The sequence below is a fragment of the Neopsephotus bourkii genome, unplaced genomic scaffold, assembly GCF_033783945.1.
Source record: "Neopsephotus bourkii isolate Nb327-2 ecotype Australia unplaced genomic scaffold, CSIRO-AGI_Nbou_v1 NB_284, whole genome shotgun sequence".
Taxonomy (NCBI): Eukaryota; Metazoa; Chordata; class Aves; order Psittaciformes; family Psittacidae; genus Neopsephotus; species Neopsephotus bourkii.
Genome location: NW_026900793.1, coordinates 1,704,010 through 1,842,679, shown reverse-complemented (window position 1 = coordinate 1,842,679; position 138,670 = coordinate 1,704,010). Strand labels below are relative to the sequence as shown.

The 138,670-nt window shown below is 51.1% G+C and overlaps 5 protein-coding genes and 2 long non-coding RNA genes across 14 annotated transcripts; 3 read left to right on the top strand and 4 right to left on the bottom strand.

Moving 5' to 3' along the window:
- Nucleotides 1–22,375: 22,375 nt before the first annotated feature.
- Nucleotides 22,376–24,282, bottom strand: LOC133208776 (uncharacterized). Its single transcript, XR_009724510.1, has 3 exons — nt 23,457–24,282; nt 23,271–23,333; nt 22,376–22,487 (listed from the first exon to the last, which is right to left on the bottom strand). It is a non-coding gene; the product is annotated as an uncharacterized LOC133208776 (long non-coding RNA).
- Nucleotides 24,283–34,195: 9,913 nt separating this feature from the next.
- GLYCTK (glycerate kinase) lies at nt 34,196–47,092 on the bottom strand. Of its 6 annotated transcripts, none has more exons than XM_061347030.1 (5): nt 45,531–47,092; nt 40,231–40,625; nt 39,739–39,890; nt 38,051–38,226; nt 34,196–37,445 (listed from the first exon to the last, which is right to left on the bottom strand). In XM_061347030.1, the coding sequence occupies exons 1-5, from the start codon at nt 45,591–45,593 to the stop codon at nt 36,546–36,548; spliced, it is 1,686 nt and encodes a 561-aa protein (XP_061203014.1). In that variant the 5' UTR covers nt 45,594–47,092; the 3' UTR covers nt 34,196–36,545. The 6 variants fall into 6 exon arrangements, with proteins under 6 accessions (XP_061203014.1, XP_061203017.1, XP_061203012.1 ...); XM_061347033.1 differs by lacking the exon at nt 45,531–47,092 and adding an exon at nt 42,321–43,398; XM_061347028.1 differs by lacking the exon at nt 45,531–47,092 and adding an exon at nt 42,555–43,398 and having other exon boundaries at nt 40,231–41,755.
- Nucleotides 47,093–49,486: 2,394 nt separating this feature from the next.
- Nucleotides 49,487–67,920, top strand: WDR82 (WD repeat domain 82). 2 transcript variants are annotated; one of them, XM_061347035.1, is made up of 10 exons: nt 49,487–49,759; nt 54,772–54,869; nt 58,085–58,151; nt 58,347–58,446; nt 60,943–61,059; nt 61,804–61,959; nt 62,077–62,146; nt 63,919–64,061; nt 64,542–66,851; nt 66,916–67,920. In XM_061347035.1, exons 1-9 carry the CDS (start codon nt 49,599–49,601, stop codon nt 64,569–64,571), a joined length of 942 nt encoding a protein of 313 aa, XP_061203019.1. In that variant the 5' UTR covers nt 49,487–49,598; the 3' UTR covers nt 64,572–66,851; nt 66,916–67,920. The 2 variants fall into 2 exon arrangements, with proteins under 2 accessions (XP_061203019.1, XP_061203018.1); XM_061347034.1 differs by having other exon boundaries at nt 64,542–66,858; nt 66,924–67,920.
- Nucleotides 67,921–69,437: 1,517 nt separating this feature from the next.
- On the bottom strand, nt 69,438–76,144 carry PPM1M (protein phosphatase, Mg2+/Mn2+ dependent 1M). Its single transcript, XM_061347022.1, has 10 exons — nt 75,795–76,144; nt 74,628–74,751; nt 73,944–74,198; nt 73,293–73,405; nt 72,450–72,534; nt 72,060–72,178; nt 71,576–71,639; nt 70,638–70,745; nt 70,194–70,342; nt 69,438–69,915 (listed from the first exon to the last, which is right to left on the bottom strand). Exons 1-10 carry the CDS (start codon nt 76,007–76,009, stop codon nt 69,771–69,773), a joined length of 1,377 nt encoding a protein of 458 aa, XP_061203006.1. The 5' UTR covers nt 76,010–76,144; the 3' UTR covers nt 69,438–69,770.
- On the top strand, nt 76,135–97,556 carry TWF2 (twinfilin actin binding protein 2). Its single transcript, XM_061347026.1, is given in 12 exon segments — nt 76,135–76,279; nt 85,447–85,524; nt 89,396–89,574; nt 90,811–90,906; nt 91,469–91,573; nt 92,579–92,593; nt 94,636–94,734; nt 94,736–94,822; nt 96,049–96,174; nt 96,249–96,399; nt 96,750–96,871; nt 97,033–97,556. Coding segments are annotated over 12 exon segments (1,251 nt in total). The 5' UTR covers nt 76,135–76,254; the 3' UTR covers nt 97,201–97,556.
- A 6,928-nt stretch (nt 97,557–104,484) lies between these two features.
- On the bottom strand, nt 104,485–111,727 carry ALAS1 (5'-aminolevulinate synthase 1). 2 transcript variants are annotated; one of them, XM_061347014.1, is made up of 11 exons: nt 111,467–111,727; nt 110,957–111,076; nt 110,545–110,751; nt 109,381–109,536; nt 109,076–109,298; nt 108,435–108,619; nt 107,668–107,847; nt 107,301–107,465; nt 105,950–106,218; nt 105,302–105,464; nt 104,485–104,771 (listed from the first exon to the last, which is right to left on the bottom strand). In XM_061347014.1, the coding sequence occupies exons 1-11, from the start codon at nt 111,654–111,656 to the stop codon at nt 104,611–104,613; spliced, it is 2,019 nt and encodes a 672-aa protein (XP_061202998.1). In that variant the 5' UTR covers nt 111,657–111,727; the 3' UTR covers nt 104,485–104,610. The 2 variants fall into 2 exon arrangements, with proteins under 2 accessions (XP_061202998.1, XP_061202999.1); XM_061347015.1 differs by lacking the exon at nt 110,957–111,076.
- A 2,011-nt stretch (nt 111,728–113,738) lies between these two features.
- LOC133208837 (uncharacterized) lies at nt 113,739–115,531 on the top strand. The gene is made up of 2 exons (XR_009724519.1): nt 113,739–113,908; nt 114,975–115,531. It is a non-coding gene; the product is annotated as an uncharacterized LOC133208837 (long non-coding RNA).
- The last annotated feature ends 23,139 nt before the right edge of the window (nt 115,532–138,670 follow it).

Below are 138,670 nucleotides of genomic sequence, written 5' to 3'. Positions count from 1 at the left end.
ACATTTTTCCCCCTGAAAAATAACCCATATTCACATACAACATCTAAGGCTTGTTTTAGTATATAATCCTCCTCCCCATTGCCTCTCCCCTACACAGCAGACCCAAAAGGTAAGCAGGAACATACCGGTTTAAGCAAATACCTGAACACTTGTCTTACTCATCACCTGCATTGCATTCATATATATATAGACATACACAGAGAGCAGCAAACATCCAGTAAGCAATACCTACCTACCCCACAAACCTAATTGAGCACTTGTGTTCTAGCAGCTACAGCAATACACACAACCACCACCATTTGATGCCTGAAAAAACTAGAGCAAGCAGCTCATGCACAGTTTAAGTAGCCCTGGTAAAGGAGCTGCAGGTGATGCCACTGAGGAGAAATGAGCTATAAAGGCTACAACCCTTTCCCTGCAAATCAGTTTAATATCTATGTTCTTCTTTCCTCCTCTTTGTTATGAATATTCTGGCATCCTTTCAGGATGCTCCCAAGGTAAGTGTTAGAAAGTCAGAGCTTGGTCTCCTGCCTAAGCAACCAGTTATGTTTAATACTCTGGGACAGCTGCTGAGGTGTGTTCTCTATTATAACAGTCAGCATTGTATCTCTACCTGCTCATGATCCCGGTGTAAGAGGTGCCTTACAGCCAGCCTGACGGACAGGAGCCAGTGGCTCTGGTTTCAAGGGGAAGAAAGAGGGAAAGGAGCAAACACAGGCAGCAAAACAAAACAAAAAGAGGCTGTCTAGGAGATGTAATAGAAATCATTGTTTTGTGAGACACGGCCGAGCCAGAGCAAACATATGCTGTAATCTGAGACCCGTGCCAAGCCCTGATAGGTTTCCCTATCGAGGAAATCAGGATCAGCCTTGGTGAGAGGCCGAGAAGGGGAGCAGGTAACACACATGGAGAGACAGGAAGCTCTGATGCAGTCCTCTAGGAGCCTGTGCCAAAGCTCCTGAGCCCCATTCTCTGAGCTTTGGCTCTTTCTCTGGCTAACCAGAACCTTGTGGCTGTATGATGTGCATTCATGTTTCATTTGCTACCCTGATCTCACGTGTCTGCCACCTCTCTTGCTTCTCCCTCTTCCTGTGCTTTATGGGCTTCTAACTTCCTCATTCTTCATCAGGGACCATAGGTAGAGCTTCCAAAGAAGCTTATTTCTGCTGTCATATGCATCAGGAGGGTGTTACGGGAAGGGAAAGACAGGACTCAATGCCTCTCCCTTTCTGCACCCAAGAAGCAGAGCTTTGGCATACCGTTACCAACCCTTGTTTCTGCAGTAACCTTATCCAGCGCTGCATGGGTCTGTGGAGGCTGTGTTGTACTACTGTTGCCTTAATGAATAATGGATTCCCTTCCACTTTCCCTCTCCTCTTCCCTGTTAGATCCCATTTCATGTTGGGCATGCCTGGTATGTTTGCTGTGTCCCCTGGGAACACTGGTTCCCAGCTCCACTTCCCCCTCTTCCCAAGATACAAGCATTATGCAAGAGAGCACCAAGGATAATTCAGGTGGTTATCAGCAGGGGCATGAGCAGGATCTACCTGTTGGGTTTTGTTTAAGGTATTTCTGTTGTTTCCAATGAGGCTGTGCAGCTCATATTGTCAAAGCCTGAAGGCTTTAGTGGCCCTGACCAGCCTCACCTAGGCTGTCCTTGCAACACGCTCTGCTATAGCAGCACCAGTTAAACTCAGACCTAGACCCCCTGTTCTTGCATGAGCTACCTTATAGGTGTATCCATCTCCAGTTGTGTCTCTGACCCTGCCTTCTGCACAGACTTAAGACCCACGTGTAGCCTTATCTCCAGGTCTGTCTCTGGCCCTTGTGCTCCTAACAGGGCTCTGTGGATGGACTCTGGAGCTGGCTCCATCAGAAGCTCTTGTTCTTCCCGTCCCTGTGAAATATACTCGAATCTGGCCAAAATGGCAAAAAAGAACAGTATGGGTGCCTATTGCAGAACGAAACATGCATGCAAGTTACCCAAAGGCCAGTCTGCTTGCAGCATGAGAAATGCTATTTCAACGTCATTTGCACAGAGCTTAGTTATTTTATGACACCTGATTTTTAATTTTAATGTGAATGACACAGTTGAGCCGCTTTCCTGAGGACCCCTGCTCATCCCACTCTCAGGACAGACATTGCATGCTTAGCACAGAGTCCTGCACTGTTCTGTTTCCATTGTGTTGTTCAGTTCATGAAGCCTTAGGCAGGATTTACTGCACATTATTCAATCTCTGCTAGAGAGGTAAGATTATTAGTCTCCTAAAAAGCTTTTCAATTGAGTTCACTAAAATAGCTGAATGTTCTGAAACTGTTAATGATTTTAGCTTAGCAGCTCCCCTGCCTGAGGACGGGTCTGTGCTGTGGCTGCTTTACTGAGGACAAAACTGCAGCCCGGAAGGGCTAAAGGGATGGGATCTCTGGGGCCCTGCATGGACATACCTCAGGTGGGATGTTACAGAGAAGTGTAGCAGCTTCCCTTCAAGACAGGGGTCTTAAAGCCCCATGGAAAACGAAGATCACACCAGTGTGGAACGAACTGCATAACCAAGCTATAGCATGAGGAGCAGCTCTGAGCCACCACACCACCTTTATGTGCTCACTGGTCATTTCCTGCAGCCCAGAACCAAAGAGCGTATCCAAATTAAAAGAGACCAAATTGTCCAAACCTGGATCTAGGCACTTGGTGGGAGTGAGAGTTGAAAACAAAACACCTCAAGGGTCAAGCTTGGGTAGCACGGAGCATCTGGCATTTGTCCTCCTGGCCCTGGGACTGGAGACATGTAGCCTTCATCCCACAGGTGGTGGCTAATCCCTGCTATCCACAGCCGCTTCCATAATCCCTGGCGGCACTAACCTGCTTCTCTGTACCCAAGGAACCTTTTGTCATGGGAGCAGAGACCACTGCAGGGACTCTCTTCCTGATTACCCCTAGGAGGGGGATTTGGCTTTTGTCTGAGCAAATGCTTTCCTGATTCAGCATGGGAGTGGGGGAACATGACACACGTCTCAGGAATCAAATCCATTGCTGGAACTGAAAAGATCCCCGTCCCCAAGATGCTGATGCACGGTGTCAAACGGGGTGGGGGGAGGAAGAAAGGAGGGTGGACAGAAAGGGTTTGCTGAGCAGACCAAAGGCAGGTCTGAGTTTCACCCGGCACAGATGACAGCGGAGCCTCCCTCCCTGTCTGCTTCCCTCCCTCCCTCTCTCCCAGCCCTTCTCTCTTCTGAACACAAGCTGCAAGTCCCTGGGAGGCCCCTAATCTGCTTTGCTGTACAAAAGGCCCAGTCTACTGGCTTTCCTTTTCTTTTCCCCTCTTTAAAGTTGAAGTGGGGATCGGTTTCCAGGCACCAAGGTAGGGAGGGGAAAGGAACGGGGCACAAGCGGTTGCTCTGCTAAAGAGATTCTTCGGAAGGCAAGGGCACAGGTGTCTTCAGGTGGGATGGAAACACAGGGGCTTTGGGGTTGTCAGAATCCTTGCTTTCTAATTACTTTTTCTGGTGTGCTTTGGTATCACTTATTCCCGTGCCAACATCACCCATTATTTTATCCGCCTTTTCTTCCTCCCACGTGCTGTTTTCACCCCCCTGATTAATAAACCAGCGGAGAAGATAACTCCTTCCAGCCTTTGTGTTACTTGTCAAATAGGATCTCCATTCTCCTGCTCACCCTCAGAGACTCTTTCTGCATTGCTTCTGGTGTGAATTCAGCCTACCTGCCCAGCACTGCTGCCGGTGCTAGGCCAGGTCTTGTCAGTACTGTGCAAACACTATTAATAAGCTTCTTCTTCTTGGAAATATCCCAAGCCCCTTGGGTCTCGTTCGCCTTTTTTGTGCCTTTAGCTCATTGGTGCTTTATAATCACCCGTGACTGCTACAACGGAGTTCACCTCCTCAGTCCTGTCCAACTGACACACTGCCTGTCTAGCATGAGCAATCCCCAACCCTGTGATTAGTCTTGCATTTCGTGCTGGTGAATTTCAACTCCTTCCTGCGTCTCCATCCTCAAGGTTGTCTGCTGCTTTCTGTTTGATCTCCCATCTCCTCTGCATTCACAATGCCTCCCCAGTCTGCGTCATGAGCTGGCTGCACCTAAGCGCTTCCACTCCTTACGACAACATCATTCATGGAGGGAATAAACAAGATCGATCCCAGGATTGATCTGGGAGAAACTCCAGTGGTGAGCTCTGTCCAGAGGAACAGCTTCTGCCCCCAACTTCTATTTCTTCCTCCAATCCCATCATCTTCAGTTTAATTAGTAATGTCCCAGTTACTCCATTGAGCACAGCTTGCTGCATGTGCCTAGAAATATGTCTAGATAAACGGAGAGGAGCAGGCTGACTCGGTTGAATGCTTTCCATGGCATGCTGAGATGGTTTTCCTCCAGCCATTTAACCATGCTGGTCTGCAAGTCTTGTTCCAGGGCTTTGCATGCTACTGACCTATCCTACAAACTTCCCAAGCCCACAAACAACAAAGGAAGAATGGGTATTACATTCACAATCTCTAGTGTGGTGCTTTCTCTTCTACGAGAAGAGAAACTACACCAGCAGTTTGGCACATTATTTTGTTTGGAAGCCACAGATATGTGCTTGTCCTGGCTGCAGTGCATCAGTGCATCTGACTGTTGTCTTTTATTATGTTATACCATTCCACCTTTATACTGTCATCCTCTATCTTGCATGTTGACCCTACACCCAGCACTGTCATCGCCTTCAGGTTGGTTGGAGGCCACATCATAAGCATCCTTGACACTCAGTAAACCTACCATGTTGAGCTGATGCCTGAATAGTATTTTCCCCTGTGTCATAGTATCCTTTATAAGGCTTATCTCAGCTCAGCTTACCATGTTATCCTTGCTGCTTCCAGGTCTCTAAAGTAGCATCCCTCTTGTCACCAAAACTGGTAGAGGAGTACATAGATCCAGTTAGAACTGGATTTCCCATAGCTAAACTCTTCCTTGTTAATGTGAGGCAAGCACATCTCAGATCTAGTCCTCAATTAGGGGCTCAGACAGATTTAAGGTCTTACATTCGCTTTGCTAAGTGACATGCCAGGAGGACCTGGCAGTCCTGCTTCTTCTGACTCTCAGGCTTTGGGTCCCAGATGTTCCTACTGCAATCCAGGCCTGTCACAGGCAACTTTAATGCAACCTGGGGATGGACCAGGTCCTCTCTAGTGGGGACAATGCTAGACCTGGGAGTCTGCAGCCTTCACTGGGAAGGGAAATAACAAAGTGTGTTCTGATTAAATTGTAAAACCTTCTCTATCAGGCTACTGAAAACCAGCTTTCCCCAGTTGAATTGAACCTGCTGGGGCACTGGGATCCCTGAGCAGGAAGAAGGGGGTAAATCCATCCTCAGTGAACAGAGGAGTGAGCAGGCTCTTTGTGTTGCAGTGGAGGCTGGGACAGAGTCCATGTCCTGTAATGGGCAGGTGGGATGGACCCGCTGGAGGGTTACCACTGTGTTAACCTCTGCAGGAGAGCCCCTCAGCATCGCTTTGCTCCCTGCATCTCCCAGGATGCTGCCAGCTGTCTGGGTACGTGGCTTCCCTGGAGACCCTGTCGGTTGCTCCCAACTCACCTGCCCTGCTGCGAACACCAAAGGGGAAGCCGGAGCCTCACCACCCTGCCCTCTAAAGCCTCTGTCTTGTGGTGGAAATAAATTGCCTCAGATTCCTGTAACTCAGGCAGAAAACCCAGGCCCCTTGCTGATAAAACCAGGCGGCCTGGACAGCGTTGCCCTGGCAACCTGCACTTTCTTCCCCATCCTTTTGTTCGGCCTCGGACCCAGACTTTTGTACCCAGCCATAATGGGGCCAGACTCTCGGGATGTTTACGGGGTGAGGTGAGAGGAATTTCATTCAGCTGCGTCTTGCTTGGCCCGTCTCCTTCCGCAGGGCGAGGGAGGAATGTTATTGACCAAGGCCCCATGCAGCGACATAGGCACTAAAGAAAAGCACTTTAGACTTTCGGGCAAAGAAAAGAAATTCCTGCCCTCCCCCATGCAAACATACCCCCTCTGCCCCAACGCGCCTTTTGTTCCCTTATTTCTCTTTTTGTAGCTCCCCTGCTCACCCACTCCTGCCTACAGCTGCTCTCACCGGGCACAAACAAAACCCTTTAGCATGCCCTGTGTGCTTGCCAGCTCTGGGCTGTGAGACGTTCAGTCCTCCTGGACCACCATCCTCCGAGGCTCCTTGCCAATAAAACGGGGCTGTGGGGGCACTGAGTCTGCAGGAGCAGCTGAGGCAGGGGCATGGAGCTGCCAAGCACAGCAGAGAGCTGGAGCAGGACCCCCAGCCTGCTCTGAGACCCTGCCATGCTCAATCCAGGACCCTCTGGTTCAGGCTGGAAAGGGTTAAGCACATCAGGTCCAACTGCCTGCTGAGAAGACAAAAGACTGCCTTGACATCCAATATTGAAGCTCCCAGGGACACCACTGAGGAATTCCCATTAGCTGGTGTTTGTGGAAAGCTTTATATCAAGTGCAGAGGACAGCCAGTTTGCGTTCCTCGTGCCAGTCACTGGGAGAGCAGCAGCACCTTCTCAGTGCTACGTTGCAGGGCAGAAGCAATGCAGGTGCAGTGGCTTGTGCCTTTGTCAAAGGAATGTCTTTTGCCTTGTGCCCCTGCACTGCTGAGCAGCCCCAATAGCAGCCAAAACCCATAGAGAAATTTCCCTGACTTGACCTAACCTGTGCCTGGGTTTAGGTAGCTCCTTTCAGAGGTGGACCCCATAGCATCACTCTTTTCCTCACCTTCAGACCTTGTAGTGTCTTAGGAGAAGACTAATAAGTTCATGGTTTGGGCAGAAGACTTTGAGGACCTGTTACTGACAAAGCAATGCTGTTTTCAGTGTACTCTGCCCCACGCTGCTCTGTTTTTAGGGCAACTGTGCAAAGCAAAAGGCATAGGCAGAGATGGGATGCGGGGCAGAATGGGGCCTGGGTTTCCTTCAGTTCTGCTGTGGGCATAAACAGGAAACAAAGCCCAAGTCAGTGTTGTTTGGCTGAGCACGGGTGCATTGAGAAGTGAGTAGCTCCTGCTGTGGGCAGCATCCCTCGACTGTCCTCCTTCAGTACTCAGCCGTTCTGGGGGACTCCCCCCTACCTGATCTAGCATCAGAGAAGAGCCTTCAGCTCTTGGCAGGGACACTGAGTGTCTTAGGGGTGGTGAGAGGCACTGCTGGAAGCTTATCTTTAGCCCCAAATGGATTTATATGCTATTGCTCTCTCCTGGTTGGATTATCTGAAGTCTAATTAAAAGTGAGCTCAGGCATTGTAGCCTTTCACTTCAGTTGGAGGAAAGCAAGAAGTTGGAGGAAAAGGACCTGGACACGTGTTTTCATAGCACTTGTCTTTGAGACTCCTACTCTTCCGTCACGTCTAGTTGAGTACAATGAATCAGCTGGTAGAGCTAAAAAGTGATTAGTGATCTGGGCAGGGGAGAGAAGAGGCAGAACAGACAATTGGAGACCACAGACACCTTGTTCTGGGACTAGTGCCAGCAAAACCCAAAGCCCAGAGCATGCCCACTTGGCTCTTGGCAAAGGACTGTCGCACTGGCACCAGTTCAGTATGGCTCGCCTCGAAGGAATGAAACCCCAGCTATAAAGTAAGCTGGGAACCAAGTGGAAGCAAAACGCACACCAGCCATGAATAATGGGACAAATGTGTCAATGCAAACAGAAACCCGCAGTAGCCCTTCCTTCCCATCATCCAGTCTTGGCAAGGTCTTGCCAAGAGCTGCTGCTAAGGCAAATCTTCCTGGATCAAACAGAGTATGCCTGCAGGCATAATCCCTGAGCTGGGTTTGACATATGTGTTTCAGGGGTTAGTGATTGTGCTGCAGTGAGGGATCATGCACAGACCTGGAGGGAGGCACTCTCGCATGGCTCTTCCATACCTGCACCTCCCTCACACCGCTCTGCTGACCCCTCAGGTTTGGATGGGTTACCTGAGCAGTGATTTACCTTTTCAAAAGGCGCAGAGCTGCAGATTTCATCATGTGTTTTGAAGTGCTTGGAAATGGCTTCTGAGACATGAAGCCATACTGAAGAAGTCCGTTCTCTTGCATTTTAAAGCATTAGCATCTGTGTTTCTTATGTTTCCTCCTTGTGGGACTGAGTGGGGCTCAGGGCAGGCAGGAGGAAGCAGGCTCAGGTATACTCACCAATAGATCTCTATTAGGAAGTGCAGTGGAAGAAAACTGCTTCTGGACAAGAAGAAGGAATGAGAAGTGAAGTTCTCACCACTGGTGGGAACAGAGCTCTTGGAAGGATGGGAGGAGGCAAGAAAAGCTGAGGAGGAAGAGCAAAGGCTGAGACAAGGATCCTTAAAGCACAAAAGGGAGGGAAAGGAAGCAGTTCTGTTAGGGAAGGTTTTAAGGCACAGGGAGAAGTGACATAGTGCGCAATCTGGTAAGTGGCCCTGTGAGCTTTCCTCTATTTACCCAGTAATAGCCCAGGGGCCCAGGCAATGGTAGGGAGAAGGATGTCAGCTTCCAGCTACCCCTTTCCTTCCATGTGCCACACAGCCCAGCAGAATGGCTCTCCAGTAATCGTCTAGAGACATCCAGAGAGGTGATTCCTCTTCAGAAATGTGGGCTGCTCCATCTGAGGCTTTGTCTGAAAGAGAAGATGTGTTTGAGCAAGCCTCTGCGTTGTAGCAGCCTCTCCCTTCCCTCTGATGATATGAAGAGCCTCACTGAAGAGTTCAGCAGTAGGCTCCTAATCCTTTAAACAGCAGAAAGTAATTTCACCCAGAGTTACTGGTCAAAAGTTACTTGCTCCTCTGCCTGGAAATACAGCAGAGGGGTTGATCCTAGATCATCCAGACCAGGTTCCAGCCCAGGCCACTCTGGGAAAGAACACTGTGTAGTAGCTGGTCTTGGGACCTGCAGCATCAAGGCAAGAGCATCACAGCCCTGTAGAAAACACTCCCTCCAGACCCCATCCCAGCTCTTTCAGGTACCTTGTGGGCTGCTTCTCACCCTCACAAAGAAGGTCTGTGAAGTAGGGATGCCCCGCAGAGGAGGGGGGCTGCAGGGACCTCTGTGCATGGAGGGACATGGGCAGCAAATCTCTGCTTAGGTGACCCTGCATCCCCCACACACGCTGCCTTAGTCACTCACTGCACCCAGCCTCATCCCATAGAAGTATGTTTTGTTTGTACATGGTTCACAGCCTCCAGGGCGCTGCGTTCGAGGTCTCAGTGAGGGGATGCGGTGCAGTGGCTTCAAATGCTGCATCCAACAGCAGCTGAGCACTGGACATCTGAATTGCAGGAGTGGGAATTGCGGCAGGCTGGCACATGAGAATTTCTGCTGCTAATGTCTTGTCAAGTCATGTGGGCTTAACCTGTCAGGCAGAGCAAGAAGCGGTAGAGACAGAGTACCAGTTAATAGGCATTAGGCCATACAAATCAGCAGGAAACCCATTTATCTCCAGCCACCCACAGCCCATACTGATGTAGCCTTGGGTATTTTCTGTTTTCAGCAGTGTGTTGGTGGAAACAAAAGCATGTCCCTTCTGAACCCATTTGAGCAAGAAGAATGAGGTACAGTAGAGGCTCCTGGGGAGGCTTCTTTTATCAGAGATGCTGGTGTCAAGGAGGTGGAAAAGACACCAATAAGGCATAAATGTTGCATTAAATTTGGGGCTGTCAGGGATGCCTCAGATGGGACGGGGATGTCACTGAATTCCCTCTTGCCTTGGTGCAGGTGGGTTTGTCCTGTCAGTGCCATGGAGGTGTTAGCTGTAATGCAGCTCCCCTTTTTAGTGGCATATGAGGGACAGTTCGCCACTGTCTTCCTGCATCCAGCCATGCTCAGGGGTCACCAAAAGAGGCTTAGGTGCAAATGTACAAGATAGTTCTTCTCCATGGGGCCTGTGGCAGATGTTCAGCACTGCCAAAGCTTTTATAAATATGATGAAGTCAAATGGGGTTTTATCTCCTGTTTCAAATGTTAGGTACTTTGATGCACATAAACCACCTTGGATTATCTGTAAGTAAGAGACTTTTGTATGGAAATATTTCCTTGGGATCATTTCTAGCGAGAAAGACAGAGATCTTTCATCTGAAGCTCCCTTTTAAATCCCAATCCATAACCTCAATTTTCAGATCAATGTAAAAAAAAAAGGAAAAAAAAAAAAGAGAAAAGATGTTAAAAAATCTATCAAATGATTTTCTTCCTGCTTTCTTCTGACAATGCTTTCCTCAGCACTCCTCCTCCCAGCCCGTTACCTGGAGGAGCAGTACAGGGTGCTCCAGGGTGACAGGAGACAATCTGATTACAGCAGTGCTGAGCTCTGAGCGCCCTCGGTTCCTGCCTCAACCTGCATGGCAGCTGTGTGTGTGTGTGTGTCCCCCAAAGGTGGACATGCATTGCTTTGGTGGGTGGCAGGAGACGGAGGTGCTTTTGGAGTAAAAGGCTAATTGTCCGTGTCGTTATTAATGAGCTTGAGTTGTGTCACTGCAGCAACAGAAAAAATAGGGACAAAAAGAAAAAACCAGCTGAATAAATTCCTAGATTTGCTTTTTCTGTCTGAAGAAAGGAGATAAAAATATAAAGGGGCTCAAACAAATGGAAAACACATCAAGACAAAGCAGAAACAGTGTCAACTTTCCAGCAAATTACACACTTGGCGTTTAGAGACCACAACTTTGATTTCCAGTCCTCAGGGATATTCCAGTGCATCATCTTCAAGCTGGCTTCCTTGTTCAGCCGTGGTTGGGTCTGACGGCTGGTGTGGGCTCTAAAATCATGAGGGATTAGTGTTAATAAAGGCAACATCCCCCCACCCCCTTGCTTTATTTTAGGAACGGCCTTGTGCTGGGGATGGCACATTGTTTCCCTTCTCCAACCATCCATCAAGGACGGCTCATCTCAGTCTCCGATGAATCCTATTATTTCAGCTGCGCGTTTCCACTGCCTCCAAATCAGCAGCTGATGATATGCAGAGTGTCGCAATAAATGTTTATGACTCTGCTTCTCCTCAGCCTTTCATTTCGATGGCTTGATGCTGATCAGCCCGTTGAACGGAACCCGTTCACATCATTACTGGTGTGTGCAAACAGCTTGCGCTGGCAAGCATCGCCAGCTCAGCCGCCGCACTGGTTTTGGCTTGTTAGAGGTGTTTCCAGATAGGATCTTAACTCATGAAAACGAATTATTTCCTCCAGCCTTGAGCTAGCATTCTGCTGTACAAAAAGCGCATGCTACGGCTGTGTTTATGCATGGATGAATGCCCTGGGTGTACACATAGCTTGGGATTTTATTAAAACATATACCCACCTCAGTGCTTGTGGGCAGATTCACAGCTGAAGAGCACCATCAGTTTGGGAGCTGCGTGCAGGCTGTGAAAGCCAGTCATTAAACACTCCCCCAAACCAGAGAGCTGACTTTCCCTGCCAACCACCTGCCCTTGCCCATGGAGCAGGGGAGGATGTCACCGCTGTCCCCAGCCTGAAGCATTGCAGAGGCCAGAGGATGCTGCCATGGAGCTCAGGACCCGCTGGTGTGAGGTGATGCACAAGCACCTATTTTTAGCCACATTTTGGACCTGATAGGTGTGGCTTCGAAGCCTTGATGCAGATTTGGGGCACACAGGAGTGCAGGGAGTCCACAGCAGAACTGAGCCTGCATCCCTCACATCGTTATCCAGGGCAGCCATCCTTCTACACTGAGATCCCTTTACTGACCTCACCTTGTGTCCCACTATGGACTAAGCCACATTTTCTCAGCCAGTCATCCTACCAGGATACACAAGCCAAACTCCTAGGCCATGTTGGTAGCCAAGTTGAAGGACAGCATTTCACAGTTCCATAGTGGAGCTTCCATGTGAATGAGCAAGAGGAAGGCTCGGGGTGGGAATACTGCTGGTCTGAGGCTCAGGAAGGGGGTGAGGAAGATGAGCTGGGGCTCTGCTTGCCAGAAAAATGAAGTTCACAGCTCGCTTGTCAACGCAGATACAGGAAGGGGGGGCTTCCTGGGAGAGGGATGGAGCTGGGGAGAGTGGGTCGTTAGCCTTCTGCTCACATCGGCGGGGGAAAGCAGTTTCATTTGCTGGCCTGATTGGACTGATGAGATTTCCATATTCTTCATTAAGGGGCTGCCAGCAAGCGCGGCTGGGCTGCCATTTCCCATTACTCACAGCCTATCCATTATGCAAAAGGCAAAGGGGAGAGGGACGAGCCAATGGGCCCAGATAGGAGCTGTAATGATCCTGTCAGCCTCGGCGCTGAGCTCCAGGGAGAGGGCAGCCTGAGCTGCCTCTGAGCATGTTGCCTGCTGCTTCCTCGCCTGCTCCCTCCTGCACGGGCACATGCTGGCTCCTGCAGGTGCCAGTTTGGTGGCATCACACGCTGTGTCTCATCCTGGCATCTCTGTTCCAAACGTGCAGCTCTCCTAGGGGGACAGATGAGGAAAGCCTCACTGCAGAGAGGGGGATGAAGCCCTTGCCAGCCCCAGGATGTGCCCCCCAGCCTCTCAGCTGGGCTGCAGGGCACCCCCTCCCCAGCCTCTTTGCCATAGCAGATGAAGCAGGGCTGCCTGGTGCTCCTTGCATCCCTGGTGCGCTAGGATGGGGTGGCAGGGAGCGGGAGGAGGAAGGTGGAAAAGCCTCCTTTGGTCATGGGCATAAAGGGCAGGAGCAGGTCTGTATGTGCCCCACTGACCTCCAGGTGGGCACAGCTTCTGCCTGGATTCACTAACTGCATCCCATGAGAGCTCCAGGGCTTCAAGCTTGCTACTCTATCAGTCCCCATCCTTCCCTGTGGGTCACAGCCTGTTGGATGGAGCTGCATGGAGTTTGAAGGCAGGGATGCCCAAAGCATCACTGCCTGGACCCTGATCCATCCAGAAAGAGCCTGCACTGAAGGAGATCAGGAAAATTGCCTCTCAACCATAGTATTGAACTGGGCTGCTACAAGGAGGCCTCAGAGCTGGGAGCTCTTCCCAAGGTATCCGTCATGCCTGACCTCAGCTGTCACCGGCAGGCAATTATCTCGGTGCTGAGAGACGGCAAGGACCCAGCTCTCCTCCTGCCTCCCCTTCAGCCCCCTTTTCCCCATCATACTCGCCATAGCAGCACAGGCAGCAGTCGCTGCTGGTGGGAGGGTGCAGGCAAGGGCAGCCCCAGGGATGCTGACTGTGCTCCGCAGCATCCATCCCAGGTTATGGATGGGGCTCTCTGCCCTGCTCCTGCTCATCGGGGCTGAGTCATGGCGTGGGGAGAGGGATGGAGGAGAGCTGCCGGTGCCTGCGCGGCCTCCCCGTCCCCTCTGTGCCGTATTTCATGGGATTGTTTATGAGTCCCGATGCTCCAGAGGGAGCGCAGGGCAGCTCCGAGCGAGGCTGATATGGGGTGGAGGGGGGGCTGCATTCAGAGGATGATGCCCAATGTCCAGACACTGGAAGGAGCAGGGACATGCGGCAAGGGACAGTCTCCATTTATTAGTGACAGTAACCCCAGCAAAAAATAGCCTGGTCTTTGTCACATCCTCATCCCTCCAGTGTCTCTGCAGGACACAGGCAGAGCAGCTCTAATTGCTCCCGGCTGTGGAGAGCGGAGATCAGAGCCTGCAGCTCTCTCCTCACCATCTCCTGCTTTCTCCTTGCCCTTCTCTCATCCTCTCCACCCTTTCCTCTGCCATCCCTCTTTCATTCGCCAGCGCTGATACACCCAATGCACTCAGCTGTCTTTGCTCCTTCGTTCCTGCCTGTATTTCCCTTCAGAGACCTCAGTCCTGGTGACCCTGCTCGACCCTAAGGAGATGCTGTCTGCTCCTGTCCCTGGCCTCTCTGGCTGCTTTTGGGGACTGCTACGCAAGCGCTGCCATCCCTCCCTGCATGCAGGCAGGAGGAGCACACAGAGAGGGACAGGAAGGTGCTGTGCATATTGCCCCATAGCCAAGCCTTGGTTTTGGGGTTGGAGACCCCCCGGGGCCGGTGGGGAGAGAAGGGTTAATTGCCCACGGTGTGGTGCCATCATTCGGTGCCCATCAGGGCTGTGTTGCACCAACACAAGGCACTGAATACCTTCCTTGTTGGCTGCGCTCCAGCCTGGCTGAGGAAGCTGCTGAGAAAATGCAATTACAGCAAACAACAGCCACACGCGCAAGCGCTGCAATCCACACCTGGCACTAATTAACTTAATTAGCCCTTAATGAGCTACACTGGTCGGAAGGCCTATTTTTACTTAATTATCCCCTAATGCGCTTGGCAGAAAGTGGGGGCCCTGATGGATGGAGAGGTTTACCTGGCTTCCTCTGCTCTGGCAGGATACTCCATCATCCTGGCATCTAATGAGCTGAGCTGCCCAGGAGTGGGGTGCTACGAGCCTGGGAGGGGAGGGAGCCTGGCATTTGGTGGGCATTTGCCTGGCAAATTTGGCTGTGCTCATGGGGACTGGACATCCACCTCCCCCGGGTCTGGGTGCCAGTTAGGAGGGCCAGTGGCAGTGCACCAGGTGGGTGCCAGTGCAAAAGGCTTTCCTGGGGGCATAATGGACTGGAGGTTGCATCATGAAGTGCCTGGATCCAGCACCCCAGCTTGCTGAGGAGAGAGGTGGTGGCCAAGGTCTGGTGCATCATCTCCCATAGAAGGGAGCCCTGTGTGAGGAAACACTCCATGCACAACACAGGTGAGGTGGGACAGGGTGCCCCTGCCCACCTGGGGAAGGTAGGACTGGAGCAGGCTGAGGACAGGAACAGCTCAATGCCACCAGAGTCACTTTCCTGTATCCTATGCTCTCCAGCCACAAACTGAGCGAGAGGAGCTGGTCCCGGGTGCAGGGAAGATGCTGCGGTCCCTGGATCTGGCCCTGCCGTTTCCACAGCAACCAGCATCATCCAGCCCAGCCCTGGTAGATGTGGCATCTCTCTGGGGGCTTCCTAAGGAAACGTGTCCTGATGGCCTGAGTTAAAGATGGAGGAACCAGCACCTCCGAGCCGTGCCCAGGGAGGCAAAAAGCGGGATGTGAGGACCTGCTGTGGCAAGCCAAGGGTTGGGGGTGATGGTGGCACCTGACACCGTCCCTTATTCATTGCATCCATCCATGTAAGGATGCTTTAAAGGAAAAGCAGGGCGAGAGCCGGGAGGGCAGCGCTGCTCTCCCAGGCTGCCGGAGCCGCTCCCCAGACAGCCGTGGCTGTAAATTATAGATCAAATTCGCTGTGCTTCCCAGCAGCAGCTGCGCTCGTGATGTGCGTGTGAATGGAGCGGCTGTTCCCCACGGCACGGCTCGGCTGGGCACCTCCAGCTGGTGCCCTGCTCCTGCTGTCACCACACAGCCAAGCCTGTCCTTACCAGCAAGGTGGTCGGGCAGCCCTTCCTCCTCTTCACCCAAGCAGGTTCAATGAATACCATGTCAGGTATCGCTGTCTCTTGGATTTGTCCCGACACTTCCTATTGCTCCTCATCCCATCGCTTTGCTGGGGTGATGTCCTAATGCTATTTTAATGAACTTCCTGATTTCTTCCTTGCCCAGTTATCACTGCCCAGACCTCAGAAGAAATCTTGCCTGTTGCTTTCCCATTGCATATTGCAGTATGGAGCCATGGCAGGGCCCTGCTGCTGGGGCCACTCTCCCTGCTCCCAGTCCCACAGGACCTCCTGCCCACCTCCCTCAGTTCTCTGGGGGCTGATGGATGCTTTTGTGCCTCTGAATTGTTTGTTTAACGGGTTTAGGACCAGCAAACTGGTCTTCACTACCCTTTCTGGGTCCTAGAGGGTTTTGCTGGTTATGAAGAAGGTGCACAGGCTTTTGAGAGGTTTCTCCTGATCTGGACTTTGGTTTATTCACTCTGTTCTCCCTGATGACTCAAATCATAAGCATGAGGCCCTTTATTCATGCATTAAAGTGTGTTGGGTGTTTAAAGGAGGATTTAGAAGCAGGTGATGGGAGCGGGGAGGGCTCCTGGATCCTCAACCCCGCTCTGCTGAGTGTTTTCCACCCTGCTTGCACCATGGCACAACTGGGCACCCATGGGCACCCCAGCCTCCCCTGAGGGACCCAGCCTTGCCCCCACAACACCTCCTGGCACGCTTGTGACAGCACTTTGCTCAGGAAAAGGGGTCTGGGGTTGCTCAGAGGAGCCCAGTGTGGGGCTGGCAGCCATTTCCAAAACCAGGGCTCTTGTTTTGTTGTTGTGGAGAGAAAACAGGGCACTGAAGTGCATTTGAAGGTGAGCTGATGCAGATTTATTGGTGGCCAGGTCTCCCTGTGAGAGGCATGTAAGTAGCACTAAGAGGATGCTAGAAAAGCGTTTCCAGCGGTGAAAAGTGTCCCTGAATGAGAGGTGGGCTCCAGCCATACAGCCCACCTGAAAAGTACCCAAGGTGGCTGTTCTAACCGTGGAGTGAAGCCTTCAGCTGCGTTCCCATCTCCTCCTGCTCGTTGTCAGGTTGTCAGGTCCAGCATCCCTGCCTTTGACCCCCACCAAACAGCGGTTTGGCACCTAAATTCAACAGAAAGAAGCTTTTTTCCTTGCTCCTGGTGGCCCAGAGGAGCTCCCTGGGGATGGCTCCCATCTCACCTGGGCACTGTATCCCCAGGGAGGGAAAACCTCATGGTGGGGCACAGGCATCACCCCCCACTCGCGCTTTATACTTGTTATCTCCGAAATCTCTCGTCTGTAATGGCTACAAGGTGGGGAGGGGGAGATAAATTAGTCCCATTCATCGGGGAAGAATGAAGTGACCCTGCAAGGCGAGGGACGGTGGTGATGCTGGCCCCAGAGGCCGAGGCAGAAATGCTAATTCCTCCTTTCCTCCACCAAACCCGGAGCGGAAAATGCTAATGGGGCTGACGGCGGGCTGAAGATAAAAGTCTGTGTGTCTGCTGCGCGCACGCAGATGGGTTTGAGCGCCGCGATAAGCTGGCAAACAAGGTAATTAAAATAATTAAAATGCTAAACAAAGAGGAGGATGGAGGCGAGCGGGACAAAGGGCTGGGAGGGACGAGCGGCGCCCGGGAAATGGCAGCGGGGTGCGGGTGAGGAAGAGGAGGGCAGAGGGATGGAGATGGGTGGTGGGGCGGGCTGGGTGTCCTGTGGGAGTGGAAGGGTTGGGGGGTGCACCACGGAACCCAGTCCGTTGCAAAGCCCCATCCCTGGGCTGCAGTGGGCTCTGGCCATGGGGACATCTGCCTTGTACCCATCCACTGCCAGCCCCTGCTTGCCACAGTGGCCCTGCAATGCGGCTGGGGGTCCCTGTCCCAGGCAGGCACCCCTCAGCCAGGGGGGAACCTTGTGCAAAGGGAGCACAGGTAAATTCCTACTGTACTGGCAAATTTCTCTGGTTTAAAACAAAGTACCCCCAAACCAGGCATGTTCTGCTCTGGAATGGCCATCTCAGAGTCTCCCTTTTATTAACAACAGCCATTAAAATTAAAATAGAAAATTAAAAAAAAAGTGAGCTTGAAATTAGATTTTTTTTTAATTCAGGCCAAGGCAAACATTTGGTTTGAGCAAAGCAAAGTTTTATTTATTTATTTAAAGCAAAGTCCACAGATGCCGGGTGGCTTTCCTGCATGGAGAGTGCCAGGGGCTGGAGCTGCTCTAGACACCTCTGTGCCGTGCCCAAGCCAAATCCCTGCAAGTCCACGATGGTGCAGCCTTTGGTGGTGGCCAACGTTATGCTTGATAGGAGGGTTTAACCTTTCTTGGGTCGGTGGCAGCTCCTCCCTGTTCAGTGCAGTATCAGCCCTTACTTTTGCCTGGTGCTGTGCCCTGGCCTGGCACAAGGGACAGTGCCACCCAAGGTGCTCTCACCCTGTGCTGTGTCCCTCTCTCCCAGCTGCACAGATCCACCGTGCAACACGCAAAGGGGATGTGTGATGTGCAGCATGGGCTGCCACCGCTGCGCCACGTGCAAGGTGCTACACGAAACATGCAGCGTGCAATGGGGACATCCCTGACGGGCTGCCCTCACCGTGCAACCCGCAGCATAAACCAGGGATGTCCGTGCCAGGCTGTGCTGCTCTAGGGATGCCCTGGAGGAGCGCGCTCCTCCTTCCCCAGGGCTGTGCATCCCCCGTTGCTTGCCCGGTGGCCATGCCCTCTGGACACCCATTTTGGGGGCATGGAGGAGCCTGTGAGGTGGTCTCAGCAGGAGCCCTGTGAGATGCAGGGCGGGGAAAGGGGGGTAGCGACTGAGATCCCCCCCCTGCCGAGCTTCCTGCTGCAGAGGAGCCGTAGCCAAAAAGCGGGCCGGCGGCTGGCATCCTGCCCGCCGCGAGCTGAATCTCCGGCTGCAGTTTGAAGCTCGCAGACAGCTATTTAACACAAACAGCCAAGCTGTTATCTTCTCCCTTAGGGCCACCATGCCTTTCGCTTCTCAAATGCCAAATTACAGCCTACATTTAATTTCAATGCCACGGGGAGATGCATGTCAAGGGAGGGCAGCTTCGTTTAAAATTAGCCGCATTAGCTTAGTGGTGATACAGCTGGGGAGGAGGGTTTTGGAGAGAGAGGCTGCATCCCCGTGAACTTTGGGGGAATTCCTCTGAGCGCATCGAGGATTTGGGGTCTGGCAGAGTCAGGTCTGTGGCATCTGCTGCATCCCTGGCTCCGCAGGGTTGCTGGTTCCAGCTGGGGATGTCTCACATCACACAGGGCTAGGGAAGGGATACAGGGCATGGGAGGCGTGATGCAGAGCTGCTGCAGAGAGATGTGGGTCATGAAGCAATGTTTCCAGCCACCAGCTGCTGTTTAGTTGACCAAGGGGAATTTATAAGGCTCTCTAATGAAAATAACATATCCACAACCCCCCCAAGCAGCACCGATAGGAGCAGGGCACAAGGTGACGGTGGCTTTCCAGGTGCAGTGTTGGCATTGGTGGGATTCCTGCAAGCTTTTGCGGGTAGGTATACATGAAATGAGAGGGAGAAGAGCTGAGCCCTGCTAGTGCACAGCTGCATACTGCTCCAGGAGCCCCCACGGTGCTGTTCTTTGGTGGGGGAAAGGGTCAGAGGAGTTTGAAACCAGCCATGTGCATGTGAAAAGTGTCGGCCCAAGGCTCAAAATCATTTTTTCCTTTATACTGAAAGGCAGAAATGCTGAAATTGTGGGCAATGCATTCACGGGGAATGGTGGTGACAGACAGAAAAAAAAGGGAGGCTGTAATTGCAGGCTTTCACTGACAGCAAAACAACCCTTTAATAATAACTAAATACAAGGAGTTGCAGAGAGCAATCTTCTCCAAAAGAAACAAACACTCGTTTCTCTTTTTTCCTCCTGCTTACCAGAAGCATCTCTGCTACAACAGAGCTGGCTTCCTCTGGCCCTAGGTCCCACCAAGGACTTCCAGCCTCGCTGGTGTGTGGCAGGGGAGGATGAGCCCCAGTGATGCTCCTGCTTCTCCACTTGCAGGGGGTGTGATGGGTTCACAGCAGGGTTCAACATTCCCCGTGCTCCAGGAATGAACCTGGAGTTTAAAACTACTGCAGCCTCAAAATCCCCTGGGGTAGGGCTACTGTAGAGGGGAAACAGGAGCAGGACACGGAGTGAATCAGAATATGGACAAGGTGTCCAGGGAGGCCCCTGATGGGGCTATGGGCAGCAGTGCCATGGGGCAGTGCCACCCCTGCTCTGCTCCATGCTCGGGGCAGAGCCCTACAGGCAGGCTGCAGCAGAAATCCGGGCAGGCACATGGAATCCCATGGCACAGAGATGCTGCTGCACATCCCTGTCACAGGGATGCTCTTGCACATCCCCAACTGCAGAGGTGCTTCTTCATGTCCCCATCACACGTCTGCTTCTCCACAACTCCATCATGGGGATGATCCTGCACAGCAATGCCTCTGGCTGGCCACATCCCTCCAGGCACTTGCCCCAGCTCACCCAGGTGATGTGGGGACCACTGTGGCTCTAGCAGGGCAGAGGAGATGGTGATGGGGCTGTGACCAGTCCAACATGCACTTCATCAGCCCGTCTCTCACAGCACACCAGGACCCTCCAACACTCCCACTTCCAATGGACCATGCTGTCTGGCCCTGCCCCACACAGCAGATCCAAACCCCTCCTTGTGGGCAGCTCTTCCCCACCCCAAGACCACACAAAATGTGGTTTGCCATTCAAGCAGCCAGCTATTCTTACAGCAGGTGAGACAGCGGCGGCAGAGGAAGTGGGGAGCGGGGCCCACAGAGCAGCATCAACATGCGGAGCAGCGTGCCAGCTTGACGGTGCTGGACGGCGTCTAGCTCATCCAGACAAACACCACAGGGAAAGGTGGCGAATTCAGCCCCCAGAATAACAGTGGAGAAGGAGTTTGTTCACCTCGAGCTAGGGACAGCACTGAATCCCTCCATGGGACCTGCTGGTGGGAGCTCCTCATGGCCCCATCTGTATTATTCTGTAAGTTAGGTGCTAGCTCCAATTAGAGAAGCAAGGCCACATCCTCAGCTTGCATAAATCAGCTGCATAACCCCGGAGCTGAAGCCACCCTGCCTGTTCCCTCCTGCTCCCTGGGGGTGGCATTTGGAGTGGGATGCCATTGTGCCCAGTCCAGGCTGACCAAGCCACCGATGCCAGCCCTGGTGCTCGGGAATCCGCCTCCTCATGGGCTTCGACTAATGTGACTTGCATCTGTAATTTACTTTTAAAAGGGGATCCTTGCTTTCTGTCTCTCCGAGCCGCCTGCTGCCTGCTCCTGGATTTTCCAGGCAAAGGGAAGGGGAAGAGGGGTATGAATAAAATATCATCATGACAGCTTTTATATATATACATGAACCCACTCCGCCAGGCTGCAAGCTTCATTTTTAAATAAGAAGCTTGACTCTGTTCCCAAGAGGCCGGGAAAACGCAGCGGGCTTTTAAGAGAAGGGACCAAAACAGAAGAGCATTTTCCTCTTCCATCACATCAGACTGGAGCTGGGTTAATTACGCTTCTCTGTCCTGATTTAAGCACGGGAGCTTTTTCAGTACAACTGTTCCTTTATTAATGAATTGCAACCCAATTTTAACCAGAGGAAGCTGGTGAGGAAGGGAAAAGAAAAAAATTGGAAACCTTTTGCCAGCATGCTCTGTTTGCCACTGCCTTTCATTTACATAACTTCAAAGTGATGCATTTTTTAAACCAACCTATTTTCGGGTTGCTCTGGACTGCACGGGTGCACGGACATCCATGCGGATGTGCCACCCAGCATCTCTCCTCTCTCTGGGCGCCTGTTGCTGCCACAGGGTGCAGCATCTCCTGGGCTGGGATGTGGCTCTCCCAGCGCTGCTGGCTCACTCGGGCACGCATCGCTGTGAGCTTGTGACTGGTGCCTACATCAGCATCCCAGCGCCCCAGTCCTGCTCCAGCCCATCCTCCCCGGGCTGGACCAAGGGGCTCATGGAGGGTGCCCCAGTGATCCGGGGGACACCGTGCCTCTGTGCCAGTCTCACAGGGCACTGCTGGCACCTCGGGGTCCTGCTCTGCCTCCCTGCAGCACCGGGGGAGCCGCGGGCATCGCCGCCCGCCGCCGCGCTGCGGAACCGGGACATATGCTGCGTGTTCACACCGCGGAAACAACACCTGCTCGGCTTCCTGCTCAGCCCCGGCAGGCGCGGGGGGAGCCCCAAGCCCCGGTGCCCCTCAGGGCGTCCCCACCAGCGGGGCTTCCCCACCCGCTTGCAGCCAGCTCAGGGGTGCCCTGAGCGCTGGGGCCTCCCGGGCCAGCCCCGCCGCTGCCCGGGGCCGTGCGAGCAGAGCCGAGGGCAGGTCCCAGCCCCGCCGTGTGCCAGGACCCGGCCCGGAGCTGGCACCCGGCAGCGCACGGGAGAGGTGCCGGGGTGGGGGAGCTCATGCATATTCATGAGCAGAGAATTCGCTGATCAAAAGGCGCAGTCCTGTTTTCCTTTATAATATATCTGGTTAATACGGACTTAATGAACGAATGAATAATAAATTAGTCCAATTTTGTTTTCTTTCTTCTTAGAAAGGCAGGCGCGAAGGGGGACTCAGTGCGGGTTTGATTGATAGCAGGGGCTTGCTGGGAGATCTGCTCCTCAAGCCCTTATTAAATATGAAACAAATAACAGAGCAATTGGTTTAATCTTGTTGCAGCCGCAGATGCCGGCTGGGTAGGGGGAGAGGAGGAAGAAGATGATGGGGAAGAAGGATCCAGCATTGCCTTTGCCCCATGCTGAGGCAGGGCGTGGGGTGCTCCATGCTCCATCACTGCACGGTGCCCACGCAGCACGTGGCCTGGGGTGATGTGAAAGGCACCCCGAGGGGATGGATGGAGTCTGTGCAACAGCAGTTGGATCAAAGCAGGGTCTTCTGGGTTTGGTGGGGCGATACCTGAGGAGATTTCAGCAGAACAAGGGGATGGGCTCCATCAGGGAGGTGAGTTGCGGCCACCCCCTTGTCATAGCCACAACCCTGGGACAGTGGGAGGCCATGGGTCCCTGCACAGCAGCACAGCTCACTGAGCTGGCGCTGCCTCCGCCGGCACGGCTCATTACAGCCCTTGGGTTCATTTCACATCCCACCCGCTGATGCGAAGCAGCAGGAGAAGCTGTTGAGTCACGGGCTGCTGGCACATCCTCCACACAGCCAGTTCATGAGAAGGCGGCTGCCCAGGGCAAAGCCCATCCTGGCCTGGGGTGTTTCACTGGGAGGACTGGAGTTGGCGGGCGAGCTTCCAGGGACACGGATCCCTTCAGAGACACCCTCCTGGCCGCTAACAGGCTTCAAGGCCTGGGCTCCATCCTGGTGCATCCCACCAAGATGCCCAAATCACCCGGGAATGGGAGCATCTTCCTGTGTATGGTCTCTTCCTGACCACAGCACCTGCCTTTCCCCATGACTTGGGTGTCGTGAGTGGCTTTCCCACTCCCAGCACCTCTCTGCCCTGCTAGGAGAGGCCAGGCAATGAGTGTCATGCAGCCCTGCTTACACCACAGGGTCGCCACTCTGCCTGCCCTGATGCTGAGGATGCCCCAGTCCCCCCTGCCTTTCCAGGCAGGAGAAGGTGATGGATGTACCCTGCTCCCTCCCTCCAGGTGGGTGCTCGCACCCCAACCACCCAGCGATGCCTTACAGCGCCGAGCCTCCGCCGGTGCAGCAGGGGTTTGGTGTGGAAGCTGCTCATCCCCAGGTAGCTTTCCGCTGCCATCCCTTCGATCAAAGACCCCAAGCGCTTCCCAGCTGCTGCGAGCTTAGCGCAGCTCCAGCTGCCTCGGCCCAGCCACGCCACTTCCCTTTGAGGCTCAAAGCCCCTCGCTGGAGTTCCAGTGGCGGTGGGAAGCGGGGCTGGGGATGAAAGCGCCGGTTACCTGCTTACTTCTGCTCCAGCGCTCAACGAGCAGCAACGCACGGATTACCCAAAATAATTCCCCCTAGAAAAGAAGAGGGAAAAAAGAAATAGGGGAAAAAAAAAAACAACAAAAGAAAGCAAGAAAGAAAAAGACTAAAGAAGCCTGTGCTGCGGGAATGGGCAGCTAGCCTCAAAAGCCTCTTACCTGGCTAGATTTAACTGCCTTTGTTGCTGCATCAGCCTGATAGATTCCCTCTTGCATGGTGTCGGTGTTGCTGGCAGCTCCGAGATGTTTCCTGGCCCTTTGTAATGAAAAGCGGCTCTGTGCAGCCTGCGGCCGGGCTCCTCTCCTCCCGTTTGGGTTTTTCTCCTGGGAAACCCGGCTCATCTGTCGCGTTGTTTTGCCTATGTTGGCCTGTGCTCGGTGTGCGTGGGGCTTCAGAAGCGACCCGGGGAGGGTTTGCCTGTATTAAACAGCCGCCCTGGCATTAAAATGTCTTCTGCCTCCTTGAGCCCGCTTACCACCGTGATCCAGACTGAGGCATTGCAAAGTGGCATTTCTAGTAGTCAATTAGTAGCAATCTATTAGTTAATTAATGGCTTTATTAATGCTAGAGGAACGGCATGGGTTGCACCCTGGTGCTCTGGACACAAGGGGCTGGGGAGCTTGGGTGAATGCTCGGTGTGAAGGCAAAGCCTGGAGCCGTCCTGGGGGAGCTGTCACTGGTGGGATGCAGCTCCCACACATTCCCATCCCCATCCTTCTCCAGGGCCATCTCTGCCGCTGCGGCTCAGAGCCCAGCGGTGGTGACATGCTCCAGCCAGCAGTGATGCTGTGCTGGGGGCAGGCAGGACACTGTGAAAGGGACAGAACCCGGGTGCCATCTGCACATTCTCTTTGATTTTGCTACTGGCTTGGTCCTTGGAGGTGAAGTGAGACACGAACTGGCTGGGAGGCTTCAAAGGGAGAGGTGTGCATGTGGATGGGTTACACCACCAGCTCCCTCTGAGCTGGCATCACCCAGGGGTTAGGTGGCAGCCACCTTGCCCAGGAGCACCTACAGAAGTGGCTATATCTGTCTTGAGGATACAAGGGGAGTGCTCATGCGTGTGTGGTTTTGGGGGCCTGTTTGTGCCCCAGCACTCAGGGCTGTGGCACCGGTGTGGGATGCACCCGCAGCACCCCACTGCTGTGTGTCTCAGGGCACCGGTGTGGGATGCACCCGCAGCACCCCACTGCCGTGTGTCTCAGGGCACCGGTGTGGGATGCACCCGCAGCACCCCACTGCCATGTGTCTCAGGGCACCGGTGTGGGATGCACCCGCAGCACCCCACTGCCGTGTGTCTCAGGGCAGTTGCAGCCGCTTCCCTGAACCTGCCGTGGCTCAGTGCACATTAAGGCCGGTGACGATGCTGGGTCCTGGCTGAGATGGTTTTTGTCCCAGAGCGGGCATCCCCATCCCGGGCTGTGCCCCCCCATCCCGGGCTGTGCCCCCCATCCCGGGCTGTGTCCCCCCATCCGGGCTGTGCCCCCCATCCCGGGCTGTGCCCCCCATCCCGGGCTGTGCCCCTCTTTGCCCCCAGTCTGGGCTGTGCCTCCCTGTGCCCGGCCCCAGTGCGGCCCCGGGGGGGGGTCACGGGGGGGCGCAGGGCAGGGCCGGGCCGGGGGAGCTGCGGAGGGGCGGGAGCTGCGGCCGGCGCTGCAGGGGCTGGGGGCCGGGGCCGGGGCGGGCCGGGCGGACCGGCGGGGCCGGGGGAAGGCCGGGGGCGGGGAGGGGGCGCTGCCCCCCCCCCTTTCCGCTGCCCGCCCCCGCGGCAGCGCGGCTCGGCGGCGGCGGCGGCTGCAGACGGGGACGGCGGCGGCGCCGCGCAGGTAGGACCAGGACCGGCAGCGGCAGCGGCAGCGGCACCGGCAGCGCGGCCGGGAGGTGCGGACCCGGCTGCGGGGCGGGTGCAGGGGGGGGGCTGCGAGCGGGGCCGGATCCTGCCCGCTGGGACCGGCCCTGGCGGGAGCATCCCCCGGGATAGGGAGCGGAGGAGCCCCGCGCCCCGCTGCTCCCCGCCCCAGCAGCCGCTGGCCGGTGGCGCTGGGCAGGAACCGGGGAGGGCTCCCGCTGCCGGAGGGTGCTGCAGCCGCGGGCAGGGAGCCGGTTTCCTGGCGGCCGGGAACGGGGGCTGCTGGTCCCGGGCGTGATGAGGGGGAGCCCACGGGAAGCGGGTTCGTGGGATGCCGGGGTCTGGCGCGGGCGTGGGCTCGGTGGCCGGCTGCCCAACGGCAGGTGGATCCGCTCGCCTGGCCCCCCGGCTCCGGCGGTCACTGGGGGAGAGCCCACTATGGGGAAGCAGGAGCAGAGCCCCGAGGGGGGGGGGGGCTCGTGTCCTCTCAGCCGCCACAAGGGACTGAGTCCCCGTGGGTCAGGGCCTCCCCCCGGGTGGCCTCGGAGGGGTGGCCGGCGGCTCCGCGGAGGTGCGGTACCGTGTGACCCGGCCGAGCTCCCCGCGCAGCTCCCGGCGGCCGCCTCTCCCCTCCGCAGTTTTTTGCCCTCCCATCTCCACGTCTACCTCTGCAGCCTCCGGTTTCTTTTTTATCCTTCCCTCCCGTTTCAAGGGCCGTGGGTTTGTGTGGGTTTTCTTCCAGTCCCCCCCCGCTCCCCGCCTGTTTTCTCATCCGTGCTCTCGCTGTAGCCCGAGTCTTTGTTTCAGATGGGGAGGGGAAAAAAAAGGAGAAGAAATAATTGCTTCCCTTGTAAAGTTGGCCCTGGCAGAGCGAGCCCCTGGAGATCGATGCTGCCCGGGTGGTGTGGGAGCCAATGGCAGCCGCGGTCCCCAGCGCAGGGGGATAGCCGCTCACCCCCATAAATACCTGTCCCCTCCCAGCGCAGCGGCACTGGGGTGCCCCGCGGTCGGGGGACACCGTCGGTGTGGCTGGGGATCGCAAAGGTACCTCCCTGCGCTGCTTCCCCCCGGTGGGCTGTTCTTCCAGCATGATTCTCATCATGGGCCCCGTGTCTCGGTTTGGGCATCGCTGCCACTCAGGTCTGTGCGTGAGGCTGCTCCCCAGGGGTGCCATGGGGCTAGGGGAGCCTGGGCCAGCCTGGGGTCTTGGTGTGGTTTGTGTTTCACGTGTACCCAGGTTTGCCTTTGTCTGGAGCAGGGATGGGGATGGGGGACGGAAGGGTTGGTCTTTTCTTTTCCCTTTTGCATGTGTCTTTGATACTGTCCCCAGGAGGGGATCCTGTTTCCCCAAGCCGCCCTCACTTCACGTCGCTCCTCCTGCACCACTGGGATTCACGCTGGCCTCAGGTAAAAGGAGAAGCCAGAACTGATCCGCACTTCCCGCTCCGCATACCATGGGCAGGCTGCTGGATCCTGGTTGCAATCCCTGCACCGAGCTGCTTTGTGGCCAGGTTTGGCCTCGCTGGCTCCGGTACCGCCGGCCGGATGCTGGCAGGAGAATCTGGCCCCTTGTTTGTAAGCAGAGGAGTAGTTTCGTCCTTATCTCCATCCACTACGGAGCATGGAGCTAGAATTTCAGCTGAAGGCTGCGGATTGCCCTGGGAGGCAGTGCAGCCAGTGTGGGTGCCTGTGGGAAGGTGCGTGCTCCACATGGGGCAGAGGAGCGAGGAGGCCCCAGCTCAGAGCTGGGCTGTTAAGGACCTTGGGTTTTATTGTCTGGTGTCTCTGTGTCCCCTCTGCCCCATCTGGCTCCTTCTCTTTCTCAGGGCTGGCTCCAAAAGGCAGCAGAGAGGTACTCAGGGTGGGTGGCACACAGAGGCCATGCAGGGTGCTTCAGGGGGTACGTGCATACAGGGGTCTGTGAAATGCCTGCAGAGATACCTCATCCCCAGAAGTTTCTTTGGGGGATGCTGCTGTGCTGTTGGGCCCCTGATGCTTTTGATCAACTAAAGAAACCTGGGCAGGGTGGGAGCAGAGCACGAAGGCACCGAGCCCCGCTCCGTGGGGTGCGGTGCCCGGGCCCCCCCTGGCTCCCCGGTGTCGGCAGTGCCGAGTACGTGGGCTGTGTTTGGAGGAATGACGTGTGCGGTGACAGGAGGAAGGGGATGAGCAGGAGCTGGAGCCCGCTGTGACCCAGGGCTGGCGTGGGCAGCCACAGCGGGGATGGAGAGCAGGGGACAGGGGTGCAAGAGGGACAGCATCTCCCTCCGCTCGGCCCCTCTGCCTGCTGAGCCCCAGCACATGGCGCTGTGAGCCGCTGCCTGCCCTCTTGAACCGTTTGAACTCGGCCATGGGGAAAGAAGGCCGGGCATAGGGTTTCCTCCCACCTCCCCCCTTCTCTTTTTTCATGCTGTTAGATACGAGACATTCCTGAGCGGATATTCGTTGCCGGGGCTGGGACGCCTCCTGCCAGACAGAACTAATGGGAAGTGGGGAATTGGTTTGGGGTCGGGTTTTTTTCTCTCTCCTGTGTGTTGACCCTTTGAGTTATTGAAAAGCCAGCTGCAGCTCAGCCCCATACAGCGATTCCCACGTGTCTCCAGCCACTCCTTTCAGGTCTGAAGGTGGCTTGCAGAGAAATCATTGTGAGTACGGGAGAGGTGGCTCGCACTGTCGTTGTTCCTGCGGTGGGGGACACGGGTTTGTCTCTATCCCCCCCCCGCCTCGGATCAGATGTGTAATTATCAGAGCCAGCGAGGTGTGAATTATGAAGCAAAAAGCCCCCGTGAAATATTCATAACTGTGCCTCAGTGAAGGGTCAGCCTTCGGCGCTGGGGAGCTGCTGCTGTCCCATTGCCCGGCCACCATCCCATCGCCGGCTCAGCCGGTGGCAGTGAGGCAGGCAGGGAGTGGGTGACCTTGTGACGTCCCTCGTGTCCCGCTCTGCTCCACCACCTCTCGTTTTTGTCCAGGCACTGTAGACATCTCTGAAAGCTGTAATCTGCAAAGCCCTGGGGGGGGCTCCACACTGCGCTGTGTGCCATTATCCCTGAGACAAAGAGGGACAGGCAGGCAGATTACCTTGGCCTTTAGTTTTACATCTGGGAGCAAAGAAAAGCCTTAAATGAGCTCACTGCCAGGGGGGAATTGAACCAGCAGATCCCCAGCTCACCCTCACGCTCCTTCTCCTCCCCAGAAGCTGCAGGACCCCATCCCTCAGGCCAGCAACAGCTTCTGTTGCCCCGTTGCTCCCTGCTTCACCTCAAAGCCGCAGGGGCAGGCTCAGGGCTGGGGCTCCCCTGTGCACCCTTGTTTTCTCACGGCAAGCAGCAGCCTCTCACGGCTGAGGTGGCCAGGAGCAACCTGATGCTTGTACCCATCTTGTAGCATCACCTCTGGGCCTGATGCTTGCATTTCCAGGCTGGACTGGCAACGGGCAGAGGCGGGGCTCGCATGGCCCATCCTGCCCGGCTCAGCACCAGGCTGCTGCTGTGCCAGGGGCTGTTTCCAGCCGGCAAACAGGGGCAGGGCCCCTCCACATGGTGCCCTGGCCGGCTCCCAGCGCTGGGGCAGGTGCTATGCAAACCCTCATTGTCAGCACCCTCGGGATCTCCCTCCCCAGGCAGGGACCCCCCCTCCAGCCCCTGCTGCTCCCCTCACCCCAGCACCGCCGGCTTATCCTGACCTGCAGCCCCACTGCTGGCAGCCGCAGGGCTGGGTGGGCTTTGTCAGCCGGCACTGAAGCGCTGATGGGTTTATGCCTGGCACTTCATTATCCCCCCCATTGCCACCACCGTGCGCTGGCGAGCGGCGCTGGCTGTGACCCCGGCGAGCCCGGCTCCACTGCTGCAGCCTGGGGAGCTCATGGCAGAAGCACGCCCCACGTGGAGTTTAATTATTGGCTTTCTTCCTTAACAGAGTACATTGGCTGACCTTAATGCAATTAATTAGGGCTTAATCAACTTCTGGTGGCTCAGCACAGCACACAGCGATTCCTGCCTTTCCAGGAGGGTTTATAAGAGGTTAAAGCGGCTGAGGAGGGTTGGGATGTGGTCTGCAGGTTGAGGGGCTGTGCTGGTAAGTAGAACTCGGTTAGCTAGGCACTGGGACAAGGCTCACGTGTCTTCCCAGGCTGGGCTTGTTGCTGGAGATGCTGGTACAGGCAGAGGTGAGCTGGACCCTGAGTTGTGCCTCTGCACAGGATTGTCTATGTTCGTTGGTTTTGGCATCACCCTAAGTTTGTGTGTGGCTTTCCACAAGGCTTATCTCTGTAGCCTTGCTGGGCCACACTGTTTGAGTGCTGTCTACTAGTGATGGGGCTGTGGATGGGTTGTACATGCAGCAGCAGCAGCTGGATGTACGAGGTGGGTGTCCCTATGCAAGCAGTAGCATCTCCCAGTGAGAGCTGTGGTGATGGGGACCAGGACAGTGGCATGTCCTGCCTTGTGCTCTAGCATCCTGGGTGCTTTGCATTCTCTCTGGTCCGTTGTGCCTAAGTAGCTTCTTTCCCACAGTGGTGTGTGGCCCTCTGTTCCTTTGGATCCCCATGTCCCAGGCTGCCCCAACCTGAGGGGATGCTCTACCATGCCCCTTATGCAGGCAGCCCTGTGCTGGGACTGGGAGGTGGCAGCAGAAGCTGTGCCAGCCGCTGTTGCCAGCTTGCTTGCTTCAGTGCCAATTCATTAATATCAAAAAGCTCATTAGGATTCTGCAGCCCTTCCCTCCCCTTCGGAGGCTGGAGGATACTGGTAGTCTGTGGGATTGTGCTTAGCCCTCCGGTCTGTCCCAGCCTGGTGGTTTGTGCCCCTCTCCGTGCTCCCAGTTAATCCACGTGGCTAAAGCCCCTCGAAGCCTGGCAAATGGGAAGTGATATTTGCCAATAATCCCTCTGTTCTCCCGGGCAGGCTTTTCATGTTCCAGCTTATTAAAAACCCCCAAACCCAGGCAGCAATAACGGTGGCTCGGGGAGAGCCCAGGCACAGACTGCTCCTGGTCAAACCCCACGCAGCAGGAGAGCTGCCAGCATGACATGGCACAGCCGGGTCTCATGGAGCATCCCTAGGCAGAGCCCAGTCCTTGCAAGCGGAATAGGGCCAAGCCACAGCCTCAATCCTTGTGCTTCCAGGGGATTCCCTTGAGTCACAAAGAAATCCTGGTTCTCCCCATAGGGAGACCTGGAGGAGATGGGATAAACCCTGCCTGGAGCTCACCTGGGCTCCCTGCCCCAGCCTCAGCACCTTCCCCACCACTGGACTGGTCAGCAGCAGCTCCTGTGCTGGCATCCTATGGGGACAGCACCGAGCCAGCCCCAGAGCGGGGATGCTGCTTCCTCCGGGCAGCAGCGGTGCTGCTCCATCCTTTCTGCGTAGATCTGGCCTGGACAGAAGCCAGAAGGAAGCCTTGCTTCCTTGAGGACAGGCTTGTCCCATGGGAAATGCAATATGCAGAAGTTCTGTAATTACTTGCCATTTTGGTTTTTTGTTTGGTTTTTTTGCTTAGTTTTACTGCAAAAACACCAATTTCCCTGCAAGGAGTCTCATGCAGCTCAAAGCGTTTCACTGCATGGGCTGGGGGTTTCCTTCTGGTTTCAAGTCAACATTTCCTCTTAAAATATCACTTCTTTTTAATGCAAAAGTCTGTGATGACATTTTAAGTGGAGAAGAAAATTGCTGCTTCCTTTCAAAATGTCAGCTTTGAGTGGGGTGCATTTGGTTTTTATTTTCTCATTCCGGTGCTTCCCAGGGGAAAGTCAAACTGGTTTTGTAACCGCTGCCCCCTTGTCGCCCCTACAGGAAATCCTTTTTCTTAACCTGATGGCATTTTTGTATCGGGGAAACTTCTGCCAGGAGAAGCTGTGTTCAGGTGGGATGCTGCCTTGGGAATGGGCAGCCCTGTTGTAGCCAAACTTGAGCTCTCTATGGCTAATCCTCCAGTGGTGACCCATGGGTGAGCCTCCACTGCTGCTTGCGGCTTCAGTTGCTGTGAGAGGGATGAACAGCATGACCAGGGGTAGAAGCTCCCCACTTTCTGCTTTCCCTCCACCTTGTGCTCCTGGTTTATTTCACACAGCTCGCCCTGAAAACCGCTTGTGTTAGATTAGGTGAGAGACTGCCGTTATCTTCCTTTTATTTATTAGGGTAATTATACCTAATGATTCACATGCTCCTGGAGAGCAATTAGTCCCAAATACAGTGTTCTTACCCAGCCTGGGCACAGTGATTCACAAGCCTGTCTTTCCACACAGTTCCTCAGGTGATGGTCCCTTGATGTCTGATCCGGTTTGGAGGCGATCGAGGACCCAGTGGCACCATCACTGGGCCCAGCTCGCTCCGGCGCGGTCACTGTCGCTCACCTCCTGCGTGGGCTTGGCTTGAGCCCCTGGAGCTGTGGGAGTTGGGCTGTTTGAGGAGCCACAGGGTCTCATCGGGCAGTGGCTGTGGCACAGCCAGGGCTGCCCATCCAGGTGAGGGATGATCCCTCCCTCCTCCCAAACCATGGCAGTGGCGTGGCTTGACCCTCGCCTCTTCACAGCTCTTGGAGCAAGTGGGTGAGGGCTTAGGAAATGATGATGTGGAGAGGAAACCCTCTGGGTTTCACACTGAGCATTCACTGGGCAATAGCTCCTCGGCCCCATTCCACCCACATCCACCTTCCCAGCTGAGGGTCCCTGCTCACACCAGTGCCTGGCCCCTGTCAAGGGCTCCTGCAGGCAGCTGGGAGTGCTCTAATGGGCTGCAGGGGGCTTGTGTGCTTACAGCTCCCTGCAACCCCCTAGGCTCTCTTTGGTCAGACAGCAGAGGATGCTCTGACCACCATGGGAGGGGGCTGGCCCCTTTCCAATCCCCCCACCAGGCATTCATTGCTGGTGGTGCTGGGGTTGCCCTGGTGGAGCTGATGAAGCTCTGGGGACAATGGTGTTGGCAAGCAGAGAGTCCCCAGCTGGAGGAGCCCCTGGAGGGTGATGTTCTGGGATGGGCAGAAGGGGGAAGTGTGGGTGTACCACAGGGTGAGTCTTGTCTCAGCTCCAAGGGGGACTGGGAGGCCCCTGTAAGCTGACAGCAAGTTCTGCCACCCCACAGGGATCCCTCTCCAGTGGCTCTGGGGCCTCCCATGCTTCCTGCTGGCTGAGACATCGCCTCTCTTCTCTGTTTGATGCAGGGCTCCTCTGGCTCCCCATGGACCCTGCACAGGGGCTGGGGGGGCTCCCCAGGGCACAGCCACATCCCAGCAGGGTCCTGCAGAGGGACTGGCCAGCACAGAGCAACTCGCAGCCTGCTGTCTTGTATGGCTTTTTATTCCTATGTGATTAAACATCCCACTTCATATAGGGATTGAAGCCGTGCAATACGCCGGGGTCCTACAGCGGAGAACAGCCCCTGTTCCATGGAGCCACCAAAGCTGTACCCTGGGGTGCTGGAGGAGGGCTGCCGGCCTCAGCCCGGGCTCTGTCCTGCACCCCAGCTCTCATGGCAGGCAGGTAAGGGGTCCAAGCTGCTTCGGCCTGAGGCCAGCACAAGCCCACTCCTTGCATTGCATCACCTTGAAAGGACAGGCCTGATTCTGCACCAGAACTATCCAGGAGATGGGTGACAGCATCCGGGTGCAGACACTGGAAGGAGGCGATGCCAGCAGGACACGGTAAGAGGAGGAGGAAGAAGAGGAGGAGAAAGGAGCCTGGGAATGGCCATGGCAGCAAGTGTTGTCCCAAGCGTGATGCTCTTCGAAGTCCCTCAAGAGGCCCCAGCCGCTCTTCAGAGGTTTGCATTAAACCTGTCACATTAGTGAAAGTAGTGAGAATGGTGGCAGCCCCCTTCCAGCCCTCCATAAAGGAGGGAACCCCTTAACACCTACTGAAATATTAGCCATTAATCAGGCTCCGTGAAAATAAACCCATCCACATCTATCATTATTGGATCCTTAATGAAGTGATAATGGGAATGCTGGGGAGCTGTGATATTAATGTCTCCTAAGAGGCAAGAGCAGAGCCAAGGGCTGCAGCCAGGATTTTTAATTTACTGCCAAAAGCCCATGCTGTTAATAACGCTGTTACTTCTCCTGCCCATTAGCACTGCTTGGCTGTGAGCAGCCCACTTAGGAGAGCAAATCAACCCCAAACACACCTGTGATTCACTCCCCTGCTCCCTGCCCAGCACTGGGGTGTGCTTTTCCCCAGTGGTAGTCCCTGTGTCCCCTGCCAGGGAGCTGTTGGCCATCCCCACCCACCTCCCTCCTTCCTGGAGGCTGGCTGGTGTAGAATATTGCCCTTACATTACAGAGGGAAGGGACTGAGAGCATCCAAAGGAAGCAGCTCTTATTGTCTTCCCTGTGTCTGTGACTTGTTTCCCTAGGCACAAGCCCATCGGAGCAGGGATGGCATGGAGCTGGTTCCAGCATGGCCTGCATCTGGAACCCCTCATTGTGTGTAACTGTGCTGCACTCTGGATTTCTTCATTTGCCTGGGTATGCTCACATGATGCCAATATCCCATCCAGGACAGTGCAGCAAGCCCAAAGCCCTGCTCACTCAAGTTCCCAATGGGAAGCTCATTGCTGCTCCAGGCTCTGAGAGCCCAGAGTCCAATCGTCACTTGGCAGGTGAGTGATGCTGTTGTGTCTTTAGATGTGACTGTTACCTCCCAAATCCTTGCCAGTCCTGACCACTGCAGGCCGAGTGTGTGCTGGGTCATGCATGGGGTGTTCCGCTGTCAGCAAAGGGACTGCAGGGCAGAGAGGGCTGGAGCAGTAACAGGCAATTCTGTGCTAAGCATTGACCATAGGAACAAACCTGTACCTTGTGTATGAGGGCTGCCTGCAGTCCAAAGCTCCTTTCCTCCCTAGGCAGAAGATGCACAGGGTTAACCCCTCAGAAATGGAGTTTTGATGTGTCTAGATAGAAGCATCAGAAGAGGAGAAGTGTTTTGGTAACCTGGGTGTTCTTGGTCAACCTCCCCTTGCCCTGTTATCTTCTCATTAGAAAAGGGGACAAGAACAAAAATCGTATACAGAGGCCAGGCAAATGTAGATGTGAAGTGCACTTCAAACAGCTCCATCCTTTCAACAAACCTTTTATTAGCCTTCTGTCCTCCTCAGCACAAACTCTTTTTAATCACCAGTGAAAAGCCACTCTTCTGAAGGGAAGGACAGGATACATGTGGTAGGCATTTCCCAGGAGAAGCCAGCAAATTGGAGCCCAAGGTCTTATGGACTTGACAAGAGATGCAGCACAAGCAGCAGCTCCAAGGACTAGCACAGTGCTCAGCAATGAGGCAGGGTGCAGAGCACAGGGTATGGTGCCCCTGTGACAGTGTACCGAGGCTTGCTGGAGATGCCAGTGACCCTCGTGCCAGGCATGCCAGCCCGAAACTGGAGTCACACTGGACTTCACTGGAGCAGAACTGCACAGGAAGCATTAACAGTATTTTGGAGCCAGCTTCAGCCTGTTATCCTGGCTGCAGCCTGTATTTTTTGCTGTATCAGTGCACATGTTAGTGCCCCACAGTGCTGGCATGCTGGGCATGGAGGAGGTGACCTGCCAGCAACCTCTGCACTAAAACACACAGCACAAAGCAGCTTCTCCTGTGCAACCACCACCTGACATCGCAGGGGCACTGTGAGCTCTATAACACTTGGCAGGTTTTCCCCAGCAGATCTCAAAGCTGTTTGCCAGCATGAGCAAGTTCAGGCATGTTACAGAAGCCCTTCAGACTCACAGGACAAATGGGATGTGTGGATGGGTTTAACCCACCGGGATAAAACCAGGGCTTTGAAATCTCCAGGCCTGTGCCTTCACACTGCCCCTGGGCTGTGGCCCAGACAGTCCAGCTGCCAGCCTGGCATTGATACCAGGCCCCATGATGGTCCTGCTGATATCCCTGCTTGTTAGAGATTGGCTTCAAAACCAAAGCAGGAGGTGTTGCATCCTTCTCAAATCCACCCTCCGACCCAGCTTGGAGCAGGGTGCAGAATGACTGCAGTGAGACACCACGACTCATGGTGTTGGCGCGACAGTGTTTTTATGTCACGAGATGAGATCAGTCTGGAAAGAGTCTGAGTCAAGCGTGTCCTATTAAATTAGGGCTGGATTTTCAAAGGAGCTCAGCTTCTACTTAGGCTCTGTAACAATCAGGCAGACATTCAATTGGACATGTTGGGTCATACTGGCTGCTGGGTTGAAGTCCTTTGAATATCCAGCCAAAACCATCACCGTGCCTGTTGCTGCAGGCAGAACCCTTCTGAAATCCCATCCCACTGTAGGCTCCATGTCCTGGGAAACCCAGCTCATCTCTGCTCTCCCACATATGTGCTGCAGTAGGTGATGAAACTGTGATAAACACCTCATCCTCATACATGCGGGGGAGCGGCTCCCTGTCAGAGCACAGCTCCAGCAGCTTTGCCCTTTGATCAGCTCAGCAGCATGGGTCAGGAGAGCCGAGCATGAAGGTTTCCTTGCCTTTTGTTCTGTGGAATTAGCAGAGTTAACCAGAGTGACAGCGACTTCTGCCTCGGCACAGGAGGAAGGTCAGTGGCTCAGACTGGTGCATCACTGTTTTCTAGGCAACTGGAAAACAACACTGTAGAAGCTCACAGCACGCACGCTGCTGGCACGGAGACTCCCCCTCCAGGGATCAGCAGGGATGATGTTCCTGCAGAGGGAAGGAGGCTGGAAGAGGAGGACCCCACTCAGCTGGCTTGCTGCTGCAGATCAGCCATCCCCATCCTTATGCTGCACAGTGAAGGTACACCGCCCTCTGTCACTGTCCTGTGCACTGCTTGTGTCATGTGTCCAGTACCAAGCACATCTCTGCCCATGTGCCCCTTAGCTACACTGGTGTGCATCACGCTGGGCTTGAGGTCTCTGTTGAGGTATGCTGGTGTGGGAGGAGCTGCAGTGCACTGGAGCGGGTGCTGGGTGTCCCCTTCCCACCATGTTCCCCCAGCACCTCCTTGCCTTGAGCTGGGCAGGCTTTGCCATTGCTTTTACTTCTTTTGGTCTCTGTAATGCACTTCTGTGAAACTGCATAAGCCCGCTGCTGAGCTGCTCTTGAGGTGCAGCAGCCGCTGTGAGGGCTCTCCCTGGCAGCCCTACCATGGCCTTCATTTCCTCACATCATTTAACTACAGTTGAAGCAGTCACAAGTGTGGTGGCTCTCAGCAGCAGTGTTAAATCTGGCCTCTACGTCTGTAATGTGACCTCTTATCTCCCTCTGATTCTAATTACAAGTGCTTGCTTTTGCTGTGGACGTCCACTCCTGTGTCTAATTAGTGGACTATTTCTGTCAAAGACAGTAGAACCCTCAAAAGCAAGCCCTAATTTAAGTAGTTTACATTTGTCTGCAGTGTTGATGCCCTCCTTTACCCCCGGTCCTAATTAAATGCATCTGGATAGCTGCAGAGGGACCTCATTCCATGGCTCTAATTAAAATGGCCTGGATGTCCATGACATTGGTGCCTGTCAATCCTGTCACCAGGAGGTGATGTCCACCTTGGAACTGGCTGAAGAAGGCATAGGAGTTGTTGCTGCTAAGGAAAGCCTCCACATCGAGGCCCTCCTGCAGTGCCTCAGTCACCAGCTCTGGGCTGCAGAAAGCTCCGGCTGCCTCCGTGGGCCCATCCTGCCCGTCCGTCCCACCGCTGAGGAAGAAGATCTCACACCTCCCTGGGGAGCTGCTGGCTCCCATGGCCTGTGCCTTGTGCAGCCCCAGCCCCACGCGCAGGACCAGCTCCTGGTTCCTCCCTCCCTTGCCGGTTCCTCGGAGCTGGACTGTGGTTTCTCCGCCAGCCAGGATGCACACTGCTGTTTTAGACCCCAATCCTCGCAGGGCCTGTAGGAATTCAGCAAGGTTCAAGCCTGGGATCTGTAGCTCTGCCACCAGCTGCAGGAGATCCCGCCTCACCTCATCACTCTGGGGCCCTTCTCCGAGGCCAGCAAAGCCCAGGCAGAGCAGCCGGATGAGCTGGCAGTACAGCGTGGCAACGCGGCCAACGTCCCCACAGACTGCTGCGCTCAGAACCAGCGTGGTGTAGCCCAGGCCCTCAGCTTGGCGTTTGGCCTCCTCCAGAGCCAGCCTGTTTGACCCGATGATGATGTTGCAAACGTGGGAGAAGTCTTCTGGAGCAGTGGGCTTGGTGGGAGAGCTGGACAGGACCGTTTCCACCGACTTGGGCAGACTGTGCAGCAGGTTGTATTTGGTGAGTATCTGAAGGCAGTCTTGGACAGTGTGGGAGCTGGCAGCAGTGGGGCCGCTTGCTATGATGTCCAGGGGGTCACCAATCACATCAGAAAGGATGAGGCTCACCACCTTCAAAAAGAGATGCGCACAGATTATTGTGGGAGGCAGAGCACGCAAGAGCCCTGGCATAAGCGCTGCTCTGAGTTACACTGGTGCCACCCTCACGTCAAAGGAGATGGAAATAGGTAGATGTTGGTCCATTTTTGGTTTATGGCCCTGTGAGTGTCACCTTGCCCTTGAACCCACAACTCTACAACGTCCTTTGATGGTGGACCACCACTTTGGAAGATGTAACCCATGACACTGCACTTGTCAGTGCACTTACAGCCTAGTGTGGGTTCAGCAATGGCATGTGCTGAGAACAGCCCCTAGGGAGTGCCGTGTTGGACTCTGTGGTGGAGCACCAGCACACTGGAAGTGCCTGCTGCATGAGGGCTGGGATCTGCTGAGAGTGGTGTGATGGGACAGCCAACACAAGCCAAGTCTGACATTTGCCTCTTTCATCTCTGTCTCCCTGAGAGTTTGGGTCCTTGGTGCAATCTGAGCCACAGTACCCAAACAGTGTGTAAAGGCTGCTCCCTCAGTGAGGAGAAAAACCTCCAAGTGCTTAGGTCAGTTGATTAAACCCCTATTTCAGGGGCTGGTGGGTGATCTCTGGGCTTCTTCTCCATTACCTGTGCAGGATATGAGAGCCGGGCCAGTCCTCCACCCTTCAGCAAGGACAGAGTCTTCCGGACAACGTTGAGCTCCTGTATGGCAGCTCCTCGGGAAGCCAGCATCTTTGTGAGTTTCTCTTTCTCTTTGAGGAGGATGGGAGGGATGGGAGCAGGCAGTAGGGCTGATCCACCCCCTAGGATGCAGAAGAGATGGCAAGGACATCAGGATAGCAGGAACACGACAGAATGAAAGCAAGGCTGTTCAGAACTTGTGCCTTTCCTCTTCCCTCATGAGTGCATAGAGGGAAGGCAAAGGTCACTGGGGACTATGCTAACATCTCTGCATAATTCAGTCTTCACTGATTGGCTTTAATCACAGTTGTCCTGCACTGCCTGCACTCAGCTACATTTCATCTGGGCAGTGTAAACCTCGCTGCACACCTGCACTGGTGTGAGGACAACAAAGAAGGGCCACCAATTACTATCCCCACTACCCCATATATAGTGAATCACCTGACACAAGCGGGCATTGGAAATGCAGAAAGAAGGTAGGTTCCAAAGGAAAAGTGGAATGGATGGAAAACACGGAGTAGAAAGGAGCAAGATCTGAGCAGAGAATGAACATGCACAGAAGTACAGCTGAAAGCTACTGTCAAAAGGCAAAGCCTGCTCAGAGGTTTGAGACAAACCAGCATCAATAAAACATGATGAGCAAGAAAAACAAATGCAAATGCCTACTTTTCAGTCAATAGCCAGGGATCTAGCTGAGAGGCAGGAGCAGTTGGGGACCGGCTGCTGTGTGGGAGTGCACATGCATAGGGAGTCGCAGCCACGGGGAGATCCTGTACAGGCTCCTTGAAGGGCTGAGGAGTCTCTTGGAGATTCCTGTAGCCAAAGAACAGGAGGAAGCCCAGCAGGTGCAGCTAGGTTCCAGTTGCTTGGGTGTTTGCCTAATGCCACTACTCTCTCTGCACCAGATCAGGCTCCAGCATCCATAGAGGAACAGTCACTGAGCAGAGACCAAAGCGTTTCTCCAGAGCTGCTCCAAGCCCCTGCATGCTTTTGACCTGTGACACTTGCTCACCCAGCTGAGCTCAGGCTGGGGTGATGTCACTGCATCCCTCTGATGCACAATGTCTGCCTTCCTTACACAGCCCCTGCCCCAGCAGCCAGGGCCTGGGTGAGTTCAGGGCTGACCCTGCAAGGTGTGTAGCTCATTGTGTTGGAATGTGGGGGCCTTGTTTCCACTGGCCAGGAAGCAGCAAAGCCCTGTGAAGGGTCAGTCCCAAATCTCAGCTTACAGACTTGCACCCCTGTACAAGTCTGGAGCATGCAAGTACACCAAGTGCTTGCTTCTCCAAGTCTGTATCCCCAGATATAAGGAGAGGGCAGGAGGAAAGCATCTTCTTGCCAAGGGGTGAGAGCAGCTGGCAGGCTGTGCTCAGAGGTGTCATCTCACAGTGGTGGCATGACCTCAGTACCCAGCCTGTGCAGCCATTGCTGGGAGGCAGCATGTCCACTCCAGTAGCAGGTAGCTCTGTGCCCTCCCTTGCTGCATCCCTAAAGGCTACACAGGAGAAGGGAGAGGTGAAATGATAGAGGTGCAAGTGTCAGTGCTGAAAGGGCTGGCACAGCACAGTGCTCCCACACGGGCAGGCAGCTGGAGGGCCCCCAGCAGAGCCCATTCCCTGGGATACCCTTCCTACCTGAGATGAGCACAAGGAGCAAGTCATCCTCAGTCAGACCCTCTGCCAGTTCCTGGATGGCAAGTGCTCCCTTCAGAGCCTCTGCGTCTGGGAGGTTGTTCTTGGCACCTTCGATGACCTGGATTTTGCTGTGTGGCTTCAGCAGCATCTCCCTGGTGAGGTAAGAGAGGCAATCACACCACTGACACATGCACCTTCACAGGCAGCCCTGCTGTGCTAGAGGAGCACAATGAGAGACCAAGACAGGGAGGTGGCCTTTGCTGAATGTCTCCTCCCCAGGCCTACGAAGGCAGCACATCCAGCACAAGAGATGGGCTGTGTCATTGGTGACACTGGGACGTGATGGTGGCTGGAAACCAATGTGGTGTGGTGGATGGGGTGAGCACCAGAGCAAGGGTAGTTGGAACGGACTGAATGGGTCACAGCAACATCGCACAGAGGATAAATCTGTCAGCCTCCCCCCAGAAAATGTCCAGGCATGGTCCCCCTTACTGCATTCCTGCTCGCTGCAGGCTCTCCTGGATGCCCAGTGGCACATTGATGATCCCCCGAACGAGGTGGTCTCCCAGGATCTCTTCTGCTGCCGCAGCCATCCCCAACACAGCTTTGCCAAAACCCACCAGGTACAGGTTCCTCTTCACTGGGAAGGCCCTGCCCTTCACCAGCAGCTGAGGGCACCCATCCTTCTGGAGCTTCAGAGCCCTCTTCAGCATCGGAGCCGGCCGGACAGTGCCCAGTGCACTGCAGAAGAGGGTCAGTGCGTGCTCACGGAGGGACATGGTGCACAGGTGGCCAGGGTGAGTCAATCTGCTCAGTGAGGGGGGCTTGGACACATTCTGCCAGTTCTGGCAAGGCTTTAAGAGCTGGGGCCGCTGACACCCTCCAACCTGCAAGAGAATGCGAACAGTTTTGCCAGCAGAAGAGCCAGGGCTGACACAGAGAGAGCAGGGAGGGCAAAACATCAACCCTGGAGCTCTAGCTCCTGTTTTCTCTTCTAGGTTAAGGTGCTATATCAACAGCACTTTCAAACCTCTCTTCAGTCAGGTGGGAGGCAAAGGCAGTGTCACATTCAAACTACTTGTCAGCTTGTGGCTCCCTGCAATCCCATCACCTCCCACAGGGAAGGTGAGTCCTGCCAGCCAGCTTCTCCATCACTGTACATTTGCCACTGGCAAGCCATCATTTCGTTCAGTGTTTGATGCCTTTCCAAACTGTGGAAGATGCTCTCTGTCCTGGAGAGAGCAGTGCATCTGGGTGGAACGGCTTCTCGCTACGTTAACTCCCTGCTCATGCCAGCCAAATGCTGATGTCATTCTCTGGCTGCACATCGCCCCATGTGTCTCTGCAGCATCAGGCATGGACTTGAGAGAAACAACAGGCTTGCTGGCTGCCTGATCCCTTTCTGCTGGTGGCCACAGAGAAACAAGTAATGAGGTTTCCCAACTGTCCAGCAAATTAACACAAGGCTTCATTTGCCTTTACTTTGTAGTCCTTTATTATCCATTAAAATCACATTTAAAGCCCAAGTAAGGCCTCAGATCAGGCAAAGTTGCCAGCCGTGTCTGCAAAAGTCCATTTGAGCTAGTCTCCACTGACTATTAGCATTATATGCAACAGATCTGCATGTGGACAGAAACATCTCAACTGCCCGAGGGCAGGCACTTGTCTTGACAGAGGAAAGGCAGCCCCTGCCAGCACACATGCATCTATTCCCTCCCAGCATTTCTCTTTCTTTCTGTTAACTGGCAGCAAGTTCAGTGCTGCTTTCTCAGGATCAAAGATCCTTGTGATCTGCGTCTCCTCTGCTCATGGTAATTATGGTGCTGGCAATTAAGACAGGGTGCCAGGAGGCTGAAGCAGCCTAGCAACACACGGGATCACAGACCTGTTCGAATTACCTGAGAGAGTTAATCTTCCCTCTAGTAAATGGATGTGTTTCAGTGCAAGGCCAGTGGCTGGCTTCTTCTGAGAGAGCTCACGAGTCCAGAGGTCTCTTTGTCCTAATACTCTCATAGCACTGCAAGGTGTTAATCATTAAGCCAGGCAAGCTTCCCAACAGCTCCTCTGAATCTAAATCTGCCTTATTTTGCTGCAAGGACCCAAAGGCTCTGTGAAAACCTCAGACAGTGAAACCTGGACACACTCTGAAATCTAAAAGACAAAGGACTTGCAGGTAAAACTACATGGAGAAGCACAGGTTTGCCAGAGAAACAAAAAAATAATCCAAGAATCATTTAAGCTGTAAAAGACCCTTAAGATCAAGTCTAATTGTAAATGATTCAATGCTTAGATTTTAAAGGTAAAACTCCAAAGCATATAAACTACCTGACTATACTCCCTTTAGATACTGGCCAGAAGGACTGGCTTTTCAGTTACAAAGAATAAAAGGCAGAGTTCCTGACCACTTCTGTGACTAGACTCTTAAACTTCATGGCAGCTGATGCTGCCAGCAGGTCAAAGCACAGATCCTCAGCCCTCTTACAGTGAGGCCCAGAGTAACTGTGCTAACACCAGTGACTTCAGCTGTGCACCTCTCAGGAACTGAGATCAGCATCCCCATTCCCAGCAGGTCTCTGATTCACCTGGCAGCACAGTGCAAGCAGGAAGGTGTTACAAAACAGAGGTGCATGGCACCCCAGGTTGCCTCGTCTGAGCTGCGAGACAGGGTTTGCAGAAGTGGTTGGAGAAAAAGGCTTAAATGGAGCCAGGGGAGTTTAAAAAAGTAATCCCCATAGCTTTTAACAGGCTCTGTCTCTGCCTTGATGTTCCTGTGCGTGGCTGACCCTGAAGAGCAGGGGAATTGAGCACAACCAGACCTGCAACTGCTGCTCCTGTCACACATGCCCTGCCGGCGGCTCCGCTCAGCTCCGACTCCAGACACGACACAGCAGGCGTGAGTTGTTTAAAAGCAGTCTTCCCCTACTGGAGCTGAGAAAGAGAAAAGCCAGTTTAATTCATCTGGCACTCGTGTGCATACTGCTAATGCTTGCTCTGGAAAGCGTTTCACTACAATAGCAGGCATGTAATTTCTTTTCTGCACTCTGAACTCAGATTATATTTTAACCATCAAGGCCCGATCCAGAGCCTGTTGAAGTCAGCATGAGTCTTTCTATTGCTCCTAAGGATTTTACAGCATGCTGCCTGATGCTGATCTCAGTGCACAGGTGTAAACATAGAGGAAATCTGGTGTAAAACCCCCCTGCAGTCAGAAGTTATCCGACTTTACACCAACACAACAGGGAGCTGAATCTGGTACAGGCCCATTAGCTTTGGAGGTCTCAGTGTGTAACTGCTCCTTGTCAGCTCTGATTAGACATGCAGGCTCACTGGAGGCTCTCCTTGGAATGGGGGTGCTGCTAATGATGCCACAAATCCATTTTTATGTAATTTATTTATACAGTCTCAGGCACTGGGTACTAAACATCATCAGGGACCAGCTATAAATCAGTGCTATGAAATCCACTGCAGATATTAACAAAAATTAAAACTAGTCATTTCCCTAGGGCTTCAAAAACCAAAATCAAGAGAACTGAACATCACCCCACACCAAAGCACAGGCAGCCTTGGAAAGAAAGATAATCCTAATGGCAGCTCTTGAGCTACCTCCAGGATAGTGAGTCTAGAATTTATGTTAGCTGCTCTGTATTGCACATGGAGAAATTACATCCTCACATCCCTCTTCCCACTGCTGGATGGGAAAAATCTGGGCTGGGAGAAGGGGCTGATGATGTTGCTTCACGCACTAGTATTTGTTCCCTGATTTCTCAGGGAAATCACATAGGGATGAATGAGCCCTCTTCTATATGGATATAAGGTGGCATACTATAGGCACCAGTGGCACTCAGGTTTACGCCTTCCCTTTGTCCCTGCTCAGAATAACTTGGAGTTTGGGTATAGATGATCATTTGAAAAGTTGGGAAAAAAATGATGCTGAGAATTGCCTGTTTCAAAGAGAGCAGGAGTACTATAAAGGGTTTAGATTAATCCCCTTTAAATGAAAACTTCTTCAGCTTTCATTGATGAATAATGTTCTCCGTCTCCATACTTGCTTGCATGCATTACCATTAGAAATTCTTTCTTCATAGGGCTCCTCCTAAGCCTGCACTGTTAACTCTCACCACAAAAAGCAGCAAACCCCCAGCTCCTCATTTTCACTTTCTCTGGGAAAGAGGGAGGGAGAGGAGCTGGACTCTGATAAAATACAGGCAAAGTGCTCGTTTGCATTACCTTTCATTAACTTTTTAATTAAAGCAATTCTGCAGGCAAGGAGCCAAAGTCAGAAGGAGACAGAAACAATCAGCACTGGGGGCAGAAATGTGGTAAGCTGCCAGGTAAATTGGATGGTGGCATGAGACCAAAAGCATGGACATAGGTGGGTGTAGCTGAGCATAAACTTGGAGTCACACTGTGAACAAATGAGCTGGCCATGCCCATGCAGTGAGCAAAATGATGCAGCACCTTGCTCCATGGCATGTATTTGAAAGCCAGAAAAATATTCCCTTCTAGGAGCCAGCCTGCCATCGCTGGGCAGACCTGAGCCATTCCAGGTGCTGTGGTTAGAGGTTTGTTCAAGGGTTTGCATCATGGGCTTGTGGTTTTCTTGAAGCTGGAGCAATTGTGCTTGCTGCAGGCCAACGCAATCACACATCCCAAGCGTTTCAGGTGCTGCAAGATCAGAGGATGCTGTACATTAATGCTCCAGGATGTCTAATTGAACTAAGATCTTCAGGGGCCTAAATTAGCTTCTTAATGTCATTAGGACTTCTTTGGATTTCCCCCAGTGTGGCAGTGGTTGGTGGCTGGCCCACTGTGTACAGGGTCAACTCCAAAATCCCTCAGGAGCTGGGAAAGTACTTGCGATGTCACTGGATCAAATCCCAAGTGTTCCAGGATAATTGTGAGCTCAAGCTCTAAAGACAGATTACATCTTTGCTACAGTAGTAAACTACCAGACACAGCAAGTTTTAGCAGTGTCTCTTGCTACTCATTTTTCTTGTTGCATGACTTTCTTCTGGCCTCTCAGTATGTAAATTACTGTTAGGCTCACCAAGGCTCCCAGCTTCCATCTTTCATGCCTCGCCATGGGAATTTACCTACGAAGTACAACAGAGCGGAGATTGTACTGCCTTAAACTCCTCTGTTCCCACTTACTGACACATCTTTTCTATCATTTGATATATCAACTTTAATTTGCCTGGTGAGCCCTGCTCAAACTCAAACTTGCTGCTCCAGATGGTCCCAAAAGCATTATGAGCAAATTTTCCAGGAGATGCACTGAGCCCAGGAGGAAAGCAAAGCAGTGAAGGTTTGTTCCAAGTGACTATTCTGGGAGGATTAGAGGGGGATTTTTTGAGACTAATCTCTTTAAATGAAAATTTCAGAAATTGATTAATTTTTTAATCTGCACATGGATTTGCATAAAATTACTGCACTGCCTCATTCATTGTGTGAAAGAGAAAATGTCTGCAGCCAGGATGGACTGGTCAGCTATGAAGTGTCCAGCACACAAGTGGGTGTGCAGTGACAGGGTGAAAGGTCCTTTTGCTCCCACTCCCTGTGGTGCTCCTGCATCCATAACTGGGAAAGAAGATGAGGGTGGACAGTAGCAAAATGATGAGACCAGAGAGCTGCCCTTGCAGGCAGGCAAGAGAGAAAGTAGGATGGAGTCTGAATAGCTTTGTTTCAAGAACATGCTGAGCTCTGGAAAACCCAGGAGCCCTAATTTCCAATATGTGGCCTTCTATATGTTTCTTGGAAAAGAAATATGTCACTCTCATGACTGATTTACTCACCAGGAAGGTGTCAACAGCATCTCTTTGCCTTTGATGGGGAATGTAGCCTAAGGCCAAACACATGGATGATAAGTGTCCCGTTCAGCATTTTATATATATAGATCAGTATCATTAGCAAAAAAAATTAACTGGATTTGACATATGCATCTTACTAGTTTTTCTAGGTCATACTCCCTTCAATCCCTATATACCTTTTGGGAATGATTTTCCCATGCACTGGGGATTGCAGGGAGGAAATATTTTTCACTAAAAAATCATACTGCAGCTCAATGCAGACCAGCACTACCCTGAAGCCAAGTCCATGCCAAGCCTACTTCCTTTCATGCTGTAATTTCTCAAACTCCCTATTCAGAGTGAACTTGCAATCAAAGTTGAGAGCCCTTTAAAGTACAGGGAAGGATCAGGGTATTCTAGAGAAGATGAAAAGATGCCAGCCTTGAGGACTGGAATAATAGAAAGGGGTCGAAATTCAGTACTGCAAAATACAAGGTCATGCTCTCTGGGATTAATAGCAAAAGATTATGAGCTCTTCAGTTGGAAATAACATAAGAGGAGGAAGAGCCAGGAATATTAATCAGTCACAGGATGACAATTACAGCTGCCCTCTAGGCTGAGACAAGAGGCTATGGGAAAAGCAGAAAGCAGCAGATGTAATCTACCTTGACTCTAGTGAGGTTTTTGATACCATTTTCATGAGCACACTGAAGAAGTGTGGGATGGGCATACACACTGTCGGATTCATTGAAAAACAGCTGGAGCACTGGGCTCAGAGGGTACAAATCAGTGGCTCACGGTCCCGTTGACAGCTGGTCATCAACAAGGACTCTGCTGTGGTTCATGTCACCCTACGGCTTCAATATGGAGGGCAGCACAAAGCGCTTGATTTGGGAGAGGTGCTGCTGGAGCCACCTTCCAGGGGAACTGTGATAAACTCAAAGTCAGGGCCAACAGAAACCTCGTGTCACTCAGCAAGGAGAAGTATGAAGTTTTGCTGCTGGGGCAGGATCCCCCCTGTGCATCAGGGTAGTCTGGGAACCAAGTGGTGCAACCAGCTATGGAGCAACCCAATAGCAGCTACAACGACTTGAAGGGTGGTTATAAAGACAGCAGCTATGAACCCTTCTTAGTAGTGGCAGAAAGTATAAGTAAGGAGCAACAGCCACAATTTGCAAGTGAGGATATTCACACTGGACATGACTGACGAGGTTTTTACAGGGAGAGTTGCACAATACTGGATCAGGCCGCTCAGAGAAGCTATGGTCTCCACGCTAGGTGGTTTTCAGGGTTTGGCTAGACAAAGCCATGGCCAAGCTGATCTTGTGCTGGTCACCATTCTGCACTGAGCTGAGCGTGGAGCAGGTAGCTCCAGGGGTCCCTTCTCCCCACACTTCTGCAATTCCATGTGGTAACAGCAGGGTCAGACTTCAATGGTCCTGAGCATCACGCTTAGTTTGAAGAGCCCATAAAGAGAAGCCAAGTTGTAGGATACAAGCCCCTCTCCACACAAGTGTTAAGTCATAACTGTTACCCACAGAGAATCGTCACCCCCAGCGGAGTTCAACAGAAATATGAGCAACAACACTGAGCAGTGCTGTTTCCAGAAGCATCCCTCTAAAATTCACAAGCACTCCCCTGAGCAAGCACAGGTCTGTTTGTATTGTGCAGGTTACAGTGGTATCTAATATGGAAATGCACAGGTAGAATGACTGCATTCGATCAATATTATTCAAGCAGCAATTAAGCATTTTTTTTCCATTAACTAGGGCCATTATCCATAATGCCTACTTAATATGACATTTTGCTAGGAGATCCAATTATCCCACCGCATAAATTCCAACTGGGTATAAACTGACAAACGAAGTTCCAACCATTAGGAACAAAGGCAGAAGAAAGAATAAAAAGGGAGTGACAAAATATCAAATCAACAACCCACGGTGTTATACAACTGTAAAACTAAGCTAAGTATTGTAGGTGTTTTGAAGTAAATTGTCTTATGATGGTATCAGTGAGTCACCTTCAGGGCCCACATCAGATAATCCAGGCTTTGATCATGCAGGTCACAGTGTGCAAGAATTCTGTGCTTCTTTACAACCTCCCATCACACAGAGATCAGTTGTGGGTTTTGCACTTACCTGCAATAGCGCAGCTGACCCCGAAACCTCAGAAGCAACAAAGGTGACTTGTGTTGAGAGTCCCCAGACACCGGTGTGAGAATCCTGCCTCCGTATCAAAGTAACATGGGTGAATCATTCCGATGAGCCGATCCCATCACAGCAGGAAGGGGTGAATCAGGTTAGACGGCTAAACCTGTAACGGTGAACAGTGGGAGCAAGTAATCCGAGAGAAGACTTTTGTTTCACTCAATTGTATCTGCACATAAAATAATCAGCATGTTTGAAGAACGAGCACGCAGACCTTTGGCAATAGTTCCCGGAGTTACTGTTGTTTGACCACAGGAGGGCAATATTATTCTAAAAGCAAAATCAAACTCTATTCTGGAGACTGAAAGGAAAATACCATTAGCATTTATGAAGGCATCTATCTATGTTTCGTTGGGTTTTTTGATTCTGAGTTTCTGAGAGGTAGAAATGACAAAAGAATTGGTGTTCTAAAATGAAACTAGGGGGCCACTGGTCATCTTTGGGGGTGGGGGGCATTCTCACAGCTGCTGTTATACCCCAGGAATAACTTTTAAAGTTAAGAGATGTACAAAAACATGAATACAGAGCCTGACATCGGGATTCATGATAGAAAAGAGTAGCAGTTCCAACGTGTCTGTGTCGGAGCACCAGCCTCAAATGCCAAGGTGCCTTTCTCACAAGCTGTGTGATGCTCATCTGTACCTGACATCTTATGGGATGCGAGCTGTGGTGTTCCTGTAGCACTGCTCGGAGGCCAGGGTTGGAAGAATAAATAATACTGAGAAATAAAGATGTGTAATAATTGGGCTGGGGAAGGCTTGGATGTGGTATTGGTAAAAACGTCTCCACCAAAAGGGTGAAGCACTGGAACAAGTCTCCCCAGGGAAGTGGTGAAGTCACCATCCCTGGTGGCATTTCAATGGCCTGTAGCTGCCGCACCTGGGGACAAGGTTTAGTGGTGGACACTTGGCAGTTCCGGGGTATCGCTCGGGCTTGATGATCTCAAAGGTCTTTTCCAACCTAAACACTTGTATGGTTCTATGAAGGTAGGGCCACAAAGCGAGGGAGCCGCCACTGTGGTTTGAAGGAGGGGGCCAGGGCCCAAACACCTGCGAGACGCGCTCCCGGGCCAGATCCCTGGGGACACCCGGCCCCGCCCCGGTCCCTCCTGACCAGATGAGGCCGGCGCAGGCCGCGTTCCCCCGGGCTCCCTCGGAAGCTGCCGCGGAAAACGCGCTCGACCTGCCCCGGGGACCCTGCGGAACCGCCGGCCCCGCGGCGGCAGCGCGCACCAGGGCGGCGGGAGCGCGGCCGCACCTCACGTGCTCGAGCGGCGCGGCTCCAGCGTTGCCCGGCACCGGAAGTGACGCGGTCCCGCGCTCGAAGCCGTTGCCCGCTCGTCGGGATGATGTCACGCCCTCAACCCGACTTCCCCGCCCCGCACGGCCCGGTGGGTGCAGCCCAGCTCCAGGCTGCGCCTTCCCGCCCCGAGGGACACCGACACCGATCACCCTCCATCCGCGGGCCGGAGGACCTTCCCGCCACACTCAACATGGCGGCCGGACACGGGCCACCCCAAACGCTGCCTTCTCCCCTATCCCAGCATGCAGTGCGCTGCGCCCGCTCCCCCTCCTTCCCCTTCCCATGGTGCCCAGCGCGCCGCTCGTTGCCGTTCCCCAAGCAGCAAGATGGCGGACACAATGAGGAGCAGCCGCGTCTCTGCGGCCTGAGTGGGCCGAGCTCAGCCGGAGGGCGCCGCCGGGCCCCGCCGATCGCTTGCTGCCCCCTTCTGCTGCCCCCTGCCTGATCCCCGCCACCCCGCGGGGACCTGCCTGTCCGCTCCCGCAGCCGCTGCCACCACTAGGAGCCCCGCCCGGCTCCTCAGCGCCGCCGCCCTCGGCGCGGCGCGGCCCGGCCCGGCGGCGGAATGAAGCTGACGGACAACGTGCTGCGGAGCTTCCGTGTGGCCAAGGTGTTCCGCGAGAACTCGGATAAGATCAACTGCTTCGACTTCAGCCCCAACGGCGAGACCGTCATCTCCAGCAGCGACGACGACTCTATCGTTCTCTACGACTGCCAGGAGGGCAAGTGAGTGGCGGGGGCCCGGCCTGGCCCACTCTGCCGCCGCGGGAGGGGTGCCTGGGGGAGCTCCTGGGGCGGGGCAGCGAGGGGTGCCGGTTGAGGTTGGCTGTGCCCGTTGCCGCGTTCGGGGAGAAGCAGTGGCTGGCTCCGCACCGGTGCGGCACCCCCGGCCCGTAAGCGGTACGGTGAGCGGTGCGAGTTGCAGCTTTTTTTCCGTTGATTTTTAGTGCAGGTTTCACAGTGGAACCGCAGCGACGTCTGACGCGGCGGGGCCGGAGGGGAGGGTATAAACGGTTAAATTGGGGCGCAGGGATGGGAGCAGCATGGGTTTGTCTGCGGTGTGGGTTTCTGTGCCGGTTATCTCTGATAGGCAGGGTCCAGTGGTGTGGCTGGAGCCGACGATGGTAATTTCCCAAGAGTTCACTGCCGTGAGAACCGAATAGTGGTTTAGCTGAAGGGGCTGAGTCTGGTCACGTTTCCAGGCTCAGAGAGGGGGGGTTAGAGATGGTCAGACTGACATGCTGGGCTTCTCTGGGCTGAATCCTCACTAATTAAAATTGAAGCAGTTGCTCTGAGCAGTCTACAGATGTGCTTTTTTAAATAACCTAATTAGGCTGTAAGTTCTTGGATAAATGCTTTAAGCCAAAAGGTGAAGATGGGGTGGTGTGTGTTTAGTGTAACTTTGAAAAACTCGGTGGTGTTTTACTTCAAACCTAGCTCCTAAGTGGTGTCTGGGAATGCTGCAGATAAAGGTGGTCCTTTGTGCTTTTCTCTAGTTGTTTTCATCCGTAAAGCACAGCTAAAATACCTGTGTGATTTGCATGTGTCTTCAGAGGTGGTCTTAATTTATATTTAATCCATCAAGGTGTATATTGGTTTCCCTTGCTTGAGGGCAATATGTTTCTCACTGAACAGAGTTGCCCAGTTTATCTTCTTTCATTGATTGCAAGATGTTCATCCTGTTCTGCAGATAAGCCCCCAGAAACTTGCACAGCACTTGAGGTATGCTGCTCTTGTTCAGAGGAGAAAAACATGCAAATAAAGCCACCAGTAACACTTGCAGTTGATGTCTTGGAAAGTATGTAAAAGGCATTTGTATTCTATGAGAGTTGGAGCAAACTGAGCCAAATGATGTCATTGTTCTGTTAAAATCTCGGTACAGGTATGCATTTGGCTGCTTTAAATTCTTTTAAGTTTTAATTTTCTTGTGCTGCTTGGTCAAGAGATGTAATTCTGAGGTTTTTGTTTGTTTTGTTTCAAGATTAGCTCGCATACATACAGAAAGTGAAAGAAAACCAAGCATGTGGATTGTAGGAGAGAGAATCAAGTGTATAGGGTAGTGCAGGAGTGAAAATGGCATGGGGGTGCCAGGTGGTAGATGTGTCCGTGTCACTGTATTTTTTAGTAAACCAGGTATTCCTAATCCTTCTGCTTTTTCAAGCAGGCTGAGACATCATGCTTGCTGTGTTTGAAAGATTGCATCCTGCATGCTCTCCTAATTTTGTAGACCACTTATTACATGTTATTTTGCACTTCTATTTAGTTTACTTGCTTTACACATTAAAGTTGTTTGTCTTCCCCGTGTGATAAACTCATTTGAAATGATTCAGTTTTTCTTTGTGTAAGACCAGGTAACTTTATACATATGGTGTCTGCAATGGATTGTATTCTAGATCCTAATCATATACGATAGTAGAAGGGCTGAGTGATGTTAATGCAGATGGTATTGATTGTTTTTCCTCTTTCAAACTCTTAAAGAACAGTTTGATGGGTTGAGAGGCATTTGGTGCTTTCATCCCTATCTCTGTCTAGACTTGCTGTATGCTTTGCAGGCAGAGGGTTTGCTTTAATTAAGTTAAATGGCAGAAGATCGATGGTTGATGCTGCAGTGCTACAGGGCAACAAGAGTAGTTTCATCAAGGTAACCCCTGCTGCAAGAGGCATTTCTCTAGTGGCTATAAAATTAATTTGAAAGGTTCTCACGTACTGTCAATTGACTTAGAAGTGTAGCTGTAATTTTTAGAGGACCTGCTTTTTCCCTCACCTGGAAAGTTTCAGCTGTGTGTTGTCACTGAAGATTCATGTAGAGACAAAGAATCAAATATGAGAATGAGCTTTGTAATGTGGTGGGATTTGGCAGTTCCAGGCCTATAGTTTATGATTGTGGGGTGCTGTTTTTTTTTCTTAAATCACCATTTAAAGGGCCTGAAACTCACTTTCAATGTGCAATTTGCTAATGAATACAATGGCCAGGAGGAAATAATCCTGCATGCTGGGTCTCAGTAGAAGATGCCCTGCTTCATCAAATGTTGATACTTTCCCCATGTGAAAGTGACAGGATTTCCTTGGTTGGTTTATTTTCCTGTTAATGAGCAGCTCTGCAGGTAGAATTAAAATGCAACTGTTTGGTTATGCTTTAGGTACACCCTCACCTTGTTTGCTTTGCATTACCAAAATGAGCCATACAGCTACAACAGTCATTACCAGCATGGCCAAGCCCCATCTCAATGAACTTCAGTTTCTGAAAGTGTCAGAACAGTTTAAACAGTGATGCGTAGCCAGGGGCTGACAGAACAAGGTAATCTTGAAACACAGATTCCCTTATCATGATATTCTGAGTTTAGGCAACAAGCTTGAAAAAGTAGTCCTGTTTCTTCATGAGCATACTGTAATTTTGGACCCGAGATTGCATGTCTAGTTCAAAATGTGTAAACAACTAAATTGTTATTATTTTTAACCCATTCTGCTTCACTGACTACCTCCATTGTAGGCTGTCTCTAAAGCGTAACGGAGAGGCTTACCTGGGACTGTTGTGCTCAGGAATGAACTCTGAAAGCTTTTAGAATGGAATTATGTGCTGGGATGTACAGCAGTCCTTGAGTCTGGGAGCAGGAGGCTCCTTGCTGCAAATTTCCCACCCTGGAGTGATATAATGGTGGATTGGCAAAGGCTTAGCTTGTGTTTTAGTATATTATCTATCTATATAATTATATTTAATATATTATACAAATAAAGAGGTGGTGAATCTGAACTACCCCAAGCTGTGGTGTTTACTAGACATCCCAGCGAGCCTGGTTTTGTATGATGGGTTTTTACCTGCAGTAGTAGTGATTCAAACCAAAGCACTGATAATATTACAAACCTCTCCTGTGTTTTGTTTCATCTGTATAGCATTTCTGTCTGTGATCTTAGGAAGTACTTTTTGACAATATTGTTTGGCTTCGGGTGTGCTGCCTACATTAACCTTAAACTTGGAGTTGTGTTTTGCAGTTTGCTGAAAAATATGTAACGCTTGGTTTCCTTGTTTGTGTGTTTAAGTAGTGGATTGGGAACAGGCAGGCAGTCGTGTGTGAGGTAACATGCTTCTGCTTGTATCAGCTTACATGAGAACTTCACCTTTCTTAAAACATGGAAGTTCTTTCTTTCCTCCTTTTTGGTAAATGGGCTTTTGTCCATCTGTCAGTCTTTATTTTCTGAGCTTCTCTGCTTTAAATGTCTCTCAGATAAAGAAGAGCCAGACTAGACATGAGAGTCTTGGTATGTTTTGAGGTTGGTTGGTTTTTTAATTGTTTGAGGTTTTTTCTGCAATATGGTCAACAGCATAGTTGAGGTAACTACAGAGAGCAGCATTGGGAAGTGTGTCAGGGATAATGTTACAGAACTTTAGTGTCTACATTTACATTTGATGTGTTGCTTTCAGTTTGCAGCATGTTTGCATCTCAAAATTGATTTAAGAATCTACTTAAATGGGGAAAGTCCTATTGAGATTTGGTCTGAGTGGTACAGGTGGTGTACAGAGTTTTGTTACATGTGCTATGTTGGCTTTCAGCTAAGGGAAGCTTGTCCCCAGCAAGTTTGTTTGAAGTCAGAGCACTGTGGCTTCTGCTGGTTGAGAATTAATCTTTAAGAATGAATGCCTTTTTCTGTTCTGATCTGAGAAGTCTCCAACTCATGCTCTTACTTGGGTGTGTCAGTTTGAGGCTAATGAAAACAAGAGAGAGTTGAGCATTTTAGAAATACCTTGTCTGAGGGTGTAGTCTGAAACTTTTCTCTTGGCAGCAGTCTTGGTTTAAAATGCTCCTGCTGTTTGTTTCCATTCCAATGAAGTTGTCTTTGGTTTGTGTTGGTAAAATATTCTGTGGGCTCGTGTAATAACCAGACTTACGAATTTCTGGATTAAAAATAACTCCTGGAAGAGATTGTATGTTTTCTGGTGTTGATCATTACCCAGCTTTGGAACCTCTCTGCTTACCTCAGTTAAGAAGAAAGGGGAAGGAGGCTGCTAGAGACCTTACAATGCTTAAACAGGCAGGCACCTGCTGCAAGATATTCTTATTAACCAGCTGCCTCTAAGTTTATTTGCAGTTTAGATTTCTAGTAACTGCTTACCAGACCCCCAAAATCCAGCCCTATGTTGTCTTCACTCTCACTAGAATGTCTTTAATGCTGTTGCAGAATGTTACATATCAGTTTCATGCTTTAATTAAGGTTGGATATGAGTATAATTCTCCAGCAGTCTGAGAGTCCCTGTGTTACAGTTGCTTTTATAGACTACTGGTGTATATGTATGTGTTTGTGTTAATGCTGAGAAGCCCTAGTCTGAATGAGTCCTGCTGTTCTAGGGTTTGAAGTAACACAGAACAAAAAGACAAATTATTCACATCTAAAATAAGTAGCAGATAAATGAGGGACTTGGGTGGGCAAGGGAATGATGAGACAGTGCTGCCTGACATGCTTCCTCCTTGTAATCTTTTTACAGTAGACATCATGGGAAAAAGAATTTTTGGAGGAGGCATTTTGCAGGTGTTAGAGGAAACCTCAAGCCTAGGGATAGTCTTAGAGAAAGCACAAAGGTGCTTGTTCGAAAATCAAATACAAAAGCTTTTCTTTCTTTGTATGAAAACATCTGACTACTTGAAACAGGCTTGTAATAGCTCACTGAAGGCAGGCCTTGTTAACGTGGTGAGTTTGAGCTTTTTGTTGCAGTGAGTACAATTATTTCTGCTTCCTTCTGACAGACCAAAGAGAACATTGTACAGTAAGAAGTATGGAGTGGACCTCATCAGGTACACACATGCTGCCAACACTGTTGTGTATAGCTCCAACAAAATAGATGGTAAGTGATCCACTGGAGTTGAGTCTTTTTAATCTCCTTCCGCTTAAAACTACATGCTCGGATAAATAGCTGTAAAAAGCTGGGAAAAAAACCCCAAAACAACTTATTAGTGATAAACGCGCTGTCAGAAACAGAGGAATTAATGTTCAACTGTAATGCACAGCTCTGCGATACTCCCTCGGGCATGCTGATGTGAGTTTTGTTCATTCCTGCAATAACTAAGGGATTAAACATTATTAGTGTGATATTCTGTTGTTCACTTTGCTGTTTGATACCAGTGCCATCAGCCTTACTTTCTTACATGTGAAATCAGAATCAGAATCGTTTAGGTTGGAAAAGACCCTTAAGATCATCAAGTCCAACCATAAGCCCAGTACTGCCAACTTGGAAGACACATACAATGAGGCAGAAGGGACATGTGGCAGAAGGCGGGCTACATACTGTCGCTCTGGTGCACACACAAGTCAACTGCAGAGGAAGGGAGGGCAGGAAGTTCAGGTAACTCAGCAGATCACCACCAGACCTGGAGGAAGGAGGTCACAGAGCTTTTTTGAGATTGCCTTTGCTTCTGTTAATCTTTTTTTTGCATGTAATAGAGAGAACACCCACTTTCATGCTGTTTCTACCCAGTCAGTGTCTCTGGTAGCCATGCTCTGTAAATCAGTGACATTGAAGAGCTTGTCGAGCTTGTGACAGGCTCTCTATTAGCCTATTTCTGTTTAAAATACAGATTTAAGAACTGGCACAGTTCACAATGATAGCTACATTAATTCTTCCTAAGGTTGGGGATAGCTAGTGTTCATTTCAAATTCTGAGTTTTGTTTGTTGTAATCAGTCTCTGAGAGTTTTCCAGTGAACAAATCTCTTAGCACAGCACTTTACAAATGGGTTTTAACACCATTTGTCAACTCTCAATCATTTCTGTAGTAGTGGTTTGGTTTTGGTTTTTGCTTTGCAGAGAGGGGTATTGACAGTAGAGATACTGGTGCCTTGTGGTGTGTGCTAGGTTACTTGAGGAAGTTAAAGAAATGTGAGTTGAGAGCACATGGAAGTTGAGTTAGGAAGTCAAGTGAAACTAGAACAAGCGGGACCTGAAACTAGAAGAACACGAGAGTTTCCAATGGAATTGGATTTAATGGTGTGAAAGGATTAAAAGTTTGGTAGCCTACTTACTATCTTTTTTATTAAATCATTACTTTTATGCTACGTTTCTGACTTGGCTGTAATTTACAATTAAATAACAACCATTTAGTGAAGCATTTAATGCCATTTTGAGTTCTTAATTTTTGTTTGTAAGCACTGGTAAGCCTTTCAGGAACTAAAACTTAAGAGGTTTCATCCTGCAGGGTTGCATTATGATAAATACTAAATGAGAAGAAAAGAAAAAGGTAGAATGTGAAAGTATTTGTTGCTGTTATAAACCATAAGCCTAATAAAACCAGCAGTGTGTTATGTAGGGGTCCACATACTCTGTGGTCCCTAATGCATGCAGTCTTGGGCAAGATGCGTTGTGTTCAACATGTTACAGAGTTATCGGGAGGGAAAATTAACCCAGGAGCGTGTTACAGGAGTGCTGGTGCTTGCTGCAAGCATTTTATGTGTCGGAGTTTTACTTCTGAAGATTTCCTCAAGATCTTTGAACCCCGTTCTTCTTGCCTGATTCCAGGCTGAGGTAGTAGTTTGTACAGTTTGAGGGTCTATGATACCACCCGGTACAGGAGATAACTGTACAGGCCACTGCCTTGCCTGGGACAGAGCACTGCCAACAAACAGGCTGACAAAGGATCACAGTTCCCCAGTGCTTCCTCTTTAGCAAGGAAGACGAAGTTCTGCATGGATACTCCAGGTAATGACAGTTCTTGCAGGAAAAACTAGAGATATGTTTTAACAGCAGGCTTGAAGTATGTCGGGTCTGGCCGTGATGAGATGTGATGCTGTCTTGAGGTTTTGTGATTCGGACAGTCACCTCAGGTCACTTAGAGCCTTTCAGAATGGTGTGTCACCAGCATGTTTTTCCAGTTTGATCAATCTCCTTTAGTTTTTGTCAGGTACAGGAGGGTGGTCTAGAACTGTGCTGTCAGCTTCACATGAAACCTCAGGCAAAAAAAAGCCAACAACAACTTGATCTTTTTTTCACAGAAACTAAATATGCTGAATGAGCCTTTCAGAAACTTCTGAACACAGTAACCTGTATGAGAGCGACAATCTTGCATCCCCTTGGTTCTTGTTCTTTCAAGTAAAAAGTAAAAATGTCCTTTTCCTTGAGTTTATCTGTGGAGCCTTAGCAGGGCTTGTTCCATCAGTATGAAGTCAGTGTGTAGTACAGGTACAAAATGCAGATCTCTTCCATCCAACAACTGCGTAGACCAGTGTCTTCCAGCTGGTGTGAGAAGGGATTTTGCTGGTACTGCTTTGAGGTTTAAGCTGTGCTCTTCATGTGTCATCACTCAGAGACATCTGCACATAAAGATAAAAAAGTGGCTTCTGTGCTTTAATAGTTTCCTTTCTTTTAATCTTGGATGAAGGTCTCAACAGCATCTTCTAAAATTGTGGGCTACTCTTGGTATGTTCATCTGTACTCAATAAAATTATCCCTTGAGAAAAGTGGTGCTGCTCTGATTTACTCTGTTTTTAAGACTGTTTTAAGTGGACTAAGCTTTAGATTATTCCTTTGTCCTAAAGCTTAGCGGCTCTAGGTGCCAAGAATGTGTGAAGCTGTTGATTGTCAGTCTTGACCTGGCTTCGAAGTTCATTTTTTATCTTCTCTTCACTTAAATGCACATTCACACATTACCTGTGCTTACTGTTTAGTTGGGAGACTTCTTTGCTGGATGTGTACATAGATAAGACAGCAAGATTCATGCTGTATGCAAAAAAAAATGGTGGTAGTATCAACTTCATAATTTGATACTCCCAGTTTTGTGAGAATGATGGAATAAAATGTCCTGGTACTTAAACCATTAAGATGTAATACAACTTCAGGCTGTGGGAAGTATCTTTTTCTGGTGCCTGATTTCCATTCCTGCCTTGAAAAATGAGTTGTTTTATGTCTGTTTCTAACTCGATTCTGTTTGAAAGCTTGACTTGAAATCAAATGACCAGACTTATTCACTGTGGCAAGATTACTGTGTGGGAAGCAAGTTTAATGTGTGACTGCTTTGAGATAATGTTGGATTTGTGGTGTAATGAAGCTTTTGGTTTGTTTCTGGTTTCAGATACAATCCGATACCTTTCCCTGCATGACAACAAATACATTCGCTATTTCCCAGGGCATACAAAAAGGTAAGATGTGGCTTGGAGGCAGTGCAGGAGAAGTTGAAATAGTGATTGTAATGAGCTTGAGTTACGTTACAGTTAGTTCACTCCAGTTTTTGTTTTGTGTTCATGGCAATTACAAGCTTGTACACAGCTGTTGCGTAGGTGGTGTTCTGTTTACTTCTTTTGTGTGTCTAATGCATGTGGTCTTCTGTGTTGCAGAGTTGTTGCTCTTTCAATGTCTCCAGTAGATGACACTTTTATTTCTGGATCCCTTGATAAAACTATTCGACTTTGGGATCTCCGTTCTCCAAATTGCCAGGTAGGATATCAAATTCATGTACGTAGGATGTTGCATTTTCAGTTAAAGGGTGAAAAATGGACGTGTGCTCATTATAAAACAGAAAACCTGCCAGGAATGTCTGCTGCTGGTTTAGTGTTCACACCTTCCTGGAATGCTGTGGGAGCCTGGATCAGAAATCTGCGGTTGTGTTGTGTAACATCACTCACTTTCACCTATGGCTCTGATGAAGAGGTGCTGGGAAGAGCAAGAAATAACACCCACAGTTGATCAAACAAGAGGAGAGCTGGGTGTTGTCAGGACACTACCCTGTGCAGAGTGTCCTCTCTTTGCTGGCATCTCTCCTGGGTTAGGAATGTATCTTGCCTGAGTGTTACAGCGTGTGTTTAAAATTGAAGACTTGATGCAATGAAATGTGAACAAACTGATGATCTAAGGTAACACAGCAGCCATATGGTCTACCCCTCCTTATATCACCTTTGTTCATCAGACCTGTTTGTGAGCAGATTGAACTTTCTAGCAAGGGAAAACTTTTGGGTTTATTTCCTTTTTTTGCTGGAATATTTTACATTGTCAAGTGGAAACAGGCTTGTGTGAACTGAGAGAAGTACCAGAGCTAGCAGCAAGGTCGGGAATGAAAGGCTAGGGTTAGAATCTGCCTTTTACTGATGATAAGCTGTGTGCACTGACAGCTTGGAAAGCTAACCCTATACTGGGCTGCATTGAAAGAAGAGTGACCAGCAGGTTGAAGGAGGTGATTCTACCCCTCTGCTCTGCTCTTGTGAGACCCCGCTTGGAGTATTTGGTATAGTTCTGGTGTCCACAACATAAGAAGGGCATGGAGCTGTTGGAGCAAGTCCAGAGGAGGGCCGTGAGGATGCTCAGGGACTGGAGCACCTCCTGTGTGAAGACAGGCTGAGAAAGTTGGGGCTGTTCAGCCTGGAGAAGGCTGCATGAAGACCTCAGAGCAGCCTTCCAGTATCTGAAGGGGGCTACAAGGATGCTGAAGGGAGGACTGTAGTGACAGGACAAGGGGTAACGGGTTCAGACGTAAACAGGGGAATTCAGGTTAGATGTAAGGAAGAAGTTCTTTACTGTGAGAGTGGTGAAGTACTGGAACAGGTTGACTAAAGAAGTGATAAATGCTCCATCCCTGGCAGTGCTGAAGGCCAGGTTAGACAGAGCCTTGGGTGACATAGTCTAGTGTGTGGTGTCCCTGCCCATGGCAAGGAGGTTGGAACTATATAATCTTAAGGTCCTTGCCAACCCTGGTTATTCTGTGGTTCTGTGTAGCATTGTGCTCTCATTTTCCTGTCTCACTAGGACCATTTTGCTAATGAAAGAAGGCTGTTTACTTATTCCAGGTGATGTAACTGTGAATGCAACATGAAGAAAAGGTTATATTTCTTACAAAATAGTTTTAACTGTTTTAAAACCATACCAAGGTCTTTCTGACAAGAAATGTTAATTTTGCCTTTCCCTTGGGATGAGCCTCAGTCTTTAAGTTGCTACAGATGAGACAGGGTGGTAAATTCAGAAGCAGTTCTGTAGCCTGTAGTTGTAAGAGTGGTAAAACTAGGACTTGTGACTGGAAGCTGCGTCCTGCAAAGTCTGGGAAACCGGTTTAGGAAGCGTGTCACTTGTAACTTTCAGTTTGCCCATGAGGTGGCAGCCGTACTGCCTGGAAATGTCATCGGCAATCCAGAGATACCCCACTTGCAAGGCTGGCTTACAGCTCAGGCCTCAGACATCACAGGAAAAGTGGCTGCAATTGGGAAGATAGTAGTAGTAATGTCTCCAAAGAAAAATGATATCTCAGAAATGCAGAAGCTTCTTAAATAAGATCAGATCTTTCTTTGAACTGACAATACATTTATGTGCATACAGTTACATGAAGGCATTTGGCCAATACACACAGACCTGCCAGACAGGATACAAAAATCATGTATCTTGTTGCCTTTACCAAATTTTACTCAAGTCTTTTCTACTATGTGAGTTAAGGAAAAATTGACATTAAAAATAAGCACTGATAGTAATCTGTCAATTTTAACATTGTAAGATGTGTTGGCTTCCAGCAGACTTGAATTTTCATTAAGCAGGCAGGGATAGTTAAGCAGTGGTGCTCTCTGGAGCTGTTTGTATTTCCCCTCCTTCACAACCACCATTGGTAGAGCATTGCTGTCAGTCCAGGCAGCAGTGTTTTGTGATGCTGTCTGGTGTGGTTATTGATACAGCCACATCATCCTCCCTTCTCTGGGAACCTTTTGAGTGGATGTGAGCTCAAATGAGGTCTTTATTTAGTCTAATGTAAACTTCATCATTGCAGCAAACTAGAAGCTCCATATGGTGACCTGAAGTGGTCAGACTTGCTTTTGAGAAGCTGAATTTTGAATCTTAGTGAAACCTCAGCATTTACAATTGAAATCAAGTTGTTCAACACACAGGCTGCTGTCCAGAAGGGTGACGATAGAAATGTATCAGTTTCACAAAATAATTTGGACTGCTTCTGGTTTCTAGGGTTTAATGCATCTCCAAGGGAAGCCTGTGTGTTCTTTTGACCCAGAAGGGTTGATTTTTGCTGCTGGAGTCAATTCTGAAATGGTGAAGCTTTATGACCTCCGTTCTTTTGACAAGGTGAGCTACATTAATGTCACTTCTTATGCTTTTTAGCCTCCAAGAAGTAGTCTAAACTCTGCACAGAGGCTGGATTTCTTTACTCCATCTTACTCTCTGGGATGCCTGCTTGACAGTACCTGTGTTAGACAGAAAAGGATGCATGCTGCCACCAAATCCTGAAACCCATTCTTGAGCCAGTGTTAAAGTTTACTTCTGATAACTCTTCAACCTGTTCCAGACTCCTGTTTAGGCTTGCTGTTGTTGTGATGTGGAGTTTGGTTTGTTTTCCTTGCTGCTTTTTCTGGAAGAACACTAGCAAAGATGGAGGGAGAATTGTCAGAAAGAATGGAAATTTCAAAGGAGGCTATAATTAGGTGGCAGCTGAGCTTAGTTAGTTCCATGGGTTTCAGAAAGTCAGATGACAATAACACTGGCACAGGCTCTTTCTCTAACCTCACTTAGCACCCTTGTGAGAAACCATCCTACTTTAAATTGATTTCTGCTGTTGAATGTGGTAGGGTATGGGATTGTTGGGTGATGAAGTGCCCCACTGTGGCTCTTTTTTGCTGTGGAAACTGGATTCATACTTTAAATATTACACATGCAATGACATCTTTTTGCCATGAGACATTCCTTTGGTATCTTGTCACTAAATGCTTTCTTTTGAAAAATCCAGCTGTTTCCTCAGCTGAAGGCTAAAATCAGCTTCCTAACAGCAACACGTGCAGAATCTACATCATATTTCCCATTTTTCGTTTGAAGGGGCCATTTGCTACGTTTAAGATGCAGTATGATCGAACATGTGAGTGGACAGGCCTGAAGTTTAGTAACGACGGCAAACTCATCCTCATATCAACTAATGGAGGGTTCATTCGGCTGATTGATGCCTTTAAAGGAGCTGTCCTGCATACATTTGGGGTGAGCATGCTGCCTGGGCTACCTGCTTGAAACTCAGTTTTGGAAACAGGTGCCCTTCGGTTGTGGGATGGCTGTGGACACACTCTCTACTACATCTTCTCCTGTTTTGTGCCATAGGGTTATAACAATAGTAAGGCTGTCACACTGGAGGCATCATTCACCCCAGACTCTCAATTCATCATGATAGGTAAGATAATTCCTCTTTCAGTGCTCTGAAATTAGGTGTATTACATAGGACTTAAGTTGTATGTGGGAAGCAGAATGTATTTAAATAATACAATGCCTCTGTCAACTTTCCTTGCACTGGCAGTTTTGTTTTGTTAGTTCACTCAGCATTTTCTAGGCTGAATGTAGGTGGGCCTGCAAAAATACTTTCTGGTTTTTCCTTTATGTAGGAATACTATTCCAAACAAGATAAGAAACCAACAAAGCGTTGTAGTGTGTGGAGACCTGTCATATAAATTATGGCAGTGATCCTCATCCTGTGGTTTTGGTGCACTCATGGGCTGCCTCAAAGCATATCAGGGCTGTCTGTTGTGCTCTGTCCTCCACTGCCTGATGAGCAGTGCTTGGGTGATGAGTCTCTTAGCCTGATGTGTTTGTACAGCCCTGGGGGGTAGTCCTGCCCCAGTGACATGTGGGGCAGCTGTGTTTTGTTCATGTCTGTGGAACTAGCTCTGCTTAACCCTTGCTAGAAGCAGTAGGCATCAGCCTGATGGCTCTGACTGTATGATTCCTCTGGCTCATGCCCCTTCCTCACTCCTGCAGGGAGAGGGACCCTTGAGTGAAGTGAGTGCGAAAAAGCAGTTGTCACTGCTGTAAAGCTTGATGCTGCAGGTTGGTCCCCCCAGGATAAGCACTTCAGGCACTCTGCTGCCCAGCAGGACCTGTGAACACAAATCAGGTGCATCTGTGTAGTGCTGCCCTCTCCTAGCACTTCTTGTTTGTTCTTGCTTACACGGCTGGTACATCAAGTATGTTTTAACTGTGGTAATTGGTATCTGGATCCTCATTTTTCTTGGATGAGTGATGGTCTTGGCAAAGCTCCTTTTTCTTGTTCTAGCTGAGAACTTCCTGGTTCCAGAGAAGGGTTGGGTTCTTTGTTGGGTCTGTCTCTGGAGAGCACTTTATTGCACATATTTACCTTCCTGTTGTGCCCTTCCAAATGAAAACTGTAGTGGAAGAAGTTCCAGAACACTTATTTCTGTTCAGTTTTTACATGTGGTTAAGTTATAACTTGTGTTTTTTTTAATTTTTCCTTCCTGGAGGGCTGTAACTACAGAAGCAGAAGAAAATTCCTTGCCTTTTTTTATTAGGAATCTTATTTAAAACGAGGCTAGAGCAGAATTGAATTATAAATATGGTATGTGCCCAGCCTCAGAGTTTGCAAAATGCCATTTTAAAGGAAAAAAACCTGTCCTGTTGTAGCAATGTGGAGAGTTGACATGTCCAGTGAAGCTTCTGGTATTTGGTCTAATGTATTGCAGTGAGGTTACCCTCAACAGTAAAGCCTTTGATTTGATTTTGTGCTTACCAAGTGCAGTATTATCTCCTCCTGTCTGAACTGGGAACTTGTGTGAACCAGGACTCTCACATCAGCTTTTGGCCTCTTGCACACTGATGCACATTGGCAAGGGTCTTTCCTCCTCAGCTGAGTGCTGTCAGCTCTCCTTGTCCTCTGGGTGACTGTAGCTGTAAACCCCTTCACCAGAAGAGCATTGCACTGGGATGTGTAGTTGAGTGTCTGCAGTGTAAATACATAAACTGCCATTTGGATAAAGGTGTGTAAACTTGAGATGCTTTGTAAATGCCCTAGTGATAATTTTTAAGCTTAAACTATGAGGATGAGGCATGCTTGTTCCTGCAGTTCTCTGACAGAAAAGAACATAATGTTCTTCAGTTTCACTGCTGGCCTCTCCCATGTATCTTCAATATCTTATTTTCCACTCCTGCCTGCAGGTTCAGAGGATGGGAAGATTCATGTTTGGAATGGGGAAAGTGGAATGAAGGTGGCTGTGCTGGATGGGAAACACACAGGCCCTATAACCTGTCTGCAGTTCAATCCAAAATTCATGACTTTTGCTAGTGCATGTTCCAATATGGTAAGGAAAGTGTTTTAAATTGCTTCTAACTGGGTGAGGTGCTGACCGTTTTTAGAAATGGATCTCATAAGTCCCAGTGCCACTGATGGGTATTTCCTTGGGCTTTGGTGAGAGCCAGGCCCCTGTTCTCTGGCTTAATTGCACCTCACCTGGCAAGTAGATACATGGGGCAGCAGACCTGGCAAGCCAGTGTTTGAACATACACATGAAAGCAGAACAGCGAGTGAATGCACATGCAGAAGTATGAGTTCTTTAGGTTACTGCATATGGCTGGTGTTTTCAGTTTGTGTAATACTGGCTTGCTCTGGAGAGCATGCAGAGCAAACCAAGGATTGTACCCTTCAGCTGCTGGGAGAGTAGTGCTGCCTCTTTGGTAGTCTCTCCTTGTATGCTTATAGAAGGTAGCAGAGATCAGCTCCTGCAGTGTGTTGCAGGAAAGATCTGTTTTCTGTAAGATGTTCTTTCTTCCCTTTTCCCTAGGCCTTCTGGTTGCCAACTATCGACGACTAATTCCTCCACTGAAGCTGCTGGCAGATGACTCCCATACTGCTAACAGCAGCACATTATTGCAAGCATAGTATTGGAATTGCCTGAGTCTCCTAGACTGCATTCCTGTTCCCGAGTATGTTTCCATATGTCTTACCTTTATTTGCCGCGTTCCTTTGGAAGGACTCCTCCACTCAGCCTCCTAGCATGTTCAGAAGCAGCATGCTACACAACCTTACTTTCTAGTCTGTCCCCAGCAGGCTTCAGCTGAAGTTGGAACTGACACAGTATTATTTCTAAGAGCAATGAAGTCTGTTTTATTTACAAAATGTTTGTGGCATTTTTTTAAGCTGTAATTGTGTGTTTTCCTTCTGTAAGTGCACAAGGCTGTTGATGTTCCAAGGTGGAACGTGCAGTTCCTTCCCGTAAGTGCAGGTTTTTAACATCTGGGATCCCTGGTTTCACTGCAGCCCACAGATGGGAAGTCACTTCTGTGCCAAATGCGAACACTGACAGTTTTCAACTTACACAGCAGATACTGGATTCTCTTGCAGTGGAACATGCACCAGAAGAGCAGGTGACTGTAAATATACATGGTACAACCTGTCATCCTTTCATTTGGCGATTTAGTGTACAACAAACCATACAGGTTTTGTCCACTGCCAGAGCTTGCCAAAGCCTCTTTGCTGTTTGTTGTGCCAGCATCCCAGAGGGCACAGACAGTACTGAGGAGGTCCGGCTGGTATCCCAAGCAATAAAGGAGCCTGTCAGCAGGAAGGTGGAGAAACCAAACCGAGACTGAAAGCACAGCCTGTGTCTGTGCATCTTCCTTATGTATCATCTTGCCTGATCTCATTTGTAAATACCTGGGGGAGGGGAGGGCAGTGGGAATGGGCCATATTTTTTTACTTTTAGATATTAAAGAAAGTGATGTGGGCCAGTATTGTGGGGTGCTTAGGCTGTTGACCTCCACCAGTGCAGTTTTCCCCTCCTGGTTTGTAAATAAGCCCCATTAAATTTTTCCCACACCTGGCATAGACCTGCATCCCATTTATAAAACTGACAAACAGTTCATGCATTTTATCGCAGGTCCTGCAGGTTTGGGGTGATAGCTCTGAAAGAGCAATGCTTCCTTGGTAGAACTGAGTTTTACAACTTTTATGTGTGACTGTGCTGACTCTGCTTTGCTGCAGCCCTACTCCGAGGAATACCCCTGTACGGAGCTGGAAGAGATGTCTTCCTCTGCTCCAGAGGGGCCTGTGTGTGAGTTGCATGGAAAGGTTGGCAAGCTGGTCTTCATACCTGGTTCCAGTTTATTCTTCCTGCAGTGCTGTAGTGATAAATGCATCCGTCAGCAGGCTGGGAAAGGCTGAGTATAAATGTGGTATTCATTGTGTTCTTGCCTTTCCAAATAGACTTGGGTTTATGTGCTGTGCTACAGCTTGGAGAGTTGATTCTTTCCCTCACCCTGTCATGTGTGCTTTCCACATTCCTACATGTAATATGCTGGTAAGGTGACAGGCAGAGGAATGGGCATGTTCTCCCTGCTCTCAAGTGCCAGTCCATACAGGGGGGTCACGCTCAAGCATTTTACCTTGGGTCGTTTATCTGGATGTTTCCTATTGCAGCCAAGTTCATCTCAGCTGATGGGCCCTGTATATAATTGGAGCATGTCTCCCTGGAAAAGTCAATCGGGAGGAGGAGCTGCTTCTGTTTTACTTTTTCTCTGCAGTCCTTGTCAGTGGGAATGTGCTGCGCTAAGAGCTGGGGATGGGGAGTGAGCATTTCTCCACTGCTGGTTCCTTTAAAGCAGCAGCAGGTGCTCAGCTCCAGCATTTGCCTGTGGCAGTGGGCAGGAGGACTGGCACTGGGCACTCCCATAAACCTCGTGTTTGGATCACTCCTGTGGTTGAAGCTCCTCTGTAGGCTCTGTGGCTTGCCTCTGCTGATGCTGCCACAGGAGAGCCATTCCAGATGGCACAGTTCTGCAGTGTGAATTTGCTGTCCTCCAGACTGAAGGAGGAAAGGGAACAGTGGACTGCTCTTTTCCATTGTGCCAAAACAGGCCTGCTGTTGGAGATGCAGATGAGATTCATGCTGTCCCACTGTCACCTATAAATGCCCAGCAGGAAGGGAGATGGTTATCTCTGTCCTCCAGTTGACTGCTTTCTCCAGCTGCCTCTTCCACTCAGTATTGTTGCATTTCAGGCTGCTTGGTGCTATTTTACCTTTGTTGGTGTTTCTGAAAGCAGCCGTATTTTGCAGTGGTTTGTATCATTACAGGTGTTTGGGGTTTGTATTCTTGTCCTGGGTTTAGCAGCAGCAGTCGTTTTTTCTCCTCTTGAGGTTTCCTTGGCCTATGCTGAAGGTTTTAAGAGTTAAACTTTCAGTAGCAAATCATCTTTCAGGGTTTTACCAAGTCTGTTGCTTGAGGAAGTGAGCAGACAGGGAAGAATTTGAAGTCTTATTCTGAAAATGCTCTTTGCTGATGTGGTTTGAGCACTTGTCTAAAGACTGTGTTTCAGCTCTCTTCTACTTGCCATGGTATAAACCATTGTGCGTTGCAGCATGAAATCTTACAGAAAGGAGGAACAAAGGACTGATCTGGGAGGACACGTACATTAAGAACATCAGTGCTTTTGGGAGCGAAGATAAATGTACAGGTTTGTGTACAACATGGCACTAACACCTAGTTCAAAATCAAAGCCTTCCCAGGGCTGATTGCTGCCCGCAGAGGCATCTTGCTTGGCTGATGTAGCACCCGTTTTCCACCTGCTTTAAAATGTGCCAAGTATTGTCAGGGAACTGGAGTATCACGTGTTGCTAGATTAGATGGGAAAGGTGAATAAAGCTTTTAGCTTCCATGTGCTTCTCTAAAGACCTTTCTTCAGAACAAGGTGGAATTGTGACTGAAGAGACCACCTCTAAATAAGTAGTGGTGGTGGCTGAGCCGCATCTGCATGGGCTGCAGGAGATCTTGGCTGTAATTCTCTTCTCACAAGTTAATCTTTAAGAGATCTCTCTTTAATTGATGCTCCCATATCCTCAGTTCATGTCCCAGCCCCTGTGCTTGGGGGGGCACAGCAACAACTGAGTGAACAAATTTGGAAGCAGCAGTGTTATCTTTTCCAATGCCTCTTGACTACCTTTGCACTTTAAGAGACTTCACCTTGGGTTTGGGTCAGGGGTGAGGATTCTGGTGAGCCTTTTGGAAATTGGTCTCTTTGGTCATGAGCTGGTTATGGGGAGTTTGACTCCTGGGTGGTATCTGCCACATGGGTGTAAATACATAAAGTCAAATTCTGCTTTGTCACAAAATACTACATATGTGGAGAATTCAGTGTTGTGGCTGTTAATAAATATTTTGTAGAGATACCCCTCGAGTGCTGTAAATTCTGCATTTGTTCTGTGTGATACAGCTTGCTGGTTTCCTAGAGGGGGTTTAAAGGCTCCTTCATTTTGGAATGTATGAAATTCTCTAGTGGAACTTGTGAGCTATTCCAACATAAATTGTCCACTTAAAGAGGTTTCTCTTGCCTAGAAATGTGCCAGGATAGGGAAGACAGCTACTTGCTAAGTACCCCTAGGTAGAGGGGTGTTCACAGAAGCTTGTGGTCTGGAGGGAAGAGCTGAGCCCTTTCTCAGCAGGAAGGTGGGGAAATAGCTGCTTGTTTTGGAGTAACAGGAGACCTGGATCACTAAAGTCAATGTGTGTGTGTGTATATAATTACAGCAGCTGCTAAGGGGATTGGGATCCAGCACCAAGATAACATGGGTAAAACCCTGTGCATTGTTTCCAGGTTAAACTTCCAGGGGGAAAAGCAAAACTGGAGAGAAATGGGTTTTGTTCTATCCCTTACTTGAACCACAAGGAGGCAGCTGAAAGGCCTCTTCATTCCTGGGTCCAGGCTTCCCACTGCAGGAAATCATCTCCTGACACTGTCCTTGGGGTAGTCCTGCTGAGGGAACACTTCTAGTGACCAACTGGGTTTTGGCAGAGACAAATCCAGAAAAGGCAGAAACTCCCTGCAGTTTTCTAAGGCTGTTTTTCTCCCTCAGGAATGTGTAAAACCTCGGATAGGTTTTACTCCTGTCAGATGCATGGAGGGGGGGAGGGAGGGAAGGAAGTATTTTTATTTGGACTTTTCATCCTTGTGCAACTGAAGCATGAGCTGGGGTTTGTCTGCTTCACCAGGGAATCTTGCAACTTGTGTAGTGAATGATGAAACCCAAAGTGAGGGCTTGGGGAGATGGAAAGCTTGTCCAGACCTGAATTTGCCTGGCTAATGAATGGGCTGAAGAGGAGATCCTTGGAGTTCAAGGCACAACTCTGGCATGTCTCCTGCTCTAATGAGTGCAAGATGCAGCACTGCGAACAGATTTAAACAAACCGGTTTTATTGTACTCCAAACCCTTCTACTACATCAGCTGATGAACTTAAACCACTTTGGTTCTCATTGGAGCTCCTGCTACAAAACCAGCTTTGCTGTCAGAAAAGACCTGAACGAACAGAGAAAGTGAAAGCAAGCATTGTGGACCACGAGTTGTTAGAAACGTGTACATTGCATTATGTACCCATATACTTAACTGCTCTTAAATAACAGTAAGGCACGTATCTTTACACAGGAGGCTCCTGTATGGCAGTGTCTGGCTTCATCTGTTAACATGCTGTGTTTCAAGGTAGTACTGCCTACAGGTGGCAGGTTTCCCAAGAGGTCTGGGCTCTGCCTCAGCATTGGCATTACATAGCAGCTCCTGGGTTTTCAGCACATCTTGAGTTACAGCAAACAGATACGATGCCGGTGCATCCAGTTTTACACACTGTAGTTCAAGTCTGATTAAAAGGCAGCTCTGGAGACTGGATCTCAGCTGATCTTCAGTATTGAGAAGGGTCACCAGAGATTCAAGTCTCACTGTACTGCAAAGGTGGTGGAAGTACCATTCAGTTTGTGTGGCCCCCCTTGCAATTTCTCCTTAGCCTAACAATGAGAAAGGAGTAAGGGGAATGCTTTGTTGCAGAATGTTCCTCTCTTAAACGTTCGTAAGGAGCTAATGTTCTTGTTGATCTTCTGCTAAGCCCTGCTGTGCATTTTCAGGTTCCACTGCAGATGGTTTCACTGGAAGAGAGTGTACAAGCACAGCAGAAATCCCTCAGTGCTGGTTGATGCTGAACAGTACCACAGCAGGGGACACAGAGAACCCGTGCCTCATGCAAAGAAGCAGTCAGTTCTCATCCCGGTTGTGCAGTGGGATGACAAACACAGAGATGTCATCATAGGATGCCTCGTGGTTGTCATCCAGCATCCACTGGTGGCCTCTCTTCTTCCCCCTTGCTCTGCATACCAAACACTTGGCCACTTTGGAAAATCTGTAGGTGGAAAAAATGCAACGTTTTGGTTAACACATCACTATTCCCTTCAGAACATCATTGAGATGTGGCTTTGTTGTAAAAATAGAAGGGTTGTTTTAAGACACCAGCTTTATCTTTGTTTCTTTAGGATGGGGAAAGATTAGGATGCAGTTTCCAGAGTCACAGAAAAGACTGCTTGGTGGTGCTGGAGCTGACCTAGAACCAGAGTGATCTCGGCATGGTTTTGGTTTGACCAGGGTCTTTGGAAGAGAAAACAATGGCAAAGCTGCCATTACCTGTGAGGATCTGTCCTGTTTTCTTCAAGGAAGCTCCTGACCATATGAGCTACCTCTTTGTTGCACAGAACATCCCAAAGACCATCAGTTGCCATGATGAGGACATCGTCTTCCTTAATGTCGTGCAGAGCAAAGTCGAATACTTTCACCTGGAAAGCACAGGAGTACATCAGTGACAGTTCTTTCAATGTACCAGAGTGGTAGGAGATGACTTTTCCCAGAGGTGACAAAGTGGGAACAGAGTGCTTTGACTCTTTTACATCCCCTTGCTGCTATGCTTCTAGATTCTTCTGTCTGAAGGATTTTCTGGCAGCGTGCTGAGAGGTGGATGGGGGATGGAAAAAGGACACGGCTAAAACCTGCCAGGTCTGTAAAAGGTGGGTGCTACAGAGGATGAGCAACATGTTTAATTCCATGCTGCAGTTCCCATTTCCTGTGACTGACCTTCGGGATGCAGGAGAGGAAAGGTTTGACTTCAATGTTGGTGTCGATGACTTCGAGCTGGTGATCCCCCAGACCTCGAGACACAGCCAGAGTCCCCAGCAAGCGAGCCTGGCCCAAACAGAGCAAAACAGCATTGAAACATAAGAACATGGCACCTTTAAAGGCTGACATGTGGCTGGTCCTGACTGATCTGTGTGTTGCCTTTAGGACCTTTCTCCAAGCATCACCCAGAACAGCCCCATGAGACATCAGAGATGGAGGAGTGATGAGAAGCGATGACCATCACAGTGTGAGTGTGGAGACAGCCTGCATGTGGGTGGTTCCTGATGGCCAGAGGGGTGCTCTGGAGTTACATGTACTCTGAGTAATGCTACAGACCTCAGGAAGCTTGTGGTGGCATCTTGCTCTTGATTTGGGGTGGTGAGGAAGAAAACTGAGGGGGGGTCCTTTTCTCCTTGCAAAGGTAGCATGTGGGTTGTAGTGCTGGGGTAGGTGACAGGGCTTTCTGCTCTACCCCAGACACCGGATGTGTGCAGTCCTTGCTTCTCCCTGTCTTCTCCTTCCTTCTACAGGCTCCTTTTCTCAGCCTTTCCTTGAGGAAATGGGTTTGTGGGAAAGGTGCTAGTTAGAGCTGGAGGAGACAGCCCAAAGTCATATACTGCAATAAGTTCTAATCTGAAATGAGTTCTTGTGTGCAAGGGGAGATGAGGAAAGGGCAGCCTCCCTCAAGGCTGGCTTCTCTGCTAGCAAGTACTCTGCTGTCAGGGGGCTCTGGTTTACACTTACAGGCAGCATGGTTCTAGCAAGGAGAGCTGCTGTATTGGGGCTGCAGAGTGCACCATGCTGGAGAGCCCCAGGATGTGACAGTGAGTGACAGGGACACTGAGGACCGCAGCAGACTTGCCTCTGCCTTCCCAGTACATAAAGCATTAAGCTACCTGTTTCCCATGACCATGGACAAGAGGATACTTGAGGTCAGCTTTCTCCACTGTCTTGTATCCCCTAGAACAGAGAAGTCACTATTCATTTGGGATTTCTCTGACTCGATGGTACAAGCCAGCCCGAGCTGTGATTCAACCCTTGCACTGCCCCCATGCACAGGCAGCTGAGTGACTTGCTGAAGCAGATTAAGTGAAGAGGAGGACCCTTTGCTGAATACCCAGCTGTTTTTCCCTCTCCCTTTCCTCCCCAGCTAGTACCTGCACCAGGCTAGGACTCCCTGCACCAGCCCCACATTGTGTGATCCCAGAAGGATCATCTTGGCTGTCCCCTGACTGCTCTGCTTTGCTTTACCTGGCACAGCTTCGCACTACCAAGCCTGCTGCTCTCACCAGTGGGGCATGGCCCTTTTCCCTTCACCTCCCCATCACTGTGAGCAGGTGAAGCTGCCCTGTGCTGCGGCCTCAGGCAGAAAGGACTCACCAGCCCTCCATGAAGTAATCCCGGTACAGGACTTTCTGCCCCACGTCGTCTCCCTTCAACCTCCGTGGAAACTCGAAGCGCGTGAACTCCCCACCCAGAAGCTTAGGGAAGAGAAAAGCCTGGAGGAGGGAAAGAAGATGTGAGGATGAACAGGTTCTGCTTCAGCACAGCGGTGCTTTGGGACTGGCACTCCCAGCAGCAGAAGAGAACTGGGAAAGCACATTCCAAAGAGGACATGAGCATCTCCCATCCTGAAGGCTGTCGGTTGGATCTCGTCCCCAGTGACAAATGACATTCTGGCCACACACACTGGCCTTTGAGGAAAGGTGGAGGTCCTCCTTGCTACAAGCCCCCAGTGGGAAACTCGCATGCGTGGAGGGAGTCACTCACCAAGTGCTGGATTCGCTGCCTCTCAGTCTCAGGTGTGAACTCGCAGCTCATGGGCACTATGTTGTCCTTCAGAACAAGAACCGCCCTACGAGAGGGAAGAGGCAAAGAGCTGAACTGTGTCTGTCCTTGCAGCCTTCCTTTTACTGTAGCTAACCCCAGTGTTAGCCAGATGTGGGCTGAGGGTAACCAGCAGCAGAACAATGCCAGAGAATAACTCTGCACATTCATAAATGTTGATGTGTTTTAATTCCACTGCAATTGCACTGGTTTGACAATGACAGAGCTCACTGCTATAAGAATCGTGGGCTATGGCCCAGTGAGGAAGCTCTTGAGGATCCCTTCAGTAAGCTGAGCTTACTGCTGCACCACACCCCACTGCCCCATGGCTAATGGGCAGCATTAGTCCCCTGAATCTGAAAACCCTTCCAGGAGGCATCAAGAGCACCCATCCTTCCAACAGGCCCTGGGGCAGGCAGGAGGGAATGGATGGGTTGCACATTTACCTTCCCTAGGACTAAATAAGCGTCATAGTTTAACCCAGTGTGTTAGGTACACACCACACTGCTGCTCGCTCTGACACTGGGTCATGTGTGCTCCCCCAGCCTGCTCACTGGTGGGGTGGGGTGAGAAACTGGGAAGTCCTTGACTTAGTGTAAGCACTGCTCAGCAACAACTAAACCATTGTGTGTTATCAACATTACTGTCACGCTAAATCCAAGACACAGCATTGTGCCAGCTACTAGGAAACAACTCTATCCCAGCTGAAACCAGAACAAGATGCTGGAAACTGCTTACCTCCCGTTTCTCATCCCCCAGCAACTTCCCTCTTTTATGATGGCTCACCTGCTGTCCCCAGCGTTGGCCACATACAGCTTTCCTTGGAAATAAAGGGCAGCCAGAGCAGTGCAGCCTCCGGTCTGGTTCGTAGCTTCCATCTCCTGGCCTATGACTTCATCCTGTCGGTTTGAACAAGGTTGGAAAGTGAATCAGTGGAGCTGCTGCGTTCTGCAGCTGCCTCATGCCTCCCAGCAGAAATCCAGAAGTAAAACTGACTGCAGATGGGCTGTGGGGAACCGTGCAAGCAAGATGAAGGACAATGGTGCCTTGGTACAGCTAACAAAGCTCTTACTACTGGACTAAGGACCACTTTAGGAGCGTGATGGGGAAATCTCACACTTGTATGTGCTGTACCAGTGTGACATTAGCCATGGTCTAGCCTTAAAGAAATGCATCCCCATGGTGCAGGTTAGCGGGGATGCTGTAGCTTTGGGTTAGCACAGAGAGAGATGGGTCAGCATTGGTGATGTGCAGTAGATCTGAGGCAGACCTTGGGCAGCTGACCCAGTGTGATCTCAGGATGCTTAAAGATCTGGCTCAATGTTCCTGCCTGCTCCATGAGCTGCAGACCTTACCCACCCCAGGCAGTGGGGAGGGAGGGACAGACTGCCTGCCTAGGGCAGCGGGACCAGTGCCCTGCACTCATGGGGTACTCACGCACTCCTGGAAGGCGTTCTCCAGGGCTCCCACCACCAGGTCTTGTGCATGGATGTGCTTTTCCTCCACAAACTGGGGGTCACTGTCACAAACACATCGCCCGCTGAGATGCAAGGGGGGCTGGGCCTCTGTGATGCCTCCCACAACCTCCTCCAGCTTCTGTTTGATGCAGTAGTGCAAATAGTTGGAGGCGATGATGGCAGCTTCTGGGCCACCGTGGCCATCAAACAGTGCCCAGTAGTAACCAGTCAGAAACTGCGGGGAGGAAGAGGGATAAGACAGTAAACAGGGGCTGGAGATGGTACAGATGGCAGGCTTGCAGCCAGGAAATCACTGCATGTGTTTTGCCCAGCTTTCCCAGCCCAGCTACCCTTCCCTGCCAACAGTTATCTCCTGCACCGCTCAAACTCATGTGATGCCAGGTTCATCATCTGCGCTCTAGTGGCTGCATTCACAGCCACCCACCCTTGTGCTCTGTTCCTCTGTGGTGTAGGGGCATGTTACAAGAGGCAAGGCAGAGTCAGTCCTAGGTAAGTGCATCCTGTGGCTCATGCTGCTGTCCCTGAGTGCTGACAATGCGCACTGGCCCTTGAAAGCAGAGACACAGACAGTACAGAAAAGGCGAGGGCACCAAGTAAAGGGCTTGAAAGACCTCAAACGCACGGGCCTGCCTGAGGGCTATACCTGCGTGGAGCACAGGATCAGCCATTCCTCGTCCTCCTCCAGGCCCGGCTCCCTCCTCCGGATGCTGATCTGGCAGCAGGCTGCCTGGTCCTCATTGAACTCCGACTTCTCAGCATTGATAACCCTGGGGGTGCAAGCGCTCCAGGTGAGGTGTGCGGACACCTCCCCTGCTCCCAGCCACAGCAAACACCCGCACCCGGCCCCTCCCAGCCCCGTGCTCCTGTTCCAAAGGCAAGGATCGCTTTGCTGGGGACCTATATAAAAAGTCCTGGATGTGGGGGGAAGGCTCGGCCTCAGACACAGGGACCAGTGCATGGTTATGGAGCGCCCTGGCCTTCGGAAGCCCTTGCCAGCAGCCCACACTGTGCTGTCTCCTTGATGACACAGTGAACTGCAGAACCACCACTGTTTTCTCTTCCAGCCTTATTAATGTTTATCCCTGGTTGGGACTTTGCTCTCCTTGCACAGGTCCTGTCTCCAACCTACGCCATCCCCTAGTGACGTGCGTGGCCAGCTCCTGAATGGAGTTCTGTCTGATCCATCTGATCCTCCTCATTCCTCTGTTTTAAAGGCGCTTTGTGAGGAGCAAGGGGACAGACACCAGGTCCTGCTGACCTCCAAACACACCTCCTGCCCCAAACATCCCCCATGCGAGGGAGAGCTGCCTGCCCAGCACAGCACCCTCATGGGAGAGCCAGCTCCCTGCAGCCAGGCAGCGCGGGGGACGGGCCACACAACAGCGTTAAAGTTACGGTGCGAACAGCACCGCATGAGGGGGTGAGGTACTGGAACTGCGCTGCTCCTGCTCTCGGGGCTGCCCCCGCCGCCAGCCCCGGCACGGAGGGAGGAACGGGCAGGGGAAAGCGCGCAGAGCATCGCACCTGCAGCGCGCTGTGCCCGGGGGAGGCAGCGGCCCCACTCCTGCGGGCAGGGGAAGGAGAAGCCCCCGTGCTCGGGCTGGGGCAGATGCGGCGTGCGACCACCCCCCATGGCACCTCCCAGGGCTCCCCATGACTCATCCGTACACCCCGCAAGGGCCCCCTCACCCCACGCAGACCCTGGGCATCCTCCCCAAACGCTGTGAGGCCCCCTAACCCCTCGCCCCCCAACCCGGACATTCCCAGGCGCCCCCTTCCCGAGGCGGCCTCGCTGCCGGCCCGCACTCACTCGGCGTAGCCCGTCCCCCAGGGCAGGGGCCGCTCGGGCCCGGTGCCCCGCACGACCCGCCCGTCCCGCGGGCTCTCCTCGGTGCCACCACGCAGGAACTTGGGCCGGCGGTAGCTGAGGGCGGCGGGCGGAGGGCCCGGCCCAGTTCCCGGTGTTCCTCCGGGCTGCTCCGCGGGGCCGCCCCGCCGCAGCCGCCGCAGCCACTCCGCGGCCATGGCGAGGCCCGCCCCGGCCTCCAGTGGTGCCGCTGAGCTCCGCCAGGGGGCGCCGCAGTGCGGACCCGGCTTCTCCCCGGCGCGGCGGCTGCGGCTCCTCCTCCCCGGGGCGGTGCAGGCGGCGCGGCGCGGGCGGCGGCTCCAGGCTCCGGAAGCGGCCGTGGTGCCCGCGGAGCCGTTTCCTGCCCGGGACGCGGCGGAGCCGGAGCGGAGCGGAGCCGAACGGAGCCGAGCGGAGCCGAGCCATGACTCACCAGACCGGCATCCACGGTAGGCGGCGGCCGCCGAGCTGCTGGGTCCCCACGCTTCTTCCCTCGGGGTGGGCTCGGACCGCGCTCCACGAGCTGGGCTGCTCCTCCGCACGCCCATCGGGAGGCACCTTGAGCATCCCCCGGCCCGGTGCGGCCCGGTGCGGCGGGCGGTGTCGCGGTACCGATGATGGGGGCGATCGGATGAACCTTCGCGAAGGAGCCGGCAGGTTTCCCTGCAAGTAGCCGGAGGGTGGGGGAGGTATAGAGCCAGGCTTAGAGCGGTTGGGTGCTGGTAGAAAGGAGGTGCTGTCTTGGAGAGGCTCTCCTCACGCTTTGTCTGGGCTGATGCTCGGTAACACCGCTGGTACAGGCGCCTTCTGCTGCGGCAGCATCTTAACCCCCGCAGAGCTGCTTCGCCGCAGCCCCCGGCCACGTCTGCCCGCCATGGGGTGATGCTCGGCCGCGGCCCTGAGCCTGCTCCCGGCGGGGATGCAGAGAGAGCCTCGGGGGATTCCTGCCTGGCTGCGCCGTGGTGCCTGGGGGAAGCCCCGCTCCCTCTGCTCGCTCCCCGCGGGACCGGCCAGCACCCCGAAACGACAGCTTTGGCGCTTATGGGTGCGTTTGGTGTGTGACTGTGCCCGTGCCCGCACGGTGTTCCCCTCCCGCTCCCCGCGGCCAACTCCATTAACAGCGGTAATCAGGAGTAGAGGTGCTGCATAATTTATGTAACCGAATCAATATGCGAGCAGGGATGCGGGAGCCGCTGGCCCTGAAGCCCTGCTCCGTGCCAGTCTCGCCCTGCTGTGTGCCCCAGGAGGGGAGATGGGACATTGGCCCTGCAGCTCCCTCCCTCACAGCCAGCACCTTCACACAAGGGTGGCTGCTGTTCCTACGTGGCAAGAGCATCCTCATTCCTCGAGTGCACGGTTGAAAGCATCCTTCCTCTCCAGGTGCTTGTGGAGGAGCTGTAGTTGACAAGTGGTTCGTGATGGCACTTAGATGTTTCTCCTGCTTTGCCTGGGAGTGCTGGTAGCTGGCAGCTTCTGGGCTCAGATTTGCTGCTGCTGGTTTAAGCGGAGGCCCTGAAGCTGGATGTGCTCCCCACTGTAAACACTCTAGTTAAAGAGCCCAGCAGGATGCACCCCCCTGTGCCAGCTCTGCAGAGCTCCCTGGTGGGCTTGGTGCAGGCGAGGCTGCCCGTACCCCAGGGGACTGCTGCCTGTTGCTCCCCTCTGAGCCTGGGTGATGCCGCCCTCTCTGGCACCCCCACGACTGCTGGGGATGCTCTGGCTTAGCGAAGCCAATGAGAGTGCGACCTTCACCGGCCTTGGCTGCCCCCCAACCGAGGCAAACCCCACTGGGAGTCGCAGTGAGTTGTCGCTGCCCGAGGGCGTTACGTGCCCTACCAGCAGCTCTGCTGGAAAGGGGAAGAGACTCTGACTTCCCCTGGGGAGCTGGGGCCAGTGCAGGGTGGGGATAGACCCAGCAGCTCTGCCTGGCAGCAGATCCCCCAAGGTCCCACCAAGGGGTGGCGTGAAGAAGACCTTGTGCTGGGTGATGGCTCTCGCAGCGTCTTGGGCATCCCTGGCTGGCTGGGCTCTGGGGTTCTCTCCTCCCTGTCCTGCTGCCTGGTCCCTCTTCCAGGAAGTGGCTGTTTCCTCTCTGAATGCAGATCTGCCCCTCCTGGGGGTGCTCTGGGTTTTAAGGCCACCACACTGGTGGGGTGTTGAAGTATCTCAGTCCTCCCCACCCTGGTACAGTGATCAAATTAAACTCCTCTGCTCAACAGAGAGCAGGTTCAATACCGACTGAGGAACAGAAATCCTGCTCCTACTTCCATCCCCTCTGCTGAGACCTGTTGTTTGCCGAGGAGGAGGAGGGATTTTCTGCATCTTTCTGGTTTCTTGGGCCTTGTTATGCAGGAAGGCATTTGCTCCTGGACCTGCTGCTGCCCGACTTAGGGGAGGTTGTGGCCAAGCTGCTGAGAGATGCAGGTTGACCCTGTGCTAGATCAGTGAGAGCAGGGTGATGGGGTTATAGGGAGCCCCCGGAGCAGCCCCCTGCTGTGATGCTACTGAGTCATCCCGGCTGCTGGGGAGAAGTGGGTTGTCCCCGGAGAGGGGGAGCAGTGGCAGTGAACAGCCGCAGATTGGGGGGGTTTAATCAGGGCTGAGCCTTTCACACAGAGGCAAGAGGTTAATTATTATCTTTTTAGGTATCTGTGGCAGCTTCCTTTAAGGTTCTGGTGAGGAAGCAGGGCTACCATGGAGACTGCTGGGCTGGGGGGGTAGCTGGAGGCTATCGAGGGCTGCTGTGGGCTTTTTGGGGCTGGAAATCTGCTTCTTGGAGGATTCAGTGGGGATTTTTGCATTAGATGGGGGCAGCTTTCACTGTTTGAGTTTAAAACCTTAGGAAGGTGATACTAGGGCAGGGCTTCCCTCCGAAAGTGAGCATGAAGAGGCTGTAAATGCAATGAGATCGCTGCCGGGGTCTGCCCCTGTGTCCCTGTCCTTCCCGACACTCAAATCAGTGCTGCCTTTCCTTGGCAGAGCAACCTGCAGGCAGGGCAGGACCATGTGTGCTGGCACTCCGCTTTGCTCTAAGGTGCCGTGCTGCCAGCTGGATCCAACCGATGCTGCCCACAGGGTGGATGCTGCACAACCTGGAGTGATGGAAGGGCTGAGTGAGAGACCACCGTCTGAGGTGGTGAGGTGGAGACGAGGCAGGTCCCTGGTCTGTGTGTGCAAAACCCAGTACTGAGAGGCATGAGGCTGGAGGCAGGCAGGTGGCTGAAAGCCTCTGGGCAGGGTTTTCTATAAGCACCAGGAGTCTTCTGCGTGAAATCCTGCTCAGCCCCTTGGAAAACTGGGAGCAAAGCTTTGCTGTGCCCTCTCTTGCCGTTTTCCTTCCCTCCTCCTTCTGTTTTATCCCGACATCTGCGGCTTTTTCCCAGAGAAAAGGTTTCCTGCAAGGACATGTGTTTTCTTTTTTCCATGGTGAGGGATAGAATCCTCTTAGTGCTTCAAGCAGGCAGCCACAGCCATCAGCAGGAAAGCTCTGTGCATCGGGCGTGTTGAGCAGGCGCTGCGTGATGGAGTTACACTGGGATAGACCGAAAAGGAGGGGTTTTAGCACCAGCAGCAGCTATTTTGTGCCTGATGTAGTTGTGCCCTTGCTTGCATGCCCTGGAATGAGCTGGGCAGAGCTGCTTGTACTGGGAAATAACCGTAGGTGCAGATGTGTTTTACCCATCAGCATCCCGACTGCTGTCTCGCCAAGCGTCCCTGGAGCTTGGACAAGTTTTGCCCAGGTTTGTGGCTGGATTTGTGGCTGAGTTTCCCCGTTGCACCCCAGGCACGCTGTGCCCTGCCCAGTGAAAGGGAAGCAGCCACTTGGAGTCGCATCAACTTGAAGATTATGTCCAGGGAATGAAAGATTGATGGCCAGAGGCTCGGGTTTCCCGTCGGGAGTGCAAGGTGACTCAATGTAGTGAGAGAGGCATCCGTTTCAGGGAGCATGTATTATTGATCTGGGAGCTGGGTACTGTCGTTGGGATGCGGGGGGATTGGGGAGGGTCAGACAAGCTGAGAACCTGTTGTTCCCCCAACAGGTGAGTGAGAGGATGGAGGAGGAAGAGGTGCAGGGGGGTGGTGGGGCTTTCACCTCCATCTCCTGTGCTTGCCTGGGTTGTGCAGGCGGCTCCGCTGGCACCCTGACATCCCTGCGGAGGGACCAGCCCGTTGCTGTGGCTACGGCTCTCACTGCTGTCTCCCTCCAGCCTCCTTCCAGCCCGGCTCCACTTGGATAAGCTTATCAGGGCTGTCAACACCAGCAGAAAGGCTCTGTTTGGGGAGCAGCTTTGGGGCAGGGTGGTACCCACAAGCTGCTCGGTCTCGCAGCGTTTTAAGGCAAGCGTGTGCCTTTCACCGTGAGCTCTTCTTTGGCAGCTTGCCTGTGTGGTCAGAGCCACCTAAAGGCCACCAGCGGGCAAACCACAGTCTCCCTGGATGCCCTGGTGCCAGCTCTGCTCAGCCCTCCATCCCAAAGGGGTGGCAGGAGCTGCTGGGCTGGGAGGGTTTGTGGTACATGGGGACTGGGATGCGCTGTCAGTGGGCTGTGGCTCGTGAAGAGGGGACAACTCATCTGCAGCCTACAAAAGGTTGGAGAGGGAGGTGCTGCACGACGCTGCTGGAGGCGATCTTGGGGCTGTCATGGGGGGGTGGTTGAGGAGGCACGGATGCCCAGCATCCCATCGCCAGGAGGGTCGATGGCTGGGGTGCCTTGTAGAAAGGCCAGAAGGTTCCTCAAGATGCCACTGAGCTCACCCTGCCTCCAAGCAGCAGCATCCCCGGAGGTTTGCCAGGGCAGGGATGGAGGCACGTTGTCCTCCTGGGGTTTGCTCACTCCCATCAGGAGATTGGGACCTGATGTTTCTGGCTGGAAACCCACAAGCTGTTTGTGCTCTCCTCTGGGCTGACCAGCCCTGGCCCCTTCAGTCGCTCCTGCACACTGCACCTTGTGGCATATGTGCTGTCCAGCCTCTGCCTTGCTCCTTGCCGATGCTGAGCTTTGACATGCTGTTTGTGCTGTGCCCACAGCCTTGTCAGCACCAAACAACGTGGTTATGCTCTTGTTTGTGCCCTCGCAGATGACTTTGCCTGCAATAACATGAAGCGATTAACCTGAACTTGGCTTGCGACCCACCTCTCTTCCCTGGAACTGCTGGACCCTGCCCTGCATCATTGCACCTGGTCCTTCTAGTTCCAGTGCTGGGCTTCCTATTGAGTTTCATCCTATCTCTTCTATTCCCAGCCCATTTCTCCAGCCTGCCAAGAGAAGGGGGAATTCTCCAGAGCTCATTTCCGTCTCCTCTAGCTTCCCACCTCAAAGCTGCAGGAAGCACTGCTGCAGTGCCACAAGTACTCAGTGAAATGTGGACTAAACCTGGAGCCACCACCTGGGTCTCCCCAGGAGACTTTGCTTGATCCAACCTCTGGCCCCTCCTACACTGAGAGATCACAGAGTCATAGAACAGTCGGGGTTGGAAAGGACCTTAAGATAATCCAGTTCCAACCCCCCTGCTATGGGCAGGGACACCTCGCTCTAAACCATCTCACCCAAGGCTCTGTCCAACCTGGCCTTGAACACTGCCAGGGATGGAGCATGCACAGCTTCCCTGGGCAACCCATTCCAGGGCCTCACTGCCCTAACAGTAAAGAATGTTGAACAAGACCGGTCCCAACACCGATCCCTGAGGGACACCACTCGTTACTGGTCTCCAGCCGGACATTGAGCCATTGACCACAACTCTTTGCGTGTGGCCATCCAGCCAGTTCTTTATCCACCGAGTGGTCCATTCATCAAATTGATGGCTCTCCAATTTAGAGACAAGGATGTCGTGTGGGACAGTGTCGAACACTTGACACAAATCCAGGTAGATGACATCAACTGCTCTACCCCTGTCCATCAGTTCTGTAGCCCCATCATAGAAGGCCACCAAATTGGTCAGGCAGGATTTCCCCTTAGTGAAGCCATGCTGGCTGTCACCAAGCACCTTATTGTTTTTCATGTGCCTTAGCATGCCTTCCAGGAGAATGTGCTCCAAGACGTTGCCAGGCACAGAGGTGAGGCTGACTGCTCTGTAATTCCCCGGGTCATCCATTGTCCCCTTCTTGAAAATGGGGGTTATATTTCCCTTTTTCCAGTCGGGAACTTCACCTGACTGCCATGATTTTTCAAATATGGTGGCCAGCAGCTTAGCAGCTTCATTCGCCAGCTCCTTCAGGACCCATGGATGGATTTCATCAGGACCCATGGCCTTGTGCACATTCAGGTTCTTAAGATGATCTCAAACCAGATCCTCTTGTACAGCAGGCCCAAGGTCTTCATTCTCACAGTCCCTGCATCTGCCTTCCAAGACTTGGGTGGTGTGGTCAGAGCCTTTGCCAGTGAAGACCGAGGCAAAGAAGTCGTTCAGAACCTCAGCCTTCTATCCATGATGCATGCAGTTCTGTGCCCCTGCCATAGAGCTTCACCACCAGCGTGTTTCCCAGACTGCCTTCTGACACATGGGGACATGTTTAAAAGCTGAGCTGGGGCTTCTGAAGCGCATAGGGCTGTGGGTCTTCTGGAGGAAGTTGGGTTGACCTCATGCAACTTGGCCATAGTGGATCCCTGCTGGCTATAGCCCAAGTTGGGTTTGTTTCTGGCCTCTTGTTCCAGGATTTTCCAGGAACCCATATCTAGAGGGTGAGTTGGACGTGTGGGCTCCCATCCAATCCTTTGCCCATCTCTCCTCCCTTTCCCTGATCTGTAGGGTTTCCCCACACGTGGCTTTTTCAGCCCTGGAGTTGGGTCCTGGAGACCTCTTGGCATCAAGATACCACTGGTATCTCTGCCTCCATCTCAGGGTAAGGTCTTCCCCCTGCGTGTCTTCCAGAGCTGGCCATCTACGTCTCTATTAATATGGCACACGAGCCAGCTCATCACGGCTGCTGTGCCAGTTAAGCCGTAATCGTGCCCAGTGAAGCAGTTGCTGAGCTCGTGCTGAAAGCCCTCGCTGGCTTATTCCTCTCCCTCCTTGCTGGCTCCCTGGCTCTTGGCTCTGCATCACAGGGGACAGAAGGGGACGTCAAAAACACCCCAGTGATGTTTTTATTTAAATGAAAATTGCCCTTTTTTTAAATTTTTGTTTCTAATTTCAGCAGAATGCTTTCTTTTGTTATTATTATTTCTTTATTTCAGCAGAATTAAAGCTTGGAAGCCTGCTCTGAGGTTTTGTTGAAACCTTTGCTGCTGCGTCCTCTGGGAAGCATCTCCCTCCTTGGCAGTATCCTTGCAGTATCTCCCATCCTGCACTCAGCTTCTCCAGCAGCATCCCTGCTTTTCCCCATCCCCTTAAGCCCCTTTGTACCCCCCAGGTCCCAGTGCTTGGCTGTCCCTTGTCAATCACTCAACTCTGAGTCATCCCAGCTCTCATCCCAGTGCTTCTTGGCATTCCAAGTGGGATGGAGGGTTGTGTTTGTGCAGACTCCTGATTTTCCTGACCCCCTTGTGTTCTGGGAAGGATGGGCTCAGGCCGGAGGGATTTGCAGCCCGCTGGCACTGCAGGACGTTCATCTTTCTCCTCTGAAGCTTGTGCTGTAGGAGCATCCAAGACTGATGTTATCCTCTCCTATTTTGGTAGTGTAATAGCAATCAGTGGAGCTTAATGCTTATTAGGAGCTTTTGTCTCCTGCATGAGGTTTGCTGGTGTATAAATGTCTCTTTTTTCCCCTCCTCTTCCGCCTCATGTTGTTTCCAGTAACCACAGATGCTGCCAGAAGGAAACAGACACTCTCAATGGGGAAAGGGGCTAAAAATATCAGAGCATCTTTGGGTGGCAACAGCAGGAGCAGGGTGAGCTCCCAGCCGGCACTGGGAGGGGATGAAGGTCTGCTCTGGGAACAGGGAGAGCCATGTGCCTCAGTGCTGATGGAGGGAGAAGGATGGTTTGCTCATGGTGGGGTTATGCCAGCAGTAACTTCTGTGTGTACCCTAAAATGCCATTAGCGACTCATGTGCCTTCACTGGAGTGTCTGTGCCTGTTCCCCCTGGGATGGCATCTCTGGGTTTGGATGGGAGCACTGCTGTTGGCAGGGTATCAGCTGCAGCTTTCTCATTTGTGCCTCATCTCTCTATGGGAGGGGAAGCCATTGGACATCTCTGTGCTCAGGGCAGGCTTTGAGCTGGTGGTGGAGCAGATGTGTCTTGGATGTGTCACTGGGGGGACAGGCAGATGTTCCCTGGGGGCTCCCCAGGGCATCCTTGTGTCCATCTCTCTGCCTGCATCATCATCAGTGTTTGTGCATGGGGACAAATCTGTGCCCACTCCTTCTCCCTGGGGGCTGGGGGGCTGTCTACAGGGGAGGAGAGCAGCCCCTGTGTCCTTGGATAGGTGATGGGTAACATCGAGGCTCCCCAAAGGTGATGCTGGGGGGCTTTGTGAAGAGTGATACCCACTGCTGGTGGGGCTGAAGCAGAATGGGTGCACGAGGTGGCTTGTCCAGCACCTTCCAGCTGATGTAGGGATGGCTTTCTTTGCAAAGTGCCTTGACCGTGGGTGCTGTCGGGCTCCAAGGGACCAATGCAGGGCTCCCACCTGCAGCTCGGTGGTCAGTAATGGACAGGCAGCACAGCGAAGTGCTGGGAGCACGGGGCTGCTGGTGGCAGATCCCAGTGTGGACTAAGGGGCCTCTGCCCAGGTCTCTAATCCTTGCAGCTCTGGTTTCTTTAGTGTTTCTACCAAGCAGAGAGCTGCCTGTGCCTTTGAACCCACAGCACCCCTTGACTGTGCAGCCCCATCAGGAAAGAACTGAGGCACGTAAAGGGGCTTTCGGGGGGAGCCAGGCTGGGAGATGCTCCTCACTGGGGGGGGCTGCACCCCTCCAAGTTGCATCTCTTGGACATTTCCTTCCCATGCTGCATGTCCAGGTGGGACGGGAGCTCTGCACCAGTGATGCGATCAGGATGGGCAGATTAAGGCTCCAGCACTGGTGTGCACTGCCCCTTCAACATCCACTGCCTGCCGTTATCCCTGGTAGGATGCCAAAGACTGGTTGCTGGTGCCTGGTGCACAGGGAGGGGGGATGAGGAGCAACCAAAGCGCTTCCAGCTCTGGAGCAACCCCTGGGACCGTTGCCTTTCCCTTCTGTAGAGGCTCAGTTTCAAACCAGTGCCTCCAGCCCGGAGCCACGCTCATCCCAGCCACCCCGGGAGCAGCATCCCTGACACGTGTCACAAGCCCAGGATGTCACAACCTGTCAGGACATCTTCCAGCCACCCTCCATATCCAAACCCTACCGCTTCGTGAAGGGAGCACACTTGTCACTTGAGCTCTCCGTGCCTGCGCCGGCCAAGCCGTCGTCTAAATTTGGGTGATTATGTTCACGCAGGCCAAGTATCATGTTCTCTGGATCACATGCGCTCCCAGCTGCTGTTTAACGCCGAGGCCTCGGGCAGGCAGCACTTTGCCCCCAGCTGTTTGGGTTTTGTTGTTATTTTTATTACCTTTTTTGGGGGAAAAGACAGATTTTTGAGCTGTTTTTAAGTCTCTCTCCTCCAAGGGGCTCCCCCCCTTGCCAGTGCCGTGCAGCCGGTGCCTGCTTCCACTGCCCCATCTCATCACCATGTTTCTGGTTCTTTCAGCCACCACGGAATTAAGGGACTTCTTTGCCAAAGCCCGGAACGGTTCCGTTCGGCTCATCAAGGTCGTCATTGAGGACGGTAAGTGCGGTTTCCAAGTGCTCTGCTTTGCACCCTGTCCATTCTGTGTCACCTCCGTCTCTCCTCCTTTCCCCTTCGCCGCTGTGCTGCCAGCGTGGGTTTTTGGAACCCCAAGGCACGAGGCAGCCCAGGCCTGAAATACAAGCCCCAAATCTGGGTGTGCTGGTGAGCAGCAGCTACTGGAGCCCTGGGGCGCAGCAGCTTTGCTGGTGTCTGGGAGCAGGGCTGGGTGGGCTCTGGGGGACTTGTACTGCTGCTTGTACTGTGGGAGCTGTGCAAGAGTGGTGGGTGGCATGGGACCTTGGTCAGGGGTGGTAGGCGGCATCGTCCTCCTTGGACATGGTGTGCCTTGCCAGGCAAGGAGATGCTCAGGGCAGGGATGGGTGAGGGGTGCTCCTTGGTGTGGGGCTCAGCATGGGACCCGGATTGCATCCCACAAGGGATGATGCTACACTCTGAAACCCATCCTGCCCCAGTCTCTGCCCTCATGCATGGGACTGCCCCTAGCCGAGTTTGCTGGCACCAGTCTGCCTTGTTTGTCCCATGCCTTTGGGTGGCCTCTACATCTATCAAACAAACAAGTGGAGCAGAGCACTGATTGAACATCCCAGCGGGGAGCCTCCGTGGTGTAGGTTTTCCATCACCTCAGCCTCATACAATTGCATATGAATGACTTGTTTCTCAAGGCAGCAGGGACGTTAATGTCCTGCCAAGCTGCTGTCATCACCTTCCTCCTATCGGCCAGCAGGACCTCGAGGTGGACATAGTCATTAGGAGCCTGTGCTGGTCTTTGGAGGGGCTACAAAGGCCCATTTCAAAGAGTAGCATGGCTTGAAATGTATGGGGCACATCAGCAGGGCCGGTGCAGAGTTCAGTGGTGTTGGGTTTGCCCCTGGCGAGGTCTCCACGTGTTAGGATGTGATGCCTACGTTGTTCCTCTGAGCATCTTTGACAACATTTTTACTTTCTTGGCTCCCTTTGCTTTTAAGAAGTAGGAATTGGGTTTGTGTTAAGATAAGTCACAGATGCCCCTAAGCCTGGACTTTGGGTCATAGAGCTTGTGCCACTGACTCTGGGTTGTGGCCAGTGATGCCAGCAAGGGAGACGTTTTACTTTCAGTTAAAACCACGTCCCAGCATCTCCAGTCAGGCTAAATGGGATGTATTTATCTGTCCAATGTGTCATCATCGTGCTGCATGGACCAGCATCACTTGACAGTGCTTTGTGCTTCTCCCACCCTGCCGGCTCCTTTCCTCTGGCCTGGACCAGCCATGGGCGGTGCTGGAGGAGCTTGGGGGTCTGCAGGAGCTTCTGAAATGCAGCAGAGCCTGAGGCTCCTATGGGCAGCAGGGGGAAGGAGGAGAGGTGGGAGCAGCTCTGTGCTGAAGGGCTTGGCCTGCTGGGGACAGCGTGGTGGTGGTCCCACCAGCCTGGCACACAGACCTCCCATCTGCCTGCCCGCATCACTTGGAACGAGGGGCTTGGCCTCTGGCCACCACCATTCTGTAGCACAGGGGCCATCATCCTGCTGGTACCCACCAGGGAAGGACCTGTGAGCAGTAGTCAGTGGCCAGGCAGACGTCAGAGCCGGATGGACAGACTTGAGCAAGCAGACCCTGGATGGGATGTGTCCCAGGGTGTGCGGGGAGGAGCCAGCTGCCCTGCCTGTGCCGGGGATGTGGAAGAGGGACCTCTAGCTCTGCTCAATGGCTTTCAGGGGACCTTCTGCCCTGTTTGTGGAGCAGGCATCGGTGGATGGAAGGAGAGGAAGATGGTGCAAGAAGCCTTGTGGCAGATGCTCTGTGTCTGGGGCCCCAGGACAGCAGCTATGGCTGAGCAGCCCTTTGGGAACTCTGATGTTGCCTTTAGGGACCTGCAGGAAGAAGCTGAGGTTGGAAGGAGGAGTGGTGGGGATCAGGATGTGCACCAAGGGTGTGAAAGCAGCTTGTGGTCCAGCATGGTTTAGGTGCAGGGGCACTGCCGAGCCAGGCAGCCTGCCTGCAGTCAGTGCTGGGTGTACCTCGAGGGCCAGAAAGATGCTCCCAGCTGCATTCTGTCCAGCAGTGCCCTGCAGGAGCGGAGCCTGCAACAGCCCGTGCTGACAGCGATGCTTTGCCCAAGGGCGGCTGCTCTGTGCTTCCCTTTCCCAGTGCTTCCCAAGGAGGAAAATGTGGCCCTAAATGGGATGAGGAGAACTGCAGAGAGCCCAGTAGCAGGCAGGGGAGCAAGCGGCTCCTCCAGCCCAGGGGGAAGCAGCCTGGGAATAGCCTGGAGTGACTTGGCATGATCGCCTTTTGGGTGAGGTGTTGGGATGTTTGGCACATGGAGGCACCCATGAGCTGCCCATGAATTTGGCCACATTAAATTCCTTGGGGTCTTTTTAGGATTCCAGGTCTTTGCAATGCACGGATCTGTTTACAAGGCTTTAGTTTAGGGGTACATTGAGGGTTTTAGACTTCTCTTTCTCAAAACAGGTAATTTTGCTGAAGGTAAAGTGTTTTCAGCACCTTTTTCTCTGCTGTCCTTGTCCTTCCTCTACTGGTAGCATGTCCTTTTGTGTGCAGGTAATTACGGGTTCAGTGTGAGATAGCAGCTTCCATGGCATTGGGCAGGGAAGGGCTGCGCTGCTGTGGGCAGGGGAATGCCCTGCTTGGATGGGAAGAGCAATTCATCCCAAACTCTTTATTCTTCAACTGTTTTCCTTCAAAGCTTTCCTGCTGTGGGATTCGGAGCTGCTGAGCTGGATGGGTGAGGAGGGGGAGTCCCTGGGCTCCCAATGGGCAGCGGGGCAGAGGTCCAGGCAGGGTGCGTGCCAGGCTGAGCATCCCCTCAAGTGCCAACTGTCCAAGGCCCCGGTTCGTTTTGCTTTGGCACCCCCAGCCTTTTCTCCATCTTGTTCTGAGCCCAAACATCTCCCCCCAAAGACATTTCTACATCTAAAAATGGAATAAAAATACAGGCTGTTTTCCAGCAGCTTGCACTGATCATCTCCAGCGCCATCATTTTCCATCCCAAAGCTTGGTTTGACCCTCGCAAGGGGGGGATTTGTGTTTGTAGGATGCCTGCACCAGGGTTTAAATCCCAGCTGAGCATTGCCTGGCCCATGGGGCCCCGAGCCCCACCAGTGCTTGCGTAGCAGCTGGAAAAATGCCCCTCCAGATACCTGAGCTGCTACCACGTGTGTGAAGTATGTAGGTCACTTGCAGAAGCTGGGGCTGTCCTGGCAGCATGGTGCCTCCGCACACTGGGGTCTCTGGGACATCCCTGGTCCTCCCAAACAAGGGCTTTGGGTGTCAGCTCTGATTTTCACCCCTCTGTTGTGGGGAATTCGGTGAGAGCAGCTTTGGCTCATTGTCCTGGCCTTTGCTATGGGACCTTTATTTTCCTTAACACCCTCATTGTCCTGGCCTTTGCTATGGGACCTTTATTTTCCTTAACACCCCAAATCTAGGTGGTTCCTCATGTCCCTGATGAGGTATTCTAGTGCCCCCAGAGCTTGTCCAGGTGAGATGGGGGAGATCTCGTCTTCTCCCATGAGCAGGGAGGGATGGTTGGGGACCACATGGATGGAGAGAGCAGGGCAGAGGGAGGCTATGGATGGTTTCCAGAGAGGAGACCTCAATGATGAGGAGCATGGGAAGGGAGGAGATGGTTGGCCGGAGGCAGTGGTATACTGGCAGAAAACCAGCCCCTCCACAGCAGCCCCAGCCCCAGTGGCATCCCTGGGGATGTACACTCTGCACATGGCTCGAGATGCCGAGATGGCATCGTTGTCTGTTGGAGCTGCAGTGAGCTCTTAGACGAGGCACCACATGGTCCTGCAAGGTGAGCCTTGCTCCCGTCTAACACCACCTCTTCCATCTCTTTCCAGAACAGCTTGTGCTGGGGGCCCACAAAGAGCTGTCCCGGCGCTGGGATGCTGATTACGACGCCTTCGTGCTGCCCCTGCTGGACGAGCAGCAGCCGTGCTACTTGCTCTACCGCCTGGACAGCCAGAATGCCCAGGGCTACGAGTGGCTTTTCATCTCCTGGTCCCCCGACAGCTCCCCGGTGAGCACCGCACCGCACCGCACCGCACCGTGACACCGCAGCATGGGGACACCGCAGCAGGGGGACACGGGTGTGCCCTGGGAGGTGGAGGGTGGAGGAGATGCTGGCCAGGCTGACCTGGCACTGGGGCTTAGTTCACACTGTCCATCACTGTGCCAGGTTAAGAAGTGAAACTGCTTTGGGATGGGTGAATTCTTTAAGACGCAGTAAGATGCACTGGGACTGTGTCTCTGTTCCCTTTGCAGAGCTGTGGGAGGAGGTGGAGGGACTGGGATGTGGAGGGGGAAGCAGAGTGGACCACAAGGCCGGGATGGAGCCGTCCCACCATGGCTCTGGCCAAAAGCAACAGAGGGAAGAGCTGGTGCTGGCAGTGTCCAGCCTGGCCTTGCTCCATGTGAGGGCTCACACACAGTGACTGCTGGTTCGGCTCCAAAATCAGCCTTAGAAAGGGCCAGGCAGGCTGGTTCCCTTGGAGCTGTGCGTGGCTGGGCCGGCATTGACCCCTGCTGGGTGCCTTGTGGGGCTGGAGATGGTGTTGGAGAGCAGGCACCAAAGGGCTGGTTGGATGGGGGCTGCTTTAGAGGATGCCAGCGCTGTGGCTTAGAAAACACAGTCCTCTTGAGCACATCTCCATAATGGGCTTTCAGTGGGATCAAGCTGTATTAATGTGTGCTTGTCATATATGTATGTATATGTATTTATATATACACACGCACACATACCTATATATTGTATGTATTTTATATGATCTATATAGATTTATTGTCAATATATACATTTGTCATATATAGAAATATGTATTTGATATAGACATAACGACTATATGTTGTTATGTATTATTTTCTATATTATAACACACATATATAGAAAAGACTGTGCAATTTGTTGAGATATATCTAACATATATATATTATTATGTGTATACATATACAATTATAATGATATAGTTTTATGTGTGTACGTACATGTACATATACATGTGTCTATAATAATATATAGTTTAATATGTATCTCTCAACAAACTGCGGAGGGTCTTGTTTGCAGAACAGTGCACCAAGGAGCCAGAATTCTGCAGGTACAAGGCAGCCTGAGCTAGAAACCGGGTGCTTGTTCCAGGAGGGGCTGAGGTTCCCAGAGCCCCCCCAGTGGTGGGGCAGCTCTGTCTCATGGGGAGGTGCTGCTCTGCGGTCCCGTCGTGCTCCTCTGACCCCGCTTGCCACCTCCCTCCCTGCGCAGGTCCGGCTGAAGATGCTCTACGCTGCCACCAGAGCGACGGTGAAGAAGGAGTTTGGCGGGGGGCACATAAAGGATGAGATGTTTGGAACGGTGAAGGTACGGTGGTGGCTCCTGGGCAGCCGTTTGGGCTCGGCGCTGGGCTTTGGCAGCCTACTGCAGGCTTGGTGCCAAAGCCGGGTGGAATGTGGATGCTGTTGCTTTGGCAGGGGAACAGCTCCAAGGTTTGCCCCCCCACACTGTTTTAGTCTCCTGGGTGGCTGTTACTGCTTTCTCCTGCCTGCACGGCTGTGGTCCATGATGGAGACCATGGAAGAGGTGGGAGGAAGGCTTCTAGGAGATCCTGAGCTTTATGCTGAGGGGGAAAAGAAGTGCCAGGGGGTGGCGATGTCAGTTCAGCAGCAAGAGCTTTATTCGGCTGCCTTGGTGGGAGCTTTCTCCTTCTCTTCGGACCCAGCCGTGGGTGTCTGGGAAGGGGCAGGGTGCTCTGAATGGGCATGGGTGCTCGTGGGCACTGTTTAAATGAAATGTCAAGCACGGGGTTTGCATGGAGGCATCCTCGGGTTGATCGTCCTGGTAAGGAGAGAGCCCAAGATCCACTGGGTTGCTCAGATGCAGCCTGCAGCAACGACCAGCCCTGACGCTGTCCCTCTGCCTGCAGGAGGACGTGTCCCTGAGCGGTTACCAAAAGCACGTGTCGTCCTGCTCTGCCCCAGCCCCGCTGACCGCAGCTGAGCAGGAGCTCCAGCAGATCCGCATCAATGAGGTGGGTGTCTGCTGGCCCAGGGAGAAGGAGCCTCAGAGCACACAGGGATGGGGGATGCAGGGAGCAAGCATCTGAGCATCCCCGAGTGGCTCATTTGTACCGCGCTCTCTTGTACCTCTGCTTTTAACCCGTTCTGCCCTTGCTGAGTGGACCGAGCATCCTCACAGTCAAATTGGTAGCGTAAAGGGGAATTTAGGGACTGGCTTTTTTTTTGCACTTGCTAGGACGTGAGCTCAGGGCTCTGTCTTGCTCACCATAACTGGCACTCAGGAGATGGTGTGAGGCTGAAAGCAGGCAGCAGTTTCTAACCTCTAGGTACGGGGGCAAAAGCCAGAGCTGAGTTTGAAGTCATGGGGGAGGCAGGCAGAATTCAGACTTCTCTTTGGGCTGCACAGCATCCTTTCCCATACTCTTCCTCTATAAAAATGAGGGATGATGTCACAAGAAATACAGATCTTAGCTAAATTTGGGGGCTTATGCACTGGAAAATGATATGGAAGTGGCATGGGGTAGGGTTGGTGGCAAACAAGGCTGTAACAGCATTGTCTCCCCAGTGCCAACATCTGTGGTGCTGTGAAACATGAGGCAGGGAAAGGGATCCTGCTCACTGGTTGGGAAAACCACCCAGAAGCAGTATTTGTTGGGGTGGGAGGATTTCACTTAGATGCTGTGGAAAGGCTTCCTCTGTAGAGGAGCATCCCTCACTCTCCTGCCTGTGCTGGGGCTGTGGGGCTCATGGGTGGGCAGTTGAGGGGTGTTTGGGGGATACTTCCAAGGAGTGGTCTTCACTGGGTGGGTCTTAGCATAGATATCCCAGCTCCCAGCCAGGAGGGGATTGATTTGTGCTGGAGGATCCCATCTGGTGCCTGTGCTTGGAGAAGAGACAGATGCTGATGGTGGCTCTGCGGCTTGTTTGGCATCTTTGGGCATCGGTGCCATTGCCTTGGCTGGGCACTGCTGCAGGGTTAAGTAGTTTTGGCAGGGTTTTTTGGCTGTGTCTTGCAGGGTCCTGTGGGCCAGGTAAGTGGTCATGGTGCTTGTTTCTTGGCTGATCTGCCATGCTCTGCTTCCCACTCTTGCCTTTGTGAGATGAGATGCAGCTGCTGGGTAAAGGTGCTGCTGCCATTTGGTTTTGATGGGCCACAGAGATCAGTCAACACCAGAGAGAAACGGATGTTTTCTGCCTGTGGATGTAAAGGTGGGAAGCAGCTGAGCAGTGGGTGCACTAAAGGGTCTTTGTGTTGGTGCCGGGGCACAGAGCAGGAGGTGATGGGAGATCAGTGCCATGCCCACCTCCCCAGGGGAAACTCATGGCAAGCACTCCCATGTATCTGCCCATGCCCCCGCTGGCAGTTCAGGACCCTTCACATCCCCCTGGGTTCATCCAGTCTGTCAGGATTTGGGAAGTGACATAAGGGACAATGTGTCTTTAAAAGCCACCAGCTCACAACTGCTTTGCCGTGCCCCTCACCTGGGGCTGCTGCTGGTGGTGCAGACCTGCTCTCCTCTAATGGTGTAGATGCTCAGCCCTCTGAGATGCCCACCAGGTTTGCATCCTTCCCCATGAAAGTGGCTGAGTTTCCAGGCTGGCAGAGGCTCCCTTGGGATCCTCCTCGACCACCAGATGAGTGGGGAGAAGAGGTGTGAGGGGAAGAGCAGGGAGGTGATGGCTGCATGGCAGCACTGGCAGAGCTGCTTTTTACACCAATATAGGAAGGGCTCGGGTTCGCCCATCACCTGGGAGGGTGCTCAGCCTTTGGGAAAGCAGGTTTTAGGCTGCATGAGCCAAGCTTCCCCTTTGCTTTGAGGACTGGATGGGCAGAGGCAATGTTGTGAGCTACCCTCCTGCTTGATCACTGGGTAGGAGCTCACAGAAATTGCCGTTTGCTTTAAATATATGTGTGTGTATGTATGTATGCATGCATTTTAAATAGCTGGAAAACGCATCACCAGCTTTACTGAGCTGGAAGTTGTCAGCTGACTGGGGGCTCAGAAGTGGCTTTGAATTTGGCATTGATCTCCCTCAACACCCATGAGTGGGAGGTCTTTCTAGAAGATTCCCAGGCTGAGAATCACGCAGGGAGCCAGCAGAGGAGAGGAAGGTGGCTTTGGAGCTGGGGGATGAGGCAGAAGAGTGAAGAGGTGGCTGTGCCACTGCAGCATGTAAGGGGGTGTCATTGGTACCCTTTGGTGTTGGTGGGTGGGTAGAGCAGGGGCTTTGCTAGAGCCCCCCATGAAGGTTTCATTATGAGATAGAAACGGTCCTCAGAGCCAAGGTCAGCACCATGCCAGCAATGAGGAAGGAGCGGGACAAAAGTTAACCTAAACAAAAGGAGATGAAGCATCCCCCTTGCTGCCACCAGGGCTGGGATGAGGCACGGGCTCAGCCATCCCATGCATGCTTCTGGGCTGTGCCCTGTGTTTCCATGAGCCGGTTTTTGGTGGGTTTGGAAAGGGAAGGAGTAGGTACCACAGCAGTATAGGGGAGAGCTGGTGTTGCTGGGACAAGCTTCCACATCTTGGGATTCTGGGACTTCTGCATGATTCGTGTTACAGCTTGAGGTCTCTCCAGCTCCGCTGTAACCCTCCCAGCCCTGGTTTTGGTTTAGGGGAGGAAGATGAGGACCTGGAGGTGCTGGCAGTAGCAGTGTCCTTGCACTGCGCCTCTCCACAGGGTGGGACCAGGAGAACCTGTCTGTGTCCTCTGAACCCCTGCACGCGGTGATGGTGGGGCAGCAGAGCTTGGGGGGCAGCCGGACCCCCTGGCACTGCATAGCCATTGAGCAGTTGTTTCCCAAGAGCTGCGCAACCTCACCCTGCTCATCCTCCCCGATGCTTGGCATGGATAGAGGCTTGGGCATTCTTCCCCCTCCACAGCTTTAGTATGTGTTGGTCTGCAGAAGATGGCCCAAAATCTATTGCTGCACTGCAGGACCTCCTCCAGACCCTGCTTAGGGCCACCCTGGTTGGAAGGAGATGGGGCACAGACATGGGGATGTCAGTGGAGATGCTGCATGCGGCTCTGTCCTGCTCCTGCCCACTGCTGGTGTCTGCTCTGCCAGGACCCCCCTTCCCTGGCCTCCAGCAGAGCCAGGGTTCACCTCCACCCCCCTGGCATGCCCGTGTGTCCCCCACCCCTTCTCGTTCCCCACGAGACCCCCTCCATCCCCGCGCGGGGTGCTGCTGACGGTGTGTCTGCTCTCCCCACGCTCGCAGGATTCCTGTTCCCAGGACTCCAGCACCGAGATGGTAGGCTGCTCTGCCCGCTTGATGCCCTTTGTTCCTTCTCCTGGAGGTGTTCTTCTGCATGTTCTGCTCCGGGCACCTGGGCCGTCATCTCCCTGGGGTGTGGGTACCACAAAGGGCTGCTGTAACCAAGGGCAGCCTTGTGTCTAAATCCGCTCTGGCACTGCCCAGCTGGTTTTGAGTTGTGAAATGTCTGCGTTTCTCTTGGCATGCCTTGGTTTTTCTTCCTTTCCTCTATCAGGGGGAGGGAAAAGAAGAAAAAGTGTAATAGAAGAGACTGGACTGACTTTATCCAAAATCCCCCAAACTGATCCCAATGGAAAGGGACCCTCGCTCACTGCAGAGCACCTGGGTTAGCGCTGCTGGACTCTTTCCCTGGGGGGGTCTTGAGGTGGGCCGGGCTCCTCCGCTGTCGGGGTGACGCCGTCTCCCTGTATTCTGGCAGATGGTGGGGGGCTGCTGCTGCTGCCCATCGCTGGTAGAGTACCCCGGCCCCGAGGAGGTAATGCCGCGCCTGCCGCGTCCTGCCCCCCTTCCCCACTGCCGCCCCACGGCACACTGCACTGCGGGCAGGGACCCCGATGGAGCTGGCTGGAGGCACCCAGAGCGATGCGATGTCTCCACAGTCTCATTCTCTTCCCTCTTTGAAGTGGGGTTTGGTCTCCTGGAATAGGGGGTTTGCTTGGGGCCTGGCAGGGGTTGCGGGGAGGATGGCGGCTGGGGTCTTTCCAGGCCGTGGATCTACAATTCCCCAGCTCCAGCATAGAAGGCAATGGCTGTCTGCTGCAGTTAAACCCACCGAGGAGGGGCTTGCCCTCCTCCCTGTCAGGGACCCATGCAGCTGAGCACTGTGATTTCAGGGCTTTCCCTGTCATCTGCAGGTTGTGGTCAGAGATGATCAGAGGTGGACGCATACCAGTGCTGGACACGGCATCCCTACCAGGGACTCACTGGGAAACGCTGGTTTTGAGCTGGTTTTTGCTGCAGTGAAGTGATGGGGTGCGGGGTGCATGGCTGGGGATGGGTGATCTCCCAGAGCAGCGGTGCGGTGACAGGCATCACCACCCTGAGCTAGGCTGACTTCTGGTTGTTTAATGCCCTCGAGCTGGGTGTCGGGCAGCTCCTCGGATGAGAAGCCTTTTGCTGCAGGACTGGCCGGTTTCCCTTTCTGTCCCTTGTGCCCCCCTTGCTGCTCTCTGCCCTGACGCTCGCGTGGTCTCCATCCCCAGGTGAAGACTGAGATCAGTGTGGAGAGCAAGCACCAGACCCTGCAGGGCCTGGCCTTCCCCCTGCAGTCGGATGCTCAGCAGGCCATCCAGGCGCTCAAGCAGAAGAAAATCAACTACATCCAGCTGGTAGGTCCCTCACACAGCTTCTCCCCTCCCCTGCCTCCTGCTGCCACTCACTCCCCATCCCCTCTGCCCACCAGAAGCTGGACCTGGAGCGGGAGACCATTGACCTGGTGCACACAAGCCCCACGGAGATCGCTGACCTGCCCAAGAGGATCCCCCAGGACTCGGCTCGCTACCATTTCTTCCTGTACAAGCACTCGCATGAGGGAGACTACCTGGAGTCTGTCGGTGAGAGCCTCGGTGCTGGCAGTGGCTGGTTGGAACCTGTGCTGGGCCCCGCTCTCCCTGGACCATCACTCACAGGGGAGCAAACAGGGATGGGGATAGGGATGGTGGCAGGGGGGCTTGAGTTGATTTCCAGTTGCCATCCTCCCATGGTGGGTGCTGGCAAGCCCTCTGGTGGTACCATGCGTGCTGCAGGGCACTCAGGGTGCTGTGGTCATGGCACTGGGGAGGGTTGATGGATGGGATGGCGCACCTTCTGTCACTGAGGAAACTGGGACCATCAGGGTGGGATGCAGCTGCCTGCTGCTCCCTAGCCACAATCTCAGTGGTACGAGCCCTGCTCTCTTTTGCAGTCTTTATCTACTCCATGCCTGGGTACAAATGCAGCATCAAGGAGCGCATGCTCTACTCCAGCTGCAAGAGCCGGTTGCTGGACACCGTGGAGCAAGAGTTTTGCCTGGAGATAGCCAAGAAGGTGAGTGTGAGCCCACCCAGAGGCCATGGAGCAGAGCCCTGTGCTGGGGACTGCGCTGCAGCCTCGCTCCAGCCCCGCTGCCAGGCTCAGGTGGGCTTTGAGTGCCCCACAAGTGGGCGTCCAGACCCCAGGGAGCCGCTAACCCCGACTCCCGGGCACAGATTGAGATCGACGATGGAGCCGAGCTGACGGCCGAGTTCCTCTACGAGGAGGTGCACCCCAAGCAGCACGCCTTCAAGCAGGCCTTCGCCAAGCCCAAGGGGCCCGTGGGGAAGCGGGGACAGAAGCGGCTGATCAAGGGGCCGGGCGAGAACGGCGAGGACAGTTAGAGCCCGCAGGAGCGGGTGGTGAACGGACAGCATCCCCGCAGCGCTGCCCAGCTTCCTCTCCGCTGACCGTGGGCCTTCCCTCCGGCTCAGCCTAGGTTTTTCTTCCCTTTCCTTGTTCCTATTCCATTCCTTTTCTCAACATCAGGATGGTTTCTTGCACCCGGGGCACGGTGGTGGGGAGGGTTCGGGGGTGTTGGTGTTTCTTTTCCCCATGTCCTTATCGAGCCCCAGTGGAGGGTGGGAGCAGCAGGGCCGTGTCCCCCAGCCTTGCTCCTGTCCCCCCGGGGTCACAGCTGCTGCTCTCCGTGTTCCCTGGGTGACTGAAGGACACGCTTGCCTGCAGGCTGCTCTATGCAAGGGGATTCCTGGTTGCAAAGATGAAATGCTTCTTTCCCTGCTCCCCCGGCCCCCCGGTTCTGGTGCCCTGTCCCGCTCTCAGTGTGCACAGCCCCTCTGTCCGGGTCTGGAGTGATCCTGTATCCCCATGGGGTGGGCTTTGCTGGCAGGAGCTCGTCCTGGGGGGGGGGCCCAGCCAGCAGGAGATGGAAGGTCTCCCCCGAGGCTGGAGCTCAAGGTCACTGCCTTTGGGTGATGTTTGCATCCCCTTTTTGACTCCCCTCAGTAAGGCTTCTCCCCTCAGAGGGAGCCGTTACAGCCCTCACTCAGCCCCATCCCTGCTCAGGATGGGAGCCAGGGGTACCCCAAGCCCTGGTCCCCCTCTCCATGTGCCCCAGCTCCCACCGTCACTGGGTTTGCTGCTGGCTCTGCTCTGAGGCAGCCCCACGTTAAAACCCACAGGGGTTACCCCAGATCCTCACGTAGGGAAGCGTGCCTGGGGCTGAGGGTAGGAGGAGGGGAGCACCTTGCTGCTGGGTACGGGGAGGGCTCGAGAGCCGCTGCCTCCCTGGGCAGAGGGGCCGGTGGGACCTGCCCTTGCTCCCCTGCTGCGGCACTGACGGTGCCTATGGCCATGGCCGTGGTGCAGCGGGGGCGATGCTGGGGCGCAGGGCACACTGTACTGACCGCTCTATTTTCTAATGAATAAAGTATTTTTAAAGCAGTCGATGTTCTCTGGGGGTCCCCAGGGTCCCCAGGCCCGGCGCTGAGCCCCTGCTGGGGCTGCAGAGCAAACTGCTCACACACAGCCAGCTGGGAGCCAGCCACCACCGTGGCCTTCCTGCTGTGGCCGCATCCAGCCCTCGCCACCCCCAAGGACATTCACACTTTAATCACACAACCCTTTAATGTCCAGCAGAGGTTTAATGCTGGACCCGTCCAGCGATGGGCAGAGCTAGAGCCAGCTGTGGGAGATGGCATCCCTGCTCAGCATCCCTGCTCAGCGTCCCTGCTCAGCCCAGCTTTCCTTTGTTTAATGGGTGGTAATGACTGTGCCAGGCTGCAGTGCTTGTGGCTGCTGTTCGCTTGGATGGGGCCAATTCCTGCCTGGTGGAGGTAGGAGGGAAAGGAAGATGCTGAGCCAAGAGAAGAGCTGAGAAGGCGATGGGCTCTGTCCTGTAACTGCAGCTGGGCTGCGGGGTCCACATTTCCCAACAGCAGGTCCCAATGGAGCAGCAGAGTAGCATGTCCCAGCCTGTGATGGAGCCACCAAAACCTGCTGCTTCCCGGCTCTGCTCAGAGGAGCTCAGCTGCAATTAGGATATAAGCTTTATTCTTGTTAGTTATTATGGTGTCCCAAGCGGATTTCCCAGCAGAAATTCTCCCTATGTCCTGCACTGGCACAGCCCAGGCCTTGGATGAGTTTTGCCATGAGACCAGCAGGGTTTGCACCAGCTCGGGGCTGGACCACGTCTTGTCTTTACTCTCCATGCCCAGGATGAGGAGCTGGAGAGCTTGAGGAGCCAGGTTAAAATAAACCCCAAACCCAGCAAAACCCCAAAGTAAAGCAACAACAGCAAGGGTTTAACGCAGATAAAGAACCACCCGCAATGAGTCTCCTTTTGGCGCAGAGGAGGATGAGGAGGGAGGATGCTGCTATGCATGGAGCAGCCTCAGCCCCTGCGCCCCTCCTGTGCTCCGCAGTGTCCGGACTTGCCCAGATACCGGCAGGAGGTGAGGGGTGTCCCCATGTCCATCCCTGCCAGTGCTGCTGTTCCCTCCTGCCCCAGGGCTGCTGTGCGGGGGATGGCCAGGGGCAGCCCCAGGGACCTCCAGCTGGGGGGGGGGGGTGCCCGTCCCATTCACTCCCATCCCATTCTAGCGCATCCTGCCCCGTCCCATCCTCTCCTATCCCATCCCAAGCTGTCCCAGACCGCTGCCGAGCAGGGACACGCTGTGCAGCTCGTTCCCTGTGTGAGCCTTGTCAGGGTTCAGATTCGCAGCTCTCCCCCTGTTGATTTAGGCTGAACACCGGTAGAACAGAGTGGGGCAGAGCACGGAGGGTTGTGTGTGTGTGCTGGGGTCCCTTTGGAACGGGGGTTACGGAGCCAACACCAGCTCAACACTGAGCAATCCCGGGGGGCAGTTAAAGCACTCTCAAACCTGGCTGCTGCTTCCTGCCCCTGTGTCCCGTACCCAGCAGACACGCGAGGGGTCACACAAGCATTGCCCCCTGGCTTTAAGGCTGGAGTTAAACAAGCCTCCCCTGCTATGTACCGACAGCTCTGGGGTTTGAGGTGGTGCCTGGGAGCCCTGTGTTTGGGTGGCAGCCGCTGGTGACCCCATGCAGCACATGTGCCATGAGACAAGGCCACCCCACAGCAGCGTTTGCCCAGCGGGAGGGAGCAGCAGGGCACAGCCAGCTTCGGGATGAGGAGCCCGCTGCAGGTGGATGGAGCTGAGCACCCCCAGAGCCAGCCCAAGCACTCGGGTCTTTAGGACTTGCAGAGGAGGGTTTGTGGGCCTGATGGCAAACAGGTCACAGGGAAAAGGATGGAGCCAGGGTGGTTTCCCCATGGGATGCCCGGTTGGAAAAGCACAAAGTCCTTTGGCTTCTGCTCGCCTTGGAGCTGAAGCAGGAGCTGCAGGCGAGTTACACCTGGTTGTAAGCTGACCGAATTGGAAGAGCCCCCTGGCATCTGGGCTGTGGAACCACAGGTGCCTGCGGGAAAGGGAGATGAGCCCTCAAAAGCTCCGTATCCTGCCCAAAGCCCCCACTGTGGGATGGTGGCTCCAGGGAGGAAGGAGAGGAGAGGCTGGTTTCTCAAGGGGGTAAGTTTATCCAGGGTCAGCTTCCCCAGGACTGTACTGGTGTGGGTGGGAGCATGGCCTAGCCTGGGGATGAGGAGGGTTTGGGGTCAGGCTGGAGGGTGGCTGTGGCACAGGCTGTCCTAAATACCGCAGCCTGGCTATGCTGGGCCAGGGGCTACCCCTGCAGTAGGTTTCAGTGCCTTATGCCAGCATCAGCTGCAGCCCAGGTGCTCTCTGCCCAAGCTACAGCAGGTTTGCAGTGAGCCCCCACATCCCAGTCACTGCAGCAGGGCAGGAGGACCTGTTTACAGCCCTCTTTGCAAGGAGCTCCCTGCTGCTGTTCCCTGGGGAGCAGCAATTGTGGGCATCGCTCCCTGTCTCTCCCCCCTGCATCCCTTACCCCATGGCTGCCAAGAAGCTGGCTCTTTTCTGTGCTGAGGTGGCCAAACTGGGCAGGCAAGAGGATGGCTCTTGCTGTGCTGTGGCTGCAGCATCCCTTTGCGACCCCTTGCTGGGGTGGAGATTCAGGCCAGAGTCCTCCTCGTCCTGGAGAAGGCAGAAGGGATGCTGTCGGGAATGGTGGATTTCCCTCATCCCTTAAGGTCTGGCATCTCCCTGGGCAGTATCAGCTCATCCAGGCTCTGACTGGGGTCAGGGAGAAACCCCAAACCATGGGGCTTGGGTCCCACCTTCTGCTCCCTGTGAAAGCCATGGCTTAAAATCAATGCTCCCTTGGATGTTTCCCTGCATTAACATCTTGTTCTGCCTAAAATACCTGTCTGTCCCTACAGGCAGGGTATGAGCAGCTGTTTCCAATGATATAAAGCTTAGCTAATGCCAAACATCATCTGAAAGTGTCAGTTCAAGGTATAATCCCAGACCGGTGTGCAGCTGCGTGGCCCATTTGAATGAAAGGAAAGCAGATTTGGACCCATGGTGTGGTTATTTGGTTGTGCTGCTTGTGTGCAGTGAGACCTGCTGTGTGCATGTACCTGGAGCCTATATAGGGCAGGAAGTCCCACAGGGAGCAAAGCTTCAGCCTGGAGTTTTCAGCCAAGCATGGGAGCAGGAGGGAAAAGGTCTTTTGGGGGCTGGACACCCCCTGTGAGGTATTAATGTTGTGAGCCACCAGCACGTGCTATGAAACGCCCATTACCAGGCTGGAGCCCCTGCCCTGCTCTGCAGGTATCAGGGAGCTGTGGTGTGGTGGGCAGTGATGCAGTGTATGGTCCTCTCTGTGCCAAGAGACCAAGCAGGGCAACGTGAGATGTACCTCAGAGTAAACGGGGACAAGGCACCAGGGAACTAGAACCATTAATCTGGTGGTGTCAATAATGCTCCTGTTATTGTGATTATTATTGTTATGACTGCTATTCCTGGCTAGGAAACAGCATGGACTTAATGGCTGAAAGCAACAGCAGCAGGAGGAGTGCTCAGAATGGTTTTCAGAGGATTTGTTTCCCTGCAGGAGTGTGTGTAGGCAGGGGATAGCTGGGGCTGGATGAGTGTGCAACAGTGACAGCATCCTCATCTGTCTGCAGCCAAGTCCTGCTGGTGGTAGAAGCTGTTGCCTGGGCAGAAAACCAAGGCCCCCAAAAGCTTCATGGACATTAGTAGTTGCCCTGTCTGCACCTGGGACCTTTTCTCTGCCCCTCTATGCCCAGGGTGTCTCCCTGGCATCAACAGGCTGAGAAAGGCAGAAGAGTATGCGTTTAGGGCTATGCAGGGTTCAACTAGATGAATTCTTTTTCCCCAGACAAATATTAGCAGTGGCTTTACAGCTGCGTTCTTGCTTACTCTGCCACTGCCATGGGCTGTTTGTCTCAGACTTTACACATCTTTTATTGATTACATCCTGCATTATTTTTCCAGGAACCAAGCTAAAGCTTACATAAATATGGTGGTTATGCAACCCGCCATTCAGGTTTTGTTTGCTGGGAGACAATATGTGTTTGGTTTTCATCCTTTGGCCTTTTCATGGGGGAAAAATGATCCTTTCATTGGATTTGTCTTTCTTTTGCAGTTAAGTGATGGACTCCTGGTCTCTTGCTGGCTCTGCTTTCACACCCTTGCTTGCCATCGCTGGAACTGAAGGTAACTTGACCCATTTGATATTGATGGGTGTGGAGGTACTGATTGTCTGGTGCTGAGGTTAGCTGTGCTCCTGCCATTTCAAAGGTTGCTAGCTTTGAATCTTGGGATTTGGTTCTCTCCTGAGGCTAATCTGGAATCATGTGTGTTTCTGGTAGCTGGTACCCCTTCTGTGTCTTACTTCTTCTCTGCGGTATGGAATGTAGAGCAGCTGCTGTAAAGACTGGTAACAGAACTTTGGCTTATGAACTGGGATGTAAAATGCACTGGGCCAATTCTTAATGCTTTCAGTGAAGAAACTAGAACTGCAAGTAACCTTGTGCTGTCAGATTATGGCTATATGTTGGAGTCAACATATCATGTGCTGTCCCCCCACCATTCATTGCTTATGCCCACAGTCTGTAGCGGCATTGAAGGTGCATTACGGAGTTAGGGGCACTGTTCTAGGAGAGATTGATGTAGGATCTATGGGTTTTTACTTGGTATCACAAATTCACGTAGTAATGTAATCTAAATAATGAGAAATAATAATATAATAGATAATGAGAAAAGGTCTGTAATGGAGATGCATATTAATTTAATCTTAGGCCACAAACTGCCTGTGGCATGGCAAGGCAGGGAAGTCAAGGTGTGGCATTGTGCTTTTCCTTGAGTAGCACTGAACTTGCCTCTCAGTAAGACCAGAATAATGTTCCAGCATGCAAAAACTAATCCACCTCCTCAGCAGCACAGCTACTCACATGCTGATGACCCAGTGGTGAGTTTGGGTACACCAGTTCATAAACTGCCATGTTAGCAGTAGAGCTAAATATATTAATCCTAATGACTGATTGTCATTAGATGTTAAGAGTGATGGTGGGTTGCTTCCTCCTTCCTATGGAGCCCCTCATGTGCTGGGCAGCAACCACATGAGGGGCCAGCACAGGGCTTTTAAAGAGTAGTTTGACTGCTTGCAATATCTTTCTAAGAAGTATTCTTGGAGCAGCAGTATGCTTGTCTGTGCATAAATGACTGGTGACTTAGAGCTGACTTCGCTTTAACTTGGGTTTCTATCTCTGTAATATGTGGCTATTTGTGATACTATAATGGATCAGTAATGGGACGCCCATGGGTGTGACAGCAACCAGCAGTACCAGGAGGCTGGCTTCCTACATCCAGAAAGCAAGAGTAGCTGCTAAGGGACTTGCAGAAGTTACTGGACATGCTTATACATGAAGGAAGCAGTTTAGTGCTTTGCTTTAGACTTCATGCCAATGCTGACCTATGAGTCTACAGGTACGCCCACAAAATTACTTCCCCCTGCCCAAAGCAAGCCCTTGCTATTCTTGAAAGCATTAAGTAGCACAGTAATGAGGCAAGAGACCCAAGGTTTCAGACTATCAGCAGTACTGATATTCTCTTACAGTGACTTCTGTCAGAGCCCTGAATTACTGGATTGCTTACTGATAGTCAGTTTTTGCACTGGAGTTTAGCTCTGAGGGCACTGGAGAGCAGAGCATGCAGAATTAAGAGACACAGGGAGCCAGAGGAAATGTCCATCTCCCACCTGTAGTGGTAGCCCTGCCTTCCTGCCCCAGCCCCTGTACTACCCTTAGTTTTCAAACTGCCAAGCAGCCACAAAATATCACTTATTAAATTACATTAGCCCTTTTTTCCTCCTAATAGTGAGCACCATACTCAACACCAAAGGGGGAATGCAGCTAGTGGAACCAGCTCCTGTCTCTTAGATATGTATGTGAACTTACTATACAGCATTTCTTAAGCAGCATGCCCTTGCTGAAGTTTTAATGTGCATATAATACTACACTCGCTTGTTTTCAAAAGCTTTTGGGTAAAAGCTCACGAGGAGCCATAAATACCTATTTTTCTTTTTTTAATAAGTAAACCCATGCCTTGTAGTATACCAGGAAACAGTACTGCTGTTCTTTTGGCATACTGTCATTGAAAAGGCATTAAGCTGAAGACCACTTTATTTCATCAGATGCCTTTCCGGCCACTTACCCTCCTGCAGAAGAAGAGAAAGAAACAAAACCACAGCTGGACATTATGGCTCTAGAAATTTATTTTCAGAGCTTAGTGCTTCACCTATGATTAAAATACTTCTTAAGCAAATAAAAAATGCTACTGACTGGGTACTAAAACTAGACAAGAGTACAACTAACACCACTACTTTCATGCACTGACAGATACTAGTTTGCTCATGCCACTGAAGTAGGATCTTTCCCGTTCACTCATCACTTCAAAATGTAGGGGTCTTCTACAGAAGTTGCATTCAGCTGACGAATGTGGCTTCAGCTCCAGCCCAACATCCTTCCATGTAGTGAGCAACTTTTCTGTTAAAAACAAAAATATTCATTAAGATCAAGGCTTAAGATAGTTCCCTGTTAAGCAAAGCAGCAAAAGTGTCAGTGAGAAGGGATAATGGGAACTCACTGTAACATAATTTACCTCTTGAATGAGGTGACTGGTCTGCAACTAAGTCTTAAGCTATTCTCATACCACTTGTGACAGGATCAAGTAGCTACTCTCCCTGGACAGAGCCATGTTTAAGACAGGTTAACAGCTGGGCAAAGAACAGCAGTTTTCTTTGGACCCCACATAACAAATTAAGGTTGGTTTGGACAAGCAACTGGGTATAGGCATGCACTGGCCTTACACATTCAAGGTTTCAATGTGCTGCCCTTCACAAGTCATGCTCAAAGAAGGCTAAGTGCTGCAGTATGCACTTGTAGGCCACAGCAGAAGGAAGACATTGTGCAGCTAGTGACACCTAAAGCTGAAGTGCTTCCTAGTCTCATCTTGAATACTAAGACTGCATAGACAGCCCAGTATTTTCATTGCAGTAATGCATGAATCCACTCACCAAGAAAATAACTCATCATCTGAGGGGTGTGGTGAGGCGTAGGGGCAATACGCAGTAGCTCTTCTCCACGGGGAACTGTCGGGTAGTTGATTGCTTGGACATAGATGCTGTGCTGGCTCATCAGCTTGTCACAGATCTCTGTATTTTTAGCAGCATCTGCAACCTAAAGTTTGAATTTTTTGATTATAAGATCAACCAAAAATGTGCAAGGTGGCACAACTGTCAGCTCAAGTTAGCTAGCCACAAAAATCAAACAGGACCAATCTCCCCTGTGCCACTCTAAACAGCACATAAGTCAGAAAGAAGGGCTAAAAGCTAGTGCTATGTGTGGAGCCCTCTGGGCATAAGCACACCACTGCAGCCTAGGTAGGCTGGTGTTTATACCCAAGTGTTTTTACTAGCCTGTTACCTGTTTCTTTGCTTTCTGTATACTGTCAGATGGTGGGTTTCGTACACTTTGTCACTCTGTTTCACAACATTTACAGCAGGCAGAGGTCAACTTAAGCCAGACTCCTAGCACATCACTGCTGAATACTAGGACAGGTTTGAACTTTGTGAGGATAGTAACTAGTATGTGAAAATATAATTTGATCACGGACAGGAAAACAAGCAGCATAGGCCTGTGCCAACAGTATCCACAGTACTCACCCTCACTGGAATGATGTGGCTGGGGCAGTGCACCACTGGAAGCCCTGCATCCATCAGCATCTGTCTCATAAGCTTCACGTTGCGTTGGTGCTGGCGCCTCAGAACTTGTCCTTCTGCACTCTTTAGAGTTCTGACAGATTCTAGGGCACCAGCTAAGAGCATGGGTGGCAGTGATGTCGTGAAGATAAAGCCAGCAGCATATGAGCGAACAGTGTCTATCAGAGAACTTGTACTGGAGATGTAGCCTCCTACACAGCCAAATGCTTTGCCTGAGGGGATAAAAAAAGAGGGTAACCAAGCTTATTCCTTCCACCCATTAGAATAGCTTCAAGTATTATAGCCTTTCACTTAAAGAGTTATGTTGACTATGTACTTAACGTAGTCATGATAGGCCACAGTTCTGGCCCCCTCTGCTAATCTTGTATTTACTTAGCACATGTTACAGCTTTGGTTTTAAGCCAGTCCTGATCACAGGCATTAGTTACTACACAGTAATGTAGTTATTACACACCAAGGAGAGTTCAAGGCTCTCTCGTATCCAAGTTTTGATTTTGGTGAAGACCTCATAAGCCAAATCATCAAGCAGAGACTTCAATAGTGACCCTAAGTGATCAACACTAAGTCTCTCAACAGATTTAAAATAATCTGCTCCAGGAGTACTAGAAATAGCCTATGCTCCTCAGGAGCACTCAAGGTTGTTATTGTGATTGTGCAGTCAACACCAGCCCCCTCTTCCAAATGGTTAGATACCAAAACTGAGCCACAGATACAAGTAGGCTATCTGGTCAGTGCTTCCACTTCTTTTAGGCTGTAGCCCAAGACTGTAGGTTTTAAAGCTCTGAAGTTTCCTAGGAAATTTTGTGTTTTGAAAGTTGTTTCAACAACTTCCCTATTTGCAGCAGTAAGCTTACTCCTAAGCCTGCATCCTACTCAGATAATGGCAGTTGCTTCAGTTCCTGCCAAATCTCTTCACTAACTCCCCATCTCAGGTTTCTAGATTAGGAGCACTCCATTTCACATAAAAGAACAAAGTACTACTAAATATATAGCACCGTACTAGCATTCTCACCTGAATTTATTCTTGAGTTGTATAATATGTCACCAGAGGATTTTTTGCTAGCTTAATTTAAGTAAAAAGAGACAATGCTACCTCAACTGATCTGTAAGGCAGTGTAAGTAGCTTAACACAAGCTTTTCAAACTGTGGGGCACATTTAAATCCTTTGGGCTTGAAAGATTCTAGCCCCCAACAGCCCTTAGCAAGTTCATTTGAACAGGCTGATTTTGAGTTAATCCACTTAATTCAGCTGCCCAGAAGCTTTGCTGCCTTAGCTTCTGTAAAAGTGCCATACCAAGCGTTCCAGAGATGATATCCATCTTGTGCATGATTCCATCCCGGTCTCCTATACCACCGCCTCGAGATCCATACAGCCCCACAGCATGCACTTCATCCACAAAAGTGATTGCCCCATGCTCATGGGCCACATCACACAGCTCTTCCAGAGGACAGACTGCACCTAGGAGCCAAAGCAGTGAATGCAGTTCAGGATTCCCTGTACTCAGCTTGGATAAATACCAGAAGTACTCCCAAACACATGCATTTCAGAAAACTGTTTTCATGAAAACCCTTAAAGCACCATATACTTTTAGACATAGAATACAGATGATGTGAGTACTAACTGCAGTAGAAGGGGAAAGAAAGGTTTCATGTCAACTTACCATCCATTGAGTGAACAGTTTCAAATGCAACAATTTTGGGGGTAGATGGGTCAGATTTCTTCAATAGTTCTCGAAGATGGTTGACATCATTATGGCGAAATATGTGTTTTGGCACCCTGCTGTTTCGGATCCCCTGGATCATGGAGGCGTGGTTTCCAGCATCAGAATAGATCTCACAGCCTGAGGAAACAGCACAGTTACACTCTAACGATAGAAAGCATTACCTGATTACCAGCATTGCTTTATGTATGGGGAGTGTTCAGGCAGCAACAGTAGCATGTTCTAGAAAGTAATGCTCCTGGTAAAGACAGCAAGTTAAAGATGATGAAGCAGCAATATTATTTAAGGCTTATTTTGGGTATTTAAACTAACACAAACTTGATCTTAACTAACTACAGAAGGATTTTTCTAAGCTCTTAATACTTTTACCTAACTCTCCTAACTTCTGAAGTTAGAGAGAGGCTTACACCCACAGGTGTGAGGATACCAAATTCCTGGTGCCTCACTTTCAGGTGAGATTCAATGTAAGAGCAGAAGACTGTGCTTTTTGTCTAATTCCTCCTGCAGTTCCTAGCTCTCAGTCTCCATAGACTGCTACTATGATTTGCTGAAGTTGAACAACTTGAATATAGCATTAAAACCCCCATACTTGGCTCATCAAGTAGGACAACTCCTCACTTTGAGCAGCCTTTTCCAAAATATACTCCCAACTGCTTAGGGTAAGGTTGTGTTTTGTGGTAAATAAGGGGTGCAGTTTGAGATCTCACCTGGCAGCATTTTAGCTAGAGTGAAGAGAGTGGAGTCATTGGCTACAAAACATGATGAGAACAACAGCGCTGCATCTTTTCCATGAAGATCAGCTAGTTCTTTTTCCAAATCAACATGAAATTTACTTGTTCCTGAAATATTTCTTGTGCCTCCTGCTCCAGCACCATGTTGTTTCAGTGTATCCCTGCAGAGGGTCCAAAGAAAGGCATTAGTGTTACTGTGTGACACGAAAATGAATCAAGGATCATTGCTGAAAACATTCTAGTAACGAGTTATTGCTCTAAAAAGGAACTGATTGCAGAAAGCAGCTGCTGGGCTTCTTTGAGCAACCTGCACAACTCAATCCAATAAGCTAAGCAATCAGTTACCACTGGTTGATACACAGCTGCAATATACCACCCGATTTATCTGGTAACATTTAGGAGCTTCTCAGGAAAATCCAAGGAGCAGGGTTAGTGACTGACAGGTACACTGCCCCCTTGGAGCTAGTTACTGTTACTTACCCCAGCTCAAGAGAAGAGGGCAAGCTGAATTTTACACCAAGAAAAATACCAGAAGTAGCTTATGTAGCACAGTACAGAAATCAATTCTGCAGGCCAACATAGCTTGAAACTGCCTCTTAGAACATGGCACTACTCACATAACTGCTCCACACACACGAGGGTGACGACTCATCCCCAGGTAATCATTGCTGCACCAGACAGACACCTCTTTCTTGGTGATCAGAGAATCGGTGTAGTCATCTGCCATGGGAAAGATCTGTGCCTTTCGGTTCACTGTTTTGAACACTCGGTAGGTGTGATCCTTCTTCTTTTCATCTATCTTTTTCTCAAAGAACTGATCATATTGGAAGGTGGAGATGGCTGAAATAAGACAAGAGACTTAAGCACACAGGAAGTAATCACAGAAGACCAGGCCAGGGGGGGTTTTGCTAGACAATCTTACATTTTGGCAAGTTATCCTGAAGCAGATGAGACACACTTTCTGGTCTTTGCTTCAGCACAATATCCTTGAACTTCTTGAGCAAGCCACTCTGCTCTTCTCCTTCAGTCTCAGTGTTCCTCACTGTGGAAGCAGTTGGTATTTTGGCAAATTCTGTACCTACATACATTATAATAAGTTCTGGTGAGCTTAATGAGCTTGAAACAAAGTGAAGGGAGTTCAGCAAACATTTTAAGTAACTCTTGATTTCTTTAGGAAGCATGTGCCTGAATCCACATGCCCCTCTTTGGATCAACTATTTTATTTGCTTACAGTTTTGCATTATACAGGGCAAAAGGAAAGCTTTGCTGATCAATGATGACAACACAAAATGCAATTTCCTTGTATTGAACCAACACCCTTGGTTCATCATGACTCGGAAAACCACTTCATACAGCTACAGCATTTATCTGAAAGAGTTGGTATACAACTAACCAAGGGCACCGTTCTAATCAGCTGCTTCCTTTTTTGTTCCTAGTATTCAGTTAGCACACATTTTTTAAAACTATGTCACAGAAAACAAACAGAAAAGTAAAATAAGCTTCCTGAGACAGATGGCAAGGCTTTACAGATATGGGTGAGAAGTTCCTTCCTTTGAAGGACAGCAAGCCAGCCAACACCCTTTAGTTCCATAAACAAGACACCCCAACCCATCTACTTGCTTTTCAGCTTGGATTTGTGCTGGTGCTTGCCTAGTACCTTGACCCAGTTTCTTCTATCTCTGGATACACTACCTTTGTCTATACCAGCACCCTGGTAAAGCTCTCTTCAGTTCTAAGCATCTGCTTTGGGTGAATGATTCTGCTTCTATTAGGCTATAACCCAAGATTGTAAATTTCAAAGCCATGAGCTCTGGGTGCAAGAGTAACAGTTAGATTCACACATTTAGAGCCGACACATCAAAATGCAGCATATGGTACTCCCGCATCAAAACCACCCAGGGAAACACTGCACAATGCTGCAGGTATGACATTAACACCTACATTTTTCCAACAGCTTTTCACTGCAGCCTCCCATAATCCTACCTGCATAATTTAAGTGGCTACTGTCAGACTTGGCACACTCCAGAGTAAAGTCAGGCACCAAAACCTCTCAAGGACCCAATGCTTCAGTGCACAGAACACATACCTTTCCTGTCCATCTGCATGTCCTGCACATCCTCTTGGAGCTCTAGGCTGGCTTTGCAGAAAACATTACTGTTCTTGTGATTCATCTGAGCTGCCAGGAATGGGCATTTTGTAGCAGAGCCCTGGCTAGCACCAGCAGCGGGGTGGCCAGTGGGTGGCTGGGCTCCATCTGTGTTCTGCTGGGCCACTTCTTTGGCATTTTTGGCCTCTGAGGTGGGATGGAAAAGAGGAGGCACTTTAGCATCAGCATTTTATTACACTGACTTCAGCTTTTTTACCAATTACCTTTGTAATTAACTTGGCACAAACCATTCAGAACTACTTAACCAAGCAAATAATTTTATTTATACAAGCACAGAATCCCAGTAACACCTGAGGGCACCTGAGTGAAGATGCCAGATGTAACACTGTACCCTTTGAGGGGAAAAAATCCTCTCTCCTTCCTTCCCCAAAGGAAGACCTTCTTTTGAGGAATTCAGCCATTTTCAGCCACCAGCCCTTCCTCTGCTGCAAGCCTCCGTTTCTTCCGAGTGCTAGAGTAAGAATCCCACAAGGAATGTTACCGGGTGGGCTAAAGAGCTGCTTGAGCATTAAGAAACCCCAGCTCGGTGATCCAGGATCACAGATCCCTAACCACAACTCACCATAGGGCATACTAACGGGCCAGTCTTTGATTTATACTATGTCCATGCTTAATTATCACAGTCATTTAAAGGATTAACTAACTCTTATCCCGAAGCTGCTCATTCCAGAAGCTTCCTTCTACGACACTGTCTATATTTATTTTGCCTGAAAGGTGACTACTGTGTCCCCTGGGGAGCTCCCTGCTACAGCTACCGTGACCTGCCCAGTGACCCGCTGCCCTCCCTGAGGAGAGGCCCGGCTCCCGGCGCTGCTCTCCTCCCTCCCGGGGCCATACTCACCCCGGCGGGCTGCGGGGGTCTCCTCCTCCGCCTGCTGCCCGCGGGCGGCGGACGTGGCCAGGGCGCGGGGGGCCGCCTCCATCATGCGGGGGCAGTGCTGTGCGTACAGGAGCAGGGAGGGCCCGGCCTTCTGCAAGAAGGCCTGAGAGACGCGGGCCAGGAACGGGCAGCGCCGCACCACCGCCTCCATCGCAGCCGCTGGAAGGGACACCGGACGTGACGTCAGGACCGCCGCTGGCCGCTATCGGTAAGCCACGCACCGAGCCCGGTAACCGCTCCGCGGCACGGCCCCCTCCGCCGCTGCTTATATAGCCCCGGCCGGCGCGGCGCATGCGCATTGCCGCGGCCTCGGCGCCGCACAGCGCAGGCGCGTGACGGAGCGCGAGGGACGGCAGGTTCGGGGGCGTTTCGGGAGGTGCTGGGGGTGGCTCTGGGCGTCTCTAGGGGTGTCTTGAGGAGACAGAGGGGCTTTGGGCGTCCCTTGGGGTGCCGGGAGGAGACAGAGGGGCTCTGGGCGTCTCTAGGGGTGTCTTGAGGAGACAGAGGGGCTTTGGGCGTCCCTTGGGGTGCCGGGAGGAGACAGAGGGGCTCTGGGCGTCCTTTGGGGTGCCGTGAGGAGACAGAGGGGTTTTGGGCGTCCCTTGGGGTGCCCTGAGGCGACAGAGGGGCTTTGGGCGTTCTTTGGGGTGCCGTGAGGAGACAGAGGGGCTTTGGGCGTCCCTTGGGGTGCCGGGAGGAGACAGAGGGGCTTTGGCCGTCCCTTGGGGTGCCGGGAGAAGACAGAGTTGCTCTAGGCGTCCCTTGGGGTGCCCTGAGGCGACAGAGGGGCTTTGGGCGTCCCTTGGGGTGCCCTGAGGCGACAGAGGGGCTTTGGGCGTCCCTTGGGGTGTCCTGAGGAGACAGAGGGGCTTTGGGCGTCCCTTGGGGTGCCCTGAGGAGACAGAGGGGCTTTGGGCGTCCCTTGGGGTGCCCTGAGGAGACAGGGGGGTTTTGGGCGTCCTTTGGGGTGCCCTGAGGAGACAGGGGGGTTTTGGGCGTCCCTTGGGGTGCCGGGAGGAGACAGAGGGGCTCTGGGCGTCCTTTGGGGTGCCGGGAGGAGACAGAGGGGCTCTGGACGTCCCTTGGGGTGCCGTGAGGAGACAGAGGGGCTCTGGGCGTCCCTTGGGGTGCCGGGAGGAGACAGAGGGGCTCTGGGCGTCCCTTGGGGTGCCGTGAGGAGACAGAGGGGCTTTGGGCGTCCCTTGGGGTGCCGTGAGGAGACAGAGGGGCTTTGGGCGTCCCTTGGGGTGCCGGGAGGAGACAGAGGGGCTTTGGACGGCTTCCGGGCAGATTTGAGGAGATAAGAGGGGTCCGAGTAGCTGCTGTGCATAGAGGGGCAGCCAGCCTAGGGTGTGAGGCGATATCCTACAATGGGGGCATAGCCCACATGGGAAGAAGAGGCAGTAGTTTTCCAGCTCTGGGTTTCCCCTTTGCCGCAGGTAATGCAATACTGGAGTCCCTTACCCCCAGGATAGTAGGTTTTGGGGGGCCCTGGTGTGTCTGTTCATAGGAAAAGGACAAAGCTCTGAGTCAGCTGCGTTGGGAAACCCAGTGCTGCTCAAACACATCTTGCGTATTTTCCTCCTAAACACGCACCTCTGACTCCCTGTAGAGTCTGCACAGGGGCTCAGAAAGCAGCAGCTGGTCTCACTGGGGGTGCTGGGGTCCTGAACTTTGCCTACAGCTGGTATGAACATAGCAGTTTCTCTGTTGGTGATGCTAAGGCTTTCACCACTGCACGTCTGAAGCGTGGTGCCATTGCCTGAGTTTTGAAGATAAGCAAGACTCCTGTGTGAAGACCAGCAGCAAGTAAAATTGTATCCTGCATCCTGTGTCTTACAATGAACATTGAAGTTAATTTGTTTAAACGAATATTTGTAGGTGGGTTACGATAAAAGGAGCTCTTTATGAACGTGGCTATCCGAGATGCAGGAGTACTAATTCCTGTAAGTGTATACTGTCTGAAAGAAAGAGGAAGAAAGCTGACAGTGTGTTCTTTTCCTCAGCTTGTGAAACAGTTTCACAGCAGACAGGATTTGGCAGAGTACTGCCTCTCAGCCTTGCATCCCTCAGCCAGCTGAGAGCCTGCTTGGGCACTTTGAGGCAAGAGTGGTTTTTGTAGCAGGTACAGAGTTTTGAGGAGAGCTCTTTTAAAGCTCACTCTTACTTGACTCATGTCTTGCATGTAGTCACAATATGTAGTTACTAGAAGGTGCTCACTGGTAGAGTGAGTGGGGACACTAGCAGGAAGTTTGCCTGACCCTCCTTTCTTCAGCACTCACTTTGAGGATGCTGTTTGCCTTATGTAAACTTTGGGATCTGAGTAGCTCAAGAGGAGGCAGTCTTAAACCAGAGCCTAATGGCGGACTTGCGGTCAACTCCAGAGCGTTACTAAGCTCTGAGGTAGGAAACGGGACAGAGTTCTGCCCTCATGTACTCCTCATGGGGCCCTGAAAAACTAGAGCTTTACAAGGCAGGGTGTGGGATTTGGGGTTTAGTAGGGCTAGACGGTTTTTTAAACACAGTTTGCTTCCTGCTTACTAGGAATTTAAGACAGCACTGTTTAAGAAGTCTTGATGCTTAGATCTTAAGCAATTCAACTCATTCCAGCAACGTAATGCTGAAGTCACCATTAAGAAACAGCCTTTCATCTGTGGATGTCATTACATATAGAATCACAGACTGGTTTGGTTTGGAAGGTATTGTAAGGATCATCTAGTTCCAAGCCCCTGTCACGGGCAGGGACACCTTCCACTAAGTTTCGTTTTTTCTGTAGATAAATGATTAAAATAAGGCTGTGATATTTGCCCTGAGCCTGTAGAACAGTTAGGCTAGGAAGAGTCTTGGTCATTTGACAACACCAGGGTAGTGCTTCAAATTATTGGTTCAGTTTGCTCCTGAAAAGTGCTGGTTTTACCACTGGCTTTCAGTTAGTTACATGCCTTAAGTATTTACATACTTACATAATAGTTAATTAGCACTTGAAGTTAAAAAATGTGTGATGTTTCAGGTTACTGCTGTCCCTCTCCCCCTGACTATCAGCATTTGACTCCCTACTCTGAAGCTTTGTATCACATCAGTTACTTCAAAAAATGAGGAAACACTGTGACATTCTACCATGTAGGTACCTGACAAGTGTCCTTAGAGCAGAGAGTTAATGTGTTTGAACCTAAGGGATCCCTCCAGTGCTGATTAATCTCAGTTTTAACAACATAAGTCCCATATGTTTGATTTATAGTATGTTGATAGTATTTTTTTCCTTCTCCTTCTGCTATTAATTGACCATGGTACTTAACTGGAGAGGGGCAGAGGGAATATGTGTTTTGTGGCAAGAGGCACCAAAGCTGTTGTACTCTGCGAGCATTATTTGCACTGCAAGAGGCTGCAGAGCTTATCTGCATCAACACCTGCCACAGCAGGTTCCATCCCACAAAAATCTGATAATCCTTCTTTATCCTGATAACATTAGCTTTTCACCACATCGCAAGGTTGAGGGATGAAGTACATTAGTCTGCTCTGGTGCTGGAGTTCAGAAACTCCCTTGTTTTGTATTTAGAAGTGCATGTGGAGTCTGAAGCCTGAGGAGCATCTGCTTTCTACGCAAACATCATTCAAGGTTGGCAGCTGAGACACAGCAACCTTGGCTACGATAAGGAGGTCTCCAGGTGGAGCACAACTCTCAACTTTCCTGTCAGACTTCTCTACAATCTGTGCTATCAATCGGACACTGCAGTAACGCTTCTTCAGAGTTTGATTTGGGTGAATTTATTTAACCTTGTACATGACAGGAATTGCGCAGAGCTAAAGAGCAAGGGAGTGACGTTAACTTGACCCTCATCTTGGAATGCTGCTGGAGGAACATGTCCTTGTCAGTGCACTGAGATAGCTCAGGGACCAACAGAGTGGAGGAGAAGTCAGGGAAAAGGGTGTCTTGTCTGCTCTGCCATTTTCTTCCCTTTGGAAATCTTGCCAGAGTTTACATGCTGAAGATGAAGTAAATACTAATAAAGCTGCCATTAATTAAAATGTATTAGGGCTTCAGTGGGTTAATTAAATGGTATTTAAGGATGTTAATTGTGGCAATGTATTACCATCATCCAGCAGGGCTCAGGAGAAAGTAGCCTGAAGTGCCATGCAACTGTCATTTGCCACACTGCAGAAGGAGGACTTCAGACTACGACAAGGGATAGCACACTTCCAGCCCAAGGGGGAAGAGAGAGCCTGTCCTGAGAGAGAGCAGGCTTGCCTTGTCTGGAGAGAGATGGCAGCTACAGTGGGCAAGGGAGAAGTAATGACTGCCTAGGAATATGTTAAAGGCAGAGTAGCATGTAGTAAAGAAGGTACAAGCTGAGGGGATAGCATTGGTGTGAAAACTCAGCTGGCTCACCCAAATTTACCTTGGATGTCACTGTGTTTTGGAGCAGTCTTTGGAGACTGGTACCTGAGATGTTGCGCGCCAGTTAGATTCAGCAGAGGAAGCTTTAGCGGGCTGAAAGGCCTGTGTGTTGCAGTGGCAAGGGAAGGGAAGAGTCAACTAGCCTGGGAGCCTCTGCTGACTTTAGTTTTCTAAATCCCATTCTGTTCTGATGATTTGTCCAAGTCTTTGCTAAGTAAGTTGCAAGAGGGAAAAAAAAAAGCTTACATTCCAGCCATGTGGGAGGTGGATGAGAAGCCATATGAAGTGCCATATAGAAATTGAAATGGAGGGGAAAAAAATCCCCTGTGACAGGGTCACATTGGTTTCTGCAGATGTCTGTGAAGGGTTGCTGGTGAAGATATTCTCTTTCCATTTTACCAGTTCACCATACGGGCTCAGGTGTAAGTTACCTTCAGTGCTTCCTTCCCTCTTATCCCCTTCTCTCAAGCATGTTTTGCCCAGTATTCCTTGAAATAGAACTTGATTCACAGGTTTGTAGTCTTTATCTAGCCTCATGCCATCAGCAGTTAGCTCCTTTCATGGAATTTTAATGAATTGTATGCTTTTAAGACAGCATTTTCTACTGTATATATCTATACCATTAGCAATATTTAGTCCCTTTTGCCCACTTCTGAAGTCAGAACTGCACATATTTTCCCCCACACAGTCAATGTTATGAGAGGGCGAGCCAGAAAAAGAGTTCCCCCTCCCCAGGCACAAGCCATTGTCTATATTGAGATCTGAATTTTCCAAGGGAGTGGATGCGATCCTGACATCTGGATTTAATCCAAACTCAAATTCCAGGCTTAGATCTGAGAACTTCCACCTCCGGTCTTCTTAGAGAGAACTTAGTTTACCTTTTAAGGCAAAATTCAAGGGTTGTGATAGTAGCTGCATAGTGAGAATTCTTCCCATGCTGAATTTCTTTAGCAGATTTTCCTCATTTGTACCCAATGTTGTCTTTACATGACAGAACAGGAAATCTCCTTTCTTTGCAGGACCCTCTAATCGACACAGTTGACCAAGCTGGGAGAGCTGCTGAATGCTGAGGCATATGTGACCTGTTGCAGAGTGACCGAGCAGAGTGACCGAGCAACTCCCCTCTGCCACGGATTCATGCCAGGCAAGCTTCTCACCCATCTCATACAAACAACCACTGAGCTGTTTCTCTCCCCAGTGAAATGGATATCTTTTCAAATCCAAGACCTGCTGACAGGTCCCCACAAGGGTGTTTGGTCAGGACACTTTTGCCTATCTGCAAGGCCTCAGGTGCTGCCCATTGATGCAGGGGAATTTGGTCTCTTGGCAAAGTCTCATTACAGGGGGATGACTCATGCTTAGTCGGGACAGTAGAAGCTGTTGCCACCCTCATACAAGGTACCCTGCCTTTCTGCTGAAAGGCACCACTCCCACACTGGGGCTGCTGTGGTCTTACAGCCCTTCTGATTAACACATCCAGCAGTGGTTTATCTTAATTCCAGAATATCTCCCTGACATCCTTCCAGTTGCTTCAGATGTGGAATATCACACAATAGTCTTTTTTTCATTTTGCATCTTCGAGTTTGTTTTGCTTTGTGTAGCACGTGGCAGGGAATGATACACAGATCCTTCCAGCTACTGTGAGCTTTGCTGCATTTGCAGTGATTTGCATTCACACCCTTGTTTGCTCCTCTCTCACATGGTTCTCCTCCTCCTCTTACAAAGAATCAGTGGACTCCAGCCAGTGTATTTTTAGTTAGGATTATTGCTGGGCTTCAGATTGTCATTTTGCTTGCATATGTCAGCCTTCATTTCTCCTCATTACCTACTCACACAAAGACACCATCTTCTATGTCCAGTTTTGGAGCTTAAACTCTCTACAGTCCGCAGAGAGCAGAATTACCTTAGAAAAAGTAAATCTGAGCACTTCCTATATGAAGGTGAGAGAGGGTGGGAAAAGGACATAGCTCTGGTCAAAGCTTTCTGTAGCTCTCTGTAAACTGGAGTTGCCAGAGAGGAATGAAATAGATAGCCTGCTCCTCTCTATATAGGAAAGGCAGCTGACAGAGGAGAGAAAGAAGTGGGTGTCTCTTCTTCATCTGAATGTAAATGTTCCAGGCCCAGACAGTGATGCTTAACACTATATATACTCATGCATATAGTAAAGCATCTTTGCTACACAAGGTAGCTGTAGTGAGCACTCACTGCTGCATTATTGACGGTGTTGGCAGGAAGGTGGAAGTCAGAGCAGAGGCAGGATTGTAAAAGTCCTTGAAAACAAGAAATTCCACAGGAGTGAAAAATGCTGTGCTGGAGCCTATGGGCTCCTCTGGGCTTTTAAAGCTATGTCCATGTTAGGCTTTTTATGTCAAGCAGAAATTCAGGGCACACCTTGTTCTCTTACACTGTAAAAATGTTCTGGTTTTTGTGGAGGTAATTTTCTTCAGAGGTGCTTGTATGGGGCTGTTGTGGATCTGGGATGAAAACAGTGTTGATAACACAGGGATGCTTTAGTCATTGCTGACCAGTGCTTTCATAGCTTCTTTGTTGTGTGTGGTGTGTCCCTTTTTTTATTTTTTATTTTATTTTTTAATGATTAAACCATCTTTATCTCAAGCCACAAGTTTTCTCACCTTTACCCTTCTGATCCTTTCTCCTATCCTACTGGGGTGGAGGGACAGAGTGGCTCTGTGGGGATTAGCTGCCTACTGGGTTAAACCATGACAAAAAAATCATCTCTCTGACTTGTGTACCTGTCCACGGGCCCATCACACACACTGTACAAGGCAGCAGCATATTCAAGTGCTCTCACTCCTCCCCAGTCACCACAGACTCAATTTGACACAATAAGTTAAATCCCTAAATTGATGTATTTTGTTTGTCAAATGGACATTCCCTCACTAAACAGGTGAATTGGTATTCCCTGCAGATGCACATGCTACCTTTCTTTTTCCAAGTGTAGAATGCAAGTAAGATTTCCTTTTCAGCCAGGAAATAGGGATAAAGGCATCCTGTGAAGTCCTAATAGTTTCTGATCTATTTTGGGCAGGTGAAAATGATGGGATTTCAAAAGGCTGTCGCCTTAAAATGTCTGTCATAGGTACAGTACTGCTACAAGCAAAGCTGGTTGTTCTGGTTTGTTTCATCAAAGGATTATTCTCTTATGCATCTGGTGTTTCAATTTCCTCTGCAAGGACTGATATTTCAGTGAAGTAAGGAGAAGCAGAAGCATTTCAGAATGAAATACCTGCTGATGACATAAGAAGGTGGGGGAAAATCCCCTTCCTGACTAGACCTAAGCTGGGAGTTCCTGTGTGGGTGTTATCCCATGAGCGAGTACCCAGTGAGGCAACAGAACTCTTCGCTTACCTGGGTGGCTTTTCTTCATATCCAGCTATTCCATAGCATTAGATATTGCTGCTCTTGAGACTTTAAGGACGGCCTTGGAGAAAACAAGCAATAGGAGGAAGCGTAAAGCAGTTTTCATCTTTTATTGTTTCCATCAATGGTCAGGGAAACTGTAGTTAAAGAAGTAGTTGTTATAGTTAATATTATGCTGCTATAGTTGTGCAGTCAGTTAGAATTACATCCTTGAAAGAAATAATCCAAAGGGTTGAGAGGGAAGTGGCCAAGCAGTAGAGAGAGGAAGGATGCCTCACGCTGCAAGTGGAGATGTTCCAGGCATGAAAATAGCAGGAAAGCATGTGGTAACAGGGGGTATGAAACATCACAGAGCCAAACCCACTCCTGTGAGTGGGAGAAGGGCCTGTGTAACACCACAGCCTGCGTGGCACAGCAGAAAGCTGGAAGGATGAGCTACAGCTCTTTGGTGTTCAAGGAGCAACTTCCTCTGCCCATCTTTCCATTTGGTGTGTTCTGCCCATGGGGGTTGCTGTGCTATTTTGCAATAGTTGTTGTTGCTTAACCTTTGAGGTGCAAGATGTATTATTCCTGCCCATGCTTTAAAGATTATAGATAAAGTTAGAGGCTGGTGATAAGCTATTTAAAGTAAGAGTGTCAGTAATAAGGAAGAAGGGGCCAGTGCTGAAACACCGAGGGAGGAAATTAGCACATTGTATCTCCAAATCTGAACTTGGGAGCTGCAGCCCAGAGAAACTTTGTGACATATTAAGGTTATTGGAGTGTACAAGGCTTCCGTTCCCTGTTTGCCTTTGTACTGAACTCTTCGAAAACCTGGCAAGGGCTCTGTTTGCTCTGTCTTACAAACAGCCCAAGTCACGCAAAGCTCTGGGCTGTACTTGCAAGGCTCCTGGGCCACTCTGCTTGCCAAGCAGCACAGGTGGTACCAGGAGGAGAACTAGTGAGGATCAGGCCAGGCAGCTGGGATGCGAGGTTTCTTGGGGTGCTGGCAGCCTTTTCTGCATGTAGTTTATTTGACCTTACTGGCAGCCTTTTCTGCATGTAGTTTATTTGATCTGATGGCTCTGCAGCTGCTTTGAACACCATTCCAGCTGAGATCCTCGGGGTTAGAGAGGGCTCAAAAGAGGAAGTTGTGTCTGACTTGGTGTGCTGAGCAGACCTAGTCTTGTCAGGGGCTGTATTGGGGTGATGGCAATGGTTAGAAAATGTGTTGCTCTCGTACCACTAGGAAACGTAAAGAACCTGGAGTTTTCTTTTCAGGAATCCCTCCACTTAATCTGGCAAGATGCATGTGCTTGATTTTGGAAATGCACTTTGACCCAGGCCAGGGCAAAGATGATAAAAGCTGATTCTAGGGAATGTCCTAGAAAGAGATGGAAGTCAAACACTGTGTAACAAAAAAAGCTGAAAGGAATCACCTGAGGAATTAAGACTGAAATGACAAAAATACAAATTTGAGGTTAAGTCATTCACTTCTTTGCCTGGTTTTTCATGTTGTACTGATTGTTAAGAGCAAACCAAAGGGGAGCAGAGGGTCATTGCTCATGTGATTGACCTGTGTGTTGCGGTTTTATGTAGAGCTCTGCTCCTCTTATGGAGCATTTACATACATTAGAAAATTTAGTCTCTTCAGATGTGCCCAAAACTTCAACAGTCATCCCATAGACTCGTAGAAGTAGAGTGCAGTTGTGATGGTTGGGGTTTTTTTAAATACTTCCAATCTTATTTTAAAAGACCTCTAATGACAAGTCTCTTCTTCAAAGTTCTAATGTGAGAAAGCAGTTCAGAGTTCTTGTTCTTAACAGGTTGCACCTTGTTTCCAGTGTGAAATGTCCTAATGTGCTCATTAAAAAAACCACTGTAAAAAATCACCATTAGGACAGGAGAGCTCTCCTGAGCCAGCCCCTCTTAGCACTGGTAAGAGATGGTTGATCACATAGGGAGAAAGTACCAAGGCATGTGAGAATATGGAGTGGAGGGGTAGTGGCTCTACGTGGGGAGGTAAAGAGGTATTTTGGGGTGAAGTGGAACTGTTTCTCTCCAGGCATCAGTAGTAGCAGCAAGCTTTCAGATTAACTCCACTGCACAAAGCCATTGCTGGCATGCTCAGGTTTAAGCAATGACTGAACTATTTCCCCAAAAGCCCTGATGGCAGTTTTGTATTTCAGTTATTTGGCACTTTGAAGTCCGCACCTACAGCTGGCATGGATTATTTCAGTGTTTAACAAGTAGAGAGGTGGTTGGGTTGCCCTGCAACCTTTTCCCCAGCCCATTCACTGTTTAAAGGTTAATTCTTCTGCCTCTGATGCAGTATGCTGAGTAATCTCTTGGAAGCAGCAGTTTTGGCAAGAGATGTCATGTTGAGCAACACACACTTACAGGCCAGGCTCTAAGATAGGAAGCAGATACTCATTCTGTCCAACCTGCAGCACGAATAAGAGCGTGTGGTGGAGGGTGGGACACCTGATGGGGAGAAACCACCTTGTCAGCCACAAAACAGGAGCCAAAAACTCTAATATGTGAAGGTGTGCAAACCCTCTGGATCCTTGTGCTTGCTTGTGCTGAAATCCAGAAGGATCTTCATGGCTTGCATGCTGCGTGGTCTTGCACTTTGGTAGGAAGGAGGGAGAGGAGAGGCTGGTGCTTGGCACAGCAAACAAGTGTGCTGCTTTTCTGTGGGCAAGTGGAGCTCTGGTTTACCTTGTGAGCCTTTGGGACCACAGATTGCTGTGTACTACCTGTGCTCTCTGTGCTACTGTCTCAGAAAGGTGGTAACTTCTCCTGTGTTTGCTTAAGTTTGGTTCCCAAACCTTCATCTCTCTTCCACAGCAAAGAACCTGTCAAGATTATTTACCATGAAGGACAATGAGATTTTGAGCAAGTAATTGAGATTTAAAGCAAATAAACTAGAGCTGCTTCCTAAGCTTGTGTTTTAATTGGAAGTAGTGATTTCAGTATATCCTTTCCAAAGTCCTTGCCCTGTCTCTTGGGCTTGATAGCCAGTGACCTAGTTTTCATGGAAAGATCTCGTAGCAGTGCAGTTCCTCACCCAGCTGCACTTGGATGGGTATGCTGATGGTGCCTGGAGTTTGATTGCTCTGCTATTCAAAGCTTCCTTGGGTAGAAATACAGGTTTATGTTTACTTGGCAGCTTTTCTCCTTTCTACTTATTCTGGTTAAATTGTATGGAGTCTTGTCTGTCCGCTGGTGTGCTGTCAGCTGTGCATGTTGCTGAGCACAATGCCTTTGGGGGTGGTAGTGAGTACAAGTGACACTTTAATAAGGGTCCCTGAAGACATGGCTTTAGTACAAAGCTGCCCCCGTCTCCCAAGAATTGTCAGTTTAGGGCTTATTAGTCACACATCCCTCCTTTGAAACAGCTATTTTTAAAGCTCCTGTTGTGTGAAGCCCTGTTAGGTTTTGCCATTTTTGCTGATGGTGTCTGCTTTTTAGTTGCTCAAGTAGCAGAAGTGGGGCTAGAAAACTCAGTCAGCATTATCTCAGATTATCTCCCTGTCACCAGTGGATTTAAGCAGATCAAGGCATTCATAGGGATCATGCGTAGGTGCAAACCACAGCTAGCTGTAAAGACCAGGGCAGATCATACACACCTAGACTGTCTCTTCTCCCAGGCATCAACCATCCATGCCCTTGCCCCAGCCAGCCTCTGCCACCCTGTTGACAGATGGGTTCTCTGATGCCGTGGTCAGGGAGAGGTCGTTGCCAAGTGAACAACCTGGCCTTGCTGGCACACTGCAATATCAGGCCCTTTTCTCCACTGGCCCTGATGCCCCTCTGCAGCACTGTCTCAGGGCTGTGTGACTGTCAGACCAGGACGTTAATGTACCTCTCTGTGCAAGCGGAGGCAGTGCATGAGGAGGAGCTGGTAGCTGTTAGCTTCTCCCAGAGGCGTCAGGGAAAGAAGTAAGTTGGGTAGCACACCCCAGAACAGAGGGCTGTGGGGCAGAAAAGCAGGGTTGCAGATGAAGCACAGTGCAGGGAGCTGGGGCTCAGCTGCCAGCACGAGTTGGTGCAGCTCCTCTGTTGGAGCTTCATGTCTGTCTAGCCTTGGGCTGTTGCTCTCTCCTGTTTCATGGTTTATGTGAGTCTGGGCAGTGGCTAGTCAACTCTGGACACCTTGGAGGAGGAGGTGGGGGCAAACTGGTGTGTCTGCTGGGTAAAAGCTTCACAGAGAGCAGGCTGGGCTAGGCCAGGATCTGGTATTACCTCTGGCCCACTTCTGGGCTTACGGAGCTACTTTATCTGTCATGTTTGCCATGGCAGATGGGGTTTCTTCAGGATTAATTAAGGATCATAACTGTGACCTAGTTACCAGGCTTGCACTATTGTTCCTGGAGCTCTCTGAGCCACCAGGCTGTTTGAGAGAGCTTCTTACCCATGTCTACTCTGGTTACTCGCTCCTTATATCCCTCTGGGACTGACTCTGAGCCCCAGGCAGGATCACATTACAGTAATTTCTGTAATAGATTCTTGCTTTACCCCTGCGTTGGTAGCTCACTGCTTCCTGCTTGCAGCCCACCAGTAGCTGTAGGGATTAGATATGCTGGCGTACATCTTTCACAGTGTTCTCTCCTGCTTGGGAGAGGGGGCTGGAGGTCAGGAGAGATCAACTGCAAGATTAGAGAGGATGGTGCTGAAGGCATCTTGAGATAGTCCAGTTCTGTGCCTCCATGCCTTAAACCATACTAATGCTGAGGAGCTACCCCAGGATACTTCTCTTGGCTAATCAAATCCTTCTTATTTCCAATTTCTGCTTTGTTGTAGCAAGCCTTTAGGAATTCTCCCCATAAAGGAGCAGAAATGACTAGAGCTTGAGAAGTAAATTGAGTTCAAGCTCTTCCAACTCTGCTCCTTTCCTGACACATTTTCAGGTAGAGCACTGTTCCAGCTGGGAACTGGACTCAGTGTCTATTCCTGTGGTCTGCAGACCTGCTACAACCAGATGCTTCCATTGGCTGGGGAGGGGCTGCACAACAGGGATCATGATGGGGACTTGTCCCCTTCCCATCTTCCTGCTCTCTCCTTCCTTCCCTTTGCTGCTTGTTTGGTGAGAGCTCTCCTTGCCTGGTGGATTGAATCTCACCCAGCTGGGCCTCTGCACCAGCTTGCAGTGTTGTGCACATGGCATGTTTACGGCTCACATGAGGAGGGTTTGTGTTCCCTGAGCTCCCCTTGGTCCTCCATGGAGGTGGTCCTTAACTAGCCTGATGTTCTGCTCAGGGTCTGATCATGTCCCCAGCGGGATTCCAGCAGCTCCCGCTGATTTCAGACAGGAAGAGCATAAAGGAGGCTGTTGAGTGGGACTCCTGAGAACCAGCACTTCACTGTCCTCAGAAGCATGCGCAGTGGGGGAACTGCTTGGCTTTTCTTCTCTGCCTCAGAAAACATCTCTCGTGTTCCAGTGACCTGCTTATTATGTAGGGCATCGTCAGCTGGAAAGGAAAAACAGTTTCAAAAGTAGGAGAAATCTGGCAGGGCTCCTCCACTGAGCAGCTCCTTCTGGAAAAGCAGGGAAGCTGCCCTGGGGGAGGTGGCAGGCAGTGTGGCCTTTCCTCTTTCATCCACCCTGGCCAGAGCTGTTGGAGAGGGGAAACTCTGCAGCTGGAGAGATGTGTGAGATCCTGAAAGCAAGCAGATCAGTGTGCCCCTTAATGGGGAAACAGTGCATTAAGGCAGACAGTAGGAACTTGAGTGGTCAGGGGTTGTTTGTTCTTTAATGACTTTCTTGGGCTTGGTTTTCGTAAGTAGGAGGTTGTTTCTGCTGGTCTTACCTTGATTGTGTGTCTTCACAGTGGAGACCTGTGCCATGTGTGCTGGAGGAGCAGTCCCTGCTGGGAGACAAGCCTGTCCCTCCAGAGGTAGAAAGGGGACACAGAAAAGCAAATGCCTCTGGATGCCAAAAGTAAAACTGGGACTTGAACCGAAATTCATCTCACTGGTGTGCCAGTGCCATGACCCTTGGGCTGTTCCACTTTGCTCATTGCAGAGCTGATACCTTGTGATACCTCCTGAGAAAAGAGAAAGCCTTTGGCATGAACTCCTGGCTGGAACCAAAGCAAGGGACAGGTTGCCTTGTGAAGAAGAGGCTGGGTGAAGTCCAGCTTCACTCATAATTGTCTCTCATGCAATAACTCTTATTATCCTTCACTATACTCACTTCTCTCCCAAATCCCCTAAATATCAGCTGGGACACAGACACCCCGTGTCCTGGCTGCTTCCCACTTGGGGTTGTGTGTGTGTGTTTGCTGGCCAGCCAGCAGGCAGGAAGACAGCTGCAACTTCTCCTTTGCACGTGGTTTGCCTCTCTACCTGCTCACTGAGGGGTTTCTCTTTCCTTTCAAAACGTGCAGAAATGCTGTTCTTGAGGTGAGACAACACGATCTTGTAATTGTTACCTTCCAAAATGAGGTTACAGTATGCTGCCTTTCTGATGAAAAGGTGTATGGGGAGGTGTGTTGTGCAGTGAGCAGAGGGCTCTCCCCCACTCTGCCTTGCTGTTTGCTGGGTCCCCTCCCTAGGTCCCCATCACAGCTACTTTACAGCTCACTGGAACAGGGCTGTTGAGCATCCTCTTGCTGGGCATTTGTGCTCCTGTGGCATTCACCCATGCTAAGGCTGAGTGTCTGAAGCTGCTCCAGTTCCAGGAGGCTTCTGGCACAGACCCTTGTGCTTGAAGGTGCAACTGGCCTTTTCCCAGAATACAGGTTCTTGCAGAGCTGCTCTCTTTGTGTTCATCTCCTGCAGCCTTTGCTCGTTGCTCTATACCAGCATCTGCTGTGCTGTCCAGATAAAGCACAACTGTCTGTGCCTGGACTATCTCCCCTCTTCAGCATCTTGATCTTGGTGGTTTCTGTTTCATATGTGAAGATCTGTCTGTGGATCCCAGTTCTCCTGCTGTCTAACCCCAGGGGAGGCAGGCCTTGTCTCATCACACCACAGCAGTCTAGAGAAGTCAATGCAGGAAGTAATACAGCAATGACACTTTGAACAGAATGACACTTTTTCACTTATAATAATAAAAAGATGTCTCCCATGCTTTGTGCACCCACATGGGGCAGAGTATTAAGAAAGCAGGCATGTATCTTAACTGGAGGCAGTGCCATGCGATCTGCCAGTATACCACAGACAGCTTCGAAGCCTTATTCAAGGTATAGGATTAGGGTAAGTTCCTAGGATAAGATTTTCTGTTTTAGACAGGGCACAGTGCCCTGAGGCTGGGATTGTCACGTTGGCTTGGTGGATCCTTGCACAATGAGGCTGCTGCGTGCTGCAGACAGCAGAGTGCTGGAGCTGTCATGTCCTTGTGGTGAGAAGGTCTAGGATAGCTTGTCCTCTTCGCTTGGAAGAAGGCTTTGATTAGAAGCTGTCTAATAAACGTGTGGTTATTGAATGAGTTGCTCCTTCAGTGTGCATGAGCCAGCTCCATGTGAGTGCCAAGTGCATGTGTTCTGGGCACGCACGCAGTTGGTCATCCACATTTTTCCTTATCAAGCTTTCTCTAATTTCTCCCTGCATGGAGCAATTCTCCAGCAGTTTTAAACCCAGCAGCAGGGGTGAGTCAGGCACATCTTGCCAAGGCTGCCCTAGTTTTTTATCTCTTTGGTTTGATTATAAATTGAATCCACTGTGTCACAGGGCACAGCGCTGTTCCCAGCACGACTGGTGGCAAGAAATAGTTCCCCAGGAATGGTATGTATTGTGTGGTAGCTGGGGAGAACTTCCTGTTCCCAGTATCTCCAGCATCTCCAGCCTGTCTGGGGCTTGCTGCCTTGAAACTGTGGAACTTAATTAAAGGATGATTAGGCTGTGGAAATACCATTTTAGCCACTGATTAATTGAGTTTACTTGTGTTTGTCTCATTGTCTTCAGAAGTTGGTGAGGCCATAAATTTAGCAAGATGGAGTGTCTGAACCAGGTTCTTAAATGGGAAACAAGGCAACCTGATGTTTTAAGAATGGTGATGCTTCCCCGAGGGAGTAAAGGGCATTATGGTCCACACATAAACCAGTCCTGAGGTACTTGAGGACAGGTTGAGTCCTGTGCAGGCAGACTGGGGTTCCTGCACCTCTTTGGAAGGTAGCTGGTGTTGCTCTGGGTTAGGGAGGAGGTTAGGTGGCCCTTGGACTTGACTTCTCTAGATGGAGGAGTTGGAACACTCAGCCTAGCCTGGGGCTCTGCTGTTGTGACAGCACATCTCCCATTTATTCAACTTGGCTTAGCTCATCTCATGATGAGTCTTGATATTGTTTAATGCAGATTTGCACCCAGAGGACAACACTGTAGCCTCAGTTGTTGCCAAACTGTTGTGGGTGGTGGAAGAGCTGTACTGGAACATAAGCACCAGCCTGGGTGTAGAAGAATAATTAGGGCTGCTACCCATAGCTGTCCCCCCAGTTACTTGTCTTGAAAGCTTCAATTGTCCTATGAATGAAGCAACTTTCATTTGAATTAATTTCAAAGTAGAGGTTGTTTGAAGGGTAAAACACCGTGGCTGTGTGTGCTGCAGGGAGCTCGCTGCAGCTTGGGGTTGCCCTCAAGCCAGTGCTTAGGTCCTATGGGATGGTACAGCAGCTCCAGCCCAGAGCTGGGCTGCCAGGCCAGGAGTGAGGAGCACAGTTATGGCCAGTGCAGCTTGGAGTGGGACCATGCAGGGAACTGGGTTTACAGCTCTCTTGTGCTGGGTGAGGTCATGTTGGGGGTACAAGAAAATAGCCTAGTGTCCCAGTATGAATCAGCCATCCATTTATATAGAGCCACTGCTTCTCCAGTGGTACCAGGCAGTCCTGCAGGGTGGTGGGTGCAGGGATAAAGGACTGACTTTCCTCTTGTGACAGGAGGGTTTATGCTGGACCTTTGTGAGAAAAGAACAAGACTCCAGATTTGGACTGAAGAGCTTCCCGGCTGTGGGCATTCAGGGCTGAAGATCATGACTGTTCAAGTTTCTTGGTTTGGAGGTTCAGGCTGTATCCCTGGGCTTGAGAAGACAGGGCTACAAACAACAGTTGCCTGATTTGATCTTTTTATATTTGGCATTGCAATTCTCTTGCGTTGTAAAGGATTTTTGCTAGGCTATTATATGATTCACTGCTGCGTTCCTGTTCCATCTCTTTTTAAGCTGAATTTCATGATGACATACAGTTGTGCTTTGGTTGTGCTACTACCTGCCAGAGGCTTCGAATGTGGTGGCCATGCTTCAGTTCAATGAAAAGCTCAAAGAACAGTAAAGCTTTTAAATGTCCCTGGAAATCTCTGAAACCACACAGCCAGTGCTCAGAGCCCTTACAATACACTGACCAAGAAGGAGGCTGTCGCAGACTCAAACCATAGCAGCCATGAGGAAAACAACCCCAAACATGGAGAAACTGATTTTCAAAATACTAAATCCATGCTGGAGCAGGTTTCCTTAGGTCTGTTGTTGATGGAGTTCCCTGCATGGCACAGGAAACAAAACTGCTCACAAATTAGGAACCAAAGGAGTGAAAGAACATGTCTGGATTGCCCACAGTTCTTTGCCTGTAGTGTCAGGTGGACAAAGGTTAAAGATTAATTTCTATCTAGTGTCTTCTTGTCCTTTCTTTCACTTGCCCAGTGCTAGTTCAGTACGCTATCTAGAGGGTGATACAGCACACACAGCACGGGAGGGAAAGGTGCTTTTGGGGGAGGATGTAGTGTGAACATCCACCTTTGTGGAGGGATATCCTGCCAGGCCAGGGCTGCTGTTGCTGGTTAGACCAAATGCCACTGAGCGTGTGCTGCTGCAGGACTCCAGGTCAGGGCAGGTGGCAAGCACGGGCAGGAGGATTTGGCCTCGGCAGCCACAGCTGATTCCTGTCTGGAGTTACCCATGCGGTTGTGTATGATGGGATCTTCAGACAGATGAGAAGATGAGGGCTCAGGCAGTGTTATACTTGTGCCCTAGGATTCTCCAAGTCCATCAGTATGAGTCACTGTTTGTTTACCAAATGCACACAAAACGCATGGTATCAATAATGAGTTAACACTGTTACACATGGGTGTTTGGCCATCAGGCTGGTTACAGAGCAGAGCAGTTGCACAATCTGTGTAGTCACTCACTCCTAAGAAAACCAGGTATCTCAGTCTGTTCACCTAACCTATTGCTTTAGCCCAATGACCTCGCTTGCTTTTACTATGGAGGATTTGATTTTCCTACTGCAAAGGTCTTTTAGCATCCATGGCCTTAGTGTCATCTTTTCACTTCCTCTACTGCATAAAAGCATTAGGCCAGAAGCTGTAAGAGCATCACATCTGCACAGCTGCATTTCACTTGGGAAGGGATAATCTAAAAGATATGTTTAACTGGAACCAATTTAGTGAGTTTACTAATGATTTTTTTTTTTAATGTTAAAGCCTTTTTCCCCTATGGTTTAAGCCCAGAGCAACCACTGTGATTGCTCATACCATCAGCAGAGCAGCAACCATGGCTCAGACCAGGGGCAGTGTTCGGTCCTGTATCACACTGAAGGAGGACATTCACCTATGCAACAGCTTATGGTGTGGTTGGCACTGGGAACCTTTAGCTTATAATTATGTCATCTGGAGATGAGTTAAGGGTACGTCCTCACAGCAGCAAGGAATTGTTCCTGTACCTGTGCAAGAAACGTGTATAAAGCAGTTACAGTCAGATCATGCTTTTGGTGTTTGACTGAAGTTAGAAGAACAAGGCATCCTGCTCCAGAGGTGTTGCAGAAAATCTGCTCTAGCATAGTCCTGAGCTAAGATAACAGACAACAGGGAGGTGGAAGTGGTTGTTGCGCTAGAACAAGAGAGCTGGGAGTCCTTGTTTATAATCAGTGTAAATAAGCCACAAGGGAAGATTCTCAGACTGGGTCATTTTTTGCCATGACACCAATGATTGCAACATCAGTGTGACTAATGCCATGCATGGGATTTATCTGAGACGTCTGTTTTGTCCGAGGTTAGACTGTTGACACAGTGTGTTGTAATACTTGTAATTACAAACAAGAAGCAGGGCAGCCCTGTGTGGAGGTGTCTGCTCTCTTTGGAGATGGTAGCCTGTTTTCTGCTCAGGCACATAAGAAACAGAAGGAAGAACTAAACACGAGACGCTTCGAGGAACAAGCCTATAAAATCCCACACCACCAGGCAAGGAGGCTTTGTTTTGTGCAAATGAAATTGAGCCTCAAATACCTAAGTCTTGGCTGACTATATGTGACAGAAGTCAGACCAAACATCCATCCAGCTAGCAGCAGACACTAAGGGAAAATCCTGGTGTGCGCTATGTTCCTGGCAATCCCCTGAGCCAGAGGATACAGCCCAGGACATAAAAGTGCTGGTGAGCCCATTGTGCCTTTATGAACTTGCTTGGTTGAGATCCAGAACTTGGCAATGAGTTAGACAGTTCTGTATCATTTGGAAATGAACTTCCTTCAGAGAAATCAGCACTGTGTGTTCAATGTCAGCTGCACTTTCCTGCCCTCTAAACATTAGGATAGCATATCACACTGTCATAAAACTTGATGGTCTTTACAGCTCACAGTTTGAAAAGCGTAAGGTTTCATTTTGGCTGAGTATTCTGTAACGTCAACAGGCTGCATTTCCGACATCTTTTGTCATGGTGTAAGTATTTATGGTAACTATATTATGCTGGAAAGTGATTTTCTCTGAAGCTCAGGGCAGTTGCAGATAAAACAGCCCATCCCTCCCAGTGCTGATTAGAGAAACTACCTCTGGAGGAATCTGACAGAACTAAGTGCTGCCAACCCTGATTGTCCAAAAAGTTGACTTAGCAAGTGAGGTCCTTCCCCTCTGCCTTATAGTTACAAGCCCTTGTGATCCACCTAGGTTTGTGATAAGGACTGTCCTGCATGGCTAGGGAAACAAAACACTGGGTGCTCTTAGCACGAATTTCTCCTACCCCCTGAAATCACAGTCTCTCTTTAGGTGAATACAAAATACTAAAAGAGGTGTAATAAAAGTATCAGGAGTGGGAAATAACTGTCCTGGTACCTCAGCTCTCATTAGCACGGTATTCAGCCACTGCAGAGTCTGTACTTTGCAGAGGTACTCTCTTCTGTGAATGAAGCACTCAGCTTGAATCAGTGCTTGGCCATTCTCCAGCACCTGGTTCCGTGTGGCACTTCTCTGGGCAGGCAGTGCCTTCTCATGCTGGTTCTCCAGGGAAGCTGCTCACACAGGAGAATCACTTCTCACACAGTGGATCACTTCCTCATTCTGCTCTTCTGCTTCTACTTGCATAGGCTAGAAGTTACCACGAGCTTGAAAACTCTGCAGTAGCCATGTGGCTCTTGAACTGGTGTGAGTGCAGCTATGGTGGAGGCTGTGGAGCCTGCTCGCATCAGCTGAGGGTCTGCTCCTTCTGTGCACTGGTGGGTATTCAAGAAACGAAGCAACCCTTGAGAAGCAGTAGAGTGTGATATTCACCCTTTCTCCTCATGAAACATCCCAAAGCAAAGCAGGTACTTTCCATTCAGCTGGGGTATTAGGCTGTGTAGGTTAAATACCTATGTATTCAGCAGGCTGAGTAGGAGGGTTTTGTGCATGTCTCTGTTTAGGCTGGTCAGGACTTTGTCATATTCTGCCTCCCCTTCCCAGATGCTTCCTTCTGTGCTTCAATAAAGTGGGATATGGCATCACTTTTGGTTTTGTCTTTGGATGAGTAAACAAATGAGAAGAGCAAGAGCCAGCTATGTAGAACACATTCCTCTGCTGTGACTGGGAAAAAGTCTCTACTTCAGATACAGGCATCCACTGTTTGCATTGCTCATCTTCCTGGCAGGGGTTATGGGCTCTGTCTGCCTCACTTGATTCAAGCCTGACCTTTCTGATCTTTCTATTTTTGAGATACTGAATATCCTATCCCTTCCTCCCACAGATCCTGGGTTCCAGCTGCTTCTCAGATCTCCAAGAGTTGACAAAAAAGATCTCCTGCAATGGGTCAAGGTACAGTGATAGACAAGAATGCTTTTGTTCTTGCCAGGACTTGGTTTATCTACCCGGTGCATTGCAGACTGGGGATTGTGCTGAAAGGCGCAGGCAGGGGAATGTGTCTGTGTTCCAAGAGGGAGTAAACCTGACCAAGAAATGCAGGGCTGGGTGATTTGTGGTGGCAGATAGATTCTTCTGAGAATGCCTGAGGTACTGCAGTGGCTTCCCCTACACCTCAGGGTGACTCAGAGCAGCACCTCTCTTTTTCTGACTTGTCCATCTTCCTGGACCAGCTCCTTTCTTTCCCTTTCTCCTTTTGCAAGAGAGAATGGAAGGAGTCACTTCCTGGACGTAGAGAGGGGAGAGGTGGCTGTGGTCACTGGGCCCTGGTGTTCCACCCCAAAGCTTGTTGCTCCTTGGCTTGTGTTGATGCCTGGTGAGTTTCACCCTTGGAGCAAGCCTAAATTGCTGAGGATTTTCCAGAGATAAGTGTAAGCCAAAAGCTGAATATGGACATTTTCAAGGGTCAGAATGTGTTAGGAACTGCACTTGTTAGCTGAATCTGTGTTTTGGGTGGGGAATTCACATCCATTTGCAAAAGTCTGAAGCTAGACAGTGAAATCCCCTCTGCTCCTTCCATTTCCCAGCACTTAATGCAGCATTAAAGCTCTGTTACAGCATTTTGAAGGACGCATGTTTAGATAGAAACCATTCTATAGAGGAAATATTGTACAGTAAGGTTTGTGCTGCTCGAAAATTCCCCTCTGTTGACAAGCTCTTCATTAACTGGCATCACAGCAGCAAGCCTGCTTTTAGCTCTGTTTCCAATTAGCCAAGGCTAAGAACAGTTTGTTAGAGAACAGTAAGCTGGGACTCTAACAAGGTGAGCTCAGGGGTTGTTCTGGGCTATCAGCTATCTGCTGGGCCTTTGTCACCTTTGAAATAGCCTCCCGTTACAGAGCTCACAAACTGCTGCCTCACACTGGGCTGTAAGAGAGAGAAGCAGGAGCTCAGATACTGGGTACCATAGATGGATTCTTTGCATTGATCCTGCTGGCATGAAGAGGATTTATGCCACACAAAGGCTTGCTGCAACGTTTCAACAAGGGAAACCCTTTCCCCTTGCTTGGCAAAAGTATTCATACCCCTTTTGAAAGGTTAGCTTGCTTCCAGGGAAGCTTTTCCAGTTCAAGGACAGATCTTGGGCATATGAGTCTTTGATCCCAAATCTTTAAATGCTGGCCTGAAGGACTTTTATCAGTATGTGGCAGTGCTTCTGATTCTCTTCACCATCCCCCCAGTGGGGAGTGAGTGAGGGTGGGGCTGAGCTGCTGCTGAGGTCAAACCAAGACACCTTTAAAGAAGCTCTTAACCTTGTAGGGAGGGGGTTGATTCAAAATGTTTACAGAGCAAAACTGATTTTGTTGCTTTAATTCCTGCATTTGAAACAGCAAAGCAAGGAAGGGGGGTTGCACACCTCCTGTTCCTTTCATTTCCTTTGCACAATTCTCATAGTGTTTTACTTCTGATTGATCCTACAGAGCAGCCATGGGAGACTAGAAATCTGGGAGAGGAGCATTGCCTGGGTGCATGCCTGTTCCCTCACAGAAGCAGTGCTCTTCAGCTCACTGAGCCTTTCTCTATCTAGAGAAGAAATGAGCAGCAAATGGGAAGAGAACTCTGTTTTCTTGCATTCATTCAGTTTGGGAAACAAACTTCCCCAGACTGCTGGACAGCCCAGAGGGAAATCAAGGGGACCAGAAGGGACCGCATCAGGGTACTGCATAGAGAAGGGTGAAGCAATGTCTGGCTGAGGAAGGATCCCTCCATGCCAGCACTAGGGGCACTGGCTGCACCCCCAGCCTTGCTGGTCCTCATTCTGCCAAAGCCTGTAAAGCCAGAGCTCAAGAGCCACCAGCACAGCAAAGACCACAAGGGCATTTCTGCAGGTGCCAGAGGTGCCCAGCTGGAAAGCTTCCCAAATCGGCACTGGGATGTCCCATGCTGCAGCGGTCCCTGCTCCTCCCTGCGGACACACTCCTGGCTGCAAGCGGACACAGCACAGTCCTCCAGCTGTCTGCCTCCAGCTGGCTTGGAAATACAAGGTACTGCTGTCCCCTCAGGCAGTCAAATTCACTGCAGAAAGGCCTAGCTTTAGTAACTCTACAAGCTGTTCAGAGAGGGGAGGGAAGCTGCCAGGGGAGATGGTTAAGTGGATGCCACAGAATTAGTGCTGGTTGAAACCAGGGCTGCTCTGACTTTCTGCAAACAGATGTACCTTTCTGTTCAGCATGCAAAGGCAGCAAATGCAACAGATACTAGTTTTGTTCTGTGATCTGCCCTGGTCATGTTGATCTGCTATTCCTCTCTGCAGGAATTGCGTGGAAAGGAGAGCAGACGGCCACCCTGCATCTTCTAGGATGTGCAAGGCCACTGGGAGTGCAAAGCTTCAGAAGGACCAGACGACTGCGTGCTTCCCTGTGCTGACCAAACTTGGTGCTTTTGTGTGCTTTGGTGCAATGTGAGTTTCTCTAGAAAGGTTCTGCTGCCCACTCTGCTGAGTGTGGATCCTTTTGGCTCCTCCCATGTAACACTGTGGAAAATCAATACCCTTTAGTAGGGGCAGACTGATACAGTCTCTAATCCACAGAGTGAGGACCCAGACTTTGCGTATTTTGAGATAAAGATTTTTAACAAGATTATAGACTTAAACCTTAAGGCCAAACGTGGCCCAGCCAAATGATCAGTAGTGTTTGGAAAGCAGCCTAATGGAGAGAGATGAAGAACCCAAAGCTCACTCCTTTGGCACTGTTGTGGTGCATTAGATGGCTGGCGCTGGACTGTGCAGCATCACCTGCTCTGGCCAGGCCTGCCCCAGTGCTTGTGTGGCAACGCCCCTGCCAGGCACATGGCCCCTGAGTGGAGAACTCCATGTCCCAAAGGTCTCAGCTTCACTCCAGTGAACCCAGTTAGTGCTTTCTAGTACCAGCCTTCGTGCACTTTGGGTTCTGGGTTGACGCAATCCTGAGTTCAGTGAAGCCTGAACTCCGCTCACCCCTGCAGGCAACAGCAGAGAAAGTTCAGTCCCTGAAAGCAGCCTCCTGTCCTCACTCAGCAGGATCAGCAGAGCTGGAGCCAATGGTACTGAGGTATTTTAAAGGTGGGTTTGAGCTACATTCATGTAACAGATTTGAAGAACTTACAGTGGCTTAAGACACTAGAACCAACATCAGGGGACAACTGTAGATGCCCAGAAAGCTGGCTGGATTTAGCTTGCCAGGATTTCTCACTACTGGATTGTTCTCCTCTTTTAGGAAACTGTAGGCATGGATGAGCTCCTTTCCCTCCACTTCTCTTGGATGACTGAAGAACCCTATAGTTTCACACAGGCTGTGTATTCCTCTGCTGTTGCAGGATATGTATCAGTGTCAGTATGTCTGTCCCCTTGTCACCCTTCCCCTCACCACTTCTGTTATATGGACGAGCAGTGAAAGCAGTACAAACACCTGCAAAGAGAAGGCAGCAAATAAAACATGGGATTGCAATTACCAGGGCTCTTTCTGGCTCCATGCCTAGCAAATGCTTCAGATCTGACAGACAGATTTTCTCTTTGTGGCCCAAGCAGCTCCAGTGCTGGGGCTCTGCCAACCCTTTGCTTTCCCCCAGCCCCATCAGCTTTTTCCAGTCGTTGCTATTATCAGCTGATGTCACCTTTCTCCCTTTTTCAAGGCTCTGATAATGAACATCTAGGACAGCCAGGTGACCTTTGGCTGAGCTTCCTTTTTAAACTCATGTGGCTTTTGCTCCATTGCCTAGTTGTTACCCAGCAGTTAAGTTCTGTTCTGATAGCAGCAGAGTCTGCTCCCCTTCCCTTTCCCCTCTTACTCACACAGGATCAAAGCTCTCTTTCTGAATTTGCTTGAACAAATTTCCATTTAGGTCAGTGAGAGATTTACTTGATGAAAAGATTTTTTCCCCTATCCTTTTCTTACCTCTATAAGAAAGGATAACAATCACAGAGGCAGGTGGGAGAAAGAACACTTGTGTACTATAAATAAATGAGTTTGGCACAGATGGGAAGACAAAGTCATTAGTAAGAGACAAAATCACTGGTGTGGCAGCAAACAACATCTTCAGCTGATGTAAAGCAGCATCTCCCCATGGAAGCCATGGGACCGTGTAGCTGCCATCAGCTGAGCTCCTTGGTGGACCTGGTGCCCTCTGCAGTGCCTAAACTGCAGCTACCTCCTTCCACAGCAGCAACAAGGGACGTATGGACAGTGTAGTCCAGAGACTTGCTCTGGACTATGTTGATCTTCACCTACAACTTCTGGCTTCTTGCACCTGTCTGTATAGGCTTTCTAATCCCTGCTGTGTTCTCTGGATGCAAAGTGGCAATAACAGGGTGGCTGTCCCATTCCAGCCATTTGGGGTGACTTACGCCAAAGTATTGCAGGGCTGGTTGCTCAAGGCCTCTGCCTCCCTCTCTAGGGTGTACTGGGACACAAAATAGCTGTAGAATACCCATGCTGGGATCATGGTGGTCATGGAGACAGGGTGACCTTCTTCAGAGAGTGCTGCTAGTGATGGGAGACCTGGGTGCAGTTCCTGGCTCCATCTTAGTTCATGCACATTGCCTTGAGCAAGCCCACATCTCTTGATGCTTCCTCTGTAGATGACAAATACTTCATCCTACCACTGGTCTTGCTGAGCACCTCAGCTTTTTCCAGAACAGTCTTCCTGTGGCTTTCTGAAGCCTGGTACCTTGTGCCCCAGGTGGTATATTCTTAAAACTGCAGAATTATGTATAGAAACCCATGTGCTCAGCAGTTTAAAGATTAACAACACATGTGAGAACTGGGGTTTGCAATACAGAAGTGGCAAACACTCAGTTTACTTGCTAGATCACTCTAGCAAGAAGTTCAGGGCTTTCTGAATTGGGCCTGAAGTCAAAGGTTAGCTGTAATTTCACACAAGAACAACCCACCTGAATTGTGGGTGGGTCTCATGCTGTGCACTCGCTTTGGTGCTGCTCAGCATGACCGAGTGCTGCCTTGCGGTGCAGGAACTGCAGGGCTGGCAATGCAAGGCTCTGTTATTATAACAGAGGTGGCAGATCCTGGAGCTTTTCAGCCTCTTCCTGATTCATGGTCAAACAAATGACCCCAGTGAAGGAGTTGCTGAGAATTACTATATAATGTCCAGTAGTTGCAGAATCATGGAACACCAGTTTGGAAGGGATCAAAAAGATCATCTGAGCCAACCTGCCTTAGCAAAGCATGACCTAGGCTAGATGTCCCAGCGGCCTGTCCAGCCAGATCTTAAGAGTGCCCATTGCTGGAGAGTTCACCACTTCCCTGGGGAGATTATCCCAAAGCCTGATTGTTCTCATTGTGAAAAGTTCCCTCTAGTGTCCAAGTGGAATCTCCCTGGGAGTAACTTGTGCTCATTACACCATGTCTTTTCCATGTGACTCCTTGTAAAAAGGGAGCCTCTATTTTCTTTGTGGCCACTCTTTAAATGCTGGAACATGGTGATAAGGTCTCCCCTGACCCTTCTTTTCTCAAGACTGAACAAACTCAGCTCTCTCAGCCTCTCCTCAGCAGGATTCCCAGTCCTTGAATCATCTTTGTGGCCCTTCTCTGGACCCTCTTCAGCCTGTCCACATCTTTCTTGTACAGCGGGGACCAAACCTGAACACAGTATTCCAGGGGTGACCTGACAAGCACTGAGTGGGATGATGACTTCATCTCTGCTGGTGATGCCCTTGTTTAATGTAACTCAGCATCCTGTTGGTTTTCTTTGCCACAGCAGCACACCGCTCACTCACACGGAGCTGGCTAGCTCGGCATGATTCATCTTTAATGAAATCATGCTGTGTTTTATCCAATTCTGCTTATTTCTGTATCCTCAGAAACCTGAGGGCTGGACGAGGCCTCAGCCTGCCCTCAGGTGGTCATCTGAAGGAAAGCAGGAGCCACGCTCCTGGCCGGTGATGACACTGCCATGCTGCCTGGGGCACAGTGCCTATACCTGATCCCAGGTCCTTCTCCCTGCCTGGGGCGTTGGGAGGGGGCTGGTTTACCAGGACCGCGCTTTCTGAGGGATGGGAAAATCCCGTCCTGCCCAAACCCAGGGCAGGTAATGCCATAAAGCCATTCGGAAAACGTGTTGTGGAAGACTTGGCAAAGCAACCCTTATTTCTGCAGCACCCCTTCTGCTTGTTTATTGATCCACACGTCCCTGGAGTTTGTCTCGCTGGAGTGGTTTGCACATGATGCTGGGAGGGTTTCAGGGCTGTTCTCTTTGGGGTGCCCTTCATCCCTCACAGACCGCGCTAAGCTTCTGCTGTCCTTTGTTTACTCAAGTACAAACAAGATGGAAGTTTCTCATAAAATTTCATCTCCTCTTCACTTACATTCCAGCGTATAATGTTAACT

Excerpts from the sequence above, each read along its gene's own strand:
- PPM1M (XM_061347022.1), bottom strand. The coding sequence starts at position 76,009 with ATGGCCGCGGAGTGGCTGCGGCGGCTGCGGCGGGGCGGCCCCGCGGAG. Across the intron at positions 72,535-73,292 it reads GCCAACGCTGGGGACAGCAG|GGCGGTTCTTGTTCTGAAGG; the intron begins GTGAGCCATCAT and ends TCCCTCTCGTAG. Across the intron at positions 71,640-72,059 it reads GATTACTTCATGGAGGGCTG|GGGATACAAGACAGTGGAGA; the intron begins GTGAGTCCTTTC and ends TCTCTGTTCTAG.
- GLYCTK (XM_061347028.1), bottom strand. The coding sequence starts at position 40,700 with ATGTTTTGCCCTCCCTGCTCTCTCTGTGTCAGCCCTGGCTCTTCTGCT. Across the intron at positions 39,891-40,230 it reads CTGCAGCGAGCAGGAATGCA|GGAGATGCTGCTGAAGCCAC; the intron begins GTAAGGGGGACC and ends TTACCTCACCAG. Across the intron at positions 37,446-38,050 it reads GGCTCTCATATCCTGCACAG|GTGGTGAGCCTCATCCTTTC; the intron begins GTAATGGAGAAG and ends CTCTTTTTGAAG.
- ALAS1 (XM_061347014.1), bottom strand. The coding sequence starts at position 111,656 with ATGGAGGCGGTGGTGCGGCGCTGCCCGTTCCTGGCCCGCGTCTCTCAG. Across the intron at positions 111,077-111,466 it reads GACCCCCGCAGCCCGCCGGG|CACTCGGAAGAAACGGAGGC; the intron begins GTGAGTATGGCC and ends TTCTTACTCTAG. Across the intron at positions 109,537-110,544 it reads CATGCAGATGGACAGGAAAG|GTACAGAATTTGCCAAAATA; the intron begins GTATGTGTTCTG and ends TAATGTATGTAG.
- WDR82 (XM_061347035.1), top strand. The coding sequence starts at position 49,599 with ATGAAGCTGACGGACAACGTGCTGCGGAGCTTCCGTGTGGCCAAGGTG. Across the intron at positions 54,870-58,084 it reads TAGCTCCAACAAAATAGATG|ATACAATCCGATACCTTTCC; the intron begins GTAAGTGATCCA and ends TTCTGGTTTCAG. Across the intron at positions 58,152-58,346 it reads TTCCCAGGGCATACAAAAAG|AGTTGTTGCTCTTTCAATGT; the intron begins GTAAGATGTGGC and ends TCTGTGTTGCAG.